This window comes from Leptosomus discolor, chromosome 10 (assembly GCF_034619465.1).
Source record: "Leptosomus discolor isolate bLepDis1 chromosome 10, bLepDis1.hap2, whole genome shotgun sequence".
NCBI lineage: Eukaryota > Metazoa > Chordata > Aves > Leptosomiformes > Leptosomidae > Leptosomus > Leptosomus discolor.
The window spans coordinates 3,218,409-3,359,917 of record NC_141400.1 but is presented as its reverse complement, the minus strand read 5'-3'; the positions used below and the strand labels follow the sequence as shown (position 1 = coordinate 3,359,917).

Sequence of the window (141,509 nt, the reverse complement as noted above, 5' to 3'; positions counted from 1 at the left end):
AACCTCTGTGGCTCAGGTCCGGCAGCTGTAAGGCTCCGCTTACGCACCCCCGCTTCTCAGCAGGGTTTGTTCCTTTGCCCATAGCATCAGGCCTTCTGGTTCTCCGCCACCCCAGCGAGGCCTCAAGGCAGCGATGGAGCCTCGGAGACCTGAGCCGCGCTGGGCGCCGAGCAGCCCGAGGGAGGCTGCCCAGGGCACCCCGCTGCCGCCACAGCTGCCCGGGCAGACGGTCCGGCCCACCGCCAAGCAGGGCGGCTGCCCCTTGGGAGCACCTTCCCGTCAGCCGGGCGGAGAGGTGCCCTCAGTCAGCCTGAGGAGAGCGGCGGCACTCGGCCTGCCACCGAGCGCCTCCCCTGGACCACAGGACCCTCCGGGGCCGGGCCCTTCCCGCCCAGCAGCCGTACGCACCCCCGGACAGCCATTTCACGCCGCCGCCCGGCCGGTCCCCTCAGGCCACAGCGGCAAGCGGGCACCTGCCCGGGCGGCGCTCGCCGCCCTTTCCCCGCGAGGCGTGCTGCCGAGGCCACGCCGGCCACACGCTTGAGAGAACAGCCGCGGGCGGGCGGGCGGGCCGGGCCCTGCGGGTCCCGCAGCCGCGCCGGTGGGTGCGGGGTCCGCCCCGGCCGCCTCCATTTTGTGATGGCCGCAGCCCCCCGCGCGCGGCGGGGCGCGAAGGGCCGCGCTCGCGACCACCCCCGGCGTGAGCGCGCGGCGGCGGCGGCGGCGGCGGCGGCGGGAGGGGGTGTTGGGAGTGTGTGGGATGCGCGTGCGCAGAGACGGCACAGCGGGCCGAGGGGGCGTGGCCGGGGCGCGGGTCTCGCGAGAGCTGGCGGGCTATATCTGGGAGTGGGCGGGCACGGGGCTTCCTTTAGTGCGTGTCCGTCAGCAGCGCCGCAGTCTGTCCGGCTCTTCCCGCGCGAGCAGGCCGAGAAGATGGAGGACAGCGCTATGGACATGGAGAGCATGGGCCCCCTGCGCCCCCAGACCTTCCTCTTCGGTAACGGCCCGCCGCTCCCCGAGCCCCGCGCTCCCGCCGCCTGCCGGCCCGCTCCCGCCGCCTACCGGCCCCTTCCCGCCGCTCCCCTCCCTCAGGCCTCGGGGCCGAGCGGGCGGCGGCCCGAGGCGGCGGGGGGCCGCGGCCTGGTGCCGGCCTTGCGCCGCGCCTCGGGGGGGGTGCGGTGGGGGGCGGAGAGGGCCTTGTCGGGGGCGCGCGGCGGCCGCAGCCGTTACCGCCGCGCGCCCCACGTGGCGCGCTGCTCGCACGTGGCGGCGGCCCGGCCCGGCGCGCTTTTGTTCGCCGCGCCGCCCGCCCGTCTCCCCGCCCGTTCCGAAGGACGCGGCCGCGCTGGGAGGGGGTGGCCGCGGAGCACATGGCAGCGCGGCGGGAGGCGGTGGAGCACGTGGAGGGCGGCGGGGCCGCGGCGGGCCTTGCTTGCCGCCGGGCCCGGGGGGTGGGGAGGGGGTGGGGCGGCCGCCGGCACTGGGTGTCCCGGGAGATGGCATCACCCCGGGCAGCGCGGAGGACGCAGGAGCCGGATGGTCTGACAGCGGATGGGCTTGGAAGGACCACGCTGGGAGGTGCGGGTCGGCAGTAGGCCGCGGCCTCGCCGGGGATTTTCCCCACCCTACGTGTTTCTCTGCTTGTGTGCCTGGAGTGCCGTTGGTTTTCTGTGCGAGTGCAGAGCCTTGGAAGCAGCAAGATTTAAAATAATCAGTGTTTAGCAAATACCTGCGTCTAAACAAAGCAGTATGTTCATGATTAAATGTTTTTTTCGCAGGCTGTGAGCTTAAAGCAGATAAAGAATATCAGTTCAAAGTAGATGATGAAGAAAATGAGCATCAGTTGTCTTTGAGAACGGCAAGTATCGTTTGGTTTTTAAGTTGAAGGGTTTTTTATTTTTAAATGGTGTGTGATGTTGCAAGAAGTGAATTTTTTTAACATGTACGTTAATTGCTTTAAACTTGGGGTTTTTTGATGGTGTTTTTACATTGAATCTTAAATAATAATCTTTTTACTGGAAACATTTGCTGTATTAAAAAAAGCTTCAAATATCCGGTGAAGTTGTGTTTTTCAGAGCAAGAATGCAAGGCTGGAAAAGCTTAAAAATGAATTTACAGTAGGTTAATAAATGTGTACTAAATGGAATTAAAGGCCAGAATATACCCTCCTGACATCTCTAATGCAATAGTTCAGATGCTACAGGAGCACGAGGGGAGGATAGAATCATATATGGACACATTTTAGTAGACTATTGCAAACTTTATTTTGAAAAACATTTCCCAGACATAATTCCAGTGCTTTTTTCCTGAAGCAGCTGTAACTACTAAATCTAAGTTGTGTTATGTTTGCTTTATTGTCCTTGGTGTTGCGCTTTAGTAAGGATGTAACTGGGAGATGCTCTGTTTCATTCAGACAATTCATCTAACAGCCTCCTCACTGAGCAGGATACTCCTGGAAATCAGCATCCCTGAGAGTTCTCAGATGTGTCCTTAGACACAAGCAAGACACAACATTTCAAGGCCTTTGTTCTGGACTGAGCATGTTACTTTTGGTTAGCAGAATGATAAGATACCCCAACTTCACAGGCAAGGAATTGAAAAGCTGTAGCATCGCTCTACTTTATGGTTTCTTACTGTGTTTATTTAAATACAAAGAGATGCCTTGATGATACCTGGAAGCAAAAGATTCTTATAATTGTGGACTAATTCCTACAGCAGAATTGCTTCCTGCAGGAGACTTGCATAATAATGCTCTCTAAACTTATTCACAGTGATACTTTCAGCACTTTAATTCAGGCATTAGAGTTTTGTGAATCATGTGTCTTCAGTCCTTGCATTTTAGGAAAATTACAGCTTGGACTTGACAATGACTAATTTGTTCTTAATTAGAATTTCTTTTGAGGGAAGAATATAGCAGTAAAGTATGTATAGGACAAGTTCATGTGGGTAGTTCTTATATCTGAATGTTTGACATGCAGATGACATTAGAGTGATACTTGAGTTGTATAGCTTTATCCAAAGATCCTGTTATTGGAAAATTACCTGTGGCATCTTTTCTGATGCTGTGCGCCCTTCATGGGGGATAAAGCAAATTAGATGCATAGCAGTACTTCATTTTTAGGGTTGTGGGGAAAAAAGTAGTTCAGTAACCTGTCTTTTAAAGAGAAAAGATGATACACAGGAGAAATGTGGGTTGAAATAACAAGTGACAAACTGGAGATGTCTAAGAGGCTTGGAAGGTCGTAGACATAGCTACAAACAGAAAATGCCTTGGCAAGCAGAGGGAGGAGTTGATGGAAGATAAAGTGTGAAGGTAGCAAATACCTGGTGACTTGACTGATCTGTGCACCTGGTAAAAGGCTAGATGTGTAAAGATTGACACGTGTCAGTAAAGATACAAATGTGGCTATAAGGTGCAGAAAGAGGCGAGGAGAAAAAAGGATGAAAGTGAAAGGGGAGCCCTGATGATTGTAGAGGTACAGTGGCATGAGGGTTTCTGTAGAAACCTGTCTTGTTAACGATTACTGAGAAGATAGAGGGATGGTCACCGCTTCATTACCTATTTATTGCTGGTGTGCATTCCTTCAGTGAAGAAATTAAAGCACATGAATGGATACTTGCCAGTCATTCAGTGAACAAATCAATAGTAAGTGCTGTGGTGTTGCTTGAAGTGGTGCAAATTACAGGAGTAACTGGGCCTGGAGGGCACGCTCTTAAATTCTTGTCCTGGTGGGTAGTTGCACCGCCTGAGTGATGCAGTGTTGTTGCTTACCCATTTGAGAGGTGAAATCAGAGCAGCAATTTCACCTCTTTAAATTTACAGTAGCAAAGCTAGCCAGGGTTAGTGAATACTATATTCTATTTCTCAGCATTCAGTCTGATACACCTAGTCTGGATTATTATGCCCTGCCTGAAACTCAGCTCTTGGAAAATGGAAACTTCAGCTGTATGCCTCTGTCTGAAGTGTTTACACCCACATTTTTTGTGGGGGGTGGAAAGCTTTCTTTTCATGGGCATTGGGAAAGGAAACAGAGCCTTGGGAATAATTGTAGTACTTCAAGGGATTCTTGGTTTTCACATCACTTGCATGTAATCCTGACTCAGATGCCAGAGGTTCAGAGAACTGGAATTTCAGGCTGGTCCCATGTCTGTCACTCATTTGCCTCCCTGCAGCTAGGATTTTTGAATCTTCAGAAAGTGCCAGACTTGTAGTCGGGGTAAGGAATCCAGCACTTGAGTTTTGAAATGCTCAGGGACAGCAGCTCTGTCCTTGGTGAATTAGTGCAGAAGGCGTATGCATAAATGACAGTACTGAACTGAGCATTTGTTAAGATTTAATTCCTCATTGAATGTCAAGTAAGCAAAAAGTGTGTAGTGTGATAAAGTGCAACAATGGGCAGATGAAACAGGGCGGGAAGAGGAAGGAGAAAAGCTGTGATTCTGTGGTGGCAGTAGCTGTTGGTTCCCTTCCTCTAGGCATGTGTTTGTACTTCTTCCCCTGAGCTGGCTTCCATGCTGACTGGACTTGTCCCTGACCTATTTCAGTGCAATAATCCAGCAGCGAAAGGTTCTGCTTTTCTCTCTCCATCAAAACACAGGCCTTGAGCTGCACCTTGCAAGTGCCGGTGTTGTGGGGAAAGAGGATATTTGCGTGGGATGGAGTGCAGCTGGATTGTTAGCAGTGAGAGATATGAACTTCAGTGTGAAGAGGTGCAAAATGGCGACTGGAGTTTAAAAGACTTCGGAATATTTGAGAAGTCTCAGAATGTTCGCTGTTCTTTTCTTCACAGGTTACTTTAGGGGCTGCAGCCAAAGATGAGTTACACGTTGTAGAAGCAGAAGCATTGGACTACGAAGGCAACCCTATTAAAGTAGTACTGGCATCGCTGAAAATGTCAGTGCAGCCTACGGTAAGTACAGGAACTTGGAAAAATCTGCTCTAAATTTGGTCTCGGGCGAGAAGGACTAGTTAGGAAAGGTTTGTGAAGGAATTTTACTGAAACTGCGCAGTGGTCAGTGTTCAGATAAGTCTCGGTTTTGGCTTGCGTTGCAAGTACAAGCTAAATATGACTTTTTTGTGCCTAGTAGACTTATGCTAGTCATCTGGAGATGATAGGCTTTTGTTCAAACGATGCCTTTTTAAAAAGAAGTGATGGTGATTATGCGTGTCATTTCTATGGATACAAATGTTTGCATTTGCAAGCAGATGCATCTATAGCCTGTTGCTTTCTTTGAGCCTGGGATGAGGAAAATCTAGTTTTTCTGCAGATCCCAAGCTCTTCAAGAGGTTCTAAAGATGACTGCTACCCTTTAAGGGCACCCTGCTTGTCATTGCTGCCATCTGGAATGTAATTTGAGTCTGTTGCTGATGTTGTACAAGTGGAACTGCACAATGCTGGGGGCGGGTGTGATGGACAATGTTCAAATGGCATTGCTGTTGAGAGGAGTGGAAACAAATGTGGATTGGTCTGGCTTTGAAAAGTGTGCTTTAATTGCAATAAGAGTGTAGTAAACCCTGTTGGGGCTTATTGGCCCTGATTTGACTAAACACTTCCAGAATATTCTGTCAGATGGAAACATGGTGTAACTGTGTTAGCCTTGGAGTATACAGGTGTTGGTGACCTTGGTTTCATTTGGATGGTCTGTTAAGCACACTTTGCCTTTAATACTTGAATAAATAAGAATGTGTGGTTTTTTTCCTTAGGTTTCACTAGGTGGCTTTGAGATCACACCACCGGTGGTCTTGAGGTTGAAATGTGGTTCAGGGCCTGTTTACGTCAGTGGTCAACATCTCGTAGGTAGGTATTGCTCTGGTTACTAATCTGTGATCCTGCTACCTGTCAGCACCAGCACAACTTGAGTGATCTGTCTGGTGTCTCAAGCAGTACTTTCTCTAATACTGACCCTCTGAATCTGGAACTTGCTGTCCTCAGGCACGAGGCAACTCTAAAACAAAGATGTTCAGAGAGATGCTTGCATACCTTTTTTTTTTCCCCTCTTGTTCTGTGTGGATAAGGGGTGTTTGTCAGCCTTGTGATTTGAGTTCTGATTTCTTTCCTTAAAAACAGGTGTTGGGTTCACAGTGTTTGTGGTCAGAAAAAGCACAGTAAGCTGTGAGCTTTGTGCTTATTTGAAAGTGAGAAGGCTGCCCATGGAGTGGTTTTGAGTTGGCACTAAAAACTAGGCTAGGACTAGCCTTTTCCTTTGTAGAATTATCTTGTGAAACTGATCTTGCTCTCTAGAAGTTCCCTTAAATGTCTCTCCTTAGAAATGGAGAAAATTTTATCCTTAACTTTCTATGCCTTCTTTCCTGTGAGGAATGTTGGCAGCGTGTAGATGTTCTGGATTTCAGTGTAGTAGTGCCTGAATACAGTGAACCGGAAAGGTTTCTGATCTCAGTTGTTTATTAGGAAGGTTCTGCCTATCAATTCAGCACCTCAGACCTTGCCTGTTTAGTTGTGGGTGGTACTCTTCTGTTTGTTTCTTACTAGCAAACTTGCCTTAATTATTGTTAAATGAGAGGGGTTTTACACATTGCCATTGTTTTATCAGCATTAGAGGAAGAACCAGAATCAGACGATGAGGAAGATGATACAAAAATTGTGAACACTTCGACAAAGAGACCAGCGAGTGGAGGAGGAGCTAAAACACCACAGGTATATATGCTTGCTGTCAGCTTGTCTGCAGAGTTTTCTTTTCGTTTGGTGTTACCGCTGCCTCTAGGAGTAAGCAGTTAGGTGGCTTGCTATGATTTACTTGATCTATTGTCTGTTGGTACCAGTGGGGAAGGATTATTTTGTACTTGGGTCTTGACAGGCACTAAATTACGAAGTGTAGTTAAGCACAGATAGTTTCCAAGGCTTTGCCTGGAGGCTTTGCTAGTGTGAAGGCTACTTTTATGTGGAAGTTTGGTCCACTGCAGTAACTGAGTATGTGCAAATTCTAAAGTAAACATCAGCGTACTGTAAATTTAAATGCTGACTGGAGCTCTGCAGTCTAGGAGAGCTTTGTAAGCTCGGAGCATGGTGTAAATTTGTCAGTAGCTTTTGACTTGGCAGCTGTAACATTGTTTTTTGGCTAAATTGGTGGAAGATAGTCTTGTAATTATGCCACAAATTGTTTTGGATCAAGGTTGCTGTTCATTAAGACAGAAATGACACTTAACATGCTTACTGTTTTTAAAGAAAAAAGCAAAATTGTCAGAAGATGATGAGGACGATGATGAAGATGAGGAGGAGGAAGATGAGTATGTATTCTTGTTTTGATAATGTATTTTGCAATACAGGATTTACTGTTTGAGAATATGAATTGTGTGATGTAACTGGATGTTAAATGAGCAAACTACTTTTTTCTTTGCTACAAAAAACCCAGTGTAATTAGATTAGTGTTATTCAAATATGTCAATACTGGGTTAGAAAACTTGGTTTCATGTAATTCATTAACTTTTAATAAATACCAAATTTCTTTATTAGTAGTAGTGGAAGCCCTAAGATATGTGCTTTCAGTATTACAGCAGAAGGGAATGCTTCTGACTGCTTTAACAGTAGTAAGTAGAATGTTTGGCCAAACACCTTGCCATGTGTTAAGACAAGGTATAAGGTAGACTTGGGAAGATTACTTGCTTCCTTCATGAATAAAACATTTCATTGGATGGAGGGGGAAGGCTAATTCCTGATGTGGTTAAAGCTGTGAATATGAATCTTGAGTTATAGTGAGTAACTAACTTTCTAATTCTAGTGATGAGGATGACTTAGAGGATGATGAGGAAGAAATAAAAACACCAATGAAGAAAGTAAGTGGCATATATGTATATATACATACACATTATGTCCCTCTTCACCCATGAAGGATTAAAGCCTGTTTAATGAACCTGAAAGGAAGCGAGTGGTAACACCAGATGGATTTAGTATCTGCAGCAGAATTGATTCAGATGGGGGAGCAACTGCTAACACCTCTTAACTTACTAGTAGGTGTTACTTAACTGTTCTGATTGAGTCATCTTTGGGGATTCATATGAAGACCCCTAAAGCAGAAGGGGGGGGAAGCTGCGTTTGCATAAGTGGGACAGCTGTTTAGGTTTGAACTCTGCATTTCTTGTAATGCAGAAGCTAATTGAGGTGTCCTCTTTGCGCAGTGTTCTGCTTTAAAACGGACTAGGTAGCAATGAGAGGGATGGCAGTAACTGCAGAGGTGTGGCTGGGCTCTCAACAGCATGTGCACGTGTGCTGTTGTCAGACTGGTATGAACTCATGGATGGCTGTTGGTCAGCAAAGTGCTGCTCAGATGTGGGTCGTGCTTTGCCATTTCAGTTAGTCCTGCACGCTGTGAAAAAGGTCTTTTTGGCAGCCTAACTTTCAATAAAATCGCATCTAAATGTGTGAGCCCCCTGGAAAAGGTTGACCTCGGGCAGCCAGGGGTTCGCATGTGAAATTTGTCAGCCCTCGAGTGCCATCTGGTGGTAAAATAAACTAAGACAACTTGGCAGCTGCAGTGGTAGGAGGTAGTAATTTTTTTGAACTTGGCATGCTTTGGCTTGGATTTCTGTGTTCATATCTGCTGATCAGTAACAACCATTTAATGGTTTGGTTCACTATATGGTGCTCTGTCCTGATGAATTTCTGTAGGTGATAGTTCACATAAGGCCTGGTAAAAACAATCCTAACAGCAAATTTCCTGCCACCTAGTCAAATCTAGAGTGGCTGAATGAATTGGTCCCTTGATTTATATAGGAATATAAGATTCCAGTTCTTAAATACACATGTGGCGTTGCCTGGGCGCATCCCAGATGATGTTTCTGTATGAAATGCCAAACCAGAGGTAGTGGTTGTGTTGCAAAGAACAGGTAGCACTGAGACAGACCTTGGAATATCAGGAAGATGTAATGGAGGTCCCACGTAGTTGGATGGCATCATAAAAAAAGCTTGATCTTGGTGATGTTATGCATCATGCTGTACCGACAGTTTTCATTTAAGTTCCCGTAGTATACATGCCTTTTGCATAAATAATGGACGCTGATCATGTTGCGTGGGCAATGAGAATGCTTTTTTTGTTTGAGGTTAAATAGTGTGTATTTCTCACTAAGTCTTAAGAGCTTAACATGTATCAGTATATTTTTTGTGGCAAATGAACTGAAGTGCTTTATTTTCAGCCTGTCCGTGAGGCTTCAGGAAAAAATATGCAGAAAGCAAAGCAAAATGGAAAAGACTCTAAGCCGTCCACACCAGCATCTAAATCAAAAGTGAGTGAAAACAAATCAGTAAAACAAATGTTCTAGTGCGGAAGCTGGTTTCCTTGCCTAATGGTGACTTCAAGTAATGTACTAACCGTGAAGTGAGGTGTCTGAATCTTGATGTGAAGCATGCCGGGGGTACTGTTCATTGCTTCACGTGCCCCTGTGAAACTCTTCAGTGCTCAGTATATAGCTGCACCAGCCAAGATTTGGAATCGGACGTGCTGTCCCTTGTGAGTATTGGTGATGCCACCGTTTAAAATGCAAGTCTTTTTGTGAGGCTGCTTGCACACGAGGCTGAATGCCAACTGTTGCCACTGCAGGGCAACAGGAGGCTGCTGCTCGTGAGGGATTCTCTCTTCAGTGATCCATGTGAGAGCTAACAGTTTTCTTCTGTTGCTTTGCAGTTGTCAGGCTTCCTTAGGCAGCTTTGCCTTGCTGTGTCTACTTGTGCCTGTGTGCCAGGGAGGTTGACACAGAAATCCGTGTGGGAGGGCTGGCGGGATAGCATCCGAGAAGCAGTGCAGATGGGTGCCTTTTTAAAGCACGACCTCATCTGGCTGCGGTTGTGGAGTCAACTAAATCACTGAATGTTTGGGCTATTTTTGGTTTAATTACTGTTGGGAGAAAGGTGTGTAGATACCTGCCCGGGAGCGTAAGATGCTAGCTCTGCTAACTGTAGTAACTCCAGTGTTCTTGTCTCTGAGGAATGTGTTTTAAGCACAAATCTAACTTCTGTGACTTCTTGAAATCTGACGTTATCTATGTGATAGCTAGTTCTTGTATTCCTCATAAATTCTACTGTAGGTTTTAACATTCTTGTTGTTAGAAAACTTGATCTTGTATGCTAAGTAGCTTCATGTATGTGCAAGTTCCTAATGAAATGAATGATTTTCAGACTCCAGATTCCAAGAAGGATAAATCTCTAACTCCAAAAACACCGAAAGTCCCTCTGTCATTAGAGGAGATTAAAGCAAAAATGCAAGCGTCTGTAGATAAGGTGAGTTTTCAGAAACTTCAGGTTTCTCAGCCTTATTTTCACTTCCACAGATCAGAAGAATTGGATGTTTTTAAGAAATGGTTACGTGTCACTGATTGCTGTGCTGTTATCAGAGTGTGTTGATGCTCAGAGAAACAGAAACTCATTTAGGACAAAAAGAAGGCTCTGTACTCATGAGAAACAAAAGCACTTTGTTTTTGAATTCCTCCAGTAGTGGTGATTAGTAGTTTGGTATTTCTTAGTGAGCTGTCTCAGTTAAAATTTGAAAAGAACCCACAACAAAAACCAAAGCAACAAACCTTGGGTGAGACTTAACTCTAAAGGTGTCTTCACTAGCGTACACGTTTTATTTTAGCCAGCTGGAGTAAAGCAGAGTTCTTCGTGTGCTTGGAATAGCTTCACCTTAAAGCAGTGTCCAGCTTGGATATCCAGATACTTGTAAGGCTTTATAACTTCCAGAAGGGGGAGATAGGTGCTTGTGATATGCAGTAGTGAATCAATGAAGACCCGAAAGCATTTGCTTTCTGAGCTCTGGAGACCTGGGAGTTAATGGAGTCTCCTCCTCTCAGGGGATGTTTCATCTTTGAAGGTCACAGGGCAGTCACTCAGCTTCTGGTTATCAGCTTTGACTAGCACTTTGGTTATGCCTATGAGTATTCTTCTTAGCTGCTATTTAAGGATAAAGAAGAAAGTAGCATTTTAGTTATAGGCTGGTTGGGTAAAAGTGTAGCAGGTATTAGCCATTGGTTCCCCCTTAGCCAGGTCTGGAAACGTGTGTGCTGGCTAGGGGTGCAGTTGAGAGGTGGTAGTAAGGACCTGGCATCTTGACTATGAGTCTGGTTTTACTTCACTAGCTCAGGGCTGTGCTTACAGATCATATACTCATTGGTGACTGGAGGAGATTCTTTAGGGGAGACCTGGTTTTGGCTGATGTCTGTGCTATGAAGAATTCTGGGTGGGGTGTTTTTTTCCTGTTTGGGCTGAGGTGATAAAGTTTTTCCCCCTTACAGTGGCAGTCAAGTCATGTGAAGAATTAGGATTATCTTCTGCTTACATTCTCAATATTTTGAAGCCATTTTGTCCTAGGAATGCAAAATAAGAGCAAATGTTTCAATGTAGAGTGGATGCAGAATGAGCAATGACAGATTGTGATCAGGATGGAAATGCCTATCCCTAAATTGCAAACCTGACAGTGATGGATGGTATCATTCTGCTAGGTCAAACTAACCTCTTGGATCTAGGGCTGGTTTTTTTGCATGACTCAGAGGAGCAATCCGTGATGAGTGGTGTTTCTGCAGTGTAAGCAGAAGTGGCTGAGCTGCTCACAGTAGACAGATGTCCCTATGGAGGGGGAAGCATGCAGACCAGATAACTGGCAAGTAGCTTCAGAATGTGCTTTCTGTTGATGAAGAGTGTTTTCACTGGGAAATGCTGTGTAAGCACAAATACGTAGAAGCAATAGCAGGCAGCTTAATTTAATGTTTTCCAAGATGGTGCTAGAGCAGCGTACCTTAGTAAGGCAAAAAAAAGGTTTGTGTGTTGCCATACACAACAGCACTTCTAGCTGACAGCCAGCAAGTTAGCGACTTTGAGAAAAATCACTATTAAATTAGAGTGGAACTGCTCTGTTATGTAGTAAGTAGATGTAAGCAAGCCAATAGAAGAGCAGCAGTACTTGACAGAATCCAGAGGTAAGACATTACCCAAATCCAAGTGTTTTGGCTGCAGTATTGCAGTTTCAGGTATTCCTGATGTAGCTCTGTTTCTTTGAATATAAAGTTGCCGTCTTCTGCAACGTGGTGAGGAGCAGCTAAGTGTGCTGTCATAACCACCTAGGTACATTGTGAGTGATGAGCCTGAGAAACGGGGAAAATGTTAACTCATGGGGCATGTGAAAGTAAATCAATGTCTCTTAAAATAGTGTGCTGTAGTATTTTGCCTGGAGATAGGAAAGGACACGAAGATAAACCTGAATGAATTATTACTGATCATACATTTGAGTATGTACAAAGTCAGTTTCAGAGATACAAGCAAATCTCTAGAACAGCTCTTAAAATTCATAGAAGGTAATATATTGCAATGAATCTTAAAGGGTAGGTGGGAGATCAGTTAACTTTTTGCTTTAGAGAGCTGAAGTCAGTAACCTACCTGTGAAGGAGAGTAATGTCTCAAATGGCGTGCTGGAGAAAGAATCCGTAAATGTGGTATTGGCTCTTGTTTTTCTGAATAGCATATGGGTGTTGACTACAAACGAGGTTATTTTAGGTGCTGAATGCTAGCTGTGAGGTTTCTGAGCATAAGTAACGGTGCTTGTGCAGCCCTTTTAGTGTGTAGGCACTGCTGTGAGAAATACCTGGGTACTGCAGAGAAGCAGACTTTTTAAAATGGTTTAAAAGCAGATTGGTTTGGGGTCTTAAAGGTGGGTTCGCTAAATTGCGAAGGGTTTAAGCTTCGTAAGTTATCTGTTGGAATCATTAAATGACCCGCATACACTAAAGCTTGCCTTTTTCAAAACAGGGTTCTTCCCTTCCGAAGCTGGAACCCAAATTTGCCAACTATGTTAAGAATTGCTTCAGGACGGAGGACCAGAAGGTAACTGAATTTATTGGAACTTGAAAAACTTTTATAACCTGACTTAGGGATTCTTTTCCACTTCTTAATCTTTACAAGCTTTGGACTGTTTCAAAGGGTTACAAACCACAAACAATACTTCAAATTAAATAAATGGGAATGGTTTTAAGGGTTTAGTTGGCTAAGATGGGAAAGCTAATATTTTATTACATTTTTCCAGCTTTTATATGGTTGGTAAATTATCTCTTGCTTACTAAACCCACAGAACTTTCCTTTTGGCACCATATTGGCTAAGGAAATGAGCTGTGGTTTTCCTTGCTGCTGAATTTGGCCACCTAGGCCAGTCTGCTGTTCAGCCTTTTGTTGGGGAGGGTGTCTGGGAGGGGGAACTGTTTTGTGATTGAGATTATGGCTTTCTTGCTACGTTTTCTCCCAAAGTCAACTGAACTCCTGTAAGAGGGTAAGCCAAAAGGTGGTATCAGGAAGCAAGTTTCTGAATTAGTTGTTACTCAACATATACTAAGCTGAAATGTGTCTTAGATTTCCCTATCAAAATTCCTGCGAGTCAAGACTTTCTTCCAGTGACAGAATTCCTTACGCTTTCCTGCTTCCCTCAGTGGTTCAGAGTAAACTTGTCTGATAGGCAAATTGATAGGTTCTTGAAAGAATGTTTAAAAGCAGTTAGCCTCAGCTACTGGAGTTGGTCTGACATTAGCCAGGGTAGGCAGAGTTCAGCCAATATTTGCCTAGCTGGTCCACACCCATCCTCTCGCTTACCTTCACTGAAGCCTTACTATTGTAAGAATTCACTTGCAGTGAATAAGTCTTCTAGCAGAAGGACCTAACGTCTGGCTTCCAACGTGATTTTTCTCTGAAAGGAATGAGTTTTTTGTTGTCATTTAATGTCAATATTTTGTGGAGTGAGTGGAGCTAGTAAACTGAAAATAATTAGAGAAATGGATTTCAATTTCTAACTTTTTGTGTACACTTACAGGTCATTCAAGCTCTCTGGCAGTGGAGGCAGACTCTGTAAGAAAAGAAAACAGTTTAAACAGTTCATTAAAATTTGCAGTCTTATTTCTGTAACCATTATTTGGCTGTCCTTTTTACAAATGCTGAAAGAGCTTTCCCTACCGTGTCTGATAAATGTCATCCAGATTACCTTGCCAAGAATGTGTTGTCCAAAATGCCTGTTTAGTTTTTAAAGATGGGACTCCACCCTCAGCTTCATTTTAAGTATGTATGGAATGTTTTGATAAGGCATGGTGGTGGTGGTGGTCAGACAAATGGAAATGGTGGGGAGACTAAATGTACGTGGAAAAAAATAAAATTTAGTATTTTAATAAAGTACTATCGTTTCTTTTTTTTATGGGTTGGGATAGTCTGCATACTGAACCCAGAAGATAACAGGGCTTTAAGGTTCTCGTAGGAACTACTGCTAAGTGTTTTAGCTACTTCTCTTTACCAAGTACACATCAGAGTCTCATTTATGTTGTCAACTTTAAAAACAACTTAACTCCAATTCCAGAGCTTTACAGCTACTGAGCAGGTGATTGGTGAGAAGACTAATTGGTAAGTGGGGCTTGATTCTTGTCTGGAAGTGACCACTAATTGCCTAAAACAGCCTTTCCTGCATCTCAATTTCTGACCTGCTCCATTGCTCTTTGGTTTATGGTTTCTCTCCAAGAACTGAGTTTCTAGGGCTTGTGACTCCACTTGTAAAATGTAATACTTCTGATTTGGGAATTGCTGGCTGTGCTGTTCCTCTGAGGGGCTACAGTCCCTGAGGTTGTCTCACAGAATGACTCCTGTGAGGGTTTTGTGGAGAAGAGAATTGGCTTGAATGCTGTAGGGTGTGCCTAGAGAGCTCGCTGAGGGAGATCAGCGCCAGTGGGTGAATGATGAGGAGCTAATCTCCAGCAAATCCCAAAGGCTCAGGGGGGCAGGTGGTCCTGTCTCGATTCCTTTGGACTTTTTTGATTATTGCCTACCAGTGACGCGAAGAGGCAGAGTTCAAACAAGTTTTTTGGACTATTCTTGGTTGTCACATAAAGTAGAAATGCCCAAGGTATCAGGGCTCTTTCAGATGAAGGGGGAGGAGAGCATGGAGGTCATGCCTGGCACTGAATTCTTCCTCGAGGCTCTTGTCTAAATGCTGTTATCGCTTCAAATGCTTGAATGCTGTGTCTATGTGTAGTAACTGCAGTAATGGTATGAAGATGGAAAGAATATTTAAGAAAACATTTAAGCAGTTGTATGGTGACTATTAAACTTTGATTTAATCCTTGCTATGTGTGAGAATTAATGTAACTGACTTCTGTTTTTCACAGCAGAAAAAAATCTTATTGGAGAGCAAAGGGTGTTAAAGGCCAGCTTTAGCAGGTTGAGGTGTTTTCCACTTGAAGGACGGGCACAGCTGGGGTCCTACAGGGGTTTTCTTAGCAAGATGTGGCAAAAACTTCTGTTGGGTTGTGCTAATTGGGTGTGGGGTCTCTTTTTTTTTTTACTGGGTGTTCTTTTTTCCAAGTTCTAGAAGCGGGATGTATAATTTGGTTTGTAAAATTGTCACTGGGAATATTTTTAGGGTTTGCTAATATGAAAGCCTTGATTTCTATAGTTGGGTTCCTGGGTGGGATGGAAAGCAACGCAAGCCTCCAGAAGCAAATGCTTCTTGGGGAAAACAAAGCCAAGCAAAGTGCGTGGTAGAGAAGCGAAGCGCAGCGCAAGTCTAGTCGAAGATTCATTGAAGCTTGAGTGTAATTGCAGCATGTGAAATGGCGGAGTATAAGGGTTTGAAACGCTTGTTTCGGTGGGGTTATATCAATAGATGATGTCATATGCACAAGTGAGCAAATTTCCCTGGTGAAATAGAGCTAATGGCACAGACAGGCTTATTTAAGCAAAATTGCCCTCAATTTTGGCTGAAACAAGTGAAAATTGTACAGTAATTTCAGTAAGAGGCTATCAGCCAATAAAATATTCTGAGTATTGAATTTTTGAGAAAAGCTGGAGTATTGTCTGTCTGTAGGTCACTGACCAGAGCAGGTCTGCGGGGTGCAGCTGCGCTCGGCACAAGGGTTGCAGGGGGGAGATGGAGCCCGTTTTAAAGGGCAGTTTTGAAGGGAAACGTGTTCCTGTGCTGCAGCCAAGGTGTAATGCAAGTCGGGTCTTTGTCAGGCTGCCACTGAGCGTCGTGAGGCATCTGCATCACAGCATAAAAACGATAACTTTCACTTGGCCCCGATTACCTTGCTCAACTCTTCTCTGCCGGTTCGCGTTCGTACAGCTCTAGCTGTGAGCAGTGGTCAGCGTGGCTGTCCTCCGCGCTGCTCCTGGCTGCGTGGACGGCGGCCGCATCCCTCCCAGGAGCGGGTCTTGCCTCTTTCTGCCAGTCATGTCTCCAAACGCTTTGCTTTTGCTGGGACTGGCCATCTGATGACTGTGGGGCTGCTGGGCTGTGCCACCGTATCCTCTGGGATACTCACGTGCAGCTGCCAGTTCTCCCACTTCTTTGAACAGAGCCTCAAAGGTTACATTAAAAAAAAAATAAAATCTTGAAACCTGTTGAAGAGATCATACCAAATAGCAGATGGGGGTTATTGAAGTGCTGGGTTTGACGTTCTGCAAAGTTGAAACATGTTTTTACCATGGTAATGGCACGATGGCAACAAAGCAGTAGTGGTTTTGGTAGCTGTGTTGAGGTTTGTAAGCCTGTGTGATCCTGGTCCTTGAGGATGGCTTGTTTGAGAGCATGGAGGTACGTAATAAAGTGCCTTGATACCAATACAGGCTTTCTCACTCTACCGTGGAAGAAGAACTCGCCTTCCCTTTGCAGGATGGTAGAATGCCTCTTCCAAGTGGCTGTCCCTTGACCTCTCTCCCCAGATTTATCCCACTGCTGCCTTTCCTGTTGCAGGATCCTTCTTTTTCCATGCTTTGTTTCCTCCTGGGTGTGTTTCAGTCCTTACCATGAACAGGTAGCTGGTGGTTTTGCTCTGCACAGGCCAAGGGGAGGCTGTGCAGATGAGTGGGTGTGCAGGGCGTGCAGCAGCAGTGTGCTCTGCGCAGTGCTGGCTGCGGATACAGCAGCTCCGTGTGGATATCCATTTTGTCTACAAGTCCCTGGTGTTCCTGGCCACGTGATTTCAGAGGAAGTGATAATAGAAGGATGCCATCCTGCAGTAAACCCACCTTTTCCAGCTTCAGAAGGTCTTGGCCTGTGTCTTCCTCCTTGGGGTGCACAAGAAAAGTGCTTGTTGCCACCTTAGGTCTGTCTCGGGATCCTGTTTGCTCCTGTGAATCAAACTGGTTTGCCAAAATGGTGTTTCGGACCTCAAGCGCTGTGATGGGTATGGGACTGCTGTTTCTCCTGTGCTCAGCAATTGTTGCAGCCTTTTGGAGAGGAACAACTCGAGCATGGCTGGCAGGAGGGTGGAAGGGAGTGTGTGTGGGCTGAGGTAATGGAAAACAGGGCCAGGATGGGTGGTGGTTCTGGGCTGCTTGCCACCCAGACAGTCCCTAAGGGGCTAAGTTCATGCTGGAACATGCTCTCTGTCCTCTCCTCTAGAAATCTTACCCAGATACCCCAAGCTATGTCCTGTCTCCTTCCAATGTGCCGTTACTGACTAGCAGCCAAACTCTCACAACCTTTCCTTCTGTCTTTCCCTGTGGAACAAGCACATAGGTCCTTATTCCTCTTGCCATTTTCCCAAAGGGGAATTAAAAACTGGATCCTACCTATGAAATGTCATAGAAAAAGCTGCAAATGAATGGGGTGGTTTGGAGCTAACTGTTAGAGGGAGCGCCTTCATTCCCTGGCCTTGTCTAATGGGCAGTAGGTCCTGGCAAGCAGCAGCAAGTGCAATTGGTTGTGTTGAGTGAGGTTTGGAGGTTTTGTGGTCTGGTATGTATTAAGGGTTGTCTGAATCCTGGCTCTCGCAGTCTGAACGAGGAGAGCTGGGTTTGCGTGACTGGGCACAGGAGGAGCGGTACAGGATTTTGAGGTGTGTCTGAAAGGGCCTGACTTGTCCTTCCTTTTGCGGACAGCAGAGGGAATCCCCTGCTCTCTACTCTCTGGGTGGGTTTTTTTTGTCTAAATCTACACTTTTGGGAGCCATTCTGTGTTGTGTTGGATCAGCTCTTCAGTGGCTGGCTGTTGCATTGTCTGTTATGTGATTAGATTTTAAGCCATGCCTTATTTGGACCAAATTGATCAAATACATTAAATGTTAATTGAGGTGATGTGTGCCATGGAGACCACTGGACTCTTCCAATTGTATGCGTGCCTGGCCTGCGGCCAGTTGCATGGGGACGACTCTTGCCCTGCTCCTTACTTCCTTCTCCCCTTCCATCACTTCTGTCAGCTCTCCATAACCAAGCCAGAAGAGCCTTTATACGAAGAGGATCCCAGGAGAAAACAAAGAATGAGAAAGGGCAATGAATCAAAAAAAAACCCAACCCAAAAAAAAACCCCGACAAAGTGGGTTGAGGGACAAAAGTGAGAACAGGAAAAAGAGACCCGCAGTGGGTTTCTCAGCAAGGGACCTCTAACAGTCCCTGGCACTTCAGAGGTGTCCATGTGGGCAGTGATGTGCTGCCCAGAGACTTGTCCAGCCGAGGGAATGGACATGGGCATACTTGAACCGCAGATGGCGAAAGGAGGGAGCGTAATTAGGCCACTCAAACCAGAACTGATGTACCTGCTTCATCTTAGACCTAGTGTTTGGTTTACGCTGATACTAGAAACTGTCTTTTTTAAACTGAAGGCAATTTTATTAGAAGGGGCCTACAGTCTTACTTGGGATCCCTTCAGCCGATTGCTAGGGCTGTAAGCCTGCTGAGCCCGCTCCAATTCTGTTGACTTACTTGGCATTTAAGAGAGAATTAGTTCCTCTTGAATGAGGATATAATTTTCAAAGCTGTTTTCAAATTAAGGCTGAGGATTTTTTAATTGATTTTTTTTTTTCATGAAAAATAACTGCAGGGGGAGTTGAAGGCCTGTTGTAGCGTGTTAAGGTACTTGGCATCTCGCTGCTGTAGCCACCTTTATCCATGCTCGATTCCTGTAACCTCTTTCTCATTACTGCTTACGCTTGTCCCAAAGCTTGTAATGGTAGTGGTCCTTGCTAAGAGACTTTGAGTGACGCTAATCACACTCTGTCAATGCAGTGATAATATATATCATCCCAGTGCTGCTTCCTGTAGGGCCTGCTGTTTTAGTTGTTCCCTGTATGTAAATGTGTGTGAACACCAGAGAGTATGGATGACTACAGCTAATAAAGCTTTCCATTTAGTAATAAGGCCATCTCTGGCCTTTAGGACACTTCCCTGCCCCTTAACTCTTTTCTTTTTTTTTCCCCGTGCTTTTTAACATTTCCTTCAAATTTTCCGCATGGATGTCACTTTTAACTAAATGACCCCACCCCTAGCTAAGGGCTATACCATGTCATAGGATCACCATGATGAAGGGGACTCAGCCCCTATCTCCAGAGACCACAGAAGGACAGGGACATTGGGGGATCTTGCCTTTTTCTTTGGGGTTTCAAAGTAGGACAGGTACTTCTGCTTGTTCCCTCTAGGTTTATGGTTCTGGATAGTCCCTTCCAACCTATTCCCAGTTAGATCTTGCCACAGCCTTCTTGCTAGCTTGGTCCCTCACTGCTCCTTAGGCTTCTCTCTGTCTTACTTCTCATCCTTATCAGTTCCTCCTCCAGTCTCTTCTACCCATTGCTGTTGTGAGCAGCACTGACTTTCCCTGGTCGGGCTTGTGCTCTAGAAAAATCTTGAACACTGTTGCAAACCTGGTGCTCCTGCATGAATCTGTTTCCCGTTCTGTGTTGCTTTGCAAAGTGTTCCTGAGAGCACAGCAGAGACTGGTGCCCTCAGCTCAGTCATGGTGAAGAATGGTGATAAAAGCCCAGACTGCTGCTGCTCCTCCAAGCAGACAGAGCGTTTAGCCTTACTTGTTTGATGGCCTGCAAGATGCTTGTGCGTGCCTCAGGAGAATGGGACCTCCAGAAATACCTCTTTGCTGACCTGTGACACCGATTTTTCCAGGAAAAAAAGAAAGTGTTTGGATATATTTTTGTGGAAGCAGCAAAGATGACCCACCCATCCGTTGTATTTTTTGAGTTCTTGTTCTGAAGCCAGGTGTGGCTTATGGCTCCTCTTCAGCAGGATCAGTAGAAATGTATGTTTTTCAGCATTGTTTTCTGAAAGAGCTGTCCTGTGTCTGTCTCAAGGCCCACCTTGAGTTGCTCCAAGTTGCTTATTCAGTTGTGCCGTGATTGAGGACAGTGGCATGGGGCACTGAGAGGTCCTAGGACATCACCAGTTGATCAGTGCCTGCAGGTGTGTGTGCATCAGCCCTGAACTGCCCCAGGGATGGCACACACCAACTCTGGGGACACACGTGGTCAGGCAGCCTCCGTGTGAGGTCCTGCCTGTGAGATGGCACCTGGAGCAGCACAGGGACAGTGGACAGGAGCCTGTGATGGTCTTGTGGGGAGGGATTTGCTATCTGAGAGAGGAGGAGGCTCTGCAGATGGGGGTTGAGGTGGTGACTTGCTGGAGACAGCTTAGTTCAGGAGACTTCAGTCAAAGAGGTTTATGTTTAAGAGCTGTTGAGCTGAAAAGCTCTGAGTTAAGGAAATAGGAAGTTTTGAAGCTTAACAGCTTGTGATTTTTTTTTTTTTTTGGGAAAAATGAAACCATGGAGGAATATAAATCCAAGAAGCCAAGCTCTAGGATTTAATGCAGTGCAATGGCTGGGGAAAGTGGAATTTCCCACTGGTTTGTGTAGGGTTGTCTGCAGAGGTTTGTCTCTTGCCTCCCTTCAGAAGCATTCAAGCAGCTGCCATATGCTTTCAGAGAGGAGCTGTGTTGCTCCTGGGTGGTGGGACCAAAGAAAGCCCATGGGCATCCTCCCTGTGCAGGACAGGCAGGACACCAGAGCAGGGGTGGCCAGGCTGGGGGGTATGTGGTGGGGGTGTGCCCTGGCTGAGGGGCCCTGTGCACCAGAGGTGGGCTACCTGGGGAATGGCACTAGTCCGTTTGTTTCTCCTTTAGCTTGAGATGTCCATCACTTCCACTGCTCTTGTTTTCCTCATTCCTCTACTAATAAAGCACTGCAATTTATTTAACGAGTATACGGGAGCTTTCAGAGGAATCTGAGGTTTCAGTTCCCAAATCCATTGAAATCCAGGAGGTGTTTCAGTGAAGAAAAACCTTTGCAAACCCTGAAACCCTGCTTTGTTAGGTTGTGTTTGTTTTTTTTTTTCTTACAAATGATAGACATCACAGTAAGGGTTGTGGCATGTTGGAGTCTCCCTTTGTATGGGTCTGTGAGATGTGCATATGGTCTAGAGCTGGAAGAGATGCTGCTCTTGCCTGCGTTCTCAAGAAGTTCGGGAAGGGCTGTTGGCTGCAGAAGCTCTTGGGAGCACCCTTGCTCTCTCTGGAGCTGCGACAGCCTGTCTGCTGTGCTGGGCTGGCTGGTGGCTGCTTTTGGGATTTTCTGGCCACCTCCATCCTCCCAGGACTTGGTGCTTTGCCCTGCCCCAGCTCCCTCCCCTTCCAGTCCACAGAAGGCTATCCCTCTACAGAATGAAAGCTGCCATGCATGGTACCCTATTATTTGTATTCCTTATTTATTTTATATTCCATTATTCTGATTATTGTATGTTTGTTTATATTTGGTATGCATTATGTGCTTTTTCAGCCTTCCTTCTCCAAGGCAGGAGTTCCTGGTGGCCAAAGAAGCCTCCCCTGGTCATGGCAGGAAAGACTGCAGTGGAGCTGGGCTGATAACATCTGTGTGAGCTCTTGCTCTACCATTGAGGGACTTCAGATCATTCCTCACAGCTATTCTCTCCTTAATGCTGAATGATGGGTGTGTTGCCCAGGCTCCACAGGGAGACCTTCACCTCTTCCCAGCTGGGCTTCCCAGCAGCTAGTACATAGCCAATACTTCTTGCTAAAAAGATGGGGTCATGCCACACCTGCATCTCGATAGTGCCAGTCTCCGGGTCTCTTGACTAAGACCCTAACCCACCCAGGTTGTGAGTCACCACACAGGGATTGATGCTTCTGTATTTGCAGGATTTACGGCTTTAATTCCTAGTGCCGTCCCCACTGGCTGGCGTGGCATGGTGCAACTCGTGTTCCACGTGGGCATCTGATTTGTGGGAATTAAAAAACACAGCTCAACGATTGTAAGCTAAAAACTCGCTGAGCGTAAGGCACCCAGCAGCAAAAGCACTATTTCAGGTTCTTTTTGAAGTGTGGTGAAGGAAAGCTGTTACGCATGTTCTGAGGCAGTGTTTGAAACGCTTGGTGTGGGAATTCGGCATTTCTGCTTTCACTGTATTTATGCCTTTGATGGCTGTTGCAGTTGGTTTCCTGTGCCTCCATGCATTTGCAGAGTCCCAGCAACCAGCAGAGCGATGGCAGACACACGTGGGGTTTGTGCTGATCCCCCTGGCTCTTCATCTGTCTCAGGGCTTGGTGATATCCCAGTGTAAATGCTGACAGTGTATGGTTTGGGTTGCTTTTGTTCCTCCACGCGTGGTTTGTTTGTGCCCAGGGAGAAACTTCAGTGTGCTAAAACCTGAATTCCATCTGGACTTAACTGGTAAGTGAGCCTTCCCTACGCCTTTTGGTATGCAGTGAAACCTGGGAGCTTCAGGGGCTGAGCACCAAGCACCCAGCAGCTTTCCAGCCTCGCAGCTCCTGTTTGAGGGGCCGTGGTGAAACAAGGTGCTGGGCACCCATCAGGGGTGCCAAGTGCCAGAATTGCTAAACACCAAATCATCGCATGCTGCTCTTGTGTTCAGGCCGGGCTAATGCAGGAGTACGGGGCTGCTGCTTTCTGCTGCTGCCTGTGCAGCGCGGGGGAAGCGTCGCAGGGTGCGTTAGCGGTGTGAGGGGCTGAAGAGGGTTCCTGAAAGGAAAGCTGTCCACCTCTGCTGCTCCTGGCTCCTCTGACCTGCCCCACGCTAAGCACCTTTCCCGTGCAGTTGCTTGCAGGGCTCTGTCTTGGGGTGCGTTTTCGTTCAGAAATCGCAGCTTTGCTTGTTAACCTTTTTGTACGGCTTTTCCCACGTGTATCAGCAGGGCTGTTGGCCATGCTGCCACCCACCACACGGATGAGTTGCAAATTGCTTATGGAGCTGTCATGCAAGTTCTCTCCGTGTGTGTGTATATATGGCTTTGTGCTTCCAGTGCTTCAAATCAGGCCTTTAGCCCAGCGCTTTGTGGCTGGCAGAGTGAGTCCCGACTGTTTGCTCTTCGCTGCGTTCCTTCCGCAAGGCTGTGGCTGGATATCGTGGTGCTAAGTCCTGTCCTCCCGGGTGTCACTTCAGGGTTGTTTTGAGGTGGCTGTTCTGTTGCATGGCAGTAACTACAATGCACCCCTTCCCTCCCTGCCTGTCCAGGCGATGTGGCAGAAGTGCTTCTTGGAATGAAGTTGCCTTTTTGTGTGTAGATAGAGGCAGAGTATGCACCACAACCCTTCTAAAAGTTGTCTTTCCTTTTACTGAGGGTTTAAAATGTAGAAATGCTCTTCAAGTTGATTTTCAGTGACAACTACTTATTGAAACGACCCAAGGCTGGAGAGGCAGGAGGTGACAGGAGCAAACAGCATACAGGTTCGCTCACTGGCAGCAGGGCTGAAGTGTAGAGCTGAACTTGGTCTTTGTAAAACATCGGGGTTTTTTCTTTTTACTTTAAGTCTCAGATCTAAAGGAGAAAGGGCCCCGGTGGTGTGGCATGCCAGGTGCAGCGGGGCTGGATCCTGCACCTGCCTTTGCTGCTGGCTTCTCATTCACATCCCAAAGGGCTGTCCAGTGGGTGGGAAGGTTTCCTGCTCAAGCATGCTGTTAAGTCCTTGGCCCCATTGAATGGGTTTCATGCTCTGTGAAATGTCCGCTCGTTGGGCGATATGGACCACTGGAGCAGGGCAAGGGAAACTCATTTCACCAGGGGCACCTTCATAGCCCTACAAGCGAAAGGTCATGCTGCTCAGACTTTGATTGGAGCTGCTGAAGAGCAGTCACTAATCCAATAAGTCACTGAGGCACTGTAGGACATAGTCTTAAATCAGGCATTTGCATGGGTGAGTGAAAGGCAGTAACCCTGGGCGATCCTGGGGAGCGCCCTGCAGTGCAGGCACCCTACCCGGCCTGTGTCTGGCTTAATCAAATGTTGTGAACGTGCTGTGCTGGCCTTTGCACCCTGAGTCTGCCATATGAAAAATAAACAATTTAAAGGTGTTCATTTTCCAGTGGGCATTGGCTGTGCTGCCTGGGTTTGTGTTGGGAATCGGCTCAAGCAGCAGCCTTCAACAGTGAAGCAATAGGCATGGGTGCACAGCTCTCAATATATAGATACACACACGTGTATTCATGACAACGTGCAGCTAAGTGTTGCTTCTGTTTTTCCACAGATACACGTGAGCTGCCTCATCTGTTTTCTGTGCTCAACTGGTCTTCAAGACTGGATCCAAAACATGGATCTAGTTTTATTTAAACTTGTGTATGATAGTAAATTAAATGTTTTCATAATTGAAAAAAGGAAAATCCAGTCTAAAACAACCCCCCAGATTTTGCCTGGGCAGTTCTCACTGTTTGAGGTGTCCAGGTGCCTTTTGCTCTGTGTGAATCCAGTCCCCAGAGCCCCAGTTGGGATGTGGCAGTGGCAGGCAGCCATGCTGCCAGCACAGGGTGTGTTGGCATGGCCTGGGCCAGCATCGCCTGGGATGAGTTTTTCCATGCCTAGCTTGCAGCTCTGCTGTAGCTCCTATAATCTGACCTGCTTGGGGGGGACTTGAAATTATAAACATTAGTAGCAGCTTCACAAATTACTTTTCTAATTAGTGCTGCTTCCATCTGGGCACAGCTGCCCTGGGCTGGCTCGGGTGGTGGGCGAGGCCATCAGTCGCTGTCTAAGGAGCCTTTCCTCGGAGGTAGGTGATGGGACTGCTATGGTGCAGAGCCCCAAAGTGGTGGGACGGGTGCTCACGGGCACTGTAGGGACTTCTGTCTCTTCTCCAGTGCATTGCCGATGGCACTTCTTCATCAGACTGGTCTTACGAAGGTGCACAGTAGGAAACTGTGACCTTCCCTTTAGATGCTGTTTGCCTCACTGGGGTGTACAAGTGTAAAACATCGTCCTACTTGAAGACCCTGAGGTCCTCCAGGCCATACCACATGTGGTAACATGAAGCAGCTGATGTGCTCAGTGTGCTGAAGGCTCTGCTTCTGTGGGAGAGAGGGGCAGGTTGTGTCCAGGGTGTTTTGGATCTGAAAACCACCAAGAAATCCCAACTTCTGTATTATGGCTGCTGAGGTTTTCTGTTCTTGTGGAAGGAGGAAAATGTGATGCTTTCAGCTGGCACAAAATGTCACCTGTATGGAAGGCTGAGCTTTGAGGCTTGGCAGGATGAACGTAATGGGAAGAGTGCAGCAGCTTGGCACCATCACGGCAAGGATGGGGACCAAGTTTCGGGTACCCATTTTCTGCATGGACCCTGCTTCCTCAAGGATAACTTGGGTTGGGAAGAGAGAAAGGTGACATGGGCTGTTGGTGGAGCAGGAGAAACCTGTTTTCAGCTGAGGATGACATCCATGGCCTAGTGTGGTCTGCAGTGCGCTGGCCATCTGTGGGAGACTCGGTGGCCTTTTCAGGAGCTCCCCTGGGCAGAGAGGCCATGCAGGCTTCCTGCAGCCCACCTCTGCCATCTCACCCCTTGGCACGTGATTTATGGCAGATTGATTTTTACAGCCTTGCATTTGTGCCTAAAGAAGAGTTAAAGGGAAAAAAATTACTTCAGTTGGGCCAAAGAAACCCATTGGGCCCATCTCCTGCCCTCAGGCTTTCTGAGATGGTTCAGATGAATTTTCTGATCGCTCTGAGTTTTGGTGGTCAGGAAAGCAGAGAAGGAGCAATCAGAGCTCATGCTCGCAGGTGACTGAGTGGCTGTGGGGGTTAGGGAGGAATTATTACCTTCTGGCTTTGCTGAACTGCTGTGTGCATTGTGCAGGGTCTCCTTGGGCGGCAGGCACTGGTCTTAGCAGGGTGACAGGCTGATGCAAGTGGAAATGCTGGGCTTGACCCTACGCCGTGGGGTGCCTGAGCAGTGCCCAATGGCACGAAGCATTGTAGGTTGGGTTCCTTGGTAATGGTTAGGAATATATGTAATATTTTCACATCTAAGCTAAATGCTGTCATCCTGCGAGTACCCAAATTCTGTTTGTACTGTTGCTGTGTGTGCATCTGGGTGAGCTGAACTTGCAGGGCTTGGGAAAGTGGCTCTGATGGGCTTGGCCATCCTTGGAAACAGCCTTCAGCTGTGGCAAGGTGCTGTGGGACCACTGTGATGGGGATGCGTGGTGCCACTGATGTGGGTGGCAGTAGTGATTGACAGCAGTTCGGATAATTGTTTTTGACTTGTGGATCCGTAAGGTCAGAAGTGTGCGGTCCATTAGATATGTGACAATGGTGTATTAGTGCTGGAGGTTTTGTAAGAACTTGCTTTGGACACTGTTTTCAAATTTCTTAATGCTTTCTGTGCCTCTTGGGTGTGAAACTGTGGGTTGAAAAACACTGTGGTTTGATGTCTGAGGGGTCCCCAGTGATGAACTCCAGGGATTAAAGATGCTGCTTGATTTGCGGCTAAGAACAGGGCGGGAGCAAGCGCTTCGGTCCCCACAGATGTGGGAGCCGCAGGGCCCGACACGCTGTGCCGATGTGCGCTGTTATTCGAGTGGAGAATTTGGAAAGCTCAGAGTTATGAGCTATGGTTGTGTTCTTGCTTAATAAGGTGTTAACTGACGTTAGGCTCTCTTTGGAGAGTTAGACTATCCGTGGAGGTTAACAGTTCCTGGCATTTTGTCTGCTATAAACGAGCTTTCAGAGACGGGGAAAGAGTTACCGCACGCTCTCAGCGTTTGAATTTTTTTATTTACCTAAAAAAAAAAAACCACCCAAAAAAACTAAGGAGCGGGGAGCCCGTCCGGTGTTCCCTCAGGCTGCAGGAGGGTTTCGGCGGGGCCGGGGTGCGGGGCGGCGGCGCGGCCGCTGGAGGGCAGGCGAAGCGTGCGGAGCGGGCGGGCAGCGGCGGCCGCCGGCCGGGGGAGCGCCGGGCAAACCCCGACAACCTGACCCCGCTGGAAACATCCCGCCGCGGGAGCCGGGCCGGGCTCATGGACCCGGGCGGGCGCGGCGCTGCCCTGCCCGAGCGGCGGCGGGGCCGGGGGCCGGCGGGGGCGGGTGTCCCGGCCCGCTGGGGGGTCGCGCTGCCGTCCGCCCGGGGCTCGACGGGGACGGGACGCGCTCCTGCCCGCTCGGAGGTAAGAGCGCACCGGACCGGGGCTCCGTCGCCCCCCGCCCCGGCCGAGCGCGGTGCGGGAGCGGGCGGCGGCGGCGGCAGCCGCCGGGCTGTCGGGGGCTGCTCTCCCCTCGCCGTTCGGGGAGCAGCGGCGCTGCCCGCTCCGTCGGGCCGGGGAGGGCGCGGAGGGGGCCAGAGCGGCGCGGCCCCGCTCGCCCCCCCCTCCCTCCTCTTTTTTTTTTTTTCCTTTTTTTTTTTTTAAAAAAAAAAACTACTTTCCTCGCCGCCCCTGCCCTCCCGGCCGGGCTGCGCAGGCGGTGCCCTATCCGCGCAGGCGGTGCCAGCCCCGCGGGGGGCTGCCCGGGCGGGTCCCGCCTCCCGCTCCGCGCCCCGCGCATCGCCATGCCGCCGGCGCGGAGGAGCGGGGCGCGGCGGCGGCGCTGGCGCTGTGCGGGCGCGGGGCCGCGGAGAGGCTTTATCCGCCTCGCAGGGCTGGCCCGGGGGGGCGGCGGGGGGGCACTTGCTGATGATCGGAAGTTACTGACAATAAGCACCTTCATCCCCCCCAAAGGCGGAGAGAGAGAGAGAGAGAGGGAGAGGAGGAGGAGGAGGAGAGACAGGGGGAGAGGAGAGCTGATGCCTAAGCGAGTCACTCGGAGGAGGCAAAGCGGGCGGTACCACAACTTCTCGGCGGCGCGGAGCGGCGCGGAGCGGCGCGGAGCGGAGCTCGCCGGCCGGATCGCTCCCATGTCAGGGCGGCGGTGGGGGACTGCACTCCGCTAGCGTGAAGCCACTGACCTCCCCCCTCTCCTCGCCCAGCGATGTATTCACTGCTCTCAGCCTGCACTTGCCTGTAAGGATTATGGCATATTTTAAAATATTTTTTTTTATTTTTAATTTTTTTTAAAAAATTGTTTTTATATTTTTTTTTTAAACTTTCATTTTGGAGGCTCCGGTTGCATTTTCCGTGCAATCAGGTGGTAATCGGGACCCGAGCCTTTTTATAAGCGGAGCATCGCTCTGCGCCCATTAAAAAATCGCAAACAAAAACAAAGCGAAAAAAAAAAAAAAAAAAAATCAACTTTAACCATTTTACCGCATCATTTGATCTTTTGTTGCCTTTTTTTTTTTCTCCTCTCCAGATGTTTACATTTCCTGCTGCTGTGCTTTCAGGTACAGGTACGTGTCCTTTCTGTCCTCTTTCGCTTTTGGTTGTAAAATAGAAACAAAGGCGGCGTGCTGACCTCGGAGTGCCAGGCAGTTTTGGCTAGGGCTTTCACTTTTTCCCCCTCTCGTTTTTATAGCTGCATTAAACCGATCCCCGTGCCAGATGCTGGTGTGTCGCTTGCCCCGCACCGGGGCTGCCCCTCTCGCGAAGCTCCCGCGCAGGGACCGCCGGTGCGGAGGCGCTGCGGGCGCTCGGCCGCCCGGTGCGGGCTGGGGCGCAGCCGGTGCGCGGTAGCCTGCCGTAGCGGGATCCTCTGGAGTGCATTAGCCTGGCTAATGATGTGAGAGGGAGTGCTGGACTCTCCTCCTTGCACAATGTTGATTGATGCACTTGCCTTGGAAGAGCAGGCGCTCTCCTGCTTGCCCTCCTTTTTTTTTTTTTTTTTTTTTTTTTTAATTCCCCCCCCTTCCGCCCCCCCCCCCCCAAGGGAACTTACTCCCAAAAACTGATACTTTGAAAAACACGAGTTTCCCTAGCCAGGAGAAGGAGGCTGCGTGCTCCTTCCCCATTATTCAGGCGAAAGCCGTCCAAGTCAGATCCTGCCTTTGATCCTGCCTCGGCAGGAATGAAGCCGTTGGAGGAACACCCTGAGCGGCGAGGCTCTGCAGCCCGCGGGATGGGGATGGCAGCTGGGGGTGCCAGGGCACCCGCTGCCCCCCAACAGCCCCGGGGCCACGCACCTCCCTGGGACCGGGATTTCAGCTGGGCATCCCGGAGCAGACCCACCTGCGGGCCGGGCAGAGCAGGTGCCGCTGCCCCAGTGGCTCCAGCCCACTGTCCCGCTGGGGCTGGGGGCCACTGGTGTCACCCCCTTGGCCTCGCGCGGTGCTTTGGCCAGGGTTGCACCTGCTCACCCTCTCGCAGATACCCGACAGCAGGGAGGGATGGTCCTGGATGAGGAGAGACGCTGCCTTGGAGGGGGCTCCATCCTTCTGGCCAAGCGAAAACCCAAACCAGCCCCATCCCCTGCTCCCCCACCCCTCAAAAAAATCCCCGGTCGCATTTTTTTTTTCCTCATCCCCTCTGAAAACTGCAGCTCGAACCTAACACCAGCAGAGCCTCCCCTCAGCGGAGCAGCCTCCTCGTCAGGAGAGGATCCACAGTTGTAAATTACCCTGCGGTTGGAAGGCGTTTGCTGTATTTCTCCTATTTCTCCGGTGCGTTTTTTTTTTCAAGCCCAAGGAATAACAGGCTGCGCAGGGCTCGCAGCGATGGCACCCTTTGCAGCGGGGAGACGTTTTTTTGCGCTTGTGCGGTAACTGAAGTTAATCAGCCCTCCAGCCCCCTCCCTCTCCCCCTCCCTTTGGTGCTTTTAGTGAATCAGAAAAAGTTTGGCTGGCTGCCTGGAAAGCACTTGCTAAAATCTGATCTCTTACTTCAGCAGCCTTAAAACTTGGGAAGTTATTGGCATTTATACAGTTGGAGCTTGCAGGCTTCCAAAGCAATAAAATAATAAAAAAAGGCAAAAAAAAAAAAAAAAAGTCTGTACTCTGGTGCTATTAGAACCATACTTGCTTCATTTCGTGCTGATTTTGCAGCATTTTGCGGGATTTGAGGTGGGGATTCGCTGCGGATGGGCGCTGCAGAGGTGTCCTGGGCCGCGGCTGGAGGGGCGGCAGATCTTGCTGGGTGTTATACTGAGAGGTGAGCTCCTTCGGTGATTAGCGTTGGGAGCCAAAACATTAGATTAGTCATACTCAAGGGCCTTCGAGTGAGTGTTTACAGTATTAATGGTAGATGAAAAGATGTGAATGCTGTAAGTTTTTATTGCCCATTTTGTTACACTTTCTTTCTGGATTTATTCACGGGATTACATGTTTTGAGCCTGAATGGGAGCGAGGGATTATAGGATTTCTTTTATAATGATCAGTTTGGGTAGGAGTTAGCCTTTGGTGAACCCGAGTAAATTAATGCATCACTTAGGTTTAATATTTATTTAGGCTAAAGGAAGTTGTTTAGTTTTGCTTAAAGGGCTCTGTGTTGTATTGGGGAGATTTAAGAGCGCCTGAAATGGATTATATTCTAAGGCCGCCTTTCGCCCTCCCGCGCAAGCCATGATCAGCGGGTCGTCCCACGTGTTAGTCTTAGAATTACGCTCCTCTGCCGCTGATTGTTGCCCCGTGGCTCTGCATGCGAAGGTAAAAATCCCTCCAGCACGCGTTGGGGCTGGAGGCGTTCTGGGGCAAAATGCCCCAGCACCGGTATTTTGTTGTTCTCTGACTTGCTGGTGTACAAAGACCGCGGTGCGTTGACGTGCAAGCCGCCTGCAGTTAGGGGGTATGGGAGCTCAGCTGCTGGCTGAAAGCTTTCCCACAGACCCTGAGCCCGCCTCCGCAGCTGCCCGTAGGTGACCCGGCTGGGTTTAGCATCACCCATGGGTGGGTTGTGGCAGCACTGGAGAGGTGTTCCACAGCCCGGACTGTAGGGAGGTTGGAGGGACGGGAGTTTTCAGGAGCAGGATTTAGACCCCCGGATGAGTCGGACTCCTCCAGGGCTTTGCTGTCAGGTGACATTTCCACCGGGGGACACCAGGGAATAGCACGTGGCGGGTCAGAGGGGAGGGCTGCTGGAGCGCAGGCGATGGGTGCTGGTGGCTGCGTGCGGGCACAGCCGTGAGAGCAGCCCTGACCTTGCAGGGCTGTGAGGACGACAGCTCGTTCTCCGGTCGCTTCCCCCGTGGCAGCAATGTCCCTGTCTTGTTTTCTTCTCTTGCATCTTGGGAAGTTCCTCTGCTGCTTGGGGTTGCTGCAGTCCCGAAGGCAGCAGGGACACTGACGCTAGAGAGATTAATTCATTTATGTAGGTTGTTCTTAGGGATGCCCTTCCACCCGTGGTTAATAAACTCTCTCTTTATCGCTTATCTTCAGCATCCTTCAGTTTAATTCTCCCGTTGCCTTTTCACACTTTCCTGGAGCAATTGTTCTCCATGTGCTTTTTCCCCCAGTATGGAAACCCCAGAGCGGTTTCGTGTTTGGCTTTGGAGTCAGTCCTTGCTCTTCGTGTGGGCAAGAAACCCCAGGAGCACCTTGTGTGGATCGAGGGGATCTCCCATGCTCTGCTGGCTTTAGCAGCCCCGGTGGCCCTTAGGACATTGATGTTGGGGACGTGGGACGTCAGGAGCTCAGAGGTGTCCCTTCGCCAGGGTAGGTGGGGGCTGGAGGCAGCTTTGGTATAGGCGGAGCAGTAGGATGCGAGGTTTTGGGTGCTGCCCTGGTTTGCAAGAGCTTCCAGCTCTTCTGCCCCTGGGGCACCTCCAGGGCGTCTCAACTGGAGTTTGGGGTGATGCTGGTGCGGGCTGCCACGGCCATGCCATAGAGCAGAGGCTGATGCTGCCTCAGCCTCTTCCCTGCCCTGATAAACCTCAGCATGTTCTTGTACATTAAGTGCATCTGTCTTAGATTATGAAGAGGTCCCCGATAGGGCCAAATCCTTTGCTTTTATGGCTCTTGTAGGTTAAGATCCAACTTTGGAATCTGATCCAGAAGCAAACAGGAGGTCAGAGGAGCGCACAAGGCAGCACCAGGCTATTTTCACATCTGCTGGTGTTGTGTAAGAGGAAGGCTGCCTCGCGCCATGCCAATAGCAACTTATGTTTCTCCTAAGCTCCTGTGCAGCGACAGACAGTTATTGTTTGGGGCTTTGTAAAGTGAGACACAGCGAAGTGTTGCTTCCACACGTTCAGTGAGCCAGATCCTGCGGTCTGGCGAAGCTGCGCGCAGCACATGTCGGAGGCATGAGCCTGCTGAGCGGCTCCTTCCCCTCTCCCCGTCTGCTCCTCCGCAGCCATCCTCCCTGGGGACAGTCGGACACGAGTGTCGCCGAATGGCGCCGGGGGCACGTCTGTGGACAAGCCAGAGCGTGGTCCTTGTCACAGCCTGGCTTGCCTCTCCCTGGGGCTCCTGGCCAACCCTTCTGCGGATGTGAAGTGGTGCTGGAGCCGAGGGTCCCTGCTCGCCCTGTCTTCGCCCTCCTGACGGCCGCGCTGGTGGCTGGCACCGAAGGCAGGCTGCTGGACCGCGCAGCCCCAGGGGGGTTATTCTCACGCCTGCCCTCCCTGCGATGGGCACCCACCTGCCCTCGCCCTCCTTGGGTGGCACGAGCATCTCTCTTGGGATGGTGGCCAAGGCTGCGTGTGGTGCCAGGGACAGAAGCTCTGGGACTTTGGCATCGCTGCATCGCTCTTGCTGCCCACGCTGTGGGATAGGGCAGGTGCTACTTCGAGGCAGCGTACCGCTCCGCTCCTCGTGGCAAAGCCCTGGCATGGTGAGACAGCGGGGACCCGGTGCCCTGCGGCTCCCGGGCTGGGAGATCCTGTGCTTGCCGTCTCCACTCAGCCTGGACTGGGACCACCGAGTCCTCGGCACAGCGTCCCCGTGCTTGCGCCTGCCCCCTGCTCCGCGAGGGTGCCCGAGTCCCCTCAGAGGAAGGTGGCACTCCTCACTGCAGACGTTCTCATGGAGTTCTGCTTTCCAGCCTTGCCTCGCTGTGGTTCCTGCCGCGCTGCAGTTGCTGCCTGAGCTGCCCCCCCTCCGCTCACGCCGGGCTGCTAACACACGCAGCGATGCTGTGAAGGACAAAATATGGCAAAGGTGGTCTGGGATAGGCTGGGAAGTTTTCTGTTGTTTTTTCTGATCGCAGACGACTCTTAATTATTAGGCAGTGAAAAGACAAGAGAAACTGTGTAAGCAAAGCCTGATTTAATTAGAGGAGGAGGAGCTCGGCGACGGTGAAGAAGTGCATGACCCCGTCATGGGCTGGAGCTGATGAGATGGTCTGTGGCTCTGGGTCCGTGCTGCTGCTGGTCTCGCAGTGGCAGATGCAGTGCTTGCTCGTGTGGCTCCGCAGAAGCGGGGTTTAGCTGCATATTAAATCATTTGCTCCCGTTTAAAACCCCCTTGCTCTCCGGGAAATGACCGCGCTGCTTGCTGTGAGAGATTTTTATTCCCCCTGCTGACTTGTTGCACCAGTCTATGAAGTGTTGTGTCCCGAAGCTGTCCCTTGTGCCCTGCTTCTGCCTCCTGGTCTTTGGAGAGCTCAGGCTTATGGAGGAAGAGGAGGCAGGTTGGAGGGTTTGTCTAGGCTGGAGCAGGGAAGCCCGACCCCGCTGAGCAGCAGCGGCCTGGTGCTTGTGCTGATGCGTGCTCTGGTTCTCCCATGGGAGAAGCAAGACTGAGATTAGCGTGGGGTGAGCGCAGATGGGGGTCTTGCTCCGACACGGATGGGAGTACGCAGCCCATGCCCTTGACAGCGGCTGTTGGCTGCCTGTCCCGGGCACGTGCTGCCTTTGCTTCCTTCAGCACCCTTTCAATGTGCAGGGACAGGTCCTCTGCCAGAAGAGCCTGGAAACACATGTTTAGCAGGAAGATTTGCAAGGACAAAGCTGGCTTCCAGATTCCCATCCCAGGGAGGCAAAAAAAACCCGTGAACTCCTTCAGCATTTGGGGGCTTGGAATTTTCTGGGGGTGTGTGGCAACCGGCAGCAAAGCAGAGCTGCTGCCTGGAAGCTTTGATTCACGCACGTGCATCTGTTGCAGCTTGCCTTTCCAAAGGTCTAGAGATGTGCAAGGTACTTCAGAGAAACGGAGGATGACTCTGGTGTTGAGGAGACCACGTAGAAGGGTATAGTAGGCACGGGGTTCGGATTTCCCCTGTTCGAGATAGCAGGATGCGTTATGCTTATTACATTTAAAATTACTGTTTTCCTTTTCTTATAGTACCTGGCATGTCCAAGACTAGGCAGAGGCGAGCTGTGCTGGGTTTGGAGCAGTGCTGGGTTTCACTGGAGGGGTGCCTGCTCAAACCCTGCTGGTAGAGCAGCTTGGCCATAGCGTACCAAGGCAGGAAAGAAACGAGCGGAACAGGCAAAGGGTGATGCTTCCCAAGCCCTGCGGGTGCATTTGGGACATGGTGATTTAGCCAGTGGTGGGGTCTTTGGTGAGGGGGAGGCGGGAGTGACTGCCAAGCACTTCTGGGGGCTCAGGTAGGACGAACAGTGTCAGAGGTAGTCAGATGGTCACTCAGAATATTTGATTTTGCTGTAAGCTGATAGTGCCAAGCTGGTCAGCCAGGCGAGTGGATATCTCCCTCCGCTGTGGAAGTCTGAGCTTGAGAGAAAGACTCCCCTGGGGCTGAAAATCATTTTTTTTGGATCTATAAAGCTACTTCCTTGCGAGTATTTTTTTGTGGGTCTCTTCCTTTCCCCAGGAGCTGGGAAAACCCCTGTTGCACTCTTTCCTCTCCTCCCTCCACCCTTGCTGAGCAACAGCTGCTTTCACTTTGATTTTTCCCCAGATATGGACACTTTAAGTATCAGTTGTGATAACAGCAGGTGAAAAATATGTTCAGGGAACAGCATGATTTAAAAAGGGAAAAAAAAAAAAAGGAATGGCTGCTGGTGGTGCCTGGGCAGGGGTATGTGGGGGTGGCTACCTGCTGCTAGGGCCTTTGCTTAGGGTCTCTGCAAACTGCTTTGGTCCTGGGAAGGCTGGGGTGGGTCGTGCCACACGTGCTGGAGGGGATGGAAGCCTTGGGCAGGGCGGCACCGAAATACCCTCCTGCCTGTGAGCCCCTGACGGGGCTGGCAGGCAGGAGCCCCCAAGGTGCTTCGGAGAGAGATGCTCTGCTGCAGAGCGTCTCCTTCCCGTGCTCTGCTGCTGAGACCAGGGAGGCTTCCACGTGGGAATCTGTGGCCCTGACAGGTCTGAACCTTATTTTTTTTTTTTTTCTTTCCTTCCCTGGGTTTTTGTGTTTTCATCACCCGCTGTGCCATGAGAGCAGGTACAACCAGAAATTATGCAGAGCTGTGCATTATGCTGCCTACCTGGTATGTCACTTCTGTGTCCTGGTACCTCTCCAGATGTCCATGGAGGATTAGGCATCCAGCGAAGCAGCTGGAGGAAAAGTAAGAAAAAAAAACCCACCCCAAAATAGAAAAGACTGTCTGGCTCCGCCGAAGTATTTTCCTATTGGCATTCAGCAGCCTCGCCATAGCATGAAGAGAAAGAAAGGGGAACAGAGAGAGGAAGGAGGAGGCTTAGCCTGTCATGGTCTGTGTGTTTCCCTTTGTGCGAGCTCCGTGCCGCGCCGGGGGCTGCGGTGGGTGGGAGCCGACATGCCAATCTTCCCCGCTTGGCCAGGGGAGGCCGTGGGGTTCGTGCCCCCGGTGCCGGGCTCACCGGCTTGCTTCGACACAGGGCTGGGCTCCCTGGGCAGCGCTTCGACACCTCCCTGCCTGTTTTGCCCGCACAGGCAGCTGGATTTCGAGCTAAACCACAGGGCAGTGTTTTCCATGTAGTGACAGCACATCCTCCCCCGGCACAGCACCGTGCCCTTTGCCAAACTCCTCTTACACCACTGCTCACTGCATGCCTTTGCTTTTTCATGAGGTTATCTGCTTTATTCTGCTGCAGCCAGCGGAATAGGGGTTGTGCTGCTGGGAAATCCGAAATGCCTTTAACGTACTGACCTTGGAGTGCAATAACAGCATCTAACAGCATCCTCCTGCGTACAGCTCCTGTCTCGGTGTGGTGCTTCTCCTGCTTCATGGCTGTAGCTGAGTGCGTGTCCACTGAGCCTGTTAGTGATGCCGGCTGAGGTGAACTTTGCTCTGGAGGCAAGCTGGGAGGAAAGGGGGAAGATCTGGGGCTGCCATGTTGGGTAGTCACAGCCCCTGCCTTGGGGGAGAGTTGAAATGGGATAAAAAGCGGGCAATAGGGAATGGTCAGGCAGGTCCTGCTCACCACCGTATGGCCGGTCATGCCGGGAGATGGGACAGAGCGCAGCCCTCGGGCTCGCCCCATGCTGAGATGGAAGGTGAGGCAGTGCTTTCCAGGGCTTGTTGGGGCAGGCTGGGGATGTTGGGGATTGCCCTGGGATGAGGGAGAGCCCCAAGCAGTGGCCAGGCTGAGGGGCTGGATCCTGCAGACTACGGGGGGATGGCACTGGGGGGAAGCAGAGAGGTGAAGGGCCGGGTGTGCCCTGTGATTCCTCTGTTAATGTTTTATAATCCAAATCACATTGAGATTGATGATGCTAAACCTTGGTGAAGGTCCTGGGGAACTGTGTATTGCATGGATACAAATACTAGAATGCAGCAATTAATTCAGAACGGATTGCTCTTCCTACAAGGTATTTCCAGCACTCCTTATTCCTCCCGATTCCGTTTTCTCCTGCTGCATATTTCAAATCCCTTTCTTTCCTGCTACAATACTATCTTTGGCATCAGTTTTAAGGACAGCTTGTTAAAAAGCTGTTGTATCTTTTGGAATACCCTGAGCTACTCTTCTGCAGAAATCCAGAATTAACAGAAAAATGCAGGGAGCATTGGCAAGGCTGGTAAATAAATGGGCTTGCAGTGTGCATGCTGGGTGACTGTGGGCATGGCTTGTGGGATATGAAGCCCTGGGAATATAAATTAGAAAATGGGTTGAAGGGTAATATTGATAGAAGGCCATTTTACTGCTTCTCTGTTGGTATTAATCCATTTGAAGAGAGGGATGGTCTGGAAAGCTGGCACTGCAGTGCTGCGATTGCATGGGTTCCCTCACCCGCAGGTGGGACTGGGGTCACCTCCTTCCCTGCAAACCCTGGGCAGTCCGCTAACCGTGCTGCTCCTTGGGCTTCTATCAACTTGTCTGATATAAACCTGAACAGAAACTAATATTTACTTTCCCACGTTGGATTAAAACCGTAGGCAGAATTTGACTCAGTTACATGAATCTACGAACTAACAGTGAGTGGGGTGCGTACTCTACTTCCAGCCATGATTTCCAGCTACAAAACGAAAGCTGATTTTGACCCCCTTAAGCTGCCGGGCCTTAAGGTTACAGTCCTGTATAAGTAGCATCAGTCCCTCAATGTGAGTCTGTACTGTAAGGTTGCATGGTGCGGCGCGGTATTGATTATCTGTAAAATAAATTATGATGTATGTAGTGCAGGTTTCTGACCCCGTGGTCGCGACCTTGCGGTGATTGGGGAGACTTCCGACCAGCTGAGATCAGAATAGCAAACAGCCCCCCAGCAATCAATAGAGAAACCAGCAGGTCTGATCGTTGGGGCCTTCTACAGGAATCACGTCTGATGCCGCGTCCACGTGGCATTTTTATCCTGGGGAACAGGCAGTTCTTCTACGAACTTCACCTACAACTAGATGTGAAACTCCGTGTTGGGTGTTCTGCTGCATGACCAGCCGGCCCAACCACAGGGCAGTCGGGGACGGGAAACTTCGCAGTGCAAAAGGGAGCGTGCATGTTCCTACGTCGGGGTTTTCAACGATCAGCAAGGCTGGTACCTCGCGGGTTGGAAGGGAGGAGCGAGGGCGGCTCTGCCCGGCAGCGCTAGCCAGCCCTAGCTGTGGTCTGCGGGGCGGGCACGGACACGGAGGGTCCGCCCTGGTTATATCGAGTATTTATTTTGTGAGTTCAAAACAGCGTTATCTTAGCCACCATGAGAGAACTTTTCTGACCTGCAAGCCGAACGGACTGATTTGTGGCGAAACGGGTAGCTACGTTGCAGGGCTGAGCTTTTAGAGACGGGCAGTTGCCTGCGGACGTGGTGCGTGAGGGGCCTGCGCCAGCGCTTTGCTGGGGTTACCCCCCAAACCTGCGTGGTTGCAGCTGAGCCAGCAAAGCGCTGGCAGGGTGAGGGATGGGACAGGGTGGCCCCTGGGGCACCCCGAGAGCGTCACCCTCGCTCCTGCCCCTGCCAGTGTGAGCATTGTGGCGGTGCCTCCAGCTCCCGGGTCGGCCGGGCTGCGTTTGCTGTTTTGGAGAGGCAGCAAATAAACGGGAACAGTCTGCCAGAGAGGCAGAGGGCTTGCTTTTGTGCTGTTTATATTGAAAGAGTAGGTAATGTGAATTTAATTGCCATTTGAATTTAGCAAACAAGAAAAGGGGGATTTATTTGCGCAGTTTTCGTTTCTTTCTGGGAGCCTGATTTCCCCAGCGTGCACCACCACCCTGCGTGCCAAGGAGCTGAACAACTGCAGGTTAAATTGCGGCATTTCGCTTCTGGAGGAAATCTGTGCTGACTCTGACACAGAGCCAGCAAGGCTGAGCTCGCAAAGCTGCTCTGTTAGCTGGGTGGTGGTCCCAGTGGGGGGGTGGGGAGCTGTAGGTATTCCCAGACCAAACGGGGAACTGTTCGTACTGTTTCCTTGGCACCATTTGTGTGCTGGGCACCCGCGGGGCTCTGGCCCACTCCTGCAGGTCCCCTTGCAGAAGGATGCTCAGGGAGCAGGGGGATGGGGATGTCTGGACCGCGGCATGGTGCTTTACAGCATCCCGGTGCTGTAGGCACGAACACCAGTGGTTCGAAGCCAGGGCTGTTGGGGAATCTCTGGCTTCACGTCATAAGGTCTCCTTTCTGTGTTTGCTTATGGCTGGCCTGAATTTCCCTCCAGCAGCATTTTTTCCCACTGCTGGTGACTGGTGGTGGATGCAGCAGAGCACGTTTGGCTCTCCCTGGTACCTGCAAGTTGTGCAGGGATGCAGCAGCCCAAACCTTGGAAGGTGCCTTTAGTGATTGTAATGCCTCTTTTTCTTTTTTCCCTTATTTAAAGTGTTTCAAAAAGGATTTATTGTCCAAAGCTGTTGAGAGTTGTTCCCTGAAAATGTGAAACCTGCTATCTAAATTAATTAAAACCAAATGAAACTTTTCCCTAACTCAACAAACCAGAGTGATAAGAAATCCTATTTGTCCAGCATTTGCAGTGTAAAGATTTCCATGCAGGAGCGCAGCTAATAGAGATCAGTACAAATCTTCTATCAGAAAACAAACCGTGCTTTTCATTTCTGGCCCTAGGCTCACATGTTTGTTATATCTGATCCTGAAGGCAGATTGACAGTTTGGTTTGGATTAAATTCAACACATGGTTTATGCCATACTTTTGATAAGGCTCAATATTAATCTGATTTTTTGTGTGTGTGTGTGCATGTAGTCTTCAGTACATGAGCAGCAGAGTTGCCTGTTCCTAGGAATATTTTCACAGTGATACCATTGAGGAATTTATTTCTGGAGGGAAGATGAAATTACTGATTTTAAAAACACTCAAGATCCCAACTAAAGTTGAAATCCACTGACTGCAGGCAGTAAGCTTGACATGACCTGAGCAGGTTTTGAGCTATATTATTAACTGATACAAAGAGCATTTTCTTTAAATATCTTTGGAAAGGCAGCAGAGGGGGAGACTGACTCACCCAGAGGGACCAGAGCAGGTTTGTGTACTTTTACCACCAGCATCAGCTCACAGTCCTGGTTAGCTGGGAATGAAGATCATCACCGTTTGCACCTGGATGTGCTTGCGAGCTCGGGTTTCTTCATGGGAATAATGGGCATTGCCACTGTCCACTGGTTCCCTGAATGCCCTCCTGTGGTATGTCCCAAAAATGGGCTCTTAGGTGCATTGGTCCATGAGGTACAAATAGTTACTTATTTGTACAGTATTCAATTATTCTGTTTTTAAATGAGCTTCACTCTCCAAAGCCGGTGTCTTTTGTCATTGCTCTGTTCCCTGGAAAGAAAGTGGTGAAAAAAGGTAGAAGAATTGGGAACAGGGGGCACTGAAAGAGAATAGTGAAGAGGCAAAGGAGGAGTTGCTTGTCTCCTTTGAACTCTGCGGCTCAGCAGTTGTGTTCCTGGAAACCTGGCTGCAAAGCTTTGTGTCCGTCCTTGCTGTAGAATGCAGTGATCTGTTGTGGCTAATTCTGGGGCCGCCTCCACCTCCGCAAGTGGCAACTTGCAAATGTGTTATTTTGTCAGGGGTGAAGCTGATCCCAAAGCTTGTCTTTGGTGCTTGAAGATAACTGGTGCTGGCAGGACCTGTTGGTTGGTTGTATGGTGCTAGAAGCAGGCACTGGAAAAGCTCTGACTTGACAGTGATGCTGAAAGCAGCTGAGATCTTTATCCCAACTGTACATTAACTCAAGAAAAAATTAAATTAGTGGAGCTGGAGATGAACATTGCCTGGGTCTGCATTCATCTGAAGCTGCCTCCAGCAGTGATTTGCACCCAGTGAGATGCTTAGCCGAGCTCCCCTCCAAGTGGTGGAGCTCCTGGAGCACGTGTCTTGGGGTGAAGTCCCTGTTTCTCAGCAAGACGGTGCGAATTCTCTGTATCTCTCCATGTTGGGTAAGCTGGAGATCCCCAGCCTCAAACGGAAAATGCGTGTTTGCACAATTAGCGTGGCCCCTTCCTTCCCTGGGAGCAGAATGGTTTATTGATTTCTTTGGCCCGCTCACCCCCACCTATTCAGCAATAATGACCCTTCCACCCCAACTCTAAATCATCCCAGCCTGCCTCGCCCGTAAGCCCTCTAATCTTTTTGGGTTGTTGTTGGTATTTATGCTCGTGGAGGTTTATGATCTGTCAGCGCTGGCTGCTGAAATGCTTTATTTATCCATACACTGGGCCACACAGGGAGCGTCCTTATTCTGGTATCATGTTCAGGATGCTGTAGTTAAGGTTTGTGTCAGCACTTCCATGCACAAACCTTGTTATTCAGGGGTTTTGCAACTCTGTGGAAAAGAAAACCAGCGACCTGGCACGGTGAGGGGAGGCTCAGAGGCACACATGAAAGCCCAACAACCCACTGCCCATTTAGGGATTATTAGATGGGCAACCTCTTTCCTCAAGGAAAATAGCCAAAAACGTCCTCCACCTTCGGTTTGATTTTTGTAGAAAGAAAACCCTCTTTTGTGTGCTTGTGTTGGTGTCGGATGGGGAAAACACAGTGAGGTAGGACATGGGCTGGACTCCTCCCCAGATACTTAAAAAAATAAACATCCGGCTGATGCGGAGCAAAACTGCCTTCTCCTGGGAACAAATCGTGTGCTGCGGAGGGTGGAGGGTTTGGGGAAGGCAGTGGCTGCTCCCTGCTGCCTCGATTTGCCCAGGCCCGTGGCTGCCCGGCTGGCAGGCTCGGCACTGCAGCCCTCCCAACAGTAGGCGAGGGGGTATATAAATGTGATTTATTGCCCTGTTAGCGCAGGAGCTTGTGGGCTTATAAATTACTTGGAGATTTCTCGATAATAGAGGGAGTGTGGTATAAACAGGGGAGATAATAGGGCTTGAGAATGTATTTCAAAGAACTTTTGGGGAAGGAAAAGTTTCGTGGCTGCTGGCAGGTATGGGGCAATGGCGGGCTGTGGGGAAGGAAGAGCCTTTATGGACCAACCCAGCCGGGATATTTTTTTTTTTTATTGCTCCCTCTTAATGGCTGATGGATTTTGTGGGCATTCGATGGAGCAGCTTGGAGCAGAGTTGATAAGTCTGAGTGAAAATGCTCACGGAGCCCGTTAGGCAGCAGGCTGGGGTTTGCATCGCGGGTCGCTCATTCAGCCGCTTGTGTCCGCGCGCGGGAGCAGGCAGTGCTGCAGTACCCTCCGGCTTCCTCGGAACGGGGACGCTGTGGCAGCAGGGGTTTATGAAAGGAAACCGGGAGCACCAAATAGGTGTTTTTGTTAGCAGGTGCGGGGCTGGTGTGACCAGCAGCACTAAGTTACTGCTCTAAGGCTGTTTTTCTCCTCTCTGGGATGGTGCTGGCAGGTCTTGCAATGCTTCACCGTGTGTAGGTGAGGGGATTCTGCCACCATGCATGGCAGCTTGCAACAGGCCGAAAGTAGCAGTGATGGTACGGGAGCATCGTTTTGGGGAGGACGTTAGTGAATTGGGAGGTGCAGGAGTACATGTCCTCAATCATGCCTTCGGGCTGGGTGTGGGGAATGCCCAGCTTCAGTGCTTACCTCCCTCTCCCAGTCCTTGGTTTGCTGACCACCTTTGGCAGGGCATGGGGAGAAAGGGTTGGCAGCTTCTCCTGCGGGCTTGCGAGAGCGCTGGGCTTGATGAGGAGCATCTTGGGTGCCGACACTGGAACAGAGGCGGTTCCCATCTCTTCTGTTTTTCCGTGAAGCTTTTGGAGCTGGCCATATGTTTTGTTCACTGAATGGGAACTGCTAAGCCATTTTTGAACACCTTGGTCTTATGTTGGGGATGTTTTTGGTCTGAAATTGTGCTTCGCTGATCGCTCCTAGAAGCTCTGCAGCAAGTTACTGTGCGGCATCTCAGGCCATGGTTTCAGGTAGGGCCACCCTAGAGAAATAGAAAAGGTTGTTGTTAATCATTACTTTAATTGAGTTTTGCTAAATGAAAGTGGGTCTTCCCAGGAAAGTTGATTTGAAGAGATTTATTTAAAGTAACTAGCACATTTTAAAATGGAAATTGGTTTTGTCCACCTTCTACGTCAGCAGGGCTCCCGTGGTGATGTATATGGGGTTCGGAGGACATCCAGAGAGCTCCATCCTGCCTTGCAGTTCATGAAATAAGTTCTGCAAGGCAAGCAAAGCATAAAGCAAGATCAAAAGAAAATATCTCCCTTGCAGAGACGAAGGAAACTTTGCATCTTATGTTTCAAATAAGTGAATTACTGATCAAAATAATCTCTGGAAAGCCCTGTTCCAGAAATAGCTTGCAAGACTTTTGTAAATAAAGATGTTTCTCATGTACTTGGGAAGAGAACTATGCAGGAACAAGTCTAATACTGCGGGTACTTGGTCATGGTAACTGGGGGAGAGGAAAAGGAAACTTGTTAGCAATGTGTTGGCAAAGTGTGCAACTGAAATGGGGAAAAGCTGTTTGAGGGACAAGGGGCTGCTCATCTTCATGGCTGTGATTTCACAAATTGCCATTTATTTTTAGGTAATTTGCTGGCATACTCCGCTTTTCACCCTGACTGCTCTTCCTCAACGCTGTTACCCTGGGCCCTTGCTTTTAACAAGTCCATGTGAGTTCAGAGAGCTCCGGTGGCTTGTTACTGGGAGCTGGTCTCCTGCTGGATTGTGCTGTGCTCTTGTCCCAGTCCTCTCTCCTGTTCAGGAGCCTCCAACATCATTTCCAAACCTAAGCCTTCCTTGTGCCACAGCAACGCAGGGCATCTCTGAGCCCCTGCATGAACAGGGCAGGTGAATTTTACGTCTGCTCTGTCCCCTTTCTGTGAATTTTGTTTTTTGATACAGCTGTGTACTTGGCTTTTGAAAAGCAAGCGCTGTGCCTTGGCTCTTCCACCGGTATCCCAAGTCAGGGCTTGTCTGATAAACTGTTTGGATATGGTGGGTGAAGTCCAAGGACAGAGAATATGTCATTACCTATTGCCAGCATCATTGATGAGTGGGAGCTGCAAGGAGAAAAGGAAATGCCCAGTGGTGGTTGGTATTTTATTGGGTGTTTAGACCTGAGGAGAAGTCACTGTCTCTCTGAATGATAGCCTGAAGTTTGCAGAGATCTCCACGTACAACTCCTTTTCTTGTTCTGACACTGAGCTTTGGATCAGCCTGGCAGTTGGGGAGGAGCAGGTCCACAGTGACACCTTGTAGTGCTGCCATGCGTCAGCCATGTTCAGCAACACTAGCCCTGCTGTCACAGGCTTTATTTCGCTGGGTCAGGATGAAGAGCCTGCAGAGGCTGTCCCCCAAGCTGGGCATCCCCATCACGTGTTGTAATTAGGCTCTTGAAAGGGACATCAGCCCAGAGAGACAGGATTTTTCCCTTTCAATAACTAATACTGTAGCAGGCTGGTATTCAGGAGACACATAACCATTGAGGTTGCTGTGCATTTACTAGTTTCCAGTCATGTTTTGGTAGTTTCCATAACATGGATTTGATACTGGCCCTGAACCTACAGATGTCTCCCTTCGGAGCGGTGCTGTTGGAGACAGTGGGAGTAAAGGAGATGCTCAGCTGAATGGTGGAGAAGACAAACTTCAAATGTAGGAGGGGAGGGTGCAAGCTATGGGAGGGATTTGGGATCTCAAACAGCTAATGTCAGCCAGTCTTAAAAGCAGGCATGAAAAAAACGGAGGCAGGCTAGTGGGAATGAACACAAGGCAGAAGTGAGGTATCAGCAGCACAAACATTCCCAGCGGAATGACTCCTGCAATTTCAGTAAATCCCCTGATTGGCCTCCAGTTATTGTTAGATGGATTAACCTCCCTGTCCTTGGTCACAACCATTTTCTTATATCCCAGCACTGTGCAGAGGCTGCCAAATCGTGGGACGAGTGAGCAGTGACACCTGAGGAGGTCCCTCTCCCCTTGGCACCATTCCCATGTAGGGTCACTAGGTGTTACCTTGCCAGAATAAGCAGGAGCAGGACTGGTTGGGGCTTAGTAAAATGTTTCCAGAGACAAAACTTGGTAGAGGAAAGGTGGCATGGGATAACTTGATAGGGTCTCCAGGCAGCTCTGCTGAATCAGCTGTGAGCTTTTGGAGAAGCCACCTTTCACGTGAGATCAGTGCTTGGGAGCGACTGTCCAAGGAGATAGCTGTTAGTGCCATCTCCATTTCCTTTGCAAATGCAATGGAAAAAACGTGTGTTGGAAATCCTGCCCTGAACTCATGCGTGCTGCTCGGCAGTTGCCATGTTTTACCCTAGAGGGAGTTGCTTTTCTGTAGTGGGAGCAAGGATCTGTGTGTTCCTTGGACGATGTCAGGGGACCGGGATGAAAGGAGCTACCAGGGTAAACATCAGCTCACTGCTGCGGTGCTGCTGCTGCAGATGTTTATTTCTTTTATGGGGAGATCCGTCTCTGGTGATCTGTCTCCTGACAGTGGTGCTTTCCTGAGCAGCGCTTCAGTTTCCCATGTCTCCTGCTTTTGCTCCTGTTTTCTTCGAGGTCCTGGCTGGGCTGGTATTGAGCAGAAGAGCAAGAGATGTCACCTTGGACCTCATGGGCCCATGCTTTAAACAGGCATTGTAAGTCCTAGGGGCGAATGACCGTGCCTTTTTCCAGGGTTTGGAAGACCTCTGACCAGTTTCAGAGGAGTGGGCTTGGGGTTTCCATTCTGCCTCGCTGCCGTGGCCAAATGGGTTTGCAGCTGGAGCATCTGCCCTGGGAGGAAGTTGCTGCTGGTGGAGGGAAGGAGAGAAAAGGTCAGGAGTGCTTTGAACCTGGCAAGTTTTTCAGTAATTTGGCTCAGGTCTCGTTTGAAGAGACGAACAAATTGCTGGTAAGAATTTTTAGTGGGGTGCCTGCAGCTTTTGTCCCAGGAGCACCCCGCTGGGAGGACTGCCCTGGTCTCCACTGTAACCCAACCGGTGTGGCCAAGCTGGGCTCCTCCACCGCTGCATGTGAAATGGGGCGAGGAGCCAAGGGTGATGGGGACAAAGCGTGCGCTCAGGCAGCAGCGCCGCGGGGATGAGAAGGGACAGGGGAAGGGAAGCCCCCTCACCCTCGTTTCTCACCTTTGCAGAGCTCTCTGGGCTTTGTGCAAAGGCTTTTACGTTGTTTGGGAGCAAGTTGGCTGCTGCTGTTGGGTCTGCTTCAAAAGGGACCTCCTCTGTGGCTGGCTGTGCGGGTGATACGTGCCCAGACATGGGTTACAGCGCTGCTGCCTTGTTGGGGATCGGGTTTGCTCTTAGTGTGTTTTGGGCTGGAGACATTTACGGTTTCCTCTCGAGGTTTTGTTTCTCGAACGCCTGTTTCAACTGCTCAAAAACACTAACAGACGAGTACTTGCAACAGTTTGAATTGCTGAATGGTTTTAATTCCTGCATATCAGGGCAGTTTATTTCAACAGGAGCATTTTCTCCATAAAGAAAACAAACTCTTTTTTTTTGTTGTTGTTAAGGTAGTGAAGGCGGTTGTAGCATGCCAAGCTCCCTGAATCTAACTGCTGGCTTTGTAGATCCGTGATCTCACAGAGGTTGGTTGGGGCTGTTCTGCAAAGCCTTGTTGCCGTTCTCTTTGCAGCAACACCTGTGCCGTGAGGACGGACACAGGCATGAAACTACTTCTGAAAAATATTTATATCCCGGTGCTAGCAGCGAGGAGCAGTGGCGGTAACACGGAGCCATGCAGGGATCTCAGGTCATGCACGGCCCGTGCGAAGCCTGAAGGACGTTGCCACCATTGAGCAGAGTGTGGGGGGAATTGATGGATATTGAAACATCCCCCCGAGCAGAGTGTGCACCCCCTGGGAGGCAGAGCAGGGAGGGGAGAAATTGTTTTGGGTTTTGTTTTGCCCTCCTTGAACTTGACGGTGTTGGAAGTAACTGCGGTGAAGCAGCAACGATGGGAACTTAACTCTTCTGCAGCAGAACCGTCTGGGGAGAAACCACGGTAGGAGATTTCAGCCATAAAGGGGAATATTTTGGAAAGCTTAGGCTTGTGGAAGCAGTGATTTTTGCAGATCAGGACTGTTGTGAAGGCTGTTGTAGTGTAACACATCCTCTAGAGCGGATTCCTGTCTTCTCTCCGTGGGTTGCATGTCTCAGGGTGGGTTTGATCTGCATGGTGGGATGTGTCCAGAGCAACGTACGTGCAGTGAGGTCTCAGTCCTGGGGATGTGCAAGGGTTTCTGCTGGCACCAGGGTTTGGGTTGTCGTGATCATACACTGTCCAGGCCCAGGCCATGTAGTTACAAAGCAGTGGTGTTCAGGCAGTATTTGGCCCCAAAGGGGATGAGACCTGAGCGGGTGGCTGGAGTGGGAGATGGCAAGTGGGGCAATGTCTGGAGGGGATGTGTGGACCTCACCCTGTCTCTGGATGGCTCCATCAAGGTCTAAGGTGAGTGGCAGAGCTAAATAAACAGTTGGGTGATACTAGTCTATCTTATTCCTATGTTCCTTCCAGTAAAAAAAGTGTAAATAATTAGTGCAGCAGTAAATGGGAATGTTGTATATTTTGGAAAACTAGGTGCTGAACATGGAACAAATTTGGAGGCCTGAAACCCAGCCTATCCAGCTTCTGTCTGGTGAGTTTGACAGCTATGGCATTAACCCTTGCAACTTCCTGCAGCCCAGGCTGCGCAGAGGTGCCCCATCGAAATTTAATTTATTACAGTGAGCAAGGGCGGAATGTGTTTGTTGAGCTGTTTGGTTTTATTTTAATATCCTCTGTTTTTTTTCCCTACTTATATTTTCAAAGCTCCCATTCTTGTTATTCTGTTAACATAACACTATTTCCTAAAAATATAGTTTCACTAAGATGTGGTTGGGGTTTTTAAAAATGGAAAAGCAGTGGATCTTGTAGGACAAAGTTGTAGCACTCAAGCAAAGCTAAACTGCTTTGCACCTGCGTGGGCCCTAAGTCTCCCTGCATCAATATCTCTTCCTGAGACAAAATCACGTGGATAAAAGACAACTTTGAGTCAGGACTGCTGAGATTGCCTTAAACTGGTATCACAGGCGTCCTATGAGACCACAGGGCTGGACATTTTAAAGCTTTGTTGTGATCTTGTGTCCCAGTTTGGGAACCCCAGAAGGGACAACCAGTGTTACTTGATCAATGTGCATTTCAGTGTGTCCATCTGCTACATGGAGGATCTCAGTTTTCCCCTTGAGACCTTGGTTGACTGACAGTCGGCCAACGGTCGGAGCTGCAGGACCGAGCACCTGCAGATTGCTTTGGGTACACGGGGACCTGCAGCAACCCTTCAAAATCATCCTGGGGGGTGGGCGATGAGGTGCCAAAGCTGGAGTGGTCACGTCTGCGTGGTGTCGAGTGGCTTCGGGTCGGACCTTCCTTCCAGCGCCGACCTCCCTCGCAAGCACTGGGCAGGGGCTTTGGAAGGCGATGTTTTGCCAGTCGCAGTGGAAGTCAGAAGGACCACCCAGTTCTGATAAGGGCAATTTAGAAAGGAAGGGGAAGATTTTGAAAGAGGGGCAAAGGGGCACAAAGGGAAGGGAAAAAAAAACTCCCACCGCTGAACAAAAATGAAGATCAAGACCGCTGTTAAACACACTGCCTGCGAGGGAGGTCTCCACCGTGCCTTTTCTAATCTAGAGCCAGCAAGGATTGTATTAACAGCTTCAACGCAATGGAACAAATTAATCCCTGATGTAATTGAAATCGGTGAGGTCTCACAATAGGTGAGTTTGACCCAGTGGGATAGAAATAGAACAAGTATTGGAATGAAGGAGTGAAATGAAGTCACACTGTTCAGCCATTGGCATTTCATTCCTAGAAACAAAGGCCAGACAAATGCAGAGAATACATGGCTCTGCTGGGCATGGTTGAAAGCTGCTCAATAATATCAAGCTTTGAAGGGATATTTCTGTGTGGAGAGGAAGTATATAGCAGAGATATAACAAGCATTAAAAAGAAAGACAGACAAAGAAAGAAAGGAAGAAAGAGAAAGCCCTGCTTGCTCATTGCCTGATTGGTAGCTGTGGTAAAATAATACCAGCCCTGAATTTAAAAAAAAAAAAATAAAAAAAATCATCACAACTGGAAAAAACTAAGAAAAAAGATTTAAGGTCTGAATTGTATTTCCAGAGAATCAAAACTGCCAAGAGCTCGTGGTGAAAGGCAGCATCCTGCAGATACCCCTGCAGCTGAGATGCATGGGGTTAGTTTGCTTCAGTTAGCACAGGTAGCAGGAACTGGTCCCACTGGGAAAGACGTGCCTTTTGGTGCTGGGAGGTGGCTCGGTCTTGGCCCCTTCGGCGCTGGTGCACCATGGCACGATGCAGGCTTCTGCTGGGGGGGAAGGTGGACGCCGAAAGGGTGGGCTCCCTCTTGCAGGCTGCTGCGCTGGGGTTGTTCATGGGGGTTGTATTACTAATGTGACTTGGGGGCTGCAGCCAGTGACCTGGTTCTGAAGTGGTGAGAATGGGCAGATGCAGGTGGAGATGTGGGGGACAGGAGTGTTGGAGCCCGTTTAAGGGAGCTGCGTTGTGGCACTTCAGCAACGCTCTCGTGCTGGGCTTTGCACCAGCTGGGGGCACCTTCCCTTCCTGTGGTTGCACGTGAGTATGGCTGGGGATTTAAAAGTCATTAATCAAGGCTGTAACCCTGCTCTTCCCCAGACTGAACCATTTCCCAGGGTGGAACAAGTTTAAAATGTCACCGTCTCACAAACGGTGTGTTTTCACAGTTCTGGCTAAGGCTCACTCCATCATTAAAAGGAGAAATTTGTTTTTCTCGAAGGCGGCATCATCTTTCTCTAGAAAATGGCCAAATACTGACTGATGGGCCATAAAACACTCGTTTCCTCAAGCTCTCTCAGGTTCCAGTTTTTTGGCACTCTCTCCTGCCTTCCTCGTGGTTTCGTACCAGGCTCAGTAACACTGTTGTCTGCCATCCCCGAGGCTTGATGGACATGGTGCTTTAGAGGAGCTGGACCGCAGTGCTACATGGCTTGGGAAGCTGGCGGGACCTCGGGGAGATGCCAGGGGGTTTGGCTGAGCGATAGCTGTATTTCTCAGGGGCCGTGTGTTTCAGAGAGAATGAAGGTCTGATGCTGCCCAAGGAGATTTAATATATGGCCTTTCTGAATGCAGCAGGCAGCTCTCTGGAGAAAAGGAGGCTCTGCTTGCAGAGCAGCTTTTGGATCCAAGTATGTGTCACCTCGATGAGCTGTATGTCCCCTCTTCCAAGCCCTGGAAACGTCTTCTCTTCAGGTTTTGTTTAACATTTCTGAAATCTAAAGGGATGGGCAGGCTCGACCCCCTCATCACCCCGTTTCCTTCTGCTTTCCAACTCCATCCCTACATGCATTTCACTTAGAGTGCATTAAACAAAGAGCAAACATCCTTGAATTTCATGTACTGCAGCAACTTGAAAGTGCTCAAGTCAAAGAAATGAGGGGCTTAATTTTGGAGCATATCTGTGCAGAAGTGGGGAGCGTCTGGGTTTCTCCCCGTGACGGGCAGATATCTCCTGCATGGGCCCATGCTGAGGGAGAACTTGGCACCCATCCTCGGTGCAGGCAGGAGTTCCTCTGCGACAAGGGCGGCCGCAGGAGGGGAGGTGTGGAGGTGGTCTGGTGCTTGACTTTCTTCCTTTCCTAGCACGGTGAAATGGAGGCTGGGAGAAGAGCGGAGGAAGGGAACAGCCTGAACGCATCACAAGGGGAGAAGTATTACACTGTTGGTACAAGAATAAACAGATGTAAACTGGATGTAAATATGCAAGGTAGAAAATTAAGGGAGAGAATATTCGGGAAGTGTTTCTGAAACAGCTTTCTAAGGAAGCGAAGACAAAAGATTCATGACTCAATTTATGAACAGGCTGTAGAGTGGTGCAGCTCTTGTGGAGCTAGATCTTTTGGTGTCTGGGTTTTAAATAGGACATTCACGCTTGTCTGACGAAAATTTTTTTTCCCACCAAAAAAAAAAAAAAAATCGAAAAGCGTTTCAAGTGAAATAGTTTGTAAACACTGTTGGTGGAGTCTCCTGTGAGTCTCATGTCTGCAGTGTTTTGACCAATCCCTTTCACGGTGCAATGTATTGCCCTTTCTCACAGTGCATACTGGAAGGTACAGAGCCATCAGCCAAGGTGACACCTCCCAAGATTGAGAGTGAAACTTAGCTTTTTCGATATTTATTTTTCAAGGATTTTTTTTTTCTGTGATAGTAGGAAGAAACAAAGACCAGAACAAAGGTTTAAGTTCTGATATTTTGAAAGGCTTAGTTACATTTGTGCAATTCTGCTTCTCCCTCGTTGCATGCACAGAGATTCACTCTGAACTGCTCTCCCCCTTCACTAGGGGCTCCTGCTGTGCATCTGAATATGGAGCTGCTTTGTGTTAGATGAATTTCCAAATGTGCTTCTAAGCCCAAAGAAGTGAGTATGTCAAAGCAGTGCACATCCACTTCTGTCTGGCTTCGAACTAGGCTCTGTAACTGAAGGCAACAATATCCTGGAAATGGATTGACTTTGCAGTTAAGAGGAGAAAAAAGTGGCAAATAAGGAGTGCATTGTATTTCACTGTATGTCAAGGATGGCTGTCATGGTGAGCTAGAAAATCCTGCTGTAATTGGCATAGAGGAATTTTGCCAAAGTCGTGGAAGCAAAGTGGTTTATTACTTGCCTTTGCAGGCTTGAGAGAGATCTGTCTTGGATATCCTCTTGTTGACCTTATCGAATTAACTTGCATGTGTTTAGAAGGTCATGGAGAAAATCATTAATATTAGGTTGATTTGATGGCTGAAAGGTAATAAGTATTTCCTGCTTATCAGATGGGGTTTGAAAAGACTTTGAATAGCTTGATTTGTTTATCTTCTGCAATCGGTACAGCCCTTAGCAAGAGGGATTTTGTATTCCTAGTTCAGTTTGGGGAATGACATATGGTTTGCTCTTTGATGAGGCTTGGAGGCTCCATAGGATAAAAAGTAGAAAATCAGGAAATTCTGAAGTCCAGCTCCCCGCTAACTTGGCCATGCTGTGGGCTTTGGACATCTCTTGCTCTAACGCTTTATGACAAGAACAATAACGGATTAACATCCTCTTTTACTGGAAAGCTCAAAATAGGCAATTCAAAGTGCGTAGAGGTTGGTTGGATGGAAAGCCAAATCCTGTAAACCTGGCTTGGCACCCTGTGGGTTTCATTGACTTTGGCAGGGCTGTGATTGCTTTCTGTTGACAAGGCATCGGTGTTTGCACGTGGCACAAGCTTGTGTAGGACTAGTGTCGCAGTGCTGCTGTCAGTGGCTTTTGCCGTTCTTGAGCGTTTCTTGGGTTACTTAATGGTGAAACCTTAGGCAACATCAGCAAAGTGGTCTTTCCCTCGCCCTCCATCTGGGATTTAACAAATAGGAGTCATTCTTTAAGCTGAAGGATTGTTGTAAAGCCATTTAAAATGAAATGCACGCATTGTTTGGGAATCATTCGGCAAAAAAGCACTTGAAAATCTCCCAGTGTGGGCTGTCTGAAGACAGATGTTGTTTCTGGTTTCTGTGGCTGTTTGGAAAGGAGGTAAGACCGAAAGCTACTTGAATGACTGGGCAAGTACAAGAGAGAGGAGGAGAGCTCCTTCTTTTCAGGAGCGAGGCATTTCTGATGCATCAGTTGCTTGAGGTGATGGTTGTTTTTAAAATGAATGCTGTTTATTCCCTTGCATAAGCTCTGTGTTGCCAACTGTATTTTGAGGATGTCTTTGTACCTGTATATTATCACTGAAAGATGTAGTGACAAATAAATAATAACTGGATGAGGAACTGATTGAAAAGAAAAAGAGAGGAAGAACAAAAATGAGACCAAACTTGATGCTCTGTTTCCATGACTGGGATTTTGCAGACTATAAACTGTTGGCAAAGAATGAGGTGGAATTATGTGAAACCTGCTATCCCGAGATGCTGAAGTTGTACTGCATAGACAGCGGCCCATACCAGTTGGATAGATTTGCAAAACAGATCACCGTGCAACCCCAAATCCCACCACAATGCTGGAGGAGATAAAGTAATGCAGGAAATCCTTTCCATGTCCCTAGAGAGTGTCCCACAGGGCATGTTGCTGGTCGGGAGCTAGAAAGTGCAAGCAGCCATTCATGTCGGGGACCTGTTGTGCTGAACTCTGGAGTCTGTAGGTTTTGCTACCTACAGCATGGATGCGTGGATGATCAGATTAAAAGGCCAATAAAAAAAAAAAAAGGCGGTCATTTTGTGTACAATTTTTTTTCTATGCAGTAACAGTAAAGAGGAAAAAAGAAAAGATTTCCTTTCACTTTGGTGAATGGAAGTGAAAGCCCTTAAGTTTTCGAGTGAGGCTGGGACTTAAAGATGTTTCTGCATTGGTTTTTGTGCGGTTGTGATTGTTACGGAGATTTATTTGGGGGTGGATGGGCTTGGTTTTAGGTGACCTTCTTCAGTGAGTGTTGGCAATCAGTTACCAAAGGAGGCATATGTTACTAATTTTTTTGAGATTTGTGAAAGAGAGTCTCTCTTATGGTGTATATATAAGTGGACTTGCTTATCTCAGTGAAGTCAGCTGCTCGAGGGAGTATACTCTTTAGGGCAGGGATACTGTGAGAATGGATTTCAGCAATGATCAATTAAGTTTTATCTCATGAAATCGACACTGCATAAAATTTTATTTTAAAGTATTGGTACTCACTGCTGTGGGCCAGATGCAGCCCAGGCTGGCATGGCTAATTCACCTTGGCCACGCTCCAGCAGAGCATCCTGTTTCAACAGAGTGGTTAAGCGTGTGCTTATCTTTAAGCAGGCAGCTAAATCCCGGTGGTTTCACTGCTGCTCTGGACCATGGCTTCTTGACCAGGGGATGGGTCAGCTGCAAGGAGAACCTATACCATGTTCCTCCTCCAGGATTTCTTTCCCTGGATTAGAGCTGGGCCTGTTACTGGAAAGGTGATGGGGTGATACACTCTTGGGCTGACTTTATTTCAGGGGTCGGTGTCCCCTGCTGATCCCCGCGTCAGGCTGCTGCTGGGCTTGGACAAGGTGTTGGGGTTGTGGGTGATGCCAGCGGGGCCCTTGTCTGGGGGAGGAGGAGATGTCTTCCCTCTGGGTGGCAGCATGCCCTTCTTGCGAAGGGAGGAGACACTTACTTAGCTGATCTTGGGCAGGAGAACGGTGACAAACATCCGCAGGTGGGTTCATGGCATGTTGGGAGCTGAGCGGAGCGCAGGATGGCTCCATGGGTGCTCCAGAGTCCACCTGGGCACTGTGGCTGTGGGCTGGGGCCTCTGCAGCGTGAGTGCTCGAGAGACAATTAAAAGAGAGAATTAAAACATGTTTTGGAAAACAGATTGCCTTTTCTGTTTGAAGTTTCCAAGAAAGCAAAGCAACCTGCCCTTCCCCCCACTTTAGATCCCACCTGTTTTGGTTTTTTTCCTAGAAAAATGTGAAATTCATTAACATGTGGTGAAAGCAATGAAACGACGTCACCTTGATTTAAAATCTGTTTTAAATCTTAAAATGATGGAGCCAGAATCTTAACTGCAAATAGCCTTGCTTTTGTGGGTACGAGGCAGACTGTCAATATTACTTGAACGTCTCTGGTTTTAGTAGTTTAGCATCCTTTGCAACAATATGATTTGAAAAGAAAGCAAGAAGAGATGTAGGAAGAAAAAAAAAAAGAATATTATTAATGTCAAAAACCAAGTCCTGCTTGCTGTGCTCAGGCGTAGCTGCGGTGCCTCAGGAGAGGAGAGTGAGCAGAGCCTGGCTTGGTGACGGCCACGAGCTCTGTCAGCATCCCACGGTGCCCTCCTGGCAGGTCCCGTGGCTGCTTCTCCTCTTGTATCCTCAGCTCTGGGTCACGGCTACTTGCCGCACTGTTTTCTGAGATGGGAAATATTTCTATGATTAATTGTGTGAGTCTTGTCTGTCACCTCCGTTGTGACCTTGAATGTCTGTTTAGACCCCGTGTCACCCTGAATCTCCTTTTGCTCAGCCTGTGTGTTTAGCTCCTGCAGTCTCCTCCTGACTTCTGGCAGCAAAATAAGAGAGTTAAATCACTTTCTCTCCTAGGACTTGGGATTCAAATAGTGTAATCCCAGCATTTAATAAGGGCAGCAAAGGCGATCCTGCAACATCCCTGTGAACCTCATTGCTGTTGCCACTGTGTTGAATATAATGTTTTTGTTTGGGTTGCTTAGTGAAGGTCTGGTGCTAAGCAGCACTGCCTGCCTGAAGTTTTCCTCACGCTGCTGATCTGTGTGTCTACTCAATAATTGGAAATGCTAAAAAGTTCTTTTGAGGCTTTGGCTTTCAGGGAGTATTTGGCTTCAAAGTATTTGCTGGTATGAGACGACATATGCAGGAGGCTGAAGTGCCGGCTGTTTTGCATGTCGTGGCTACTTGCTCTTCTGTGTTTTAGCCTGGAATGGACCTGAAGGAGGATTTATTGACCCTTTTTCATTTGTATTGTCCAGTCGATCCCCACACCGATGTATCGGAACGCTGTTGCTTGCAGGCTAGGAGGACAAGTGTGCCGTAGCAGCAATGTGTTAGGAGAAGTAGTAACCCTGCTAGGAGTAAATGTCATTCTTCTGCCAGTTCCAAATCTAGGCATCATTAAATTCCCATGTGATTCTTATTTTGTGGTGGATTTTGTCTCTTACGTGCAAGTGGTACACAGCATTAGAGCTCACCAACAATGAGTAGACTTTGAATGGTCTTTGTCTTGGTGAAATTAAAAAAATGGCCTGTGCAGTGGTTTCATGTGTGTGCCTCTTGATAATTTTTTGCTTTTGTTTTCTGAATTATTTATTGTCCTGTGAAGGGAGTCTGCCACCAAAATATTGTCCATCTCTGAGTTTGGAGAGGGCAGCGTGGAAGTTGCGGTGCAAATGTTCTCGGGGACAGATTGTGGGGCAATTTCTGGGCTTTTGTATTTTTGGGGTGTGAAGCGCTTTTGGGTGCGTGCTGCCCAGCCTCCCCTTTGGGAGGGCGTTTTGAGAATGTCTGGGTTGTCTGGCCCTCTGACCTTGGGCAAGGCGGGACAACTCCCTGGAAGCAAAAGCAGGAATCCTGTTTCGGTGTTTCTTGGAAACAGTTAAGATAGGAAACAAGACCTCCAGAGAAGGGCAGATGTGTCAGAAAGTTTCTGGTAATATTTTAAGGCTGTAGTGAACTAAGGTTAATTTAATCCATTAGCCAGAAAAAACAGATGAAGTGGCTCAAGCGATCAGACCCCTGCTGATAACAGCCTTGCGGCTGGACGTGGTGGTTTGGCGCGCTCTGGTCCTCGTGATCTCTCCCCAAGCCATGGCCCTGTCGAGACGGACAGAGATACATCCATAGACAGTCACCAATGAGCTAGCCTCACTGAAAAGCAGAGCTGGCAAAAAAGCAAGGCTGAAGAGTGCCCGTGTATAAATGACACTTTTGTCATAGTAGATTTTATGCCTGTGCGAAGCTAGAGTCCAGTCTGCTAATGTCAGCATGAATAGTTTTTTCCCTTGACTTCTTCCCTGCAGTTAATCCAGGGAATAAATGCAGCTGCTGAAGGTGAAGCACAAATTCCCTGAAATTTAATTGTCCGCCCCCTTTTTCCCATACGTGTCTGTGTAACCTGGTAGAGGCTACGCATATGCAAAGGAGAGCCTAATTTATGGCCAGCGTGGCTGACCAGGATCAAATCAAAGCAGGACTGAGCAGAAGTTTATACTCAACCCCGCCCCGCCCCCAGTTTGATTGTAAAAACCCAGTTTTGGTTTACTGTCGAGAGCCAGCCCTGGCTAGAATTACGTATCGAGTGCCTGATACCGCGGCCGCAGCTGTCAAGTGAAGGGCAGCCAAATCCAAGTCCTCTTGCACCACGTGCCCGTTGGCAGGTTGGTGTGCAGGCTTTCTGTCCAAGATGTTTGTTTTGTTTCATGGTCTGTTCTGCTCTCTCTTCCCCCTCCCCATCCGCTCTCAGATGTTTGCTGCCGAGGAGAATGTAGATTTTCGGATACACGTGGAGAACCAGACGCGAGCGAGAGACGACGTGAGCAGGAAGCAGCTTCGGCTCTATCAGCTCTACAGCAGGACAAGTGGGAAACACATCCAAGTGCTCGGCAGGAGGATCAGTGCCAAAGGAGAAGATGGAGATAAATATGGTAAGAATATTTATTGGGATCACCCAGACCCCAGGGCAAAGGCTTTAATCCTGTATGTTGTACTGAGAACCTCTTGGGAGAAGAATAAGAGCAGGAAAAACAAAACAGGATAAAAGGGAAAAAAACATTTCCAGGTTAAGAACATGGGGTTTTTTTTTGTGTTGGAGCAGGCTGTCAGCCCAGCTCCCAGCTGCAGGCAGTTCCCACAGTAGTGTCATGGCCCAATTTACGGTGCTTGAAGAGAAACATCTTTTTCTGCCCAATGGATGAGCTCACAGCGTGTCTATTGTAATTTGTAAGTGATACACAAGTTAGTGATTGGGGTTGTTCTTTCCCCATGAATTCTGGGCTTCAGTTGGGGTGAATCTAGTGCTTTAGTGGAGCATTCTCATCTTCCCAGGGAAGGGAGATACTTGGTTTGAGCTGCAATTAAGCAGACTTTGGAGCTTTGAGAGTACCCCAGAGCTTAAGTTGAACCTCGGGGAGTGTGGATCCCGGAGGAACACAGACAGTTGAACTTCCTCTGGGTTAGCAATGTAGCAGTGTGTTCAACTATTGTCATTGTGATTTGCATACAAGCAACATGCTAGCAATGCTGCTAGCAGGCTGAATTATGAAAAAACCCTGTAATTCTGGTACATTTCAAGATGGTTGTGGCAGAGATACTTTTGCTCAAGTTGGATGCTGGAAGGATTTTAGGGCTGTTCAGAGAACTGGTCCTTTTTCTCTTATGGATGTACAGCTCCGTGCATTCACGTGTTGCTGCAGAGGTGTGTGCATGCGTTGGCTAGCATGCCCGTTCACAAGAGGTTGACTTCGTGTGCAGCACTGGTGAGGTGGAGGTGGGCTACGATGACGGCAGGCCAAAATCTGGGAATGGTTGGTCCCGTGCTTAGCACAGAGGGCAGCTACTGCCGCTGCCAACATGGGCAGAGGAGCAGGGTGAGCTGTGCCATGGGAGGTGACAGCTAGGAAGCACCTGGCTGGTGTGAAATGAAACCCCATGGTTGTTGTGTAGAGTCACCTGGTCTCTCGGAGAAAGCCCTGCCCTGTGGTCTCATCAGCCTTGTCCTTTGCCATTTCCAAATTCCCAGATAAAACAGGAGTGGAAAGTGCCACTTGGCTGCTAATTATTGTGCCATTTTATTGCATTCATCCTCTTAAGGTTTGATATGTAAACTAGTCGCTGTGTGCTCGCTGCTGGCTTCCCAGGAAACGCTCCTGCCCACGGTGACTGTCAGGTAACGTGATGGAGTTTTCCTCTCCATAAAAGAAGGCAGCATTTACAGTGGGGTGCAGCAGGGAAGTGTGCCCGTGAGCAGCTGACAAGTGCTAATTTATGTGTCAAAGCCCATCTTGTCCCCTTCATACATATGCAATTGTGTCTGAACCACAAATCCTCGCGCAGGAGCACGCTCGTGACTGGTGGCGATGATGCACGATTGCAGAGCCTGAAATTTCCCGTCTGGGGAGCTCCCCGGCGCCTGCATTGCTGGTGCCACCAAATCCTCGCCGCTCCTGCTTGCTGGTGTCCTCCTGACAACCCGGAGTGCTCCAGCCATGGAGGCCATTTGCTGACGCCCCCGCCTGCTCCTTCCCCCGCCCCCACCTCCTAATAAAACTCCCTGACGCGTCAAGCTGCAAAGTGTTCCCGTCCCTAGCCGTGCTGAAAGGTTATGGAAATCTGTCCATCATCTGGCTTGGCACGGGAACGCTTAAGAGCATGATAATCGGGGAGACAGTGAGGTGGGACACGGAGGTCCAGGATGTGGCCATGCAGAGCTCCTAGCTGTGATAATGAAGGGGGGAGAGATGTCAGAGTTACTGAAGTGAGAACCATCTGTGTTACAGCCAAAACTGGATACAAAGGCAATGACACAGGATTCATTATGTGCTGGGAACCCCTCCCCCCGAGGCATTATTATGGAGTAACCTTTGATCAAGACCAGAGAGAGGCTTAAACCAGGTCTGGGGATCTCAACAGTTGCAAACTTTTGATCCACATCTCCGTCTTGCTGGTTGGGTCTGCCTCTGAAGGAGGACACCTTTCCTCTCATGCAGCAGATGGCTGTTTTTCCTCCTGCCCTTTTTCTCTTCCCTCTTTTACTGTCTCTGCGCTGGCATCGTGAGTCAGAACCAGGCTTAGCACTGGGGAGCGCCCAGCTCCTTTCTTGGCTACATCTCCCTTGCAGACGGTGCAGTCTCCCACAGCTTCTTCACTGTCTTAACCCTGTCCCCAGTGACGGGAGATGATGGTGGAGGTGATCTGGATTGATCTCCTAAGGATTACAGCCCGGGGAAGGCTTTGGGAGGACGAGCAAGAGCCAATGTCTCAGAAAAGGCAAGAGATGTGGGAAAAGGGACACATGAGCTGGCTCCAGCCCTGAATTCTGCCAGCAACTCAGGCACATTAAGAGAAGGTAACCTTAGGCAAGGGCAACGGGGGACTTGGTCTGTAGAAGGCGTGGCTGTGGCTAAGGTCCATAGTGCTCATCACCAGCAACTAGCACCAGCCAGTTCTAAGGATGGGAGAGCTAACGACATTTTAGCACCTCTTTCCCCTCTCCTCCCATACATTCACAACTGATGAAAGACCAGTGTCCAACTGAAGATATGCTTTTTGTTTCTTTTCTCTCTCTTTTTTTTTTTCTGTGCACATATGTAGCTTCCAAATGGCTGGCATGGGACCGTTGTCCCTGCCTTTGAAGGGAGGTTAGTTTTATTGCAAGGTTTTATTGACTTCTGTAAAACTTCTCACCTCTTGGTTGAAGAGAATGCCCAGAAAACAGGGGAGGTGCAGTGAATTGCTCCTTTCTGCGCAGCCACCAGCAAAATGACCAGCGAGCCCTGGTTCGGGGAGAGAAGATACCACAGGGCTGGGGGAATCCAGCCGGAGGAAGCCCCCTTGAATGTTTTATCTGGGTCTGCAAATGCCACGTGCAAGGAAAAATGCATGCTCTGCAATGCATAATTTTGCTGGCATAGTAATTCCGGTGTGTAATTTTTGGTTTATGCATTCTTCGGGGGCCAAGATCTGGCCCCATGTGTCAAATTATTAAATGGCAAATTAAGTCAGTTAATAGAATTAATTGAGTCGATGTAATCCTTTTAATCAGATGGATTTGATCCCTTCTCAGATGAATTAGAATCCATTAACAGATAAGTCAATTATTGGACTAAATTAAATTTAATAATAATGCCTGCTGCTCACAGCAACACTAATTAATCTAAATACACTTACCTATCTCCCAAGGTTGTGGGTTTTTTTAAGGCTTAATTGATGTTCCTAAAGTGCTCTGAGATCTTTAGATAACAGACGATCTATGTGAGCAAAATATTATCTTTTAACAGACTATAAACTAATTAAAAGGCTGATCTATTTACAGATTGCATTTTTACTTTAATCTCTTCAACCTATTCAGAAGGAGTTTGCACGGGCCCAGAAAAACAATATTCCTGTTATAAGCTTATTATTACTTTACAGGTTCCTAAGTGGTCCTTTCATTCAGAAAATGAAAGGGGGAAGGAGAAAAAACAACCATTAAAGTGCTGACAAAAAAAAAGAAAAGGACCTGGAACCTTTATATTCTACCTCCGATAAATGGTACAGATAGGGAAGAGAGGGATCAGTGACCTGAAACCTTAGATCCTTTCATTTATTTTCATTTCACAAAAGGCAGAAGACATTCTATCCTGTTTGTTCACGATCTTTGTATCCGGCGCAGTTGGGGAGACAGAGCTCTCTTGGTTGGGTGGAGGCATTTTTTGCCTCATTTGTATTTCACAGCCATGTGATTTTTGTTTTAATTTGTCCCCAGCTACTGCTGTCCTGCAGGGCGATGAGAAGTGATAGCCATCAGGAGAGAGGCGAGGGGGGGTGTGAGAGGTCTTTGAGCTTGCCCTCTCTGTGGAGGTAACTTATTTGCAGCAAGTGCTTGGGTGGTGCTTGTTTTATTTGCGGCAAGGCTGGGAAGTGGTACATGTAGGTAGATTATTAGTCGGTGTATCCAGCTCACTATCCAGTGGTATTTTGTCCTTTGGCCTAAGCTATCACAGTTTTAAAAAACTTGGGTCCCCTAGCAGGTTATAAACTATCTGTTTTATAAACCTCCTTAATAAACCTTCTAGTCTACAGCACGGGAGGCTTTGAGGATGCCCACGCAAGGGGCAGCACGCAGGTGTGGCATCTCTCCTTCTCAGCATCCCATCGCTGCCAGCGTTTTCAGCCACGCAGGGGAGCGGACCTTGAGCCGGTGAAGTCCTCTTGAAGGCTCCCCCTGAGTTCAGCGGCTTTTAGCTCAGGACTCAAGAGGTGCTCCTGAGATAGGAGGTTTGGGGAGGTTAACAAAGCATGGGTTTGCTAGCAGGGTGTCGAGAAATCTGGGCTCAGGCAGACCAAGGAGGGAAGCAAATTCAAGAGGTGGTGTGCATGTGTGATGGCAGGCATGACCTCCACATGTCATGGGTATTCCTGGTACAGAACATCACGCCCCATACAGGTGTGCTTTTTGGGTGGTTCGGGGAAAGCAAGGAGCTCAGGGAGATGGGTCCTCCTTCCTGGGGCCACCTCAGCTGGGGTGATGGTCTCCACCTTCTGTTCTAGCTGGAGCTTCCCAGAGGTGCCAGTGGACAAGCCCATGGAGCACAACATTACAGCTGTCTAGACATCAGCCACACTCCATCCCGCCAGAGATTTCATTTGTGGTAGAAGTGGGCTCTGTTCCATGAGGAGGTGTAATATGTGTGGAAAATATTATTGTAGCAAAATAGCCTCCTTTAATTGACTCTCAATTTTGCAGGATTCCTTCCTAGGTTTGGGTAATCCTGTGCTCTCCAGAATTAATGAGCTGACATAGCACTTCTTCGGGTTTGGCAGCCTGACAGCTAATTTAGAACTCTCTAAACTCATTTCACTAATGACTCCCATTTGTTCTATCTCAAAGCCTGGAAACAAATGCAAAGTACCAGTGCCATTGTCCCGTCTTTAGCAAGTCATTCTTTCCCCTCAGTGTTTCTGGCACCTTAACAGCAAGCTGCCTTGGGAAAACTGATTAACCCGTTCCCTTCCTAGCATACTTAAAATCAATTTTGATCCCCTTCCTGGGAAGATCAGGAAGAAAAAACTAAACTCATTGTGGCTGGAAGGCGCAGAATTAACCTGCAAGAAAGATAGGAGATGTAGCCCAAGTAGATGCTGGGGTTAGTTAAATATAGCTGTATTTCTACAGGCTGGACATGCAGAAACCTGCTTTTCTTCCCAGGAGCCAGGTATGCGTGGAGGGGCTGGCCATCCCGGTGCAGCTCAGCCCGATAGCCCTTGTGAACTGCGATTTGCTTTGTAATTTATTCCGCTGAACCATCAGGATGGCTGTTTCCTATTTAAACGACGTATCGCTGCCTCCAGTCTCTTCCCATTACAGTTTTGACATGACAACAAGACAAATAATTTTTTTAAAAGACCTTTTATCTTCTAAACCATTTATTTTCACTTACTTAGCCCGGGGGCAGAGCTGACCTCAGTGTAAGGGATGATCATTCACCATGGCAGCTGTGCAGTCATATGGGTCCTGGGGACTGGCCTGAGCTGGAGAAGCTTTCGCTGTCCAGCTGCTGTGTTGTGGCTCTGGCTTTTTTCCCTTCTTGCCCAACATCTCCTTGATTGCTTTTTTTTTCCCCCCCTTGAAATATCTCCGCTTCTCACCTGCAGTGGGGCAGTGGTGAAGCTTTCCTTTGGCAGCAGATGCGGGGATGAGCTGGAGCACCTTGTGGAGCCACGCGTAGGGCAGCTGGAGCTGAGCTGGAGCTCCCAGGCTGCGCTGGGCAGCGAGGAGCCTCGGCTACCCTTGCCTTCCAGGAGCCTCTGAAAGGTTCGGCAGCCATTTGAAATGCGCTGTAAGCATCCTGTACGAGCCATCTGTACATTTATGTCACTTTTATTCTTTTATTCTGTGCCTGTGCCAGGGTAGGGCAAAGCTCTGCTTAGGCGGGATAAGTTTGGGAAGAAAAAATCCAAGCCTTTTGCTCTTTGATTCATGACAAACCTATTTCAAACGATGTATTTGTTGCCAGTTTCCTTTACTTTTGGTTTTGATAGCTGCTATCGCAAACTCCCGCTGCGGCCAGCTTCACACCTGAAGTTCGGCTCTTTCTGCAGCGATCCCTGTTTTGTACCTGTAGTAACAGCAGAAGCTGTTGTTTATTTTTCTTCTGACACTACAGTGATTTTTGATTTCCCTACTTCTGGACCTTGAGATAGCTTAAAGAGCCTTGACTTTCACGGGAAGAAAAAATAATCGCCTTTTAGCTCTGTGTTCAAACTTCAGGTCTCCATAATCACTGGTCAGGGTTTGGAAAACATAGGCCTGTCTGTCAGCAAATATCAGGGACCCGGAAATAACGAGGAGAAGTAATTCAGAGGTCTGCTGATAATTTGTCATTTTTAATTTCTGTGTGGAGTGGAAAGTGAGCTACAAAGTGAAAAATCTTTATTTTCATGCAAGTTGTAAAAGGGTTTTTGTTAACAGTTTGTGTGTGTATATAATTCTGTGCTGTGATTTAAGTGTTCCCATTAGAAATGCAGAATAGGAAATAGGATCCCATCTGTGAGCAATTTAAGAGGAAGTGAGACAATGGAGTCGATTGCTGCTTCAGTTTAGATAATCAATACAAATATTATTAGTATAGTGATTTATCTTCTGAGACACTTTATGAAAATGTGAATGCCAGACCCTGAAGACAGGTCAATATGATATTATCTGTTCCTCCCTTGCTGTGATTACGTTTTTTTCCCATGAAGCTCAAGCAGCTGCTTTGCTAAATGTTCTTCCCTGGCTGTGATGAAATAATGCAGAAACAAAGTTAGGGCTTCCATTTCTTCTCCATGACTCTGAAAATGCACTGTGTATTAGTACAAAGACCACTTTTATCTGAAATTTGTACCAGGGAACTGCTGGGTGGATACTGGGAGATGATCTTTAAGGTCCCTTCCAACCCAAACCATTCTATGATTCGATGATGAAGTTCTGGAATAAATTTGCATAATTTAAATATATTTCTAGGCCGTGAGTGATTCTGTGCACAAATGCTGAGAGCGCTCCTTTGAGTTTATGGCAGTTCTTTTGTCTTGGTGCCAGTTATCAAGCCTTGTTTTGTGGTATCTGAAGTTTTCCTGTATCTAAGCACTCGTCCGGTCATGAATTCAAGTCGGTTCTTGGGATGAAATTAGAGCACCCTGTGTGTAGGATAGTCTACATCTCTGAAATGTTTTTTTAATTGCTTTTACTTTGGAGAGGTGGGAGGGAAAACACCGTCAATAAATAGTCTTGTAAATTTTGGCTTTGGGGTACATTACCATGCATGTTGTCAAGTGGCCACTGAGGTTAGTCCTTTGTAAGAAATGTTTGGAGGAAATAAAAAAATGTCAATAACCCTGTTAAGAACATGCCTGGTTAAAGACAGGATGGGTTATCCAAAACTTGGTGTGTAAAGAGCACACTTCTGCTTGAAGATAACACGGGATCTCTCTAGGTTGCTGTTTGAGAGACCTAAAGTCAGTATCTTGCTTTGCCAGAGGCTTAACGTTGGTGGCCTGGAGCACTCCACTTTGCCCAGGCTAGGTGTGGGACACTGAGGCTGGACCCTCTAGACAGTGGAGAGAGAAGGGCCTTTGCTCCTCGTGTAGAACAAAGTGGCACAAATTTCATCCTCTCCAACTCCTCGTGCGTCCCTCCCTCATCTCCGAAATAAAGGTCTCACCATTCCCTCACCTCGTAGGTGTGCTGTCAGGATGAAAGCACTGCAAATGGAGAGATGCTAAAGAGATGGTGGTAAACGACACCATGTCGCTAGCCTGGTTAGAAGTAATTATTTGGTGGTTTTAGATGCTGTGAGACCGTTCCTATTTTCAGGCTGGGGTTTCCCCAAGAAAGGTGTTAGACTTTATAAAAACTAAGGCACTTTAATCGCTCAGATTTCACCTCAGCGCTTTTAAAAACCAGATAGTCAGGAATTTCCGCAGCTGCGAGGTGGAGCACAGCAAACATTAACAACGCCAGTAGCATTGCGTGGCCGTCGGGAAGAGGAGGGAAGAGCCCGGTCCCCTACAAAACTGCACAGAGCCTCAGGCTCGGCGGAAAGGTGAAAAATAATGAAGCTCCGAAGAGGAGAAATTGCTGATGCATGACGCTTGGAAATCTGGAAGAGGCCAAAAAGGGAGCTGAGAATACCCCCCAAAAATGACTATCTGTGGCTTGAACGAAATAGTGTCCGATCAGCATTCAGAAACCGCTGAATTCAGGCCGTTCCAATACTGGCATTTTCCAGACTGCCTGCCAGTCGGATGCAGAGGGGAACACGTGTAGAGCGTCTGCGGTCTCAGCGCTTGCAAGAAGGGGAAGGCGAGCTGGAAGTAAAGGCAGTGAGAAGGCCCTGTAAAAAAACGCTGTTTTTTTTCTTACTGTGAGGAAGAGAAGGAGCTATTGGGGTTGGAAGGAGATGGTCGTGTGGCTGCACTTCGTGAGCATCCTTTTTAATGAGCTGTGCCAGCAATAAGTAGCGCACACTTTGGTCCCTGGTGAATTTTAAGTATTTTCTGAATACCCGTAACAGACAATTCATACTTTTCTGGTCACATAGGAGCTGAGACCTTCTAAATATCTCCTGACCTTTGTGTCCCTGACTTCTGCTGTAGTTGCTTTGGGGATGTGCCTGCCCTTTGCTGATGCTACCTGGAGTGGTTGAGCTTGAAGAATCACTGGGTAGTGCTCAGATTTATTTTGCCCTTGTCTAGGAGAGCTGAAATGAGTGCCTAAAAGGCCTTCTCCTCCTCTGCATTCGCAGCTGCCAAAAAGGGCGCCTTTCTTCCCAAAGCAATAAGCAAAAAATCCTGCCATCTGCTGTGACCCTGCCTTCTTCTAGCTGTAATGAGTTTTGGGTTTTCTCCAACAAGCAGTTTCCCACCGCTTACAACTGGATGGCAGCTGTGCTGGCTGGAAGGATCCGGCCCCAGGTAGCACTGTGGAGATGAGTTCTTGTTCTGTGATGCTGCTCGTCTGCTTCTGTTTCTCACCCAAGAGCTGGGCTGGTGGGACGGAGGAGGAGCAGATGTTGTGCCTGAGCGGCACGGCAGTGACGCAAGCCATTGAGCATATGGTAGGCGACATACTCTTGGAATCCTGTCTTCAAGTTGGCGTGGCTGGTATGGTTTGGTTTATACTTAATGTTCTCAAATGCTTTTGGAAGGACAAGCAGGAGAGGAAACTGGCGATTGGATGTGAGAGGGGAGCTCTAGCAGCAGGGGACATCACCCACAGCCACTGGAGGTGGTAAAGGCCTCCATGTGGAGAAGCAGCAGGGAAGGGCTAAGAATAGGATGGCTTGTAAATGCCAGATACATCTAAAAAAATAATGTCCAAATGGCCTCAACGCTTGGTCAGGGACAGTCACGAGGCTCACAGTGTGTCCATGGCCCCTGTGTGGTATGGGTGTGAGGGGTGTCCTCTCCACAAAACCCCTGTTACTGCTCCGGTGGATTTTTTTCAGGGGTGAGTGCTGAAGCAGACTGAGGGGATCTTTGGGTTCCTAGTTTCAAATCACACGCTGCGTCAGGCAGAGGGTGAACTCCGCAGCTGCTGAAAGCTGGTCTTGCCCTGTTGGGATCAGTGATGTTGTCCCAGGTTCCAGCAGCAAAGGAGCTTGCCTAAAGGTAACTTCAATATAAATCCCAAATAACGTTTCTGCCGGCTGCATGGAGGGATCACAGGGTGGGATCTCTGTTACAACTGAGGCCTGATTATCCTCTTTCCTACACTCATGAAACTCCACGGACTTCAGCAGAGCCATTCTTGGAGCTCCTGTGTGAGACTGAAAGGAGATTAAGTGCCCAGCAGTGCCTCCCATTCCTCCTGTGTCTTGCACCTTTGTTAAGACCTCGCATTTCAAACAATTTTAGCCGGTGGGAGGCAAATCAAAGCTGTTAGGTTTTAGCCGGTGACAATGGTAGGGTGCTGCGTGGTGTGCCCAGCCCCTTGCCTTTGTGCGACGTTTGCTCAGCAGTGATTCTTGCCTTTATTTCATTTGCTTCTGCATCTGCATTTGTAACAGTTTTTTTCAAGTTAAGTTTCTGGCTGGTGACTCATTAGGAGTAAATAGGCAAAAGGATATTGACTTTACACCTACTAATTTGGGGGTGCTAACAAGCAATGTAAGAGCTGTATAGTCACCGGGTAAATCGTTCCACCTGGAGGACGGGAGATAAAAAGCATTGCAAAGAAACTAGGTTTTTGTTTCTAGCTACCAGCCTTGGTTATTCTTGCAATTGTAATGGGTTTGGGTGAACATTTGACTGTCACCATTGCTGTAACCCATTTTGAGCTTCGCCGGGATTTTCTAGTGCTGGAACTATTAGCCCTGCGTGGGCACGAGAAGAAGCTAAGATCCTAATTAGAAGATGCTAAATATGTTCACTCAGAAATGAGGTGCCCTTTACAGCGGCTGGTGGAACAAACCCTTCTTCCTGCGGCATATGTGAGTGCAGGGCGGCGGATGAGTCAGGCTGTGTGTCGCTGCCGGTGCTGGCGTGCTGCGCGCGTGCTGCGCTCGGAAGGGGGGGGTGAGAGACATACAGTAGCTTTAAAATAGCTAGGATAGGTACTGACAGCAGGAAGCATCAGTGGTGGGGTATGCCCAGTAGGTAAACATGAATCTCTGTGGCTCTAGGGACTGTGGCTGCAGAGACAGCAGAGGCTTACGGCCATGGGCAGCTCGCTCCTGCTGAGGTCTGTTCTCAGTTTCGCTGCTGCTGGGGACCGCGCCTGCTCCAGATGTGTCTGTCCACATCTCTGATGTAGTGACCATCCACCCTTAGGTATGCTTAAATCAAGACAAGGGCGTCAGCTTTCTCGGGAAGAGCGACCTGTTGCAGGGAGCTGGAACGCAGCTAGAGAGCGATGTCTCTAGCCCTGATGGTCCTGCTCTCAGCAGAGGGTTGAGCTGGATGACCTCTGGAGGCCCTTCCCAGCCTAAGTTATTTTGTGGTTTGGTGAGTGTCTTTCAACACTGATTGTCAGAACAGAACTGGCAGATAAAGTCTTCAATGATCCGTTGCGTTGAAGGCACTGGTTCTCCTTTGGATGCATTCAGTGAGACCCTTAGGAAGCGTCTTTTTGTGGTTTGTCCCTCCCTTTTCTCCTTGTGATATTTGTATTGAGGTTTTCAAGAATTTATATTCTTTAAAAAGTTGGATGTAGGCAAAGTTTTCCATTCTACTGCTTTAGTCCTTCTGCCTTTTCCCTCAGCTTGGGGTGACCCGCTTGCATCTGTAAAGATGGTACCATCTGCACAAGGGTATATGAACTGCAGTTTACCTTAAAACATGTGTGCTGTGCAGTGGAGAGGTGCACTTTGTACCAGTGCAATAACCAGTTGTTATCTCTGCTCCTTTCTGGACAAGAGCCCTGTTTACTGTGTACTTGGAATGGAAGGAAGGAGTCCCCAGTCCTGCTGTATCCGATGTGAGGCTCCCTTTCGCCAGCTCCTGCTCTGCAGCTGTGACTTCCAGCCTCACTCCTCCTCCATGCCTGACCTGGCTGCAGCCAATATCTGTCTCTCAGCAGGAGGAATCTGAGGAAATGCAGCAAACTTCAGCTCCTGGGGCTAAATAGTTGTCCTCTGTATCAGCAAACTGTGTTGAACTAATTGACAACCAGCTTTAAAACGTACCCTGATCAAGCAAATACATTGATTTATTTTTTCCTCTCTTACTGAGTTTTAAGCAGCTTCCAGCTTGGTTTCCTCCCCAAGAACTGGATAACTCATCTATTGTGTAGTAAAACTGATGGGCAGTTTTGACCTCTATACAATCCTTTCAGTATGTTGAGGGAGGAAGGAGTTTCTTATACCCATATGAATGTTTAACCATTTAAAAAAAGCAAAACAAAAAAAGCCCAACCCAAACCCACACACAACAACAAAAGATGATCCATTTTCTCTGGATGTCTTTGAAAGAAGCTTAGTTTAGAGACAGACTGGAGAGAAAGGCTATTGATTTTGTTTGACCTCCAAACAGACTGCGGTCAGTATATTTTCCCAGTTGGAAATGGTTCAGGGCTCTGAATTTCCGTGTCAGCGTTTGTATTCTGAAGTACACTGGAGCTTTTGCTGCTTCTTCAATAAAGAGCAAGCTGTAGGGAAAGGTAATGCTGGTCTATATGTATTTCCCTCTGGATCTGCTCTTCCATGCTTTTTTTTTTTCTTTCCTATATTACTTGATTGTGTTGCTGATTAAGCATTTACAAGTCCTTTTCACTGAACGCCGTGCAGGTTAGTGGCTTAAGCCGGGACTACAAGCAACAGTTTTGTAATTGGTGTCTTGCTTTTTCTAGTGCTGAGGTAGGTCCTTTCCCAGCCTCCTGCCTGCACCAGCACCCGTTGCTGTACCTGGTGCGAGGAGAGAGACGCCTTCCTGTACACAGTAATAAACCCTCTAAAAAATACCATCCTCTCTTCTGTCCTGATTATTCTCAACCTTGACATAGGTTTTGCACTTTGTCTCCTCCAGTGAAACAGAATATTCTATCTGGTGACTCCCACAGTACTGGAAATGCTCTGCTTGTTACAGGTTTGCATAGTTTTGTTGATATTCTTGTAAAATGGCTTATGACAACTGATGTGTCCTTTCTCTGGCAGTCGCTTATCAAAGGGTGGCTTCAAGGGATGGAAATACCTGTAGGCTATGTCGACTGTCAGTTTTCTAAATGAACTTCTCAGAGCTTCTTTGGGATGAGCAGTACCAGTCGGCATCTCTCTATGCAGAGGTGTTGACTACGTTTTCTCCTCCTAATTCAGCAACAATGCTTCACACGGTGTATTTTTGGTTTGTATGCTTCCACCTGCTTTGCGGCAAATTCAACACAGCAAGTTTGCTGCTGTCGGCACATCAAACGGCCGCCCGAGAAACCCGCCACGATGTAATCAAGCTGTAGGCAGAGGGTTGCTGATGTTGGATACCAGTTGCTGAGCTTCCCTGTTGGCTTTGGCAGGACGAGCTTCACTTCTAACCCATGTGGACAGACGTTCCTCTTGGTCCTAATGCTGACCCTGTCTTTAGAGAAAGGATTGGTCTTCACTGCCACTGCCAGCCTTGTGTCTGCTTCTAGCTGTGTTTTAGGTCAGGGTGGAGGCTCGTGGTACAGATGTGAGAGAGCCTGTGGCATATGTGGGCTGCTGACAATTACATAGCATCAGTTTCTAACTTAAGCGCTTAATTTCCCAAACAGTATTAGCCCACTGCATCCCTAAAAAATAATGAATGGTGGAAGATATATTTGCACAGCCTGTGCCAAGTCAAGCTGAGGTTGCAGCCTGCATTGCCTGTGTAACTCTAGTGACTCCCTGGAGCAGGACTCTAAGGTTCCCCAGAACCTTTTCTTGCTGTCTTTAGTCCAACCCCCCCTCTCCCTACATCTGAATATTCAATTACATTAACCCTTTGCAAATGGCTCAGCAAACACCTCTGAGAGTGGTGAGAAAGAGAGACCTGTAAATGTTAAACCTCTGCACAAACATGAAGGCAAGGAGCCGACAGAGGGAGATGTGGGAGGTGATGGAGTTGCTCCCAGCGATCCCCTAGCCCCGGGCAGGGCGTGAGCCTGCCCAACGCTGCCCCACAGACCCCAGCACCATTCCCCCTGCACAGCCCCATGGCTGGAGCTGCTGGAGGTGGGTCCCACGGGTGCTGCCCGCTGGCCTCCCTGGCTGCCCAGCCATGCTGGGTGTCTGCCCTGGGTACCGGTGCCGCTAATTACCATTCGGCTCCCATTCCGAAGGCCTGCGTGGCAAGTGGCCCCCCCCTTTTTGCACTGGGCCATTGGGCAGAAGAGGGCAGTGCAGAGGGGCTGCCACGCTCTCTGGGAGGATTTAGTAATGATTATTACTAATGCAGCAATTATATTAACCAGCCTGCTGCTTGTCTTGGGAGTGAGTAGTCCTGGGCTTGCAGTCTGAGCATAGACTGGTCTGTCTAGGTATTGCTCACCTCAAGATTATCATGAAGCTTTGTTAATTAATAAGTAGAAAGTTTTGCCAGAGCCCTGCGCGGCAGGTCACGTATCAGTAAAACATGTCCTTGGAAATGTAGGTAATCACTGGGAAAGCAGCAACGCTGTATGTGACCCTATTGCAATGGATTCCATAGGTGGTTGCCAGTACCTTGTGATGGTGGATCAGGAATATGACAGTTTCTTGTTAATGATCTAAATCAAAACCTAAGCGTGCGTAGAAAACCAAAGATGTCCTTGTATTTTAAGTGCCTGTAATCTGTTTCTAAGAGCTGGGTACCAAAATATCCCTTTGATTCTCAAAGGTAATTGTACCTCTTAATTAGCTGGAGAAAAAAACCCCCACAGCCTGAGATCTTGCTATATAAATTATAATTAACCCCTTGGCACTGGAAGTTGAGATTTCCTGCCCCCGAGCACAAATGCAAAACGCATTAGCAGCACTTAACATCAGGCACTCTCGCCCACCGCAGCCGAGGGGTCAGCTCGCTACCCCATAAATACTGCTGCGCTCCCAAGTCCAGTAGGAAAATGGCAAGGAAGCCGCGGAGACTGGAGGGGAGGCACTAAATACACCATTTGAGGATGTTTGACCTGCTTTATTTTTTTTCAGAGCTGCAAATGCCCCAGCAGGAAGGACAACACAGGAGAAAAAAAACCCAACCCAAACCCCGGTGAGGAGATGGGAGCAAGGAGAGGGACGCTTCCTGGCGAGCGGTTTTGTTAGCCGACATGGCTGGTTGCTTCGCCGTGAGAATGGCTCTCGGCGCTCCCGCCTCACACACCTCTAGCGAAATAATTGTCTGGTGCCAGACACACTTGGCTGTGCCTGTTGTATGCAGAGCGCGCCAGCCAGGGGCCCTCGGCCACCCACTGCTGTCATTCACCAGCATCCTGCTTTTTTGTCTCCTTTTCATTCGTGCCTGTTGGGGGATGAGCTTTAACTCTTCACACCGGAGGTGGACCTGCAGTGAACCACCAGGTCGGGGCAGCTGGAGGCGGGGAGGAGGGCAGCGCGGCGGTTGGAGCGGGGAGGCCAGAGGCTGGCCTGAGCCCGCTTGCACCTGCGGCTCTTCCCGTCCCGCTCCCCTGATCTGCCAAGTGTCTCTGCTCACTTCATGATCTCGGTGGAGGGCCAGGCCTGGTGGACACCTGGATTTAGGGAAAGCCATCTGCTTTCCCTACCAGGAGCTTGCACAAAAGCTGCTTAGTTCAAGCTAGCTGGTTCCTTTGCTCCGCTGGGGTCCGGGATGGAGAAATGACTCTCTTCTGCCGTGGGTCAGTCCCAGGGTGGCTGCAACTCTGTGCTGGGCTATAAAGCCCATGCAGATAAGATGTCGTTTGCCAAGGGCTGTCTCTTGCCCCGTGGATTGTGTGGTGTGTCCTTGGGCTCCTTTGCGCCGGTGGCTCTGGTGGTGAGGGGTGTCCTGGGCACCTGCAGCTCCTCCTGCGGCAGTAATGGTCGGCTGAGCTCGAGTGGTGGCAGCAAGTGTGGGGCGACTTGGGCACCTTGGCAGGTTTCTAAGGTGGCTTTGTCCTCCCGTGACAAAGGTGGGGGGCAGTCCTGCTCCTCGGGCTTGTCACGGAGATGTGGCTGTCAGGACTGCCTGTAAATATTTCAAGTCTGCTATGTATAAATAGCGGTGGGGAATTTCCATCTCCTGTCTGCTCCAAAGATTGTAGAGGGAGATAAAGTAGGAGAGTAACAAGGTGTCCCAGCAGGGAGGAGGGATCTGCTTACTAGCATGGAGTAGCGAGTGCTGGAAGGAAGGTTTGTGTGTTGGGTTTTGTCTTTTGTCTGCATATCTGAAGATTTTTAAAGTGAATTATGTGCTGATTAAAGAGCTGGCCAAAGAGCCCTCCAAGCTAAATGAGCTCTGACTGTCCGTGTTAGGATGGGTACAGGCTGGACACCTACAGCAGTGGCATCATCTGCCAGCGTGGCATCCGCTGCCTTAAGGTACTGTCCCCTGTGCAGGTCCGCAGGGCCACCCCCTCCGGGGTGGGGACAGGAGAGAAGGACGCTGTAGTGCGGGAAGGAGAGACAAGGGCTGAGAAAATTTTGTATGGAAACACGGGGCTGAGTCTGAGCTTTATAGGTGACCTGGGTCTCTAGATAAACTGAAACTGGGATAAGTAACAAATAATATAATACACATTTTATACTGTCAATGCTGACTTGTTAAACCCAGAATACTCCAAAATAAGCTGTTGGAAATATTGCCTCTTTTCTTTGCTGCTCTCGTTTGTAACGCCACAGATGAGGACTGGCTTAGTTCTGTACTTCATTTGCTTTTTATATTAAGGTTTAACATGGGATCTCCTTTTCTTAATCCAAACACTTCTGGTTTGAATGCAGAATTATATTTGAGATTTTTAAAGTACCTTTATTAAAATGTAAAACTAATTTTACAGTTCTGACAGGTCTTATTTAAATACCCAGTGCCAGATGCTTTTTTTTATCCCAAATGACTCCGGGACAAAGAAAAACCAAAACCAAAACCAAACAAAAAACTTTTAAAACTTCTCATGCAATTAAAGCGCAGTAAAAAGCAAATAAATAGTATTACCTATGCTGTGGACTGGGGGTAGTAGTTTAAGAAAAGCCCCGTGATGAATGTGTTTCCAAAAATAAATATATTAAACCAAAGGTGCTAAAGGCAGAGTTAATGTGATATCTGATTTTTTTTTTTTTGTTATTTCTGTTGCTGCTGCTCTGAGAATGCACACATAATTGTGCTATGTCTGTAGGGAGAGACCTTTCCAAAGGGACTGATGCAGAGGACCCTCCTCCAAGGTGCTTCACCCGAGGGGCTCGCTTTGGCTGCCTTTGGTTCCAGAGGGGATGTGTCCCCAGGTGCTACAGAAGATCAGTTCTTGTCCACCACTTTCAACACTTACCCCAAAATAGTCACACTCTCATTCTTATCCAAGAGTGACAATTTTCTATACTTCATTTAATAATATATTATCTTTTATTTGGCAAAAGTGAGCTTCAGCAGCACAAGCATCAAAAAGTCAGATACCTTTGAAATTGTGTTTGCATCCATTTGTAAGAGCAAATCCTGTTTAAAATCTTAAAACACAGAGGAATTTTCCCCATGTGCCAGAACATTTTTTCTGGTAGGTTGTGCTGCTGCCTCTGTTCCTCTGGGTTCCAGAGCCACAAGAATCCCATTGAAAACACCGGTTGCATCCTGCAACTTTATTTTCAGCATATTTTTTACTTGCTGGAAGAAGGAAAAGTTACAACGAGCCCCTTTGAGAAAATGCGCGAGCAATTTGTATTTCTATCTGAAATTAATTGTCGTACTTTCAGCTTTTACTGGTACAGAGTAAGAAACCTGCTTGGTAGAACTTAACATCTTTGTATATCAGGCACGGCTGATAATCTTAATTCAACTAACACTGCGAATGCTTTATGCATTTCTCCTGATTAGCCCCATTTTGGAGCACTCACAAATACAACAGTGGAACCTGGATGGAACTAACTTTTGGAGTATGTGAAACCATGGTGGTGTTGGCTTATGGGAGAGATTTATGTGTTTGGGACTCCTCGGTAAGAGGATATGGTGGTGCTAACATCACACCTACTTCTTTGCTGAGGATGAGCAGCCAACCACCAGGATGCCCAAGAGAGGTGGATGAGTGCTTCAGAGTAAATGTGGTCTGTCCTACGCTTCTGGCCACAAATAAAGCAGCTTTGGAGAAGCGAGAGTACATGGGGTTCCCATAGTTGTCATTCTCCGCTTATTGTTATTTTTGTGTACATCAGTATTTTTATTGGGTTCAGTTGAGACTGGGAACAGGAGAGTCAAAATAACTTCGGCAGGGTTTGTTCTTGCGGTAATTCTAACCCTCTGTGGGACGGGAAAGGTTCATGCTATTTCCAGACCCAAGAGACTCCAGCGCTTTGGATGCGTTTCAGCTAGGCGCTCAGGGCCAGGCTCTGAGGTCCTTGTCTGTTGGGCTTGACTATGTCAGTAGGAGTTTATTCAAATGAGAATGATCAAAGACATCAGGGTTTGGCCCTTTATTTTTCATTTTAGGTGCTTTTTCAAGCATAACAGAGCTTCTGAACTTTTTTGAGGCTCATCCTTCACTGATTCCAGACTCAGAGCCTGGCAGCTTGTCAAGCAGTTTTCCTGCCTCTGTAGAAATACTGTCCACTGGAGCTGTGTTTGGAGGCAGCAAGACACCCTGGTGAGATAGAGGAATTTCTGTGCTAACATTTTTAACGTTTCTCTTTCCAGGCCTACTTCTTAGTCATTGCGAGTTTGCAGGTGGCAAAGTTCAGTGCAGAATTTGTTCACTGCCGCTCCCCACCCAGGCGCTTTTAAAGCACACAACCTATCGCCTCCAGTTTTACTGAATCTTGTCTAAATAAGCTTATTCACCATCATTGAAGCAACTGCCAAAATATTTTTAGTGTCTCTTATGGTGAATTATGTATAAAACATCCGCAAGAGGCCAGGTCTTATTCCCCACTGCTTAATCCTGTTTTCTTAGATCTACAAATGGGTGCAAATGGCTCCGTGTCAAAATGACAGGATTTTACATTCGCTTTTCACGTGGGTAAATGATGACCTCCGGGTAGTGCAGGCTTGGGCCAGTAATATGGTACTTAGAATTTTCACGTTGTCCTTGGATATTTTTGTTTGTTTATTTTTTAGAATATCATGAATTCAGGTATTTATTAAATTTTTATTTAAGTTGGGCAAAATCTCTAAGACCTACCTTGGTATTTATTCTGGTCTTACATCAGCTAAACTATCAAAGAGTTTTCATATGCACAGACTGATAAAAGACCTCAAATGCGTGAATCTTGATTTAAGCTTGTCCCAAGATGTGGTGAATAGAGTTAGGTTATAGGGACTGTGTCTGGAAGCTTTATCATCCTTTCAGAGCCTGGACAGTCCTGAGAATAGTGCTTCTTTGTTTCAGAATCTTCTTTTCTCTATGATATTGCTATTCTGGCATAAGCAATACATCTCCTACAGGGTGGGGATGCAGGCTTTCCCCAAGATGATCCCTGAGATGCACCAGCAGCTCAGCATCGTTCCCTGGGCATGTTTTTATAGCCACCGCTAAACTGGTAGTGGAATTTTTTGGGTGGCCGTCCCTACAGGCGAGACCACTGTGATAGTGTGACAGGCTTGAATAGTGGAGACTTCACTAGTGTGCAAGTGATATTTTATTACCTGAATATCTCAGTCTGTGCACCCCGTGGGGTTAACTGCTGCAGCAGTGTCAGGCTTGTACATCTGTCCTGGGCTGGGTACTCAGGCTGGTCTGCCTGGCACCACTGTGGATATTTCCGCATGTCTTGGCCTCGTGTCACGTAGACGTGCTCAGTGAGCACCGAGGGAATGGCTCAGCATCCTGGAAATGGGACAGGACGCCTTCTCAGTGCTAGATGTTTGCAGATGAGAGTGCCTGAAGACATCTCCTGGAGAATGAAGGTCTCATCAGCTAGTGCAGAGGTGGAACCCAGAGGAAGGTGTGCCAGGGTGCACAGGGAAGGGGGTTAGCCCTTGTTTCTGTTCAAAGTGCTGTGGTCCTGCACTTCCCTCCGTCACATCAAGCCCCTGGGGCAGTCGCAGGTAGGCAAGGTGAGGAGAGACCCCTGTGGAGGGCTGGGAAGGGGGGAAGCTCGCACCTTTGTGTCCAAAGCCGTGCTCCTAGCGTGTCCAACCAGGTGGCAGAGACGGGACCCTGAAGCCATGTAGGGGTCTTTATCAGCACTCAAGGGACTTCCGATGTGTGTGAAGTCCTTTGTGTGAAAGTATTTGCAGGATCAGGTTGCTGCAGTGTAAGTGCCTTTGAGGTCTTTGCTGCATTATAGATTTTCTTCTGATGTCTCCCATGCAAATATTTAACCTGTCTGGTTCCTGAGAGCTACTAAGGCTGTTACATGGGTGGCAGATTGTCTCTGCGGTCTTTCTTTTGTTCACACAGAGCCCTCGGTCCTGCTCCCCTTCCCGCCCCATAACTGGGCAGGGAAAAGTGCCATGGGGGACTTGGCACTCGGCATATTTTGGTGTGATGATGCTCTGAGGGTCTTATGCACTCCAAATCATGTCTTTTTCAGCTGACTGAGTAAAAGATAGGAAATTTAAAAGAAAATATCATTTAGAGAAACAGCGTTTTTAAAAGCCAGGGTTAAGACGGTGTGCTGCTCCTGTACAGTGCCCCTGCTCTGGCACTGGGTAGTTCCCCTGCTCGTGCAAAGTGGTGTCTTTAAAAAAGAAAATACCTGGAGCCTGGATCTTGGAGCTGTTCCTCCTCCTCTTCCCCACAACCATCCCTTTTAATAATTTGACATATATATCCTATGCTCGCTCAAGACAGACTCGATGAGCTAATTGCAGTGGTATGTGGGTCAGAGCTCTGCCCTCCTGAGCACCAGCCTTATTGATTTCGGTGGTTACTCCTGATTTGCACCTGAATAATTGAGAAGGGAGTTGGGTTGAATGGGTTATAACTATTTAAAATGGTACAGTTTGGAGGAATACACAAGTGTGCAAACAAAACTTGAGGATGCAGCCTAGATTCCCTCACTTGTTCATAGCCTGTGGGCTTCATTAGACCCTTCTGACTTTACCTAATTTTGGTGTTATTCCCTAGCCATTACATCATGAATGTGAAGTGGAGACAGGGTCATTCTCTTCTATGTTGTCATCATGTAAGGGATTCACATGGTTTTCATAGGGCATAGGCCGTATTTGAACAGGTTTCAACTATTTTAAGTACCCTTGGCCGTGCTGGGGTTCACACTGGAAGATTCAGTCTTTCCAGAGAGTAAATTTTACTCACCCATCAGATGCGATATATGCTGTGAACTATGGAAATGCGCTTTGCCTAAGTTCGTAGCACCAGAGCAACTAAACTGTCCATCACAGACACTGGTCCCAGCCTCGGTGTGTCTGTATACCCTTCCTCTTCATTAACTGGAAATGCTTTCAGGTGCTGAGAATGGTTTCCCTGGCTTTGTAATTGCATCAGAAAAAAAGTGCAACAAAAGCAACAGGATCTGCTCTGAGCGCCCTTTCCCCAGGAAATCTGTTTTAGCTGGCCTGCTTCAAGATGCCCTTGGGCAGCATAAGCGGCTGTAATTTCTTTTTCTCTGCAGTTCCTTTCGCATGTTTTTTACCTGGGAAAAAAAGAAAAGCAATGGTGGATAGACTCAAAGTGTCCAGTCCTTCTGCACCTTCCTTGTGTTTTCCCCTTTATCTCTTTATTTATCTGAAACTGGCTGGCGCTTAGGATTTTGTGGTAGGTACATGTAAACCTTAGACTTCTACAGGTGCCCTCTTTCTCCTTTCTTTCTCTGTGCTTTTCTGGCTCCTGTCCTCCCACTCGCAGGAAATATTTGAAAGATAATTTGGCATATTTTCTGCCACCTTCACATATCTCCCTGACTTCATGTTTTCTTAGCTGGAAGATAGCTTTTCAACATATATATGTAATCCTTTTCACCTAGACATGTGAGGAATTCCAGTCTCTTCCAGTGGGAGTTTTCAGGAAGGTTTAGGTTAAATGGGCCAATAAGGCAAAAGCATGTAGCAGAAGATCTCGCCCTCTAAAGACATCTTTTCTATTTCGCCCTTTTTTTTTTCCCTCTGGAAATGTATCAGAATATCTAGCTGTCAAAGAATTTAAACAATAATACCTGATCTGAAGGCTAGAGTGCAGGGCTTTTGAAAATAAAGATTGTAATCTCTCTACGGTATATCCAAGGACTAACGGAGCTGGAAGTCAGGTGTCTGGAGCAGCAGACTGCTGTGGGGACACTGCTCCGGCTTGGTGAGACTGATTTTACCTTGGCTCTCAATGGAAGTTCTCTTGGATTTTCCCTGGTGCTTTCATTGTGGCCATAGTATCTTTATCATAAAGACAAGACAGCAAACCAAGTCCACTTTAACTTGAATCCTGGTGGTGGTGACTGAGCTTTTCCCCTGCTGCGTTTGAGCTGGGTAGGAGGCCTCTGCAGCCCCTTTTGCTGGGGCACCCTCCATCCCCCAGAAACTCTGGTTACAGCATTCAGGGCTGGGATTCATCCCACCTGGTTTTAGCTGAGTAGATGTGTTGTTCAAGGTCTGTGCCTGGGCTCCTGAGAGAATTTAGGCGGTTGTGGAAAGCAGAAGCAGCTGTAAGGGGCGCCTTAGGCTGGGAGCCAACTGGCTTACGACCCCAACCCTAAAGCCTCACTGATCTCTCTTGTAAGAAAGAAGGTCAAGGATCCCTAGAAGTAAGAACATGTTTCCCACATCTTAAGACTCAGATTTTTCAGAAGTGGGCACCTATGGGTGGCCTTAGCCTGTATGTTGGCAGCTAGGTTGAGAGTGGGGAGCAGACAGCATCTGCTGAACCTCCTTCCCTCTGCTCCTCACTCCTAGACATCAGGTGCAGGATGATCTCTGGGGCTCATAAGCCTCCTCGGGCACTGGGGTGTGGATGCTGGTGTATTTACTGGGGTGGGTGTCACACTGGATGCTTGCCCTTCCGCTGCTACTTAGTCCGTGCTGTGGCACTAGCCCGGGTGCTGGTGTAACCTTTGCAGCCCGCAGGAAAGGTAACTTCCATTTAGTTCTGAATTATGACATTATTTTATTAGATCTTTAAACTTTATTTAAATTCTTTGTTTAAAAAAGGGGAGGAAGGTATCATATTTTAATTAGTAGTGGTGTCAAAGGAGACCTAGATTAATTATTTGAAATCACTCCATCCAGATGGTTTTAATTTTCACAGCAGGGAACCGGCATCTTTTTAAGGTGATATTTTTCAAATTAAAATCAGCTTGGATATTACTCATACTGGCTGCAGAGTGAGGGGGTGGGGAACACGAGCTGGCGTGCCCCGTGTTTGTCCATCTGAGCGCGGGCTGCCAGTGGGGACCCGTGTCGGAGAGGTGCGGGTTGCCGACTCCCCACCGGGACCGCAGCTCACGGCTCTCACACTGGGAGTGTTTTATCAATGTTAGCTCCTCCTTTGGCTGGCCAAAACTGGTATCTGATATTCAGCGTTATTCTTAGCAGCTTTAGTCTCCGCACTGATGGGGGATGCCTTGCAGCTCAGAAGGGAACTTGCTGTGTCCTGTTCTCACGTGTGTGCAAGCTGTGGAGGCCTCACTTGACCCCTTTGGTGGGTGGTCCCAGGTCCGTTTGTGTGCCTGAGTGGATTTGACACTGTAGATCTCTGGGCGACTCCTTGGCACTCTGGGTGTTGGCTGTGGTTCTTGGGCCAGTCTTTGGGGCTTCTTGTTCTGGCTTCATAACATTCCCTCGTGTGCAGGCTGCTGCTCTCCCCCTCTGAGGTTGACCGTTAGTCTTCTGCTCATGTGAGGGGACACCTTTCACAGTTACCTCTTTAAAGACAGGCATACCTTTGGCTGTTCCCTTCTCTATTAATGCTGCATTGCATCTGAGCAGCCTCCCTGAACTTCTTGGAGCAGTGGGCATTCACCAAGTTATATACCACGTTGGTCAGCCTCCCCTTGAAGACTTGTCTCTGACCCTGTGCCATCCTCCCCCATACTGGCTTGGCTCATCTTGATATCCTTACTGTGACAGGATATTTCTAGTTCGTGTGGCCCTTCCTCACCTAAGTGGTCACTGGTCTGATGCCCCCTTGGCAGGTGTGGATAGAAGGCCTGCAGCACCCAGTTGTCTCTTGCAAGCTGCTCTGCATCACAGATACCCAGAAACATGGCACGTTTCTGAAAGACTTAGATAAATGTCCATATTTATGCGTGATTGCAAGTAATATTGTGCTATAATACAGGCATTATCCCCCTTTCTGTCAGAAAGAAGTTATTCTTTAAATATCCCCCGTGATACCAGGTTTAACAAATACATCTAAAGAAATGTAAGCAGCTAGTAACTGGAAAACCCTGAACTTGCATATGCGAAGGGAAAACTCCATTTAGGGCCCTTGTGAGTTAAAGGTTTGTGATATTTGCACTGATGCAGAAGCCAAAAGCTGACTTTACAAGTGGGAAAAATATTAATGTGTTTAAATGAAACAAACTCCTATTTCTATCCCCATGGTAAATCCTTACAGTGAACATATTTGCTCTTAGAGGGTTTTAAAGTTTGAAATATGAATGCCAAAAAGAATGCGACTTTTTGCAGCACAGATCAAACATTCTCCAGAGTTTGGCAAAAGCCGTGTTTCTACGGTAAGGCTCGGGTCTTACAAGCGTGAGTATTTCCAGAGCAGGATCGTGGATTTGCACTTGCTGACACTTAACATTCTTGCATTGTGTTTCGACCATGTCTCCTTTCTCCCCCTCCGTATCGGAGATGGATCTGAACCAAAATGTCCAGTCTGCCTGTTCCTGCCTCTCCAGGGAAATTCTTGGAATCCAAACCTCGAGCATGACTGGAATTCATGTTTAGATCAGACTGAATAAAATGCTGAATTTGGATGTGTCTAGGTTTTTGCGATGATGATGATTCTATGCTACACATCTGGGTGGCAGCTCAGCCGCTTTGGCAAATACAGTTGTGCCAGGGCAGGTGGTTTATGAAGATGCTGGAGAAATCTGCTCTCTGCCATGGCTTATGGCAGTGCTGCAAACCAACTCTGGCCTCAATAAACGTGCAAGGCACTATGCGATTGGCACACATTTCTCCCAGCTAGGGCAGGATTCACGGACCCGGACTGCCAGAAAGCAATTAGTGACGTCCTGGGAACATAGCTAGACACACAGAGGACATCTGCAGGGCGGGTGTTTATCAGACAGAACAAGCAGTGACTAATTTCTCCCCAGCTAGCTCTTGCGGTGATCTTCAGGAGACCACTGCGATGTTTTGCACCATGAACGTGTGGCTGGACCACTTCTGTGCAGTGTGTGAGGGCTGCTAGCTGTGGGAAAAGGATTTTCATTCTTGTCATGCTTATCTTTTAACTTCATGAGAATAAAATTAATGTTCTTACCCTCCAAGAACCCTTCTGCAGTGTGAAGGAGAGCATTAGCATTGAGTTTGATATTGCTGATGGGGTGGCATCATGGAGCGTACATGCGTGTATGCATAGTCTGTGCTAAACTGGCGTTCGGTCTGGAGCATCCACCTAGGAGTCAGTGGAGACATGTCAGATGTGCACCTGTGACCAAGCCTGGAGCTCAGCCCTTGGCGGGTTCCTTGGGTTGTTCCCTTGCAGAGCATCCCAGCATGGTGTGGTTCAGGTAGAGGTAATGGGACAACGTGCTGATGAGTTTTGCACACTCTGACTTAATGGGACCACATTGGTAAATGCTTTTTTTTCCTTCTTCCTTTACAAGCCCAGCTTCTAGTGGAAACAGACACTTTTGGCAGTCAAGTCCGGATCAAAGGGAAGGAGACAGACTTCTACCTTTGCATGAACAGGAAAGGCAAGCTAGTGGGGAAGGTAAGTGTTTCCTATTAATTCATTTGTAACATGAGTGTTACCTTTAGCAGCCTCCTCAAGGCTGTAATGATGTGTTCGAGCTTTGCCTGTCAGCCTCAAATGAAAAGCAGGATGGAGGGGATGTGGGGTTTGCAAGGCAGCCCGTGCCCTTCCTGAGCCCTCCCCCATGTCCATAAAACTCTCTGATGTTGCTTCGGATGTGGATGGGTTTGCGCTTCGCGCTTGTGTTAAATTGACGTGAGGTGGCATCTCGGCATCCCAGTGTTGTGGCCACTTCCACCGTAACTTTGTTAGTTGCTCTTTCTTTGGAGGAAAACTCAATGTAAAAGGGTAAGGGGAGGACTGTGCTGGGGAGGTTAGTTGGTTAGTGCTGGGGAGGTAGGCAACATAAGGCTCCTTTCAGTGGTGAGCCAGGGGATGGTATGGCAGAGCTAATACTGGAATCCGAACATCGTACTGGGGCTGGGCCTCACGGTTCTAGCGTTACAGGAATATTTTATTACTTTGGATCCCCCGCACAATGGAAGCATGTTACAAATTACAGCGTATTCACCCATCTAGCTTAACTTCTTTGCTGAAGTCATATTTTTTATGTATTAACTTGTTTTTGTAACTTAGGCGGTTCTTCTGTATTGTTGGCGAACCTAGAAGCTTGCTAACCACGCAGGAGCTTGCTCAAAGCTAAAATATCACCAAAAAATAAATGTAAAATAAAATATCTCAGCCCTCAAAGACCCCCTCCTCCACTGCCCGCACTTTGCACCACTAGAAATTAAAATCTGGCATCTTTGTGGCTGTGAAAAAGGGAAGCTGAGTTTTGTTTTGAGTCAACACAGCGAAAGCCACGCTCCCAAACAGAAACCAGGAACCACATTGCTCTGATGAAACATTATTTACTTTTGTGGTCCTGGGAGTGACACTTGTGGGACAAGTGCCTTCCCCGGAGGATCCCTCCTGCCACTTTTGTTTTCCTCACGAGCAGTGCGGATGCTTCTGTCAAGACTAAGCCCAGATCTTCCGCGGGCAGCCGCTAGCCGTGGCAGCCTGCCTGACCCACTGCGGAGCTGCTTTGGCGAAGCAGCAGCATCCAGGATGCTGCTCAAAATCGGTGGGGACTTGGAAATTGGTGTTCCGGGAGGGCTGGACCAAAGCAGCCTGTTCTCTCTGTTTCCTGCACTTCTGTGGTGCAATTACTGCTCTGAATGAGGCACCGTTGTTTGATTTTTTGGACAAGGAAACTTGTTTTTTAACCAGATTTAGACCTCTCGAGATACACATGGATGCTTTTCAAGATTGCACTGAACACTAACCTGGCCTTTGGGGGTTTTTTGTGCCTTAATTTTCTATTCTTTAAATACGATAATAGCATTTTTCCCTGAAATGTTGTAAGGATACTTTTGTTGATGTTCATGAGATGCTGATAGCACAGTAATGGAGACCTTAGAAGCATTCGAGTTAGACGGGGTAAAATGAGCATGAAATCTTACCTTTTTCTGTAGTAGACCTTGCCCGAGGTGGATCAGCAGTGGTACATGGTGCGACTCACACCTTTTCCTGGTCTGTGCTGAGTGTCCAGGAGCATCCTGGCAAAGCCAGAGGCTGTTTTTCAAAACGTGTAGTATATTTTGGCAAGATTCATCCCTTGATTTGGCCCATTGGGCAGCAGTGCAGGACAGTTCTTTAGCTTGTCACCTTTCAGGCAGTGTAAAGCTTGTGGTTTTTGTCGTGGGTTGTTTTTTTTTTTTTTTTTTTGACGTGATGTGCTTTTCATAACGTTAAGTTGGCAAATGGTTTGTTAAAAATAAATAAATAAGTCTATTCTTGTAAATACGAGTCTTCCCACCCCAGACTGCTGACAAGTTCACAAACCAGCCGACCTGAGCAGGAGGGGGTATGGAGCATGGCGTTTGGAAGGAAAATGTTCCAGACACGTTGCCCATATTAACAGCTTCTCATGAGCAAAAAAAGAAAATAATAGCATGTCTTCTTGATACCAAAGAGTGTGTTTTTAATTAGTATCATAGTTTCAGCTCTTTTTGTGGCAAGAGTTTGAGGGAATGCTTTTTAGCTTGAATGCTCTAAACAGCTAGTAAACCCCAAGGAAAACATTAGATAAAAGTTACGCCTGGGCTTATACAAATATTTAAGTTCAGTCTGGGGGTGGAGGGGAAAGAAACCCATAAACTGATTGTTTCACGGTCGCCCCAGTATGTTCATTTGGCAAGAGAGGAGCCATGGGACCAAACTGGGTCTTTTTCTCTGCTCATTTCCTATTGCCTTACACTGCATAATCCCTAACAATACCAGCATATGCCATCTGGCTTTGTTCTCCTCCTCAGTCAGCAGTTTTGGATCCCCCCCAGTTGAAAACCTGCTTTGAATTTAGTCTTTTTTGTTTCCCATAATCACCTACAAACGGTATTACAGACCGGAGCAGGTTGTCGTTCTCAGCTGAAACTGGTGACAAATGCAAGAGCTCCAGAGACGGGGCTTGCTCCCCACCTCGGAGCCAGTTGTGTTGCAGGCAGAGTAACACGCAGGGCTGAGAAGAGCAGCCTTTGTGTCTTTTTATGTATTTATCAGAATTTACACCTACGCCAACATTTCTGAGTGGAGGCCATCTGATGGAGCTCTCTCAGGAGCCCCAGACGTTGTGTTTTCTCTCTTGCTTGGTTGTTACCGCGTGTGTGTTCACGGCCAACGTTGGTCAAAGGGCTCGAAGGTGTTTTGGGCAGGCTTCTAACTTTATTATCACAGCATGCAACTGCTGAGGTCACCGATGCTCTACGTGCTGCTTATGAAAACTGGAGGCAGGGCAGGTGTTGTACAGGGAGTGACTTTTCTGTTAAAGGCAAGCAGCACCAGGGGAAAACAAATTGGATTGTGTTTCTTCGTTGATTCTTGGTGTTATGTTGAAGAAGGACCAAGAAACATTTAATCTTATTATTTTCCTTCTAACTGTAATTTTTTTTTTGCGTGTGGGTTTTTGGTGCCTTTCTGTATACACATGTGGAAATTGTAGCTCCTGAGTTATCTGATTTTGATGAAGTTCTCTATGGACCACTGGACTTTAGAATCATAGAATAGTTTGGGCTGGAAGGGACATTTCAAGGGCGTCTAGTCCAACCCCCTGCAGTGAACAGGGACACCTTTAGCTGGATGAGGGTGCTCAGAGCCCCCTCCAGCCTGGCCTTGAATGTTCCCAGGGATGGGGCACCTACCACCTCTCTGGGCAGCCTGTGCCAGTGTTTCACCCCCCTCATTGTAAAAAATTTCTTCCTTATATCTAGTCTAAATCTGCCCTCCTTTAGTTTAAAACCATTACTCCTTGTCCTGTTGCAACAGGCCCTGCTAAAAGACTGCCTCCGTCTTTCCTCCAAGCCCCCTTTACTGAAAGGGTGCAATAGGGTCTCCTTGGAGCTTTCTCTTCTCCAGGGTTTATGGTGGAGTTATATTACAAAGAGAAAGATTAAAACATGGAAACTCAGAACAGGAATATTAGGTGTTTTTCTCAAAAATTTGTCTTTTTTTTTTTGGTTGGTTGTTTTTTTAATTATTATTCCTATTTATTTCTCTCAAGCTTCTTACAAACACAGGAGAGAAGGGGACTCTGAAAGGTTCAGCTCTCCTTCCAAGAAGAGGCACACTGTGACTTGTCCACTTGTGACAAGGCACAACATGAGTGGTCACCTAGAACACAAGAACTCTGAATATTTGCAATAATTCCGTGTTAGGGAAGAAGAGAACCTAATGGTCTCTTTGGAGGAGCTCTGAGTTTCTAACTGTGGTTCTCCTGGGGAGTCCCTCTGTGGTTTTTCTCTCTGCCTCAGCTTCTCTTATCTTGTGCGTTGAGATAAGGATATCAGTAAAGTGGGGACTTCATGTTTGTAGAAGGCTGTGAAAGGTAAGTCTTTTAAGTCTCTGGAGCAAGGAATAGCAGCCTGGGGTGTGAGCAGGTGGCTGTTAATCAGCTTGGCCACCTCTAGCTGCTCTTGCTGAGCCTGTCCTTACAGCAAATCCATGCTCCCTAGAATTGCAGGACGACGCAGAGATTGCCTTTCTCTGCCCTGTCCCAGTCCCCTCGTCAGGAGAGAATTTGCAAGCGGTCAGTGATCTCTGCGAAGCTTTAACTGGATCTGTTGGGACCATTGCAAGATGACCAAAGCCCTGCCCCTTCCTTTAGGCACTGCTAGGGCTAGTGGCTGGTATGTGGCGACCAGAACATCTCTAACCCCCAGGCAGCGTTGCTGCGGAATTTCCTGTGGTTCTCTACCAGCTACCTATGGGGTCATGCAGTCTGGTCAACACTGGCACTTGGGTTATAGCAGGTATCCGTAGGGAGGGTATTTTGCACTCCCAACTATAAAGGGAGAGGAGAGACTAGGCCTGTTTTTCTGGACTGACCAAGGGCAGAGGAGAGTGGACTTTGGCTTCCTGCGAAGCTGCCAAATGGGAGGAGAGGCTGCTTATTGCAGACCGTGGCAAGGGAGACATCAGTTTTCAGAACAAGATGTAGAAACAGGAAAGGTAAGTGATGACTGGAAGGAATCCAGAAGATTTGAGAAGACTGGGGAAAGAGCTAAGCACATCTTTGATTTGGTCCAGAAGTTTCTTCAGAAGATGCTCCAAGCAATCCCACTGATGTTCTTCTGTGGCATTAGGTGGATTACATCTTTTCCAGATCCAGCAGCAATATTGTTCCCTGTTGGTTTCCTTTTGAGAACAGGTCCATCTCTCAGTGCGTTAAGTCACTCCCTGACCTCTTCCAGGAAGGAGAAGCAGGTGGTGGGTGCTGGAGCAGTCTCCTCAGGGTGGGATGGGACTTAAAGTGCAGGTGGAATCAGGGCAGCGTGGCCACTGTCAGTTGTGTGCTGCGCTCCCATGTAATGCTGCACACATGACTGTAACCTTGATACTGCGAGTCTGCCCAAAACTCGTACACCACTGTAAATGGGGGCAAGTCCTTCTTCTGACGTAGGATGTGGCTACGGAGAAAACTCTAGAAATAGGGGCAGAGGTGGAAAAGTGATAGGCAGATTGGGGTCGACAAGTATCATCCCTGCCAGCTCTACAGAAAGTGAGAGCAGTAAAGTTGTATCCTGAGAAGTCCCTGCTCATTACATCAGTTAACTTCGTCTAAGAATTCAAGCCTGAGAGTATGCGATACTATAAAATTGGTGATTTCACACCAAATCCACGTGCTGACTTGCACCATCTCCCTGGATTTTCTTTCAAAAATCCTTGGTGACCTGGCATACACACACTCTTGGAAAATCATTATAGTATACATGCATTATTTCTGAAAAAAAAAAAAAAAAATATATATATTTAATGAGTTTGGATTTATTTCTCCGTTCTCTGTGCTTAATGTGAACAGTGGGGAAAAAGCTGTTCAGTGCAAGGTAGAAGCCCGCCGGGCTGACCAGGGGCAGCCGAGGCATTGCTTCAGATCGATGGCAGGTAACTCGGGTGCTTTCTGGGGACAGCTTTGCTGATGCCACGTCTGTAGCACTGGAGCCCTCCCAGCGCTCGCAAAGCACAGACGAGCAGTGCTGAGCTTGTGCCCTTGAGCACAGTCCAGCTCCTGAAGAAAAGCTGTGCCAGCTGAAGCGTGGCTGTGCCAGGGGCATATCATCTGCACCAGGGGCTGGAGGTGTCATGGCTTTGCTGGCCACCGTCACCTCTCCCCCACTTCTGACCAGCACTGCTGTGCTGATACCACTTACAGCATAGACCTGCTTCTCAGACGTAAGATTTTTTCTGGTGTGATAACTGCTTTCCTAGCCAATGTATTTCTTAATGTTACCAGAAAGTTGCTAATACCATATGGCAAGGCTCTCTGTATCTTTGCAGGACAACAAACAAATTGTTGCTAGATGCCAGACTGCTCTGGCAGAGCTTTATCACTGATGCCTGCCAGCAGTAGCCTTTAGGGGATAGCAATAATTTGGGGTTGTTTACATTACAGCTTTAAAATAGGGGTTTTCTTGAAGCATGTGTGTGTTTAGTCAGGAAAGTTGGCTAAAAAAACTCTGACAGCATCAAAGAGTGAAGGCGCTCGCTATGGCCCATGCATGTGGTCTTGGCCCTTCATAATACCTCTGGCCTTACAGGAGAAGGAGCATGTTATGTTACAGGAGCTCCAGGTGGTTCAGCGGGAGCCACCCTTTGTAGGACAAGGAGACTTACCTGCACAGGAGACACCAGGCGGGTTCTCCAAAGCCTCATCAGTGTATCTGGACCAGCTTTTTCATCAGTTGACTTTGGTCAAGGCTGAGGTTGAGCTTTCTTGAAAAGCTACCTTTGAAACACGGATGGTGGGAAGCCAGTGCCTTGCTGTAAGGCCAGGGGTCTGTGTTAGCCTGAGACAAGGAGACCCAGAGGTGAGCTCTGAGCCTGATGCCCTTCGCGTGCCCCAGTCCTGCACGGTATGTGCGAGTCTTCCCGGTGCCTGCCTGTGCTGGGGTCTGTTCCGACAGCCAGTCGTGCTGCAAAGATGTCGGGAGGTGCACGGTGAGGGCAGAGGGGCACTCGGAGGTTTGCAGTTTGAAACTCTGATGCAGTAGATGAGGTGTTTGCACTCCTCAGCTTGTATATTTAAACCCACGCCTAACTACATCTTGGATTTGGGGCAGAACTCTGAGTTTCACAGGGTTTTGATGCTTATCCAGAATTTTTCCTGGAGTTGCACAGTATTCAGGTTGCTTGAAAGGGGCTTGTAAAACCTAACCATTTCTGGGGCTGAATGCTGAATTTGCAACAAAAACACGACCAGAATTAGTGGGGTGTCGGGTTTAATAGCGTGTGTTTTGTGGATCTCTCTGTGACATATTCAGCCATAAACTATTCTGACTTGGCATCTCATGTGAAAGCAAAACTTGACATGGCTTTTGCTGGATCTCGCTCAGATCTCACTTTGAACTGCAGTCTGGTTCTTCATAGAGGGTGGGATTTGCCCTTTTTTAAAGTGAACTGTTCACAGGCTTTTGTTCCCCTTGCGAGTTTTAGTTTTAAGTCATCTAAATAAATGCCTTCAGTGGAACCTGAAGCCAAGCAACCTTGGACCCTGCCATACTTTGAACAGGGACCTGATCCGAAACCAGCCTCAAGTGTCCGAAAATCTTGAATGGGGGCCTGCAAGACTGCAAAGGTCTTAAAAGCAATGAGATGAAAAAACCAATTTTCTTTCAGTTGAGCCATTAGAATCTTCTGCATTCACCTAATCAGGCTTTTTCCTGCAACCAGTGGAAAAAAATTTGAATTATTGTTCTGAAAACTTAGAAGCTGAGATTCTCATGAAATTAGAAGCAGAAGTGGAAGTGAAAATCAGCAATAATGCGTCTCTGTTCTCAGCCCTCAAGTATCGTGAAGCTTTTGGTAACACTGCAACCTTTCAAGCTGCTCCTTTCCCATTGCTGGGCGACCTGAAGCATCACATTTGAACTTCTGTGGATACTGGTGGAATTTGTACCCTCAGGTTAATTTCTTGCTGTTTCAAATCTTACAGTGCTGGAAACGTGTCAGAAGAATGCCCCAAGGAGGGGCTGCTAGATGTTATGGCCGGGATGTTGTTATCATGCGATCTCAGGGAGTGTAGACACGCTAATTTGTCCTGTTACTTCTCGGTAGGTGTAATGTGATGATCGCTGGCCAGACCCTATCGTGCACCTTCCCTGAGGGGCTGCGGTGGCTCTGCCCTCCGCTGTGAAGCTGTAGGCGACCGCAGGGATGAGGTGTCACAGGCTGAGGTGGGTACGGTCACGCTGGGTTTGCACACCTGGTGAGCAGGAGCCCTGCTGGAACAGCTCCTGTCCTTGAGCAGAGGCAGCTGTTGGATGCCGAGCGTATACCCAGCTTTTCCAGGAATCCTCGCTCCGGTGGCACAACTGTGTAATGATTCCCAAGAAGCCATTTATGGTTGAGCCCAGTGAAACTACTTTCCAGTGTTTATTGCACTGAGGCTGCCTTGGCACAAAAGTGGATAGGCTCGAGTGAAGCAGTGGTTCCTTCAAAGTGGTAGGGGTTTGTGCGAGCTCACCGGACCTTTGCGGCGTTAATATTTGCTGTGAGCGATGGGCCTTGTCCTGATTCTGTATTTGTGATGATTTGTTTACAGCAGTGTTTTGCACAGAAGTTTCTCTGGAGGAGGGAAGGAGAGGAGAAGGCAATGTGCGCGCCGGTAATGAATTTTGTGGAAGAAGTGTAGCTGTTTTGTAGTGGTGTGGGATAGCAGATGGCTGATCTCATGTTGCAGGGAGAGTAGAGGTCATGTTGAAGCTCCGTGTACAGAAGAGGGAGAGCAAATTGGTGGATACTCATAAACACAGAATGGCTGCAAGCCTTGGGAAGGAGAGATGGGAGAGTTTGCAGAGGGAACGGGGGTAGCTGGGCAATGCTGGCAGTGCTTGAGCTCACGTGGCACAAGAGGTTGAGGAGATGGAAGAAACGTGCTTGTGTGGAGAAGACCTCTTTGTTTCAAAAATGGTTAAAACTGCATCAATTCTTAACTGAGCCTGTGTGTGCAGGTAAGCTTGGATGCCAAAGCCCTGAAGGCCGTCTGAGCCAGAGGACTGTGGTATTCATGGCACTGAGTGGAGAGAGAGGCTTATGCCACCACATAGGCATTTATCAATGTCTTACCTCTGCTGATAAGTTGTTAGTGCTGTATGTACATTTTACCTGCACGGTCTGATGGATTTAGGTCGTGGGTTTTGTAAATGGAGCACATCATTAAGCACATTTATGCCCACGATGTGCTCCTGGGGTTGGATTTGTATTTAGCTGCTTTGCCAGGCAGAACATTGACAGCGCTGGCTGGACATCACCTAGCATCTTACAAGAGTAATGTGAATATTTGAGGTCTATTCTAAGTCCTTCTGTGCTACCTTCAGTCTTGCAGTCTTCTAAGGACCCCAGATGGATGCTGATCCTCTCAGGCTGAGCAAGGACAGGAGGTTTTGCTTTAACCAGTCTGTGGGTAGAAGAGCTGTGCATGATGTGAGCTGTGAATCCTGTGAGCAGGGCTTCCTTGGATGGTATTGGGAACATCCGAGATGGGACTGGTGCGTAATACATCACTTCATGGGCCAGGCCACATGGTCAAGAGGTCATTGTAGTCATGTTTTAGCCATATATGAACATCTCCGGTTCACTTAAGCTTCTCAGCACAGCCACAATGCTTTAAGTGTGCTAAAATAAAGCAAAAGGTCCCTTACCCTTTAACTTTAAAAAGTAAATTTCTTCATGATACTAGTTTTATGCTGGAGAGTCGCAGTTGCTCAGCTGAGGATGCGAGCGTTGGCCCTTTATCTCCAGGCTGTGTCTGGTCACCAGAGAGCTGTCTAACAGGTTTATGGATTTCTTGTGATTCCTTTTTAGCAAACTTCATGCTTTCCTTTGGATGTTCCTAAGAAGCGCCGATTCTATCTCAAATTGGAGTTTTGCAAAGTCAAGGTTCACACTGCAGACCAAGCTTGTAAGCTTGACCTCTAAATCTTTTTCTTATTCCATGGCTGGAAGCTGTATATCCCCTTACAAGCAAAAAATACCATCTTCTTGAAAGCTACATGATAATTTAATTTAATCCTTTCTGTGTTCAAGGAGTAAATGTCACCATAAAGCTGCTAACATCCTGTCCCCTGTGTTTCTTGGTGGCTGCAGCTCTGTGTCATATTGGAATATATAAGTTCCCTAAGGTTAATTGTTAATTAAAATTATTGAGAGGGGATCCCTGAGCCCTGGTCGTGCCTCACGTGTTTGGGTGGAGAGAGTGTGCTGTATGCATCTTGTGCTAGTGAGTACTAAATTGAATTTAATTGCTTTCCTCGGAGCGTCTTATCTCCCAAGTGCAATTTTTGTTGGTCTTGAGCATCTGTAGGATGAGGCTGATGTATCTTCTAAATGTTACTTTGCGAATTGTATTTTACTTGCAACAAGGAACAAAGCAACGCAGCCTTGTCTTCCTCAAGTAGATGCAGCCGAGATGCACATTCAGTTGGATCCTGCTTTTCAAGGGCTGTTTCTACTTGACTCTCAATTCATTTTTGGACATAAAGTGAAAATGGAGGCTAATTTTGGAGTGGAGAATAAAATCTTTGCTCCAACAGTAGCAAAAGATAGTCCGTTTGATATGGCCATTACAATAGTATTTTTAAGGTCAAAGAAAAGTACTTAAATACATTTTTGACCTTGACATTTTCTTACATTGTCTTTTGGGTGCTTAAAGATACTAAGTTTTCCTAAGGGGGGGGACAAGTCTCAAAAGCCTTGCATTTGTTATATGCAGATGGAAGTTTGTCATTCACAGGCTGGAACAATTCAGGAAGATCATTTTTTATGGATGGCACTGGATTTGGTCATGGATTTCTCTTTTTTTCTTAGTAAAATAATTTAACATAAAGAGAACTAATGCCATGCTGCAGACAATCATTGGTTCTAAATTCCACTGATTTAGGAACTGATGTCACTACCAGAATGTCAGCTGAATGAGATTGCACTTGTTTGAAATGATAACTTAAAAATTCAGTGTGTATGTTTGTTTAATGTGGTTAAATCTGGGATTTACCAGACCTGCTATGGGGTCAGCAACTGTTCTGGTCCCATGTTCTTGCTCCACTCGTCATCTGGACCTGGAGTTTTAAACAGTTTTTAAAAAGAAATTTCCCACAGTGGCATAGGTCCCTATATAGTGAATTTAAGCCTACATGAAATACGCTGCTGCTCTTAGGTGGCTTTTATAGAAAGTTCAGGACTAGCCTGTGGAGTCTCAGTGGGGGCTGAACATGACTGCTGGAAAAAGAAACACAGCAAACCCTGGCAGTGCATTTAACTAACAGGTTGTGCTTTGTACCGATGGGTAGAAGCGCTTTCCCAGCTCTTGCCATGCTTAGCACCTAGAAGCATACAGCACGTGGATCAGGTAGGTGCAGGTAATGGTAGGTGCCATGGAAGTGCTCAAATGTCACGTCTGAATCCTGCCTGTGGTTTCAGAGCTCCTGAAGCAGTAGCTTCCTATTGCAGGAAACCCACAGTTTTGACTTAGATTTTTTTTTTTTCCTAAATTTTCTATTGGTTTCATAGAGTTGATTTAAAAAGTGATTGCTGTTTCTCATCATTAACTGGAAGTACACATAGCTCTCTGAGATGCAGTTAGGAATTTCTATTAAGCAAATGTGCATCTTTGCAGGCGAAGCCAACCTAGTTTGCTCTAATTACGGATGTGTGCTGTCCTGCCGTGCTGTTGGCAATAAATGTGCCTGTGACGGAAGGAGCAGGTTAGGAGGCCTGTCCTGGTGTAGCCTCAGCCTTGCTTGGCTCATCCCTGCAAACACTCCTTTTGTCTCTCTATCCTCCTGTTTATCCTGTGACAAAATACTCTAGGGCAGTGTGAGGGTTACTGAACAGATATTAGTTAGAAAAGTGGGATTTTTGAATGAGAGGTAGAAGGAAAGACAAATTTCAAACCATTCTCTTCCTTCCATGGTTCTTGCAGTTTGCGTCTGGCACAAACAGGGACAGGGCTCTGTGAAGCCTGTAGCTCCCACCCCACGCATGCAAGACCGTGCTCATTTTTGCATGCTCTCAGGAGAGATGGGCGGTACCCGCAGTGTATATGGGCAGGTGGGTGCGAACATGAGCAATGCTACTTTGAAACTGGGCCTCTGAATGGAGATGTACCCTCTCTTCAGCGAATCCCCTCCGTGTGGGTTTTGTATTACTTCCCCAGCTTCATGGAGGCACTTAGATGTCCCGTATACATAATTAACCTCTCTGCTGCTCTGGCAGACACTTTTATTGAACTGCCCATCATGACTCCTAAGTATTTTCCTCAGAGGATTGTGCAGGTTCAGAGGCCAGAGAGCTGGGGGAAACGTGCATGAAGCTGAGTAACTCTTGGCAGTTATAGATGTGGCTTCCCTGATTTACAGCCCGGTCTAGGAGCAAGAATGTGCATTTGGGTCAAGAGGTGTCTCTGTGGTCAGGATGCCTTGCCATAAATCCAGGATGCTGAGCATCAGGATGCTTGTGATGGATCTGTCCTGATAATGCCTATAAAGTGCACGAGGATGGCTGGGCCCAGCTTACCAGCAGCCAGAGCACTCAGATTCGCCACGCTGCGAGGGGCTTATGTCTCCCGCAGCACTGCCGAATCTGGCAGGTGCTGCACCCACCTTGTCATGCTTTCTGACCTACCTTTAAAAGATGTATGTGTGAAGGGGGAGAGGTGGAAGTGCTAAAAACTGTAACATTCACACGGCTCCTGCCTTGCCCTCTTCCACTCAGGATTTTCCAAGCCGTGTGGATTGAGTCTGGAGGAGGCTATGAGCGTTGCCCATCTGACTTTGAGCTGAGCTTGTGCAAAACCACAGAGAAGTAATAACGCTTCCTGAAAATCCTATGTCACTATGTACAGGCCGTAAACAGCTTTGGGGCTTTCTAGGGGTTATCAGTGGTGCTGGGTGGACCAGCACTTGGTCCTCAGCTGGGGATGCTTCAGGAGTAGCTTACTGGGACTGCTGAGCCACACATGTCCTGAAAACCCAAGCCTTCCCTGCTGTCACTGCTCCAAAATTTGGGAAATATGGGGCAGGATTTCTTCCATGTAATGCAGTGTGTGAATCTAACAGTGCCAGCATTCGAGGAAAAATTTCAGCAGCCCTTTGAAATAATTGCTGAGCTCAGTGGGTGTACCTCGCACCTGGGAGTGGCATGAGATGCAGCACGATGGGGTACCACTGCTCGGGAACCCCCTCTGTCTGTCTGCGGAGGGAGAGGGAGGGATGCAGAAAGGGTCCTTTTTTAGGGTTTTTTCTTGCAAAAAAACCCGAAGTGCGTACACCTCTTGGAAACCTTTTGCTCGAGTGGTAGCTTTCCCTGCTCCAGAATTTTTAGCAAGAGGGGGCTGGCTTTTCTTGCAGAGGGAAGTGCTCCCACTTGTATGGAGGGCTGGTATCTCCACAATTTGACTTTGAGCTTGGTGGGGCTGAACTTGCAGAAAGGTGATATTAGACAGGAGAGTCACACCCCCCCCCCCCCCCCGTGAAAGGTTGAGTCTCTCTGTACCCTGTGCCAGGCCAGCATTCCTGGGTTATCAGAGACACGTTTCGTATGGTTTGGTGTTTGTTAGTATTTGCAGTGCATCACCAGTGCGTTCAGCCGCCTTACCCAGAGAGCTTCTAATTGTGCCATTGTTTGAGGAGGGGGGAAGTATTTTAACATAAGCTTAGCTAACAACAGCTTAGCACAGCATCACTCGTAGGGCTTAATTTGTGCCCTGATCTTTGCAAACAGGGAAACCTTTCAGTCTTGGAGGCATCTCTCCCTGCACCGTGGTGTTACCCGAGCCGCTTATTGTTGCCGTAAAAGCCGAGTGAGGTTTGGATTTGCCGGTGCCCACTGAGCCAGATTTGTGAAGCATAAATGAGAAAACCTGCCCTGGCCTCCCTTTCCCATAAAAAAGCTGCTCAGGTGGCTTAGCGTGGCAGCCTAATAGGGAGAAGGCGGAGGCGGCTGCTGCACCTGCTAATGCTTTGGCTCAGGCTGGTGGCACAGAGGCTGCCGTGAATTCCCCCTGAGCAGCAAGCTGTTAGTGGCAGGAATGCCTCGCTCGGAGGAGCGCTCCTGCTACGACAACAAAGAGCCCTTTGATCCTTTCCATTTGGAGAACTTAAAACGAGAAAGCCAAACTACAATAAGACCAAGTTGGGTCATAAAAAGGAGAGCAGGAGCACCAAAGCTCTCCGGAGTGTAATTGTAGAAGCAGCAAATGCTTTGGCACTTAATTCTGCTTTAGTGTCAGTTCAACATGTTTCACGTTTTAATACTGGAAAGCCCATTGCCAAATGCTCTGCACAAACAATCCGGTGCTGCTCCTTGGTGAGCTCAGGGCACTCGGAGAGCCCCTGGCTCCAGCGCAGCTCCTTCAGCTGTGCACGGGATGGAATTGGTCCGTGGTGTATAAACAGCCCCATGCTCGAGATACCCTTTCTGGAGGGGGAGCCTTGGATGGCTGCTGCTGCTCTAACCCTTGATAAAGGGGCTGGGACTGCTCAGGTCCGCTGCCTTGTCACTGAGCAGCAGCTCACTGCATCTGGGGCCAGTCCCCAGCTATTATTTAAGGAGATGCTCTGCTGGAGCTAGTGCTTTGTGCTGCTCAGGCTTTACTGGCACGGCTGTGCTTTCCCTTGCCTCTGCACAGACCGGGGTGATGCCTGAGGGGGTTTCTGTGGAAGAAGGCATCTCGATCAGGCATTTTATAAACCATTTATCAGAAGTCTGGCTAACAGCTACCATGTCTTCCCAGGGCTATTAGGGGTGTGTTTAAACAAAAAATGCTCAGAATTATTTCTCTGCAAAGAACTGAGCTGCAGATTGTTGCCTGCGTGGGGGCATGGCCTCGTCACGCGGCCAGGCAGCAGCCTGTGGGGGCAAAATTGGCAATTTGGGGGTGGTTCATCAGAGGTGTGAGGAGGTGCTGACTTGAACAGAGCCCACGCCTTTCGCAGGAGCAGGGCTGTGCCTCTGCGATGGCTCTCGCCCTGCTCTGAGAAGGGAGCTTGGCTGGAGATGCTGCCTGTGGGACAGTGGTGAACAAAATGCAGGAGCAACTCGTCCCCCGAGCACATGTGGGGCACCCTGGGGCCGCAAAGCCCTCACTCGCGTCCGCCCTGCTCTGCGGGGCTGATGGGGATGCGGGGCTGGGTGCAGGTCCTCCCCCATCATGTGGCAGTGCCACTGCACCAGGCCAGGCGGTTCCTGCACAGCTCTGAGGCTTTCAAGATCTCTTGTTTTAAAGAATCCGTTCAAAATATAAACCTCCACGTTTTGAAGGGTGAGCACCCTGGAAAGTGCACCCTGACAGCTAAGTATGATGAAGTGCAGCTTGGCAGCGTCTGCTGGCTGGTGTCGGTGGCAGAGGGTGCAGCCCCGTATCAGCTAGGATACAGCTCCTGTGCGCTAGGAGCTCCTGAGGAAGGGTTAGCGGGCAGCTGGGGCAGGGAGTGATGCTCAGCCAAAGCATCTTTTCCATCCTTCTACCTTTGGATGAGCAAGGGGATGGGTGACAAGACCCAAAGAGTGTTTTGCTGCCATTAAATAGGGACACGATTAGACCTTAAGTGATGGGCACGTGGTGAAGACAAGGTGACACTCAAAAATTATTGAAAACCCTTATAAACTGCTTTTTCCCCTGATAGATTACCATGGGTCCAGCTTTCCATGGCGTAGGTAATGTGTGCGAGTGATCTGTTCTATTGGGGATTATAACAGATGCTGTAAAATCACCTTGTAAGTATTTGAAAATGATTTGTCTGTCTCTGACGTGTCTTAGCATGGGCAGGAATGCTCTGTTTGGGGAAGTGAGGTCCTTATCCTGATTTATCTCGAGGTACTTGTAAATGTTACTGTAATTTCATGTTATCAAATCATTTAGCTCTTCCTCTTCCAGAACTAAGTTGTTTTATCTCATGCACCTTGTTTACTTCAAATTAGCCCTGAGGTTGGCCTGAAGTTGCACCTTGTTATTCCTCAACCTCCTCTCTCCGTCTTGGGCTCTGCTGGCAAATTTGAAGGCATAAGTAAATACTTTTTTGTTATTAATAGAATAACTTCCCCCTCCTACACACACATTTTCTTTTCATTCCAGTCTTCATTTTCCATGAGAAACTGACATTGCAGTACAAGCGGAAACCTCCCAAATTGCATGAAAATGCCTTAATTCTCCTAGCAACAAGGTCAGGGCTCAAATCCAGGACCTTTCCACGATCGTGGGGGAAACAGCCCTTCCAATTACCTGCTCCCCCTGCGGTATGGATCCGGTTGGTTCCTCAGCACCTGGGTTTGGGTGGATTTGAAACTCAGCCATGGTATTGTTTAAAAATTCTCCATTCATTGGGGAAGGGCTTGCAGTAGGCTGAGTCCTGAGAAACCTGGAGCTCGTTTTATGGCTTCCCATTGAAACCTGGTGGAACCCCGTGGTGTCCACTGATTTCCCCTTTCCCCACTCATGTGGCTTTGATCAAACCCAGGGCTCAGAGAATGACCCCCCCCGGAACTGGAACCACTGAGCTTTGCCCGGTTCTGCTGTTCATTAAAGTGTTTGTGAGCTTCCAGTTGTAGATGATAAAATTAGGACCTTTGTGCCTAGCCCGGGATGGAGATTGATGGTCCTATGGCAGAGCTGGCTTTGCCCCCATATGGGGGGCACGTATCAGAGCATGGACCATGGATTAGCACGTCTGATGCAGAAGATGCCATAATCTCCCGTGCCCTCCTAATGAGACCTATTCATGGGAATGAAACCCTTTAGGCAGGATGGTGCGTTAATGGTTTTAGGGTAAACATCACATATTGTTGCATGGATTGAATTGAAGCTCTGCGAAAGGTATTAAGCAAGGGAGGGATGGCTGGTCCTGGAGGCTGGTGATGATGAAGCTTTTCCCCTGTTGTTGCCTCCAGCTTGGGTTGTCGTGCCTGATGGTTCCCACCTCACAGCCTCGTTTGTAGCTCGTATGTGGTTATTTGGGGATCAGAGGTGTGGGGAAGCCTGAGCCAGATTGGCCCAAGGGGTTTCCCTTCTGTCCCGTGATCCCCTGCCCTTCCCAGAAACGGTATGAAACTCTGCTGTGATGGTGCAGGGTTTTTTAGGAAGGCTTCTAGGAAAGAGCAGGCTGGTCTGGCCTTGGGGAAGGGGTAGTAAGTGTGCGAAGCTGGGCTCCTCGCCCCAGCCATCATGCCCAGAGGAGCCCCTGAGCAGAGCTGCTGCAGCCGGGGACCAACCACCACTGTGGGGGCTGTGCTGGTCACGCTGCTGTGGCTTTCCTCTCCTTCCCAGGGACGGGATGGGTCAAATGGCTAAAGACTGAGAGGGGCTGATACTGTTTAGTTTGGGTGGGGAGAGTTTAATGGTAAGCTTAGCAGCAAGCATAGGCCTGCATTACTGAAAGACTCATTATTTGACTTCAGTGGGGAGTTGGATTGGGCTAATGCTATGATGGAAATCCTTCCTTTGGCTTTGCTGAGCATTGGATTAAGTCCTGTATGATGCTCCGTACTGCGCTAATCCCTGTCTGAAACCAATAAAACACCCAGAGATGAGACAACATCCAGGACTGAAGTAAGCCTGTATCTGCTCCCTACTGTCTTTTGACACATAAAACAAAGTGCCAGTGCACACAATGACGTGTGATGTTCTAAGTGCGGCACTGATAACTCAGCAGTTAAAGGGCACAACTTACTTTCTGGCAGAAGATTATAGGTGAGAAGGACTCTGTGCTGAAGGACTTAAAGATGCTGTTGTGTGAGGCTGCAACTCCCTCCAGTGCTGCGTGTGCTGTGTAAATCGGAGTCCTGAATCCAGCCTGAGATCCGCATGCTGCCACCTTCAAAGTCCAGTCCTGGGTCTGTTAATCTAGATCTCCAAGTTGAGCTGAACCCTGTTTGCCAAAATCCTGACCAGCGGCTGCCTCAGGAAAGGAGTCCCAGCAGGGTGGGCGTTCTGCTGCCGGGTGGTTGGTTGAGGAGCAGCACTCATGCTCAGGAGCTTCTGGCCTCCAGTTCTGTGCTAATCCTGGCTCACTCTGTGAGGAGGAAAGTAATTCAGGGACATGCCTTCCTAAGCCAGGTCCTTGAGCTTTGGGTGGATGCTTTTAGGCTGAGATTGAAAGGTCAGGAAAGGGGAAGGACCATGTCCTCTCTTCCAAACAAAAACCTACCCTTAGAGAGCAGAGGTGTAAAATCAGGCACTTGCGTCACCCCCTCTGGCAGTGGGGCTGGGGTGGGTCTGGTGCCTGAGAACACTGCTGCCACGTAGTCCTCCAGCTGCAGTCGCATCGGGGTGCCGGTGGGATGCCGTCCCATCCAGGGAGCTGCTCCGGCGTGGGAACAGCCCATTCCGCTGCTGATGTTGCTCCGGCATGCGAGTCAGAGCCAAGCCTTGGGTGTGCAATGCAGCTCCGAAATAACCGCTGCCTTCGGGGCTCTCCAGGGTCCCAGGGACGGGAGTGGGGTCAGGGACCTCAACGCCTCCAGCACCCCTCTGGCTCATCCCCGGAGCTCCAGGCACGGTTTATTTGCCAGGTGTCGTGCCAGGGATGCTGCGGGGGAGAGTTTTCAAAGCGCTGGGAAGGCTTAGACTAAGGCTTGTAATGATTTTAGTGGGATTTGGGTAGTTATGGATGCAAGCCCATAAGGTATTTCAAAAAACATATCAAAAATGAGTGGTAGAAAGGGAAACGCTGTTGTTCGGCCCATATGAGATTCTGATTCTTTTATTATTTTTTTTTCTGATTAAGTATGATGTTTCCCTGGCACAAGTTCAATTCATCCTCCTTTCCTAATGGAAAAAGCAAAGCTAAATGTCTTGCTTTGCTTGCAGTTGAGGGAGCTGGACTGGGTAAACTTAACTGGTGTCTCTGAAAAATCTCTCTTTCCTTGGATAGGAGTGTTGAGAAAAAAAAAATGAAATGATGACCTCATGCTTTCATGCTTTTTTTTAATCATTTCTATTTCAGCTGATGTTTGTTACTGCTCCTATTAACAATGTTTGAACCAAAAACAAGGTCCAGATGTGATGATTTTATTGATGCCAAATTCAGTTTTGGACACTGAGCTTGGCTTTGGATAATGAATTTCTTTCCTTTTTTTTTTCCTTTTTCAGCCTGATGGCACCAGCAAGGAGTGTGTCTTCATTGAAAAAGTCCTAGAAAACAACTATACGGCACTGATGTCAGCAAAATATTCAGGCTGGTATGTTGGATTCACCAAAAAAGGGAGGCCACGAAAAGGCCCCAAGACCCGGGAAAACCAGCAAGATGTGCATTTTATGAAGAGGTACCCAAAGGGGCAAGTGGAGATACAGAAACCTTTCAAGTACACAACAGTCACCAAGAGGACTAAGAGAATACGACCCACCAACCCCAGTTAAAAATAGACAAAAACAGTGTCACAATAATAAACCACAAAAAAAAAAAACTGCACCAGAGGAATATTTTTACATTAAAAATAAGGAAGAAGCTCTATTTTTGTACATTGTGTTTAAAAAAAAAAAAATAAAAATAAAAAAATTAATAAAAGACTAGATGGCAAACGCTGGGGAAAAGCTGTTAGGGATTTATTGTGACTTGAAACACAAAATGAACTGCTCTATTTAAATTGACGTCTTGTTGTTGATGACACAGGTGCTTATTTTGCTTTTTTGGAAAGGACAACTTTTCAAGCATATCCCCAGAGGAAAAAAAAAAAAAAGTAATTATTAAAAATAAATAAATAAAACCAAAGAAAACCAAAGTTCTTTCCCAAAGTTACTGAGACCCTGCCCCGAAAAGTGCCGGTTTTGCAGTAATCTATTTATTGTCTGCTGCACGCCGGGCTGAGACAAGATGGTGTGTGCCGCAGTGATTGAGTTTCCGTGGAGTTCTCGACGCATCGATCTTCTGTAACCTTTCTGACGACATAAGGTGTCACGGCTCCGTGATCCTGCATTATGCTCAGTTCTGGAGAATGCTGCTAAATACATTCAAGTGACTACAAGATGACCTAGTACACCAATGATAAGGGAATATTTTAAAACCAGCTATATTATATATATTATATATATATAAGCTATTTATTTCACCTCTCTGTATATTGCAGTTCCATGAACCAAGTATTACTGCCTCAACAATTAAAAAAAATTATTTAAAACACATGTACATATTTTTGCTCTTCACACTTCTTTCCTCTCCCTGAGTAGTGTTTGTTTAATGCATATTTGTCTTTTCTGTGAGAGCAGCAGGGTATGTTCGGGGTAGTTTCCCCACTATAAGCTTCGTTGCTAATTCTGTAATTCTGCCTTTTCCTTAATGCCGTCTTCCTCCTCCTCCCTTGTTCCCACAAGGAAGAAATCTTGTGTGGGGTGATGATGGACTGAGAGTGGGGGAATCCACGCTGGCATTTTTCGAGAGCAGGAGTTAAATTTGATACTTTTCAGTCCAATGAATATTTCCTAAAGCTTTGGCCAAGCAGAAGGTACACTGGAAAATTAGCATCTGACTCAATTAACACGTACTTATGTGTAGCTTGTGTTTCCTTCACTGGAGGTTTTGAGAGGGGCTGTTTGTTCCAGCTAGTTAATTCAATATTGTAGCTTTTAAAACTTGCCCTCAACCAGACGAATCCCTCTGCCTTGCCGTGCGTAGTTCTCCCAGCCCGTCAGTGACTTGCTTTCCTCCCGGGTGCTCTGCACAGGGTATGGATGATGTAAAGCCGTGCATAAATGCAAGGTGTGAACCTGCGTATACAGACAGGTTTGGGGGCAGGGGGTGGGGGTGAGACAGCGTTAAACAGGGAGTGGGAAAAAGAAGCAATGAAATAACTGACCTCAAATTTTAGCTGAGCCCAAGGGAAGCTTTAAGGAGAAGCTTGCTTGACTTCTTCCTTTTCTCTGTGTGCAGACATTGCTACACTGATTGCAGCCAGGGCTGAAAATGCTCTAAGCTGCTCAGAAAGCTTTTTCTTGTTAATCAGAAGAACAACTCTCCCCAGAACAAGCTTTCTCAAGATAACTTGTGAGAGCTGCAGCCAAATCCTACAGATCAAAGCCTTTTGGGAGATGGTGCAGATAAGCATGCAAGCTTGAGGATGCTTATCTGAACCAATCTCCAAACCTTGCAAGCCTAGAGAAAAATGAACAGTGCTAAGCAGGGTCACTCCGTGCTGCTCCACAAAAACTGGGCAGCCTTACAGGTGATGCCTTCGCCCCAGCTAAGCACGGGTGATCACTCGAGTAGCTCCTCTCCCAGTGAATATACAGGGAGCTGCTCTCCTGGTGCACCTGGAGACCAGTGCAAAAGCAGGACCTGATGGCACGGTGGTGGAATTGGTTGGTGGGGGCTGGAAGCGTTTGCCAGCTTTGCCTTCAGATTGATTCATGTGGGAGAGATTTGGGGAAAGTTCAGAGGAGTGCTGGGGGTGGAGGATTGGGAGTGGCTGGAGATTTGCTGTGCTAGCACCTCCAAGAGGAGAAACCCAGTTGATTTCCAGAGTGAAAAAGGATTTATGGTGCCTTTTTTCTCCTTGAAATATCGCCATGGCCCATGGCACTGATGGTTTCACTGTCAGAATGACAGGGTTTGTTTGCCATCGGGGAAATTCGAAGGGGTGGAGGCGGTAAATGCTGGAGAAGGCTGGGCAGAAGGGTTCTGCTATGAGGCCGAGAGCAGCCAGGGAGGATCTGCTCCCTGTCCCACAACGCCTGCTGGGTTTGGAGACCGGCACATGGGAACTAGGGGCCATGAAATTGGCAGGAGGGGCCTCTGGCATTTGTGTCATTGGTTTACAAGAATATTTCCCGGAGAGCAGTGAGACGGGTTCCTTGGGCCATGAAAAGTCGGTGTGGTGAGGAGATACGGTGCTCGCCTGGGCTAGGTGCCGTTGGAGAGGTTTGTTGGCTGAGGATGGTGTGCATTGAGTATATGTGTTTGAACATCTGCTCTTTAGGCTTTATTGACAACAACAAAGGCAGGGGAAAAAAACGAGAAGAATTCACACCAGGTTACTTCAGAGCACCTTTATGTTGGGCAAAAGGGTGCTCTGGGGAGGAGATGCTCAAGAAAGGAACATAAGTAGGGGAAATCCATCACGCACCCAGTGAGGGACACCCCTGTCCTTGCAGCCACCAGGCACGTGGTGTTTCTGCATGTGGTGTTTTGTGCTTGGTGGTTAGTCCAGAGGTTGCAAGTGGTTGCCAAGAGCCCCGTTGGACAGGTTCCTCTGCTGACCTCCAGACTCTAGAGAAGAAGCTTGTCTGCAGCGTTTAACACCTCTTCCTTTCAGAAAGTCTTTGGGCCTCCTGAATATGAGCTGAGATTCCTCATGTAGGCTATTACATTTGATTTACTTTGTAACTGAAAATTGTTAATGAGGATTTAATTACTATTGAGGAAATAACCTCAAGAGCGAGGGGCGTAATGCTAAGTGATTGCTTGAAGCAACTGATGGCATTAATGTGTGTGGAGCTCTGGGCAAGCACACTTTAAAACAAATACACTACTTAATTGGATTTAATAAAGCGTATTGTAGATACTGTTTCACAAATACTGCTAGATTTGTAGCAATGTTTTCATAGCTGTGATCAGATAATGGCACGCTCTGATAATGCTGTGGTTGGTTTTGTCATGAAGCTGGGCTCAGGGGCCACTGGGCATGCCAAAATATGAGGCCATCCAAGGAGGGAAACTTAGTAGGTCCACACTTGGAGTGTGTTGCACAAACCAAACTGCTGTTTGGTGAGACCTTCTGGGTGGTGAGTCTCCCATGCTGTTCCTGTGATGGTGAAGGGTCAGCGGTCAAAGCTCAGCTGGACTCTGTCTGGTCCAAGTAAGGCAAACCCTTCACCACGGCATTGTTGTGCCCTGCCTGGGGCTCACCACTGTCCAAGAAGATGAAGAGTGTCCTGGTCCCTGTGCAGGGATTATCCTAGCTCACGGGCAACGTTCCTGGACCACACTGCTCTCAGCAGGTAGGAGCGGTTGACCAAGTTGGAGCCCCGAAGCTGGTGTGCTGTTTCCTGCTCGACAGCCAAGTAGTTTTGTTCTGCCTCTGCCTTGTTGATGGAAACGCAGGTGCCATTGCAGGCTCCATGCCACAAAGCCGGGTGGCTGCTGCACCTGGTCTGCCCTATTCGAGCGTGATCTGCCCCGCTGGCCAACAGTCAGCTTTTGGCAGTGCATCCTTTGGGAGCACGAGCACATTAAACCTGGTACTCATTTTCTTGGGCCATCCTTGCAGTTGTCTTTACTCGGGATCATCCCCATAGCGCTGGTTCACAGGTCTACAGTTAGAGATGAACTTTTTTTGCAGGTGTGAAGCAGTGGGGAAGCCTCTCCCAGGAGCACACTCGCAGTTGTAGCTGTGCCCTTCTGCAAGCGGGAGGTTATTGCAGCTGCCCAAAGGTTTAGCCCACCCACGCAGGGGAATTTATCCCTTCAACTACGTCTCTTACACACCAGCATGTATGATATCTACACAATTGATATTAGCTTCTGGGACTGTAGCTGATACACTCCTCCAATACATGTCACAAGGTGGGTCAAGGTGGGAAAGAAGCAACTGGGACAAAAATAATGAAGTCTAGGAAATGGATGATGCCCTAGTGCTTCAGTGATGAGAAGACCCAGTTTTTATGTCCATGGCTTCTGGAGTCAAGGCCATAGTCTAAATGAGCTGGATGCCCTAGTGCCTATGAACCCAGTGTGTCTGTAGGGAGATGCATGTGCGAGCAGAGCAGAGCTTGGGGAAGATCCTGGAAAGCATCACGAGGCCTGAGCTTGAGCTCACCCCTTCTGGCTGCACTGCCTCAAATCATCTTGGTCTTTGCAATAGCTTCTATACCTTGGCTCGCAGAAACACAGCAAGGTGGAAGGTAGGTCTGGTTCAAGCAAATGCCCGGTCTACACCAGCTCTTGGCGCAAGGCTTGAGAGGCACATGCATAGTGCTACAGGCAGTGTTTTGCCCCGTGGATGTCCATCAGCTTTCCTGGGTTCGCTGAGCGTTTTGTTGTCTCTGTACTTTCACAAAAGCGGTGAAATGAGATTTCAGCCAGGGCCTCAGACTCCGGCCGGAGACGGTGGTCTAGCAGTTTGTCTTGTCTAGGAGAGTTTGTCCACCAAGGAAGACCTGATTCTGAGCAAACTGCGTTGGCTTTAGGTGAGATAGGTTGGGTAACAGAAAACATATGTGACTTTGGCTCTAAGAGCATGCTATGTTACTGTAAATACCTTTGAAGAATAAGCTTGTAACATGTGAAAATGTGCGTGTGTGGAGTGGTGGTTGTACTTTTGTAGGGCACTGAATTACTCTGCAATGCAGATATCTGCTGATGAAGGAGGAGGAGGAGGTGTGTAAATACCCCCCCTGCAAAGCCCTTTGCCTGTCGCAGCACAGCCCAGAGCCCTGTCTGGTCCCACTGTTCCAACGTAGTAGAAGATGTCAGACAAAGCATGGGTGTCCACCAGAAAAAAAAGGTTTTCTCTCTTGTCCACTCTCAAGATATTAAACATCATGATTTTTGTCTGCTGCAAGGGAAAGCAGGTATATTCCTATGCATAATTTCCTGGTGTAGTGCCAAAGGGTGGAAGTTTATACTTAAGATTCACAACAGCTGTTTAAAGTGCCGGTGTCTCGTGCCAGCCATACCACCTGAATGGCCAAGGGATATATATAAAACTTCAATTATTTTTTGAATGTTTGTTGTTATTCATTTGGAGACGGATGAGAGCAGATTCCTCATGAATGATGTAACCTACGTAGACTCTGTTATATTCAACGGTGTGAGCTGAAAAATTAGGGAGGAAAAATCAGGTCAAACTGAAACTTTTCTTTTTTTAAGTGAGACAGAGTACTGGGTGGAGAGATTTGGGTTTACCAAAAACATTTATTTCACCCTATTTAACAATTTACTTTGTCTCTTTAAATATAGGTAATTTTAAAGAGAAAATCAGAAGCTTCACTTTGAAAGCAAAAAGCAGTATTTGGTGTGTAAAAAAAAAAATCTCACCTGCCTATTTCTCAGTTGACTCTGTTTTCAAAGTCTCCAAATAGATTTGATCCTTCCCCTCTAAAATGCCACTTCTGTGGCAGTTTACTGTTTCTTTAGCAAACGCCACCTCACTCCACTGGCCAAGGCCCTGGATGGTAACTCCCACCGCCTTTCCCTGGAGCCTGCTGAGGTGTCCAGAGCCCAAACCTTCTCCGGGTTGGCCATGAATCACCCATTTCTGCTGCCCCCCTGCTGACACCCCCTTTTCCGCAGAGGCTGCATCCTGGCTTACGGCAAAAAAACTCGTAACACTGTTTTGTTTCTCCTGTGGCCTTTCAAGCTCACAATGCCCACGTTAAGGTGTCAACTGAAGGAGACATAGACTGCAAGCATCCCCTTCGGTGCACCATCTGCAGAGTCACTGTCCTGGAGCAAGGTCTGGCACATACTGGGGTCTCCCCAGCAGCCAGGACTCAAGGATTTAGTGGTTACCCGCAGAGATAAGCCAAACCATGCGCTCTGGGCTGGTGGTGACCACTGAAGTACCTGGCCGTGTTTGTTTTGGTGGGACTTGTTTCTACTCAGCAAGTTATGGAAAGTTATAGTCTGACCAGGGCAGCCCGAAGGTGACTGACACCTCCCCAGGCAAGAGCTGATTTCCAGTTTCAGAGCAGACAAAAGGGTAACTGTCTGCACATCCCTGGTGTCTGCCAGGCTGGGGGACCCATGGCTGAGCCACAGGAAGCATAATTGGGTTATGCTGGACTTGGGAAATGACTAGTTGAGTTTCCCAAGCCACATCAAACCAATCTGAAGTGAGACGAATTGGTCTGCTTGGGCCTAAAGGATAGAAAACATTGCCTTTGTTTTGAAAAAAACAACTGCAGTGGCCAGGAATAACAGAAGATGTAACTGCACCGAAGTTTCTAACGGGAGTTTCTTCCTCAGTTAAGCAGCACAAGTGTCGTGAGGTTCCTGGTGCGTTTGGAGGGAAGTCCTGGATGAAGGACAGCATGGCAAGGTGATGATGCAGTTCCCCCTTCCCAGCTGGGTGCTGAGGACCTGCTCTCCCCTGGGTTACGTTTTCACCGGCTTGTGAAGTCCCACGCTTGGAAGGGCCATTTCTTTTCCCAAAAGAAGTAATTCTGAACCTGCTTCCACCCTAAGTAAAAGAAAGGAGCTATGGAAATCATGGGAGAAATTTGTAATTGGGAGATTTCACCCCAAAACTTCCCAGCTAGGGGATCCAGAAACACGCACCCTTTTTGGGGTACACTGCTTCTCCATCAGTAGCCGGGAGAGATGTGCCATGGGAAACTTTGCTGTGGATGGAGCAGAAAGGATGCAAGAGAAGGCTCTCCGAGTGTTTTGATAGGCCATGCAGAGAGCTGCCGTGAAGCAGACCCTGTCCCAGCTGGTTCAGAGCCAGCTGTCTGCTTGAGGGATGTTGTGTGCAAGGACAGGAGGAAGCAGCGTCAGGAACAAGGAGGGAAAGCGATGGTGTGAGATAGGCCATGGCCTGCGGCACGCCAGCGATTAGTGCATTAGTTCCTGGGAGGTAGCACATGTTACTTTGATCATATGATCGTATTTGCATGAATCAGAATGTAAAAATCTTGGCTGGGGTTTACAAAGGAGCCTAGAGGAATGAGCTGCCTATCTATCTATGTATCTGACACGAGCACATAGTGAAAACCCTTCCCCTCCTTCGTGGGACTATTTTTCAAGGAGAGACAGCTATGTGGAGCTTAAATGTTGTTTACAGCCATGGCAGGCTTTAGTGCTGTGATCATCTCTGCTCAAGAGCTTTCAAAAGGATAAAATGAGCCTCCTATTATAAGGGCTGAAAATGATCCTAAATGAATAACACACACACAGCCTTCACAGGCACACATTTCTGAGCCATTGGAAATGTTGGCACATGCAAACAAACAAAAACACATGTCTCGGGTCTCTGGTTTTCATAGATTTGTGCATGCCATGACATTTTGGGGGATGGCATTGCCAAGAGCTAACGAACCAGATTCCCGAGCTTGGCTCGCAGAGCTGGCTCAGTGATGCCGGGACAAAGAGGGAAGGCCTTTGGGTTGGGGACAGGCTGTGAGGATCGCAGCACCCCGGGCAGAGCCGTAGAGGGTGCCTGCCCATGGGAGGATCAGGCAGCAGGGAGGACTGCTTCCTCCAGAGCAAGGTTTGCAATCGGGAGGCTCTCTGGAGGCAGCCTGAGACTGGGGATCTGCGCCGCTTGAAGGCAAAGAGGTGATGGAGAGCAATTGCTCTGAAACCCACAGCAGATGGCAGTGCCCAAAACACTCCCCAGAGAGAAAGTCTGGGTGAGTTGCCTGTGTACAGCTCCATCTGATCCTCAGGTCACGGTGACAGTGACATTGGTGATCACCATCAAAGCCAGCTCCAGCCTCCGGAAAGCCCAAGGCTGAGCGTAGGGAACAGGGACCCTGCATCTGCCCAGAGCTTGTGGAGAGCTGGGCTTGTCCAAGCTGTGCCCTGCAGAGCAGCTGGTGCGACCCACGGCGTTCACCCAGCTCATGTGCACCGTCCGTCTGCCTGTCTGTCTGTCTGCGCTGCTTGGGAAAGGTGAAACACCGTTTCCTGCGGGGCCAGATATTTTGGAGGGGGAAGAAAGCAATTTGTGGCTGTGTTGTCTGCCTGATCAAAAGTGTTACCGGACTCGGCTACACAATGTGCACTCTTTAAACCAGCCCCAATTAGCCCTTCTTGCTAATGCTGCGTTTCATTCCTGGGAGACTGCACTCGGAGAGCTGTTATGACTTTGTGATTGTGCACATACCTTTATGTGCTTTCATTCTTAATCCCCTTTTTGCAGAAGCCAAAAGGTCTTCCAGCCAAAAAGGAAATCAAAACCTTTTGTTGGCTGCTTCATAAGAATTAAGGGTGGGATGAAGGTTGTAGCAGGATCTTAATTAGCCATTGTAAATAACAAGAGCGGCAGTGCCTGCAACCATATACCACCTTGGGTTGAGATATTGTCAGACCACACAAAGCTAGGTGAATGGGCAGCACAATGGCAGATAAAATTCGCCCCTTCAACTGCAAGGCAAGGCACGGTGAGGAATAATTCAAGATACGCATGCTCATCATCTGGCTCCAAATTAGTTGTAATAATTTACGCTTTCATTGAGCTATCTGCAATGACTCCGGGGTCTTTTTTCCTTTTTGTTGTTGGGAAAGTAAAACAAAATATGAGGATGGCTAAAGAGAGGGATGTAAAATACTCCTGAAAGCCTGCCGGCTCACAGCAGAGATCCGGAGGAGACCCTTGCTAACATGCCGGGCTCCTCTCTGGATATCTGATCTCAAAAGGGGATATAGTGGAAATAATAAGTGTTCAGAGGCTGACAATGAAAATGATTAGAGGCCTGGTGAGGGAATGCTTTATGGAGGTATTGAAAGGACTGTGCCTGCTTCATTTAGAGACAGGAAAGTAATGAATAGTCTAGACTGCAGAGAAAGTAAATTGGGATCTCCCGCTCACCTGCTCTCCAAACACAGCCAGGGAAATTCAATGAAAGGCAGAAAACTTCAAAACTAGTGAAAGAGAGTGGTTCTTGACTTGGGGAAAATTAACATACGGCATGGTGATTAACCTTTGGGTTCAGACTATGGAAGCCTGGAGACCGGCCTCGGAAGGGCAGGGCATTGGGCAGCGTACACCCTTACGGATGGGTGCTTCTCCCGTCCCACCCATGGAAAGCCGTGGTGGTTCAACCTTGTTTCATCAATGTTAAACAGCTCTAAAGAAAGCACAAGATACCTCCAGGTGCGCTTTGGGTCCTTTCCCTGCCCTATCACATAGCCCTGTAATTTCTCACACTCCTGTGCTTGGCTGAAGGAGCAGCAAAGACACTCCATGATGGCCTCACAGGAAAGGGTTACGTTTCCAACCCCACAAGAAGCTCCACAAGCACCTCTCTCCAAGGAGACCTTTGCCCATGTGGCAACTGCCCTGCTTGCAAACCCTAGCTTGTATTTTTTCTTGATGCTTTTTGGATCCCAAAGTCCTTCCCAGGTCACACAGGCACCATCCCATTCGCTCACCTTTGAGACAGCACCAGCGCTGGCACGTGGCAGTGTTGTATGGCCACCCTCTCCAGCTGGCTGGAGTTGGAGAGGAGACCCATCAGCCCCTGCCTTCCCAGGGCCACCCAGATCTTCTCCAGCCCTCATTGCCTTTCACACCAGCCACACCAGACAACTAAGTGCAAGTGGTCCCATTCTGGGGGGTGGAGAAGATGAGATTACTCATTTGATCTTGAACACGGCAAGTTTTGAGCTCAGTGTTTCGCAGCCTGATTGTACAAGCTCCTCGCATACATTTGGGCTGAGATCTTTTGTCGCCCGGAGGATTTGGGTGTTGAAGTCCCATCCATTTGGCATGTTGCAGCTGGATTTCTCCCGTGATTTCAGGAGGAGGTCCATGCACGCGGCAAGCCCTTTGCTACGGGAACCTAAACGGCTACACCGCATGATTTGCTGTGAAGCATCAAAAATATCTGCTGTGTGGGAGGTGAGTCTGGCTCTGAAAGCTCTGGGGCGCTGCAGAGTAACTGGGTGTCCTCTCCATCTCCTGCACGGGGAGCAGGTTTGGCCTGGCCAGGCCAGCTGTGGGGTGCTGCCGTCAGACGTCGTGGTAGGTGGTCTGAACCCGGCCCAAGGTGCTCTAATCTACGATCTGCTGTAGCAGCCAAATGATTCAGGGCTGGATGTTTGTTTCGTACCTCTTCAAGGTGTGAACTGAGATCACATCATGCTCCTGAAAGAAGACAGTGAAAATGGACCCTCTCCCTTCCCAGGTGGCTTCTCCAAGCAGACAGCGGCTCCACTCAGGTGATGGGGCCAACTGCTGCCAGCTCAGCCACAAGCCCTGGAGAAGCCCCTCTCCCTCCCCAGGGCATCACTCACCAGATGTGTGTGACAAGCCAGATACCAGCTCACAGCTGCCTCAGGAGGCAGGGATCATCTCCAAAAAGTGACTGACTCAGGGAATAAACCAAACCCTGCCCTTAGGGGGAATTCATGACATTCAAATTTATAGGTGGCTTCTGTGTAGTGCCACATCGTGAGGGAGCTGGGAGCAGGACTTTGTGATGGGGTGCATACCTTTGCGGTATGTGCTTCATTAAACACCTTTCCACCCAAGCCAAGTGGTTCGTACACCAGAACAGCAATCAAGGACTTTCCTGGCGGCTTCACAGCCGGAGGAGAAAGGGCCATGTTGTCCCCTAGGACACGGAGAAAAAGCTCCGGGGAAGGTTTGGCAGTGAGCGGAAGGGAGTGTCGGCACCTGGAGGAGCCCTGCTGCTGGAGCCTGTCCTGTGCAAAGGGTTCACCCGTGCAGGCAAAAAACAGCTCCAGGAGAAATTACCCCAAGTCCTTGAAAATGGCAGCAACAGGGGAAAGAAAAATGGATCAAAGGAGCATGTAGAGATGAAAGATTAGCAAAAATTATTTGGTCTGGAAGTTTCCAGAGAAGCGGTGATGGGTGCAACTGAAAATGCGGCTGGGGCCAGAGGTTGGAGAATCAGGGGAGGGCTGTGGCTGTGGCTGCTGGCAAATACCCAAACTGGAACATTTTGTTTCATTATCTACTTTTTGGGCTTTTATCATCCACTTCACATCTGTCCTGCAACTTCTCCTCTGCTGTTTGAAGGGTGAGGCTAATTCCAGACCAAAAATAGTTGCATCTTCCCAGGGGGCACAGGGACACCTGCTAGAGATGCCAAGTCAGATGTGCTGGGATGATGGAGGGGAAAATGTGAGCACCCACCTGCATGGGGAGAGCGCTGGGTCTCTGCTGGGTCCCTTGCTCTGCTGTATTTCAACACACACTCATGCGGGTGCTCTGCACGGATGTCAGGGGTAAATTGAGTCAATTGTCTCTCACCATCTCTGTTGAAAGTGGTACTTAATCCTTTCCTCTAAACCTTTTATCTGACATTAAATGGTCATTAGTTTAAAAGAAGAAAGTTAAGCTGACTCACTTTCCAGCTGCAAAAACCTTTATAATTGCAGTAAAAATGCACTGAGGGCATGTACTGATAACATTGTTTCAGGGAACAAACAAAAACCACCATCAGTTTTGCATTAATTATTTTTCTGGGCAAATGAATTAAACAAACAGGACTGCTGATTTGTAACTTGTGGGCACGTTATTGTGTTTACTATTAGACCTTCCTGGAAATTTCCCGAGTTAGAAGAAACATTTAAATTATAACCAGCTACACGTTTCTGGTGGGAATCGTTCCCAGTCATAAATAATAAAGAAGTCTTTAGGCTGATGAGAAGGAATTCAGATTCATCTCCCTGATGTTTCCAGTCAAAACTAGGAATCCAAGACCCTGCTGCTTTGGGAGGAAGCTCTCCGGGTGGGGAGGGATGCCGACAGGGAGCCCAGGGTGAGCTGGGATTTTCTACCAGGACTTCTCTGTCTGGGCTGTGTCCTGCTGCTCTGGGGCAGGAGCCTCTGTCTGATGCTGTGGATCCTTGTGCTGAGGATGTGACTGGGATCAGAAATGTGGGGCAGGAGCAGGCGCGGGGTCTCCCACACAGCGCCATGCTGAGCATGGTGGGCCTGTTGGGCTTTTCCAGTGCTAAAATTGGAGTATTATTGGTGCCATCAACTCCTCAGCACCCCCTTCTGCAAAGCTGGAAAACAAGTGGAGGTTTCTCTGTATTAACTCTTTACACCCCTGTGGTGAACCTGTGCTGCCTCCAAGCTCTGCCACAGCCCTCCTCATTTGCACAGTGTAAAAGGAACGGGGAGGGACCCAGAGTTACTGGGTGCTGCTGGGAGAGTCACTGCTGTCTGCATCCCTTTCTGCTGGTGACCACGGTGTGACCTGGGACAAGGATGGGGGAGATGGCAGCCTGCACCCCGGAGCAGCCTCCCGCCCCACTGTGCACCCAGTGACCGCCAGCCCAGCGTGCGCAGTGACATCCTTGCTTGGTGCCTGGTGCTGGCACATCCCTCAGGAGATGCCTTCACCAAGGCCAGAGCTGAATCTAGGGTTGGACTGCAGCGATTAAACAAGGACCAAACATTAAATCAGGAATCAGCTAGGGGTCCGGTGAAATGTGACTGGGAATTGTTTCCTTTTTTCCTTGAAAAGTACAGCTAAAGGATTAAGTTTTGTGTTTTTTAACCAAATTTTTTTTTCTTGGAAAGTTCTTTGCATTTTTCCAGCCTAGAAACAGAGTCTAGAAATATTGAAATCTGAAAAGAATGCATTTCAGGTCCCAGTTTTTCTACTTTTGACAAAAATAAAGGTTTCTTTTAATGCAAAGTTTTTGCTTATCCGTAAATGTGTGGAAATTTCCAGCCAGCTCTAACATAGATTATTCAGTTTGTAAATTTTGAAACAGAAATGCTGAATTTTCCATGGTTAGAAGCACAGTGCCAGGACTTGTCCTCCTGCCCCCAGCATTGCATCACCTGTGGCAGGGCAGCACACATCCAGAGCAAGGCACAAGTGAGGAGTTCAGCTTCCGAATGCATCAGGGCTGGGTTGACATGGCCAATCCAGTTGTTGCCATCAGGGTGTTTCCGAACCGCCCATCTGAAGCCCCAGAGCAGGGTGTGCCGTGACTCCTTCCCGGGTGGATCAATTCCAGAGAGCAGTACTGGTCGTATTTGATTTACTAGTAAATTATAGATCGTGTGGTCCATCAGTCACTGCACTGGTGCTGTTGAATTTACACGAAAGGGATAAAGTTTCTGCAGTGGAAACCCTCCCGTGGCCATGGGAGGTCAACCATGTCACATGAAGTCCCACGGACGCCCCAGGGAAGGTTTGCCACTGGGCAAGGGAGTGGGAGCTGACTCCAACCTTTTCAGTTGCACCCTGTACCTAGACCTGGGTCCGTTATTACTTGGGGACATTTTATCACTGAGACACCCAACCCAGCTGTGGCTGCCCCATTAATGCCAGCGGCTGAGATAACAGGGTTATGTGCAGCTGTTTGACAGTTTTGCTTACGCTGGCAGCGAGCCCTTTGCTGCTACCTGCTCTGCGAGCAAAAAGGAGAGCGGCCATGTGCATCCTCTGCTATAGCCGGGACCTGGCAGGACCAAAAGGCTCACGTAGCACGGTGTATTTCATAGGAACTCAGTCCTGCCACATTTTGCAGGGTCACATGGCAATAACAGCCATAAAACAGAAGGACAGAAGGACAGGGGCGAGAGCGGTCCACATTTAGGTGCCATTGCTGCTAGTGCACGGGAGCAAAGCTCTCCGCTTTGGGCTGCGGTTTATCGAGAGTAAGATTTTCTGGGCTGGAGGTTTGTGCGGCATTTAGCATGCCAAGGGTCTTCTTCGCGTGACAAAAGTCATTGTAACTGAAGGGTGAGGCAAAGCAGGAAAGAAATGATGTGGAGTGTGAGCCCCTTCTCTGTGCAGCAAGAGCTGCTGCAAGAGGCTCCTGTTTGCATAACGAAGTAGCTTGGCTTTTGCTGTCTGCCTGACTCATTTATGCTTTTCTACAGCTCCTAGCCCCAATCCAGCCAGACTTGACATTAGCAGATGCCAAATGAATATTTGCACAAATGTTCACCAACGAGTTTTCATGCCGCTCCCTCCCTCAAGGTGGCAAGTGTGGGTGTGGAGAGCGCTGCCCGTGTTTGCGAACATGTCCCTTTGAACTCCCTGGCGGGGAGGGTGAAAGAGAGGGGAAAAGGTTTTCCAAGCAAGAAAATAAAAATAATTGAAGAAAAAAAAAAAATCATCTGAACAGGTTCCAGCCTGTATTATTTTGTTGTTAACCCAGAAACCTGTGGATACTGGAATCTGGGAAAGGAGAGGAGGAATGGAAACGGACTCAGTAGGAGCGGGAATGCGGTGAGAAATAAAGCAAAGCCAAAAAAGCCCCGAATCATGACTTTGGTTTTGTTGATATGAGAATTAGACACGTACAAATTAGCTAGGAAATATCCTGTTTCTTTAGGGGGGTTGGGGGAGGAGAAGGTATTAACCTTATAAAGGGAACTCTCCGGCCACCCCAGGGAGGGTGTGAAGTAAGTGTTGGGTGATGTGTTGACTTTAATGCAGGAAAGGAGTCTGCTGCCGAGAGCAGCACTAATCCTGCGCCTGCATTTGGGCTGCAGTTGTCAGCATCCTCCCTTGTCTCCCAAATGCAAGCGCCCCACTTAAAGTGGTGCCCAGAGGACGCTGCCCTGGGCATGGTGGCCCCCACCCTGGCTGGGGCTGGGTGGAGGCGGCCACGGTGGGGAGAGGAACCCAAACCTGCTCGTCTGGGGGGCTGCCGGTGGTGGGCACAACGGTGGGTAATTTGCCACAGACAGGCTCTCGCAGGGATTTGGTGGTGGCCCCCATGGGAGGAGGATGGACCCTTCCCATTCCCACAGCCCTTCAGCAGCGCAGGCGGGAGCAGCCCCGTCCCCGAGGCAGGATTTGGCCACCGTCCCCAGATCTTCTCCGTCTGGCGTTCACCTTGTCCAGCCTGGTTTGCCACGGAGCCTGCGAGGGGGGAGCAGCAGAGAAATGCCTGAAGATGGAAGAGTTAAGCGCGCCCTGGCAGTGCTCCCCTGCCTCCCCTCTCCAAGCTAATCCCGCAGATGGGGGAGATACTAATTATCCCCCGAGCCGGTAGTTGTGCGGCGAGGGCGATGCTGTCCTGGAGCCGTGCCACGCAGCGCGGTAGCGTGGAGGCATCGCTTCGGCGAGAGCGGGGTGAGCTGTTCCGGGGTGACCCCCAGGGACACGGTATGACCAGCCTGGGAAGAAGATGCTGCTGTAATGCCTGCATTCAGAAATAAAAGCAAGGCGCTACGGGGCTGGGGTGGAAATAGGCTTGGCTTTTCCTGTCTCGCTGTACCCTTGCTTTGGGCACGCCAATATGCTTAATTCCTCCTGGGAATTCCCAGAAGAACAAGTCGTTTTTAACTACTGCAGTACATCATAGCAGGTAACTGCAAAGTTGCTCTGGCAAAGACTGTTTCCTTAAAAAAACAAACAAACAAAAATCCATGTATTTAGCATGTCTGAGAGATGCTGAAGGTGCCTTGTCAGCAAGCAGCTTGTCCCTGGTGTTTGATGGGCTGGAGAGACTGGTTCCAGCCCTGCTTTCTGAGTGAGGGTCTGTGCAACGCCCCCCCCCCCCCTCAATGCCACCTTCCTGCCCTGCAAGCCCTGGGTGCCCACACCCCCCAACACTGCTCCAGGCTTTGCAGATGAAAGCTACATTACAAACAAAGCATTATTGATTATTATCCCCTCGATTTTCAGAGCGGGCTAGCATTTCATGTGCACGACAGAGTCCGTGGGCTTGCTCGAATAAATAACACATGGGAGCTTGTTCGTACGCCTAGTCAATAGGGAGCTGTCGGCTTACATGCGATTTCACACATTTTTTCAGCTAGCTCAGCAATCCAAATGCAAAAATCCGGCAAACAGGGACATCGTGTTTATTTCTGACAATCCCTGGAGAGGGCTGTATCCGTAAACCAATGAATGGATTACACTCATCCATAGATGATGGGTTTTTTTCCATCTGTGACAGATATTATATGGAAAATCTCCATTTAATATCTGATCCAAGAATAATTCAATACAAGTGAGTAATATAAGTCAAAAATACTGTAAATTCTTCTTAACTCTTTCAGGGCAGTATGTGCGCATGGAAGGCAGAAGCCGGTGAAAATCATTTGTGTAACTGGGGAAACAGAATGATGTTTTGCAGGTGGTATCTCAACTTGGAGACCTTGCATCCATACGCCTCTTGGGAATACAGGCTGTGACAAACTGATTGGGTTTTTGACCCTTCTGAGGGGCATCCTGAAAGCTGGGCTGGGAAATGAAAGAGGGGTCTGAAATGCAGAGGTTGCAGGAAGATCTCCATTGATGTTGTCACGGCAGTAGCTGATGGAAACCTGCTCTTCTGGACTAGTCCACAGGGTCATGCCCGGATGGAGCACCCAGGGTATGGGCCAGCAGCTGCAAAATAGCGAGTGGTAAACTATTAATATGTGGTCATCAGTTCGGAACAGATGCTTGTGGGTAAATGATTGCGACATGGGTTGTGCAATGTCAGCCGGGGCTTTCCTCCTTCATGGCATGGTGATGCCAATGGTACCCTGCAGACCAAAACAGGGTGATGAAGCTGTTGTACAAGATTCCTGAGCAAAAAAGCGCTAAGCAGAGAAGCACCCTGAGCAGAGAGGTGATCCTTCTGGTCAAAGGCTCAAAATGTTGTGATCTTGGGCTCTATGAACCAGTTCTTGCCTTTTGGGTCTTCCAAAGGCAGCTTCCAGTAATTCCTGACCTGCTTTGGGCTGGATGAAACAGGCAGTCCATGAGTAAAATACTCCATACCTACTCCTGAAAGCTCACCAGTGTGTCCTAGAAGCAGTGAGAGTGGCTGAGACATGAGCCAGGTATCAGAAATGGAGGTGGAGGGGATCAGCTTCTGCTTTCTGCTCTGCCTGGCTTGGCACTTTTAAAAATTAATGTAGTCTTGAATGAGTAGTCTTGTAGACTACTCTCTACATTCACACCAGCATGAATGAGATCTGATCGTTAATGACCACATATTAATAAGCTGTCACTGTGGGGTTTGGCTCATACAGCCATTAAATGACAGTGGACTGTTCCTGACGTGTGCCGGTGCTGGGCAGAGGGGCAAGCCGGGGTAGTCCTTAACCCACACAGTTAGTGAGTAAAGAAGTGGGGTGAAAACCCACTGTCATACCTGCAGCTCTGATAAAGCACGTGAAGGTGTGTCCAGTGACACGGGTCCAGTTGTCAACCCTTGCTTGAGTGAAACTCATGTTAAAAAGGTTTTTCCCTGATGAAGGCTGACTTTCTCGAGAGCCCAGGGTCAGGCTTTTTGTCCTGCTCGGGACGCTGTGGTGGCAGCTTGGTTTAATAACGAAATGATACTTCAGGCTTGCAGGCTGCCTCTGTGGGGGTTTGAGCACAGGTCCTGCACAGGGAGGGCAGAGCCAGGACCTTGCTGCACCGCTGCCCCGCTTCCCTGCCCGCCTCGTGGTGGCAGAAGGTGTACGGCGGGCGAGCTCCTGCCCGTGCTCTCCAGCCCAGCCTGTCCATATCCTGAGGGGCAGAGGCTGCAGTCTCCATGCTGAAAGAGATGCCCGCAGGTACGCACAGTGAAAATTCAGAATATTGAAACTTCTGACCACACGAAGAGCTTAGACAAATTCCATCATCTCGTGCTATGTCAGGGCATGCTGACATTACTCAGTGTGTCTCCAGAGCCACTGTGATGGCTGGAAGTGTCTCTTGGTCCAGCACGAAAGGAAACACTTTGATTTTCCTGCTGGAAGAAGCTGCTCAAACAGAGCTCACCCTGCAGACATTTCCATTTCAGTGAAGTCCCTTTTTCTGAGGGGATTTTTTTCTGTTTTTCCCACCTAGCCAGGAGAAACAAGGCACTGACTGCCAAAGGCTGGACCCCACTGCATACACATAGATATAGATGAAATTAGAAATAGAAATAGAAAGAAATAAGAATAGAAATAAATATACACATACACACACTCATACATACACATATACATACACATACATGTGTGTGTGCATCTCTTTGTCTCTATTGCTACCACCTTAGCATCCCGAAGCTTTTGTCCCTGACCTAGGCAACGTGCAGTACCAGCGCTCTGAACCCGAGCAGGAGAGGAAAGGCAGCAGATGGATGCAGACAGAGAGCGAGCGCAGGGAGACGATGAGCCAATATTGCTCAGTATGATAGACAGTGGTCTTAGCACACCAGCAGCCTAATTCAAATTTTTTTGCTGTCAGTTTTTCGGTAGATATGCTGGCAAAGGATGGATTTAAGGAGGAATGTGAAGTGGCAGCGCTTGCTGCCGTTTGCATAGATCCTCCCCGTGCAGAGGGTGGGCTGAAGGAGGGCACTGGGGCCCATCAGAGTCAAGGGAAATGAGCAGGCACAATGGTTTACAGTGCTCAACACCAGCATCACGCGAGTGAAAGTCCAGCTGGATTCAATGTGTGCTTTGCCTGCCTGGAGATTCGATCCCCTTCAGATAAACTGGGGGATGAGATCTGGAGCTGTCTGTGGGGAAAATTTAAGAGAGGGAAAAATAAGAAGGCTTTGCTATAACAATGTAGTTTCGTAGGGGATAGGCTTATTTTAATCTTAAGAGATCATAGCATCAGTACATATATGTCTTTATAAATACAGACTATAACAGTAATGCTCAGCATTTAGAAATCAAGCTATAAGTGAATTTCCTCCCTGGACAACGGCCTTCTCTCAGCACCACTCCTCAGCCCTATGTGCTGGGGTCTCCAATGTACAGTGAAGCCCTTCCATCCCTGCCAGTCACTTGCCCTCTTTAGTCCTGGGTGCTGCATCCCAGAGTGGTTCTTTCTCAGTGCGTGCCAGATGCCTCATGCTTTTTCCTTCATCTTGGGACCAGGAACATGGCAGCATCCTTTATCTGAGGATTCAGCCCTCCGGACCTTTCAGCTCGCCCGAGATGTGTTCCTGCTTTTACTCCAGGAAATGGGCTCAGGATGTGGGATTGCTGCCCGAGCTGGATTCTGCCATGAAAGCCTCCTCTTCCCAAGTGAAAGCCCCTGGGAGCTCTCCGTGCCCCCTTCCAACCGCCCTGCAGCTCATCCCCTTAAATACCTGTAACTTCTCTGAGGATATTTAACTCTTCCCCAGGCTGTGCTGGCCTCTGGTATAATTTCAGCAGCTATTTCCAGCTGTTGTTTTAATTGTCCAAGCCTGCAAGCTGGTTTGATTTGCCCTGCTAAGCACAGATGCTGTTATGGACAACAAATGCTGGATTCTGTTCTCTCATCTCCCTACACTTGGCTAATGCTTTTCATCTTTTTCTACCTCAAGCATAATTCTTCCGATTTCAGTGGTGCTCAGATGCCTTCTAGGAATTTGGTAACGTTTCCCCTTTCCATCCTGCCCCACTGCACTTTGATATTGTCAGTGTGTTGGACGATGTCCTACCGTGTCCTGTCAGCCACAGACTTCAAATGACTGCAGAATTCAGAAATATTTTGGAACATACGTTCCCTCACTTCTCTGGGGCTAAATATTCCATTTTTCTTCAAATATCGGGAAGGAAGCAATTGATTAACATGTTCATTACTCATTTCTGGTACAGCACAGTCTAAACACCTTAATCCAGGCTTTTTGTGGTGAGTGCCATATAAACTCACATTAAGTGACTAATGGCCATTGCACTGTAGCATGTAGTATTGGAGAAACGAATTCAATTTTGTGTCTACCTGGTAAGCAAAAATTATATCATCTTTACTGTCATGTAGCTTTGGATAAACCCGCTGCCACCTTGAAGATGCTTGTTTATGGTCAGAGCCCTGCTAACTCTTGCAAGGCTTGTATTGCAGTTTATAGGGCAGTATAATGTTTGTGTGTGTCCTCATACTTTTACCGTTCAATCAATAGCACAGAAAGAGGAAATAAGATTTGTTAGCAATAAAGCAGTATACAATAGCTATTAAAATGGGGTAATTACATAATTAGCACCGTAGTGGTAACTCACCCAGCATGAACAACAGTAAAACAGGCCTCTGTTTCCCTTGGTCCGACTCGAGCCGGGACCCTAACAAAACCTCCAAAATGGTTATTTAGTTGAAACACACACGAAAAACTTAAAAGCCATCGTAAAACTGAGAAGGGAGGCCCAAAAAACCACAGGGAAGCCAAACACTTTCAAAGAAACAATAGTAAATTAGGTGTTAAAGATATAAAAGCCTGTTCCCTAACAATTTAATTAGGTAGCATGTCTGTTACAGACATTATGCTGCTAGTTTTGGAACCCATGGCAGGGCCTCACAGCTCTCAATTCACACTAGCCCCCAAGAGAGGAGTTTGTTATGAAGGACTGATGTTTTTGCTCTACAGAAAAGTGCGATGGTAATCAAGTGAAAATGGCAGGTAGCACAAGAAATTACTATTTTTCTTCCCCTTTGCAACTTTCCTTGACATACATTTACAGTAATTAAAAGCCCAGTTTGAAGAATAGTCCTGGTTTTAATTAGCACCTGCTTCAGTTTCATCTGAGCTCATTCCCTCGAAGAAGGAACAAAACAACAAAACTGTCCTGGAATGGGCTTGAGTTTGACCGGCGTGAGATAAGCCTGCCTCCGACTTCTGTCCTGCATGCCGGGACGGGACTCGGCAGCCAGATGCAGAGGCAGAGCCCCTTTGCTGGGTGTGCAGCCTGCAAACACGCCTTGGCTGAGGATTCATTTAACTCCACTTGCAACCACACAGCATCTTGTGTGCTTGGAAGCGAATCTCTTCTTCCACCACCCTAAATCTGCCTGGTGGGGTTCTGGCTCCACTAAAGAAAATAAAAGTCCTGGTGGCTTTGCCCAGGCTGAGTCCACCATTAGTGACTTCTAAGATTAAACCCGTTGTTAGGTGGAATTGGGGACAGGAATGTCTGGGGAGGGAAGGGGGCTTGCTTGTTAAGAGGCTGTCCTTAAATTGAAAGGACAGTCCAAGTGCCTCGCTGATTGTCAAAAAGTCACCCCATCGCTAGATACTGTGACAAACCCTCTCTGGAAAGGCTGGGTTTTAGCTCTGAGGCTCTAAAGATGCAGGTTTTTTTTCTCTTTGCAGCAAAGACAGTTGCATTTAATGACTGCTGTAGAAAGAGCAGGATCTTATGGGAAGACTCTCCCTGACCCCTTCTCAAAGGCAGGATACTGAGCAGTACTCCTGCTGTGCTCAGGGTAATTTTCAGGGATAAAGTTTCCATCGGAGTGTTGCTTGACGGTTTGTTCTTCCATCACCTCCCAGCGATGTTTATACCCAGGAGCAGAGAGTCCATCATGAGCTGAGGGGTCATTTATTTTTAGTGGAGTTTCTTTGCTAAAAAATGATGGCACATGCAAACCCAAGCACAACCCAAGCAAGTGGAGAGGTCCTCATGTAACCTTTCTGTCAGCTTGCGGGCTTTGCCTAAACACTCAGTCTTGTTTTGTATCATTTAACGGCGAATGTGCCACGCAGAGCCATGTGCTGCCCTGTAATTAGCACACCATTTCGATGCTGCCCTGGCCCACTCTGAGTCATTGCTTCCCTACAGTGCTGCTTCTCCTCCAGCAGATCTCAAACCAGCGACATGCAGTCACCCGTTCAAACAAGACCAAGCTGCTTGGACAACTGGCCCTGCTCCCTCCAGAGATGTGGATCTTCCCCTCCAGTTTGATATTTGTTCCTCTCAGGATGCAGAGACATGCAGGCCCATTCCAGCACCACCAGCTGGAGGAGAAATCAGAGCTTTTCACTTTCAGAGACTGCACAGGGATGCGCAGGAGTTGCTTTGAGCACTCAGTGCACTCCAGAGAGGGGCGACGGTGCTTCTACATCATTTTTTGAGGCTTCTAATCCTTACTTATGCCTTGACATGCACTTCCAGACCTGCTGTGCTTAGCTGGAAAAAGGAGTAACGCTTTAAAACCGGATCAGGTCTGCTTTGAGAATGTCTTTGTTTTTAAGGACAGGGCGATGGGAAAAAACAGGTCTCTTGGGGAAGAGCCTGAGTGTGGCCACCACACTCTGAGATCATGTGCCCCCACACTGGGTTATATATGCTAAGAATGAGCCTGGGCTAAAATGTCTCCGCTCGAGAGAAGCATGCACACTGCAGGACCTGGTGGTGCTCCCATGGAGCTGTGGGGAACCAGTGCAGTCAGAACTGGTTCTCAGTGGTAACGACCAGCTGGATCGGATGGACAACTTCCTCTGACCCCATCTCAGCTGCTCAGCCAAGCTGCAATGCTGCAGACAAGGAGCAAAGATCCAGTGATTTCTCTTACTCTGGTATCCGTGTCCAAAATTTCCTCCTCAGGCCACCGAGATTCCACTTCTCCTCCCAAAGTAGCTGGCAGCAGCTCCTGTCCCCGGGGAGCAAAGGCTCCTGCATTTCCACGCTGTTGTGTGTGCTGTTTGCAAAGGACTCTGGAGTGAAATCTTTCTCACTAGGCTTTTTTTTTTTTATTAGCACTTCATTGTTTTTTCAGGACTGGAAACATAAGCTCAGCCATCCCGATGCTATTTTGGACCTCACACCTCTACTTGACCTAAGAGAACTAAGGACAGCTGCAAAAATACAAACAAACAAATAACTTAGAGCATTGGATATGCTTTAAACCACTAATGAGCTAAGCCTAACAACCCCCCTAGGAAGCATATGTTAATTTATATGTTTTCATTAAGTCTAGTCTTCAGCCTTTTGATTTGTCTATGCAGTGTGCAGCATTGCAGCATCCTTGGTGAACAGGGGAGACAAGGGCGGGACTGAAGCTTTGGCAAGATCTTTTGAGATCAGAGCATTTTCTCATATTAAATATCTCCTGCTTAAAAAGGACAGTGACTGCCTGTGTCACGGCAGTGTGACGAGACATTCTGGTCACTGCACGTGCAGATACAGCAAGCGAGGCTGCAAAGAGCTGAAATAATGGGCGTAATGTTGAATAGTGGGGAGGAAGATGGCACAGATCCTCAGCGAGCTGCCTCAGCTGTGCACGGGAGCCTCCGCTGACCATCCCTCTGCGGCACTCTGGGCCAGGGGCTCGTTTTTGCCAGAGCTGCAAACCCCTGCCTGTCTCACTCCATCTTATTCCAGCTGAGCTCAGATTTCCCACACCCAGGCACTGAAATAGCGGGAAAATAAACCATTCGAGGAAGGGACGTTAATATTCCTCCCCCTTGCTTTTCGGTGTTACTAGATGTCAAACGGTTCTGGCATAAACAGCATGTTCCCCCCTCGTAGCTCTTTTTTCCAGCTTGTTCCCGTGAAGCTGCAGTTATTCGTGACTTCACTCCAGATCTATTGCTCTGGGACTTGGGAAGTGCTGCCACTCCCTCAGCCCACACCGCTGCCGGCGGGGGGGGGGAGTGCGGGGAGAAGGAGAAATGGGGAATAAACAGGGCTGTCACCTTGCACGAAGTGGGAGATGGAGCCTGCCTCTGCTGCCCGACCCAGCTGCGGCCCTCGGGGTGGGGACCAAGGGCTGCGACTGAGGGGCAGGGACGTGCGGGAAGCTATAGGAAACCGTCGCCTCTGTGTATAAATAGCAACATGAGAGATTCACATCGCAGCTGCGATAGTAAAGCACTGGACACATCCATGCCCTGCAGCTCCTCCTCTGTAATTCCTTGAGGCTAACGCTGTGTGTTGGGTGGTGCGGCAGCAGGGTCAGCGGCTGGTGAGGTCCATCACACCTCCAGCTGCCCTGTTGCAGGCTCTTGTGCTCCCCATGGGAGATCGTTCACAACCTGTCTTGCTCCTCTTACACAGGGCAGATACGTCCACTGGGATTTTTGGCTTGAGTGGTCGAATCTGTGGAGGCAATGGTGATGATCAGAGGGGTACTGGTAGAGTGGGGAACCAGGAGTGCTCCTTGCTCAGCCCTGCAGAGGGCAAGGGGGCACCTCTGGAGGCTGGTGCTGGCGTGACTTGCAACAGAGCAGAGCCCACTGATTTCATGCGTGTCTTAGGTTAGAGAAGGAAGATGGGTAAAAATAGCAGCTTACTGTTGAGGAAAACTGCTTCCTGTCTGGGCCTTATTTCATCGCCCAGGCCAGTGCCATGCAGCTGCAAAACCGCAGCCTGGCTCTGTCTCTTTGCTCCCTACTCGTACATGGTCAGTGCACTCTAATCACAGCACTTCAGCGGGGACTGCTGGTCCTCAGAGCTCTGCTTGAGGGTAGCCAGCCTCAAATATTTGGGGCTCCACCTCAATCACATTTGAAATATATTATTATTTGTTTATTTGCACTGAAATTGCCCTAAGAGGCTTCCTAGCTCTGCTAGGAAGTTCCCACCCTGTTTTACTTATGATCTAACCTTGTAGTTCATAACCCTTGGGCTGTGGGTGGGCATCTGTGGGCCGAAAAACTCAGTGCCCCTGCTCTTGTGATGGGAGTGTGGTCACTTTGCAACTGGGCTCATCTCCAGTTGGATGACAAGTGGAAAAGGCTGTAGGGCCCTCAGGAAACTGGACAGAAGAGCAGGTCATAGACTGGACACATTCTCCTTGAGTGTGATCCAAAGGCTGTAGCTTAGGTACAAACCAAAATATTGGTGGGTGTAGGAACAAAGGCTGAGGGAGTTGGAACAATTGGTCAAGATCAACCTGGAATTACCTGATCTTCTAAATTCCCTTACCGACAGCGGCCAAGGTTCTTCAGCTCTTGGGACTACAACACCACCCTTGGTTTGCTTTGTAGAGGTGAAGTCATTTTATAGATGATCTTACAAATAGCCCTAACCCTTAGAACAGGTCCAAACTTTTTTTTTTTCCTAAGGCAAACACTCCCCTGGGTGCTACTGGATTTCTGGGATGGCTTCTCTAGAGGAGTGTGGAACCTGCAAGGACAACAAAGGAAATCAAAGGGGAAAACACTGGTTGATTTGCCAACGTCATTTTGGATCAGATCTCATCCTCCCAACTCTTTCTACAGAAGACTTTTGCCATATACCAGCGTATATGGCCACCCACCCTCTCCTTCACTGCACTGTCAGGTGATCATGAAATACACAGGAAGGAGCTACATCACCTGAAACCAGTAGCAGATGAGTTCTAGCAGCCAAGAAGGTACTTTCAGAAAGAAAGGAGCATCTCTGTCCAAAGGAGTGCTCATTTGGAAGAGGAGAGACTGGCTGAATCTCCCCCAGACGTGCTGCTCTGCACTGAGTGGTCTCGCGTTTCACAAGCTCTCATGACGTGACTCACTCCAGGAAGGTTTTCCTTCGCCTGTGGTGGGATCTGGTGTGGGTTCTAGCTCGTCAGCCAAAGCCTGTGGGAGGCTGCCTGTCCAATGTCACATGGTATCATTACTTCAGTGGCCTGAATTTCTTCATGCTCCTCTATCTCCCCCATTTTTGGTCAAAATACACTCAGATTATTTTTTTTTTTCCTCCCATCTTAGGAGTAAAAGAACTCTGAGGATTTATTCCACTACAATTCCTCTTCTCAGAAGAACAGAAGATAAATAGTTTAAGCTGCATCTGATTTGATTCAAGATCTCATTTCTGTTGCTGAGGTATATTTTCCTTGCAAGGAGGGCAGGCTGCATCAAAGCCATGGTGATTCACTGAGTTTCGCAAAGGGCTCATTTGCCAGTTGTGTTCTCCGGCTGTTGCTAGGCTCATGGATCAGATCTACCTTGGACCTTCCCCCAGAGCCAATGGTTTCAGCTGCGTGAGGGCTGAACGGTAACAAGAGCTGGTCAGAAGGTGGAATTTCCACTCCAAAAGAAGCTCTAACACTCCTCAGTTCTTTTTGTTACGAATCGAGATGAAAAGGTGAAATTAGGAAGTTTCCCATGAAATGGAAATTTAGAAACTATTCAGAAAAGAAAGCCTTATTTAAATGATCTTGGTTTTGTTTCTACTTTCCTATTATACAAACCTGGAAATACTAAGACATTAGGCAGTGCAAAATATAAAATCTGTATAAGGTTTGAGTCAATATTCAACTATTCTTTCAAGCAGTGGAAGCAAAAAGACCATAATGAAACTAAGTACGTCAATGCCATTGAAAAGAACCACTGCGGCGGTGATGAAACACCATGTTTTGACATTCTCCTGTTGTAAAATTTCATTGAAATTGACAAACTGCTGAGAAATATTTTGATTTTTGAATAGACTTTACTGGATGAGAAATTACTCTGTTGAAAAATTTTCAGCTGGCTCTATCGCAAACTGAGTCAACAGCTGATGAGCAGACCATCGTCACTGCTGGAGAGGGCCTGGAGACAGTGAGGCAAACATGAGAGGGTCAAACCCTGAGCATTTTAGCAGCCACTCATCAAAATACCATTTGGCTTGAGCAGGAAGCCGGACTAAATAAGAATGACAGTGTTTGGCACTTTGTGGGTGTCCAGATGGCCTGGCATTAGGTGCTGGCTTCTAAGAGTGGATAAGACCCAAGTTGTTATCAAGGCTTCTCGCAGCAGCCATTGCAGAGATTGACAAGTCAGAATGCCTTCGTTAGCAGCCAAAGTCAGGTCTGCTAAATCAGCCTCTAAATTTCAAGCAGATGCAAGATGCGAAAGTAGGAGGAAGATGGCAAGAAGAGTTATTCACTGGAACAGACGTACTGGAATGTGCACTCATGCCTTCTGCTGGAAGGGCCTCTGCGAAAGGAGAACATCAGTTCTGAGGAACTGATGGTTCACATTGACATTTAATCTCCCCAAAAGGGATTTCATGTGCACCCATGACACATGGATCTTAACTGTCTGGTAAGTCTGAAAGTCCACGTTGTTCTGTTGTCAGCTTCAGAGCAAGATGAAAGAAAACTGTTGAAGTCCACAACTGCCTCACTTCCAGTAATCCCTTTTAAACTAGTTAAAGTATATACCTGAAGTGCTAAAAAATAACGATCATTTAACGCTTAAGAAGACCTGTCAGTCAGAAAAATGTGTGCTCTGGTTTTGGGTACATAATGATCGCTGCTTTGTCTTACGTGCGAAACTCAGCCCAGGCTCAACTCAACCTGAGGAGCTGCAGCTGCCACATACACCCACATACATTGTTCAACTTGACCATGCCTGCACTGGAAAAATGTAGGAAGACAACAGATGCAGAATAACGTCAGACTCTATGGTCTCCTCAACTGTTGCGCATTCAGATCATTACATGACAGGAGGATATGTCTCAGGAGTTTCACAGTTGGAAGATGCGTGTGACAGATTTTTGGTAGTAGATAAGACCTTTTTTGGATGCCTAAATAAGGAAGAACACAACCTTGAAATTATAAGCCTTGTTGTTTTGTAAAACCCTAACGCACTGTAATGCTGTGACCCCAAGGAAGGTGTGTGCTTGCACTGAAGCTTTGGCGTGCCTCATGCCACTGATGGTACACAGGAGCTCGGCGAATCGGGACGGGGAGATGGAATTTGTTACACACCAGTGCGCAGCTTGGCTGCTGCCTGAATACACCGTGCTGAGACAAGCGAGCCCTCACAGAGTTCCCTCTGCGGGCTGTGTTTGTTTTCTGTTACGACTTTGGCATTGACAGTGAACAATGGTATGCTAGTGAATGTGGACAATACTGCTTGCAGATAACCTTGTGTTTTAAGGGGGAAACCTGCAAAGCTTTGGTCTGTTTTGCAATGAAGTCGTATTGCTTTGCTTCCACTGACCCTTGGGAAGCTCTCGACAAACAGGTGTTTTATGTATGACCTGGTTTGATACTGCCTGCTCTTTCTTGTTTTCTTTTTACCACAAAGTGCTGGGAACAGGTTGGATGGCTTCTTCTGATTGCCTCTAGATGGGGATTGATGGTTAGAGGTGGGCAGGCAAACCACTGCTGGGCAAAAAAGCAGTTTTTTGGTTCGCAGCAATAGGTTGCAGACCTAGAAAATAAGGCATCTGTGTATAAACACGCACACAAACCAACACTGGCTATCTTGCAGTTTCTGCCATGGCTTCAGTAGCACTCTGTGCCTTCCCCGTAAGCCTCTCCCAAGGCAGCAGATTAGCTGCTCCCAGTGGAAGCTGCTATGCAAGTGAGATTCACAGAAGGGGCAGCAAGGAATCTCCCACACTGGGTCCCAAAGGTACCTTCACCTCTGTAGTGATGTAAACCCAGTCTGCCGCTGCTCTGTGGCCATCCCAACCCCATAAAAGTGGTGCAGCATCAATGAAGCATTTCTCCACGAACTTGCACAATACCTTTAGTTACACACCCAATACCTCTCTGCAGTCTGTGTTGTGAGTTTTGCTTTTGTTGTTTATTTCAGTTGTACCTGCTCATCCCTCTGCAGATGAAAAGCTCTGAAGAAGCCTTATGGATGTCCCAGTCTTAGAGTGAACATCTGCTGCTAGGTTTGCTAGAGAAATTAGAACACGTATTGCAAAAGATGGACTTACAAACCAGTAATAAAGCCATATTAATGTTGCAAAATAGCTAGCTTTGAGAAGCAGCTGAGAGTGAAGCTAGTCCCTTTCCCAGCTACAGGTTCTCTCTCGTGTCAAACCCTTCTCTCACTTGGCAGCACTGCAAATGTGAGAGGTGTGCCTTCTCCTGCCACTGCTCTCGCATTGCCCTGTGGTCTCCAACAAAACAAGCTGTCCAGCCTGGCTTCGCTGAACACGTGAGCTGCCCCTCTACCTTAGTCAGTTCTTCTGGCCCAGGTGTGCTTGAGGGGGTGAGGGTAAAGACGGGGGGGCATCCTCACATCCTGATGGCGAACTGGGCCTCAGTGACACATGCCATCCCACAATTAACTCAGCCCGGCTGGATGTCACACAGCTTGTCATAATGACCCTTCCCCTCTCTCTGAATTGACACTAACTTGGCTTTTTCACAGCTCCAGGTATAGGAAAAGCACCACTGGCTGCAAGAACTGGGTGAGTAATTTGTAATGAATAATTACGTGAGTAATGCTGCCTTTTTTCCGGTATGTGAGTTGTCTGTATGAAAAGGCTGGATTTTTCCCAGAGAAACTTGTTTTTTGGAAACATTTTTTGAATAATCTCTGAAAAAAAGAAAATCTTGGTCTGCAGTTTATTAGTGAGTTGTTTGTTATGAGTGTTTGATAGTCCAGATCCTGGATGTCTTGCATTCATACACACAGCTCACATGGGTCTGATTAAACTCTGTTTAAAGTCAGAGGAAGCCTTCCTGCTGGCATTGCCGGGCCCTGGGGTGGCCCATGCAGTGGACCTCTTGATTTGAAGGGTGCAGGCAGCATGAAGAAACAGGTTTCTCCCATGCTTGCACCTGGCTGGAAGTAGCCATCGTGCTTGAGATTCTTCAATACTAGCTTAAAATTTGTCAGTTCGGAGAACTGACAGACTATTCAGTAACTCCTCTGGCAATAAGCACAAGTGAACTTTGGGCAGCATCCTCGCAAGAGATTTTTTAACAGGTTTTGTGAAAACACCCTCTTGGACCGAGGAGAGAAGACAGCCTGGTATTTAGAGGACTAAAATTATGTGGGATAGATCTTTTGAAAGTGCTTTTCCGGTTTTGAAGCACAATTCCCACTTTCTTTCCATTCTCTTACATCGGTTCTGCCCATCCCATCTCTTACTGTTGGCTTTATTCTTGAATCCTAACCCTTGGATGCTGCCCATCTCTCTCCCAGAGCAATCAGAAAGAAATGGGCACCCGCATGTTTGGGCCACACGTCCCACCCGTTATAGTGAGGTACTGCCACTTGCTGGGAGCGGAGCTCCTGGGACATCCAGTCCAGTGTGTGCTACCACTAGTTGCCAGGGCTAGAAACCCATTTATGAATTCCCAGCTGGAACTTTCTTGTATCTTTAGGGACCTTTGAAAGTCTGGTTCCACAAGTGTGAATCCGTTTGACTGTTCCCACTTGGCTCTTTTGAAAAATCTCCCTCATTCCCATTTCTAGTGCTTTGTCTGACGGGGTTTGGCTGATGAAGCGTGTCAGACTCCTTGCAGCCCACAACTCGATTGTGGTAACACTTTACAGCAGCTCCTGAGAGCAGCTGTAACTACGCATGGGATACAGCTGACCTCAGCTAGCCTGGCCAAGGTTACTCTGACGTTAATGCACCGCATGCTTACGTGTGCAGTGTGTTGTAGAGCAGGGACGGTCCCCATGAATTCATGGGCAGCACAGCATCATTCCCCTTCCGATAGTATTTCACACCCTGATAAACAAGAGCACCCATTTCTGAGAGCACAGGTATGCTGAGCACCAGCCTCGAGACTGCTCCCATCCAGCCTGAGTTTGCCAGGACCTTGTTATGGCGAGGACACCTGGAGATTTCTGATTTCCAGACTGATATCTTCTTAGAGCATGGAAATGCTGAATGAGAGCAAGAGTGCTCAAAGCTGCTCCTTGAAACAGTGTAAGCACTGAAAAACCAAACTGATCTCTAAGGGAGCAAAGGGATCTCTTGCCACCCAAGAAGTTTCAATGGCTTGTTCAATGGGTTGCACGAGTCCCTTCTGGTTCCTGATCTTTCCATCACCTCTGAAGCTTGGTTGTGAGTCTGGTCTGCACCACAAGCAGGCTTCCTACTTCTTGCAGGGGTCTCCCGGTTTGCTCTCATGGTGCAAACTCTGCTATAGCTGCTGCACCCACCTTTGTCACTGCAGCCTTCTCCAGCAGAGCCTGTCCTTCACTCTCCAGAAAGCTGCACCCTCTCCCCAGAGTGGTTCCAGCTGGCCTGGAGCACAGGAGCCAGGACAAGGTGTGCTGCCCAGTAACGGCCTTTCCCACAGTGGACCACATCTATGAAACAGATCTGAACATGAAGGTCATGTTCCAGCCTTCACCTCACAGCAGACTGAGGGTTTGCCCCCCTGCCACAGCACACCTTGGAGTCCAGACCCAAAACCACCTGTGCTGTGTCACTGTCAAACACTTCCCGAGTCCAGCTTTTGTCTTCTTCCAGGCTCGTCTGCAAGTAGAGGGAAAAAAAGGGGTGAAGAGGAGGTAGAATGGGTGATGTCTTTAAAAACAGAGATGTGATATCTTTCTGGTGGAGTTAACGCATGCATACCCAAGGAGGGACAGAAAAATAGGAAAGGGAAAGAGCCCAGCCTACATAGCTGTGGAGATAGCCATGGGTTAGCCAGCACGGAGCAAGAGCACTAAGCCATGACAGGAGGCTGGCGTAGTATCATCTTGGATTATTAGTGCCTCTTGTTTTATAAGCTAAGTTCTGGGGGAGGAAATATGTAGTGAAGTGAAACTGGTGATTGTACAGGCACGCCGGTGATTAAGGTTGAAGTGGGTGGGCAGTCTGTGGGGGCTGGTGTGTTAACTCCAGCCAAGGAGAGGCACATGCTTTCCAATCTATGCTATCTCAGTTTCAGTGCTGCAGACAGCCCATCAGGGTGTCATTAACAAGCAGTTACTCCGCTCTCCTTGCTGCGCTTTAAGGAAATATGTCAAAGGCATTTCTGGTGAGCAAGGGCTCGGTGCGATCAGATTGCTCCAGCCTTCTCACAGCATTCCATTCAGATTATAATACACAATAGTTCAGACCCTGCTGTGTCCCATTACTCAATTATGAAATTGCTTTAGAAGTTGGGAGCTTACTGATTGGCTCCGAATGATTTCATACCCATCATATTTCTGTGTGTTTGTGCTCTTAGGCTGATTGCTCCGTCTAGTTGGTTCAAGCCGTTTCACCCTCCTGTTTCACGCACTAGAATGTACTTTATACCTCCCTGCATCACTAGCAAAATCCCACTCAATAGGCTTTGTGTCTTCAAATCAGGCGACGGAAGTGCAAACTACCTTTGAGGTCAGTTGTTGTGGGTGTGGAGCCTTCCTGTCATTGCCTGAGAGCTAGAAGTGGGAAGGTGTAGTGAACTGAAGTGCCACCCCACAGTGCAGAGCTCTTCTGCCTTACCTGTCTGCCAGATGTGCAGCTCCCTGTGAGGGAGCAACATGGGGAAAGAAGGCTGGAATGGCAACTGAATTTATTTGTGCAGCTTCTACCACTCAGGCTGAATCCTAAAGCATTTATCCTCTAAGCATCATAACCATTTCATCCGCGAGGCATCACAACCATACACATATACGGTATAAAATTTAACTTCGTTCATGAATTACATGCAAGAGGCAAGGAAAAAGTTATATTGATAGTTCGTACAGATATGACCTACTTTTGTGTTTCAGATCGTTACGCATCTGTTTGCCTTCCTTCTTTGTTTGTCACAGGGTGAACATTTCTCAGTGGTGGAAGACTTAATGGAGAGAGGCACTGCTGGTCTACGTGTAAAACGAAGATTTTACACCGGTTTGAAATAAAACCCACGAAACCTGAATGTACGTAGTTTGATTCTGCTGAATGACCCAATTTATCATATACTCTGTAAAGGGGTAGCAAACAGGTATGAAGTCAGGAGGACTCAGCTCATGCATCTTTCAGACATTCAGTCCTGTTTGTACCCATCCACGCAAGAACCGAAGCAAGGTCTTGTTTTAAATTAAAATAATGTTATGTGTTCTAGTCTGAAGAGCCAAAATAAACTCCATCTTTGAACTTTTCTAAAACTTACTGCAAGTGATCACTTTGAGCACCTATTGTTAATAGCAGTGTCAATTTTCAGGAACATTTTATATCACCCAAAGCAAAAACGCTGAGGCTGATAAACTGACAGTACGACACATTGCCAGAGCCTATTAGAATCGAACTGTTGACATCTTCTAGGGAGATGCTGAGCTTACAAAAAAATTCTGGGTAAAAATGTCCTTGGTATGCAATTAATAGTTTCTCCCTTCTCCATCAATAAAGGAATGTGATTTAGAGTCAACCAAACTGCTCAGGGGGTTGGATGTGTTTAGAAGCCTGTGGATATGGCCAAGCAACTGGATGCCATTGACCTTGTGCTCAAGCCTTCGATCTGCTGTTCAAAGGGGAGACATTTCTTAATAAAAAGCCTGAACTCTGGTGGTCCCTCAAGAGTTTCTCTTGGGCCAAATCCTGAAATCCTCTTTAGGTTAAGTCCTCGCTGGAGACGTTGAGATACATGCACAAATAAAAATGAAATGAGGACACTGGATCTGTCTGGCTTGTTTTTAAGGAATGATTTCTTTTCCAGAATCAGCATTTAGCTTTTTTCCCTCTCTCTTGTTCAGATTAGACCACCAGCAGGTTTGTTTCACCCTCTAGGTGTTATCAGGGAATTACTGGAAAGCAGCATGACTTTCTGTACCTTTGATGCTGTTAAAATGATAGTCCCTTTTGCCTACACATGGATGTAGCTAGAAGGTCTTTGAAAGGTTTCAGCTTATGTTTCCAAGAAGAATCACTGATTTTCTGATGAGTTAAGGCTTTGGCAACAGCAACAGGATTCTCTCACCTGCCAGCAGATAAGGATCATCGTAAATGTTCACCATTCTGGGCTATGTTATTCAGTCAATTGAATACTCAAAAAAATCCCCAGTATTGTGCCATGTAAATTTTTCCCTTTCAGACTTTCCACTGGATGTGATCGTTCTGACAATCTGCCATGCCACTAGCACAGAGAGGTGCTTATCTTGCAAAGTTATTTCATGTATTTATTAACTCATTGTGTTTACTTATTTAAATATTCTCTGCAGATGAGACATATGGCAAACGCTGGCCAGTGTAGTCTCAGCTGCTTCTCAGATCCAGATGCTAATATCATTTCATAACTTGGCTTGTGCAGTGCAGATCTGTACCAAAAGACTCTGTTTTGAATTACCATTATATTTGATATTAATACTAAGCATACTCACAGCTGTCCTACATTGCTATTTCCACCCTCCCCGGGATTCAGCTCTCAGACAGAGGACATAACACTCTTGTATGTCTGCCTCTCAGGCTTTTAGATCTATCCTGGACTCGCAGCGCACTGTCTACAGCAGAGAAGATGTGCTAATTGCCACTGCATCATTCTCAACTTACGAGCTTGATGGCTTTTGCAAAGTCAGGCCTAACCTGAAAAGTTTTTCCAGTACTGTAATAGTGACCTTCAACGGGGCAGCCCAGGATGCAGACCATCCAAAGTCTCTGAGGGCATTTGGGATGGGATTTTGGAAGCATTTAGTCACCTAAAGATGAGGAATGGTATCTAGCGGGATTGTCCAAACCACACTGGGCCCAGACCCTCAGCAGTATTATATGTCTTTGTCTCGGTGAAGTCACTGAAGCACGCTGAAGGTGTAAGTCTCCATACCTGCTTCTTTTGGACACATCTGCAGAGCTATCCGCATCTTTAGGAGCACAAACGCCTTTACAAGCCTGGCGATGCTGAGCCCCGACCAGGCAGCTGAGCACGTGGCTTCCCCCACGGGGACGGTCGCACCTCTGCACCTCGGGTCTGTGAGACCTGCTGCAATGAAACGCTCCGTCTCGTGTGCGTCTGGCTGCTGTCTAGGGAGCCCATGCCCACCCCTGGCTCAGGGGGTGGAGGGTGCCCAGAAATGGCATTTCCAGCTTGCTAAGAGCAGTGCTCTACCAGCTGAGACTGCGTAAACATCCCTCGTCGGTGGGAATGACACTTTGGTCAGTTGTATGACTCAAGTATTTTCTTTTTCCCACAGAGGCAGAGTTGTTAGGGAGAGGAAAAACATCAAACAGTTTGATTCCTTGTCCTCTCTGGATCCTGGGTGAGCAATGCTCAGAGTGACCTTTTTGTCCACAGCCGCTAATGTGCCCTGGGCACTGTTTCTTTAGCCCAAGAGCAGAATGTGCTCTTCTGCTGATGACCAGGTCAGCAGTTACTCCTTCTAGAGAGACAGCATCCTGTGCCTGTACTCACTGAAAGCTAAATACTTCTGTTGGTGACAAACTAACTTAGCAGCTTTTACAGATAAAATGGGAGAAAAGCTCTAAATCCAGTGCAAATCTTACCCTCAGCAAGCCCCTTGGGAGTCAACCCAGGGATGTTAGGACAAAGGCTAGAAAACACCTTGAGTGACTTTCAGATTTTGAGCAGGTTGGCAGCCTTGGCATGAACCCATTAAAATCCACAGTGTTGTAGCAGGCATAAACCTGGCCCCAGCAGTGAAACGTCCCGGCCAGACGTTGGTTTGAGGTGCACCCCGCCTGGGTGTTTTCCAAGGTACACCGAGATGCATGCTGTGCAGCGGAGAGTCAGCTCCTCTCCCTCCATCTTCTGCTTTCTCCTCAGAGAGGATTCAAGTTTATTTAATCTCAGATTTCTTGCTGAAAAACGCTCAGTGAGCATGAAATGCCTTTGAACTCTGGGAGTATTGCTACTGCCTGTAATAAGGCCGGGGAGCAGGAGACAGCCGCTTCCGTAGCTATTACAAACACATCTGCACAACGTGATGCAGGAAGCATCTAAACGCCTCCATAGCCTTGCACACTTCTGCAAGCACATGAGGAAACACAAAGGACGTGGTTTGTGACCCGCACACCCCGCTCACCGGCCCGCACACAGTATGCAACAGGGGCAAATTGTTGAGCTTAATATAAAAGTATTTCCAGCCCAGACAACAATCAGCTGCGAGGGACTTGGAATACATTAGAAAGTGGATAGCCAGGAAACCCTTTCCATGAAGTGAAGCGAGGATTTAGTTGCTCAGTGCTGCAAAGATGCATACATTTTCCTAAAAAAACATTCGTAGCGCCAACATGAAGATTCAGTGCATTGTCAAAACAAGCCAAGATTCTTATTAAAACCAATTGCTTTGGTTTGTTAGGCTACTTTACTATGGTGCCTGTAAGCCAACATATGTATTTGGGTTTAGAAGAGCTGTTTCAGCCAAACCTTAGGTGGCTAGAAATGAATGTGAGCTGAGCAGATGCAGGGTATCATTTGCCCACTACTGTCCTTTGGAGGCTGTTTCACGGTACGTGCTATATGGTATGTCAGATGTTGGCTTTCTCTGTGAGAGCCGACGGCCTCGGGATGATGCTGTGCAGTATAACTGCCTCAGAGGTACAGGCAATGCTGTGGGAACCCTAGATGCTCCTCATTTGCATACACAGTAACGTAACAGAAAAAATAAGACAAAATACGCAAAATAAATATTTCTTGTAATCTGGATTTCATTTGACTGAATGTCATGAATAATAAAGACCATTTTGAAGAGAGAGGTAGTATCTTTTACTAGGCTAACTGTGATGATACCAGAAAAGCAGAAGAAGCCTTTGTACGCTCGAAAGCCTGTCCGTTTTTTCCAGCTATATCGGTGTGACAGAAGCCCATCATGGCTACAGCAGTGCTGCTGCTGGCATGAGAAATAAACAGCGTGTGCTTCTGAAATGCGGTTTTGCTCTTCATGGCATCAGGGGTGTCCCACGCATGCTGATGAAGGCAAACGGGGTAAATAAAATTGGAACCAGGGCTGGCGTGCCTCTAGTGGATGTGCTAATACAAGTATTCAGTTACTACCTAAGCAAAAAAAAAAAAAAACCACCTTGAAAAAAACTTCTATGTATAATTGAAGCTAGAATTATTAATTTTTACTCTATTTGGATTACGGCACTGGAAGATTGGCTGTTTTAACAGTGCAAGCCAAACAAAGGTTAAGACTTTAAGGGGGATAGGTAGAGATGGCAACTCCTTTAGTAAAATGCATCAAAAATCAGGAAGCTGAGAAATAGGTATTCTTCTTTTCCTGTTTCTTTATTGAGCCTTTTAGTTCCTCTCAGCTCACATCTACATGGTGTTGGTGCTAATGTGTTCCCGCGGACACTATTATTTCTGTGTCACAGTTGCTGCTCTCATCACGGCAGACACAGATGGAAACCTGAAAGACCCTGTTTAGGGAAGAAACTGGTGAAAGCAGAAGGGTCTGGTTTTTCAGAAACAACAAGATGAGAGTCAGAAACTGCAGTTAAAAAATATTCAGCCTCGGCCTCCATGGACCTCTGTCTATGTAGCCCCTACATGTGAGTTTGGCTCCTGACTCTTCCTTTAACATGCTTTGTGACCCTGACCCCGTCACTCTGTGCTGATTATCTATTTCCTAAAAGAATTTAATAAACCAATGATGTTGTAATCAGCTGTCTAGTGATGCAATCGTCTGCACTGGGTAGTGGGTCAAGCTGCTCCGTGCTGCCCCACGGTTAACAGTTTGGGAGCATTTCTTTTTCATCAGGCATACTGAAGCAGACCTGAGGATCCCAAGGGGGGAGATGATTTTTGCGGCAGGGCAGCGTTTGTAGGCTGCAAAACAGTGACTCTGTGCTCACTGTCTTTGATGTGCCTACATGTGCTGCGAGAGGTGAAGACCCAACGCTAGACATGTGCGTGCTCCTCCATCTCCAGAGAGCGATGGACCACCAGCACCTGCCGGTTCCATGGGCTGCTGAGGGGCACTCAGCACAGTCAGCTTTTTAAAAGCAAGGACATACAGCAAGTCCTAGATTCCCATGATCTGAGCAAAACCTCAAATTCAGCCTGCCTTCCGTGAGCGGTATTCGCACATCTGAGCCTCAAGGCAAGCTCCCAGCCTAACTATCAGACTCTTGGCAGTAATTTCCACACCGGTTTGTTGTATTTGGACTCAAGATTCCCCCTTGACCCCAGAAGTCACACTAAAAACGCTAAAAGTATTTTCTTTACTTGCTAAAGAAAACACAGAGGACTTTATTTAGTTATTCAGAACTCCTCAGCCATTCTTCAGTCACTTCATGATTTCCAGAGATTGTATCTGTGCTGTTGTCTCCCGGCTCAGGTCACTCGGTGCAGCTCAGAGGGGAAGGAAAGCTGTTACATTTCATTGTCCTCAAAAGAGGGGAGAAAAATCCGACTCGTGCTCCCAACCCAAACAACTCCACTGCCTCACGCATTCTTGACAGCCAGCAAGGCTCCATTGAAAACCGTCTGTAGCCTTTAACTCCCTTCTAACAAGTTGGCCATTTCCATAGAGAAGATTTTTTCTCCACTGATTTATGAGCTTTAATTTATATGCAAGCCTGGAATACTTGCTTTGGGAAGAGTTCTACCTCAAGCCAAGCGAGCACTGAGATGCACAGCACTTTGCATGGTATGTTCGGTATTTTCATGGCCCAGTCTATAGCAGGCCAAAAAATCCCAGGTTAGGAGCAAGCCTGGTTGTAGGTGGTGCTGAGCACTCTCTCGTCCCAGCCTTGCTGGGCCGAAAAGGTGTGTTACTAAACCGGTGGATTTCGGAGGTTTGGAAAGCCTCCGTGTGACCCAGGCAGGCACAGGCTGTAAGTGTGGAAGCGCTACGGCAGCCTGGGCTCCCGTGCAGCCCGTACGTGATCTGGGAAATTGTTTAACAGTGTCTCAATGGGTGGTAATGGGATTTTCCAACCCGGAGCTGACTCGCTGGAGCCTGGGTGTAGGTAGGATTGTGCTGACTCTGCTGTTTCATTTGGAAGGGATCGAGAGCATTTGGCACTTTTTTGCACCAGGTCAGGAGCTCCTGACTTCTGTCTTCTCCGCTGAGATACGGCAACTGGTGACGTGCACCCTGAGCCGTGGTAGTATCCCACTGTGCTTTGCGTTTGTACTTGCCAGGGGGATCCAAACTGCTGCTACTGCACCTCAGCTGAAGGTTGGTACCTTCTAGCTGAAGGGTGGTGGATTTTATATACGCTTTGCTAACTTCATCACTCGCATGTAGTAACACGCTTTTCATCCATTGGTTTGCTATCACCGTTTGTTGCACTGTGTTATACGTACAAATGAAGGGATTGGCTTCCGTATACTTAAAATCTGAGGAGCTGTGTTAAAATCACTGGAGGCTCGTGGAGGAAGGAAGCGCACTCATTATACTCAGCCATTCCTGCCCTCTCAAATATAACTTGTAATGCCCAGGAAAAGTACCCTGTGGGCAGCCCAGCTGCTTCCACAAGAGGAGAGGCATTCCATGCTGTGTCTGGGGAAGCAGGCTCAGCTTGGAGGTTGCTGGGGTGGCCGAGACCCCCGTGGGCAGCACTCGTTGCAGACAAGGCGGGTAGCAGATTTCCTTTTGCCAAGCAGAAATTGTCAGGCAGCAATGTCTTCTGGGAGTGCCTTCCTTCAGCCTGGTGAGCAGGGTAAGCATGGTTGCAAGTCCATGATTGCTCAGCTATGGACACGTGCCCTATGTGCACTCATGGCTGTTCCCCAGAGGAGCCAAGCCGAGCCACGGCAGCCCCGCAGGCAGCTCCTGGTTCACCGTGCAATGGCCGGCAGCGTGCACTCAGGCAGCAAGCACAGGAGCACCCTCGGGGCAGAGACCCACGGAGTTACTGTGGTTCAACAGGTTACGACAGGTCAGCTCAGGCCTCAGGGAAGGTGACTAGACCTGATGAGTTTGGGTTTGCCCTTGAAGGCACACACGTGCAGTTACCGCTGCTTGGTGAACTTCTTAGCTGTGGTAACAGGACCACGGCTGAGCCCTCTAGGTCTTGGTGCAACAGCACGGCCAGAAGCCATGCAGAAAAGCACTTAACGACCTGGGTAAGTCCCTCTACTCAGGAAAACGCTTCCCAACATGCTGACAGCGAAGCACATGTTTAAATGTTTCTCTAAACACTGTGGCCTTAGGCCAGGATCTTCAAGGATATTTAGCTCCCTGATTCCCACTGATTGCACTAAATACCTTCAAAGGCTGGAAACTTGATTGTAGCGGAAGGAGGCATGATGGCTTTGGAGGATGTTAATGGAGCCCCGTAGGCTGGATTCACTGACTTAGCACTGGATGGTGATGCTTACACATCCCGGAGCTAGTGAGACCTGTTGGCCCAGTGGGTCACCTACGCAGAGCTGTGAGCTAGCAGCAGCACTGTGTTTACAGTTGTGGTTGTCTAATCTTTACATCAACTCTTTCATAAACCTCAAAATGCTTTACTGGCACACTGAGATTAAGGTCTTGCTACCAACAGTTGTGTACCTCCACCTTCATGCAGGAACAGAGACAGTGCTCTAATGCATGCTCTGCTTTAAGTAAAACCCAGAAGGGCCTGGGTAGATGGGGAGAGCTGTTGTCTTCACAGGTGAAATGGTGAGGAGTTCACCCAAAGTTCGGTTCTTTGCAGCAGGTTTCTTCTGCTCAATGCCAAGCAAACCGGTCAATGGCTTGGTCACCTCTGCCCCTTGGTGACAGAATTAATAACTGCCCACTAAATGGATCTGAAGTTTGGAAGGATCCTGGTACACTTGAGAACCTCCTTTCATCTGACAGATGGCTCCTCTGCCTCATGGGAACCTACCGGCTTACCACTGACTGTAGGAGGACTCAATAAAGTACACTTAGAAGGTCTCCCACAGAAAGTGGTGTGGGCTTTAAGGAACAGCCCATGCTGGGGGTACGTTCAAGTCCCAAGCATGCATGTAGAGCTGAATGGGATAGCGTGATGGACATCCCAGGAGGCTGGGAGTGTGAATTTGGATCCAGGCACCAAGACTTACTCACACCCTTATGATAAGAAGGCTCGGGGGAGAGGCACAGGGTTATTTATTTATTTGTTTGGCTGCA

General features: G+C 48.2%; 2 protein-coding genes across 5 annotated transcripts; both read left to right on the top strand.

Moving 5' to 3' along the window:
- Window positions 1-873: 873 nt before the first annotated feature.
- Window positions 874-14,150, top strand: NPM1 (nucleophosmin 1). 4 transcript variants are annotated; one of them, XM_086470744.1, is made up of 11 exons: window positions 874-997; window positions 1,779-1,858; window positions 4,791-4,910; window positions 5,705-5,798; window positions 6,553-6,656; window positions 7,185-7,246; window positions 7,738-7,792; window positions 9,149-9,238; window positions 10,128-10,229; window positions 12,747-12,821; window positions 13,795-14,150. In XM_086470744.1, the coding sequence occupies exons 1-11, from the start codon at window positions 934-936 to the stop codon at window positions 13,831-13,833; spliced, it is 885 nt and encodes a 294-aa protein (XP_086326870.1). In that variant the 5' UTR covers window positions 874-933; the 3' UTR covers window positions 13,834-14,150. The 4 variants fall into 4 exon arrangements, with proteins under 4 accessions (XP_086326870.1, XP_086326871.1, XP_086326872.1 ...); XM_086470745.1 differs by having other exon boundaries at window positions 9,149-9,256; window positions 10,146-10,229; XM_086470746.1 differs by lacking the exon at window positions 9,149-9,238.
- A 33,654-nt stretch (window positions 14,151-47,804) lies between these two features.
- Window positions 47,805-101,005, top strand: FGF18 (fibroblast growth factor 18). Its single transcript, XM_009951395.2, has 4 exons — window positions 47,805-47,942; window positions 56,455-56,635; window positions 81,977-82,083; window positions 100,739-101,005. Exons 1-4 carry the CDS (start codon window positions 47,805-47,807, stop codon window positions 101,003-101,005), a joined length of 693 nt encoding a protein of 230 aa, XP_009949697.2.
- Window positions 101,006-141,509: the final 40,504 nt, after the last annotated feature.

Coding starts and splice junctions, on each gene's coding strand:
- FGF18 (XM_009951395.2), top strand. CDS start 47,805: ATGAGGTGCCAAAGCTGGAGTGGTCACGTCTGCGTGGTGTCGAGTGGC. Junction 47,943..56,454: donor TTTTGCCAGTCGCAGTGGAA/GTCAGAAGGACC, acceptor ATCCGCTCTCAG/ATGTTTGCTGCCGAGGAGAA. Junction 56,636..81,976: donor AGAAGATGGAGATAAATATG/GTAAGAATATTT, acceptor TTCCTTTACAAG/CCCAGCTTCTAGTGGAAACA.
- NPM1 (XM_086470744.1), top strand. CDS start 934: ATGGAGGACAGCGCTATGGACATGGAGAGCATGGGCCCCCTGCGCCCC. Junction 998..1,778: donor CCCCCAGACCTTCCTCTTCG/GTAACGGCCCGC, acceptor TTTTTTTCGCAG/GCTGTGAGCTTAAAGCAGAT. Junction 6,657..7,184: donor GAGGAGCTAAAACACCACAG/GTATATATGCTT, acceptor CTGTTTTTAAAG/AAAAAAGCAAAATTGTCAGA.